The 126,487-nt window shown below is 51.7% G+C and overlaps 5 protein-coding genes and 2 non-coding genes across 11 annotated transcripts; 1 reads left to right on the forward strand and 6 right to left on the reverse strand.

The window, feature by feature from the left end:
- Nucleotides 1-562: 562 nt before the first annotated feature.
- On the reverse strand, nucleotides 563-41,096 carry PXN (paxillin). Its single transcript, XM_032199339.1, has 11 exons — nucleotides 41,072-41,096; nucleotides 17,618-17,844; nucleotides 17,023-17,138; nucleotides 14,950-15,089; nucleotides 14,380-14,581; nucleotides 13,729-13,864; nucleotides 4,130-4,300; nucleotides 3,612-3,785; nucleotides 2,974-3,055; nucleotides 2,455-2,603; nucleotides 563-916 (listed from the first exon to the last, which is right to left on the reverse strand). The coding sequence occupies exons 1-11, from the start codon at nucleotides 41,082-41,084 to the stop codon at nucleotides 650-652; spliced, it is 1,677 nt and encodes a 558-aa protein (XP_032055230.1). The 5' UTR covers nucleotides 41,085-41,096; the 3' UTR covers nucleotides 563-649.
- A 3,378-nt stretch (nucleotides 41,097-44,474) lies between these two features.
- Nucleotides 44,475-44,615, reverse strand: LOC116496372. Its single transcript, XR_004254009.1, has one exon. It is a non-coding gene; the product is annotated as a U4 spliceosomal RNA (small nuclear RNA).
- Nucleotides 44,616-45,122: 507 nt separating this feature from the next.
- Nucleotides 45,123-45,263, reverse strand: LOC116496373. Its single transcript, XR_004254010.1, has one exon. It is a non-coding gene; the product is annotated as a U4 spliceosomal RNA (small nuclear RNA).
- A 1,245-nt stretch (nucleotides 45,264-46,508) lies between these two features.
- On the forward strand, nucleotides 46,509-53,677 carry SIRT4 (sirtuin 4). 4 transcript variants are annotated; one of them, XM_032199377.1, is made up of 7 exons: nucleotides 46,510-46,558; nucleotides 46,657-46,788; nucleotides 48,579-49,084; nucleotides 49,774-50,068; nucleotides 51,205-51,408; nucleotides 51,959-52,212; nucleotides 53,308-53,677. In XM_032199377.1, exons 3-5 carry the CDS (start codon nucleotides 48,585-48,587, stop codon nucleotides 51,355-51,357), a joined length of 948 nt encoding a protein of 315 aa, XP_032055268.1. In that variant the 5' UTR covers nucleotides 46,510-46,558; nucleotides 46,657-46,788; nucleotides 48,579-48,584; the 3' UTR covers nucleotides 51,358-51,408; nucleotides 51,959-52,212; nucleotides 53,308-53,677. The 4 variants fall into 4 exon arrangements, with proteins under 4 accessions (XP_032055270.1, XP_032055268.1, XP_032055267.1 ...); XM_032199376.1 differs by lacking the exon at nucleotides 53,308-53,677 and having other exon boundaries at nucleotides 51,959-52,216; XM_032199379.1 differs by lacking the exons at nucleotides 46,657-46,788; nucleotides 53,308-53,677 and having other exon boundaries at nucleotides 46,509-46,558; nucleotides 51,959-52,216.
- Nucleotides 53,662-59,225, reverse strand: LOC116496178. Its single transcript, XM_032199089.1, has 5 exons — nucleotides 59,004-59,225; nucleotides 57,725-57,848; nucleotides 55,237-55,394; nucleotides 54,717-54,790; nucleotides 53,662-53,864 (listed from the first exon to the last, which is right to left on the reverse strand). The coding sequence occupies exons 1-5, from the start codon at nucleotides 59,223-59,225 to the stop codon at nucleotides 53,696-53,698; spliced, it is 747 nt and encodes a 248-aa protein (XP_032054980.1). The 3' UTR covers nucleotides 53,662-53,695.
- An 810-nt stretch (nucleotides 59,226-60,035) lies between these two features.
- PLA2G1B (phospholipase A2 group IB) lies at nucleotides 60,036-61,828 on the reverse strand. The gene is made up of 4 exons (XM_032199091.1): nucleotides 61,795-61,828; nucleotides 61,552-61,711; nucleotides 60,650-60,777; nucleotides 60,036-60,163 (listed from the first exon to the last, which is right to left on the reverse strand). The coding sequence occupies exons 1-4, from the start codon at nucleotides 61,826-61,828 to the stop codon at nucleotides 60,036-60,038; spliced, it is 450 nt and encodes a 149-aa protein (XP_032054982.1).
- A 5,103-nt stretch (nucleotides 61,829-66,931) lies between these two features.
- Nucleotides 66,932-94,357, reverse strand: MSI1 (musashi RNA binding protein 1). 2 transcript variants are annotated; one of them, XM_032199295.1, is made up of 15 exons: nucleotides 94,189-94,357; nucleotides 93,852-93,892; nucleotides 93,600-93,681; nucleotides 93,400-93,484; nucleotides 88,851-88,892; nucleotides 87,413-87,505; nucleotides 77,142-77,190; nucleotides 75,106-75,188; nucleotides 74,514-74,631; nucleotides 72,874-72,954; nucleotides 71,648-71,704; nucleotides 68,873-68,941; nucleotides 68,632-68,786; nucleotides 68,120-68,185; nucleotides 66,932-67,196 (listed from the first exon to the last, which is right to left on the reverse strand). In XM_032199295.1, the coding sequence occupies exons 1-14, from the start codon at nucleotides 94,245-94,247 to the stop codon at nucleotides 68,144-68,146; spliced, it is 1,056 nt and encodes a 351-aa protein (XP_032055186.1). In that variant the 5' UTR covers nucleotides 94,248-94,357; the 3' UTR covers nucleotides 66,932-67,196; nucleotides 68,120-68,143. The 2 variants fall into 2 exon arrangements, with proteins under 2 accessions (XP_032055186.1, XP_032055187.1); XM_032199296.1 differs by lacking the exon at nucleotides 71,648-71,704.
- Between the last annotated feature and the right edge of the window lie 32,130 nt (nucleotides 94,358-126,487).

The following is a 126,487-nucleotide window of genomic DNA, read 5'->3' on the forward strand; positions in this document are numbered from 1 at the left end:
AAAAAAAAAAAAAACACAGTAATACCTTGATTCCTCTTCAAACAAACAACAAAAAAAAGTGGTATCGACTCCTTACAGTGTAATGGAACTGGAGAGACCCTTGCAGGGTCCTGGCTGCCTGTGCTGAGGCTCCCGGTAAGCCAGGGGTGCCCGCGGCCCCAGGGAGCGGAGGCAGGGTGGTGCTGAGCTCGTGGGGTGCCCTCGCTGTGCTACCAGCTCGGGCTGCGCTCAGGAGCCTCAGAGAGGTGTCAGGACAGAGGGCTGCATTGTCTGCCAGCGTCAGGGTGTGCTCAGAGCGCTGACACGGGCTGAAACGGGCTGAAATGTACTGGCTAAGGCTCCTGCTGCCGGGAGGGGGCTGAGAAGCTCCCTGGTGGAGGCCTCGGGCTAAGCTCAGCTGTCGGTCACACCCAGCTGCACACAGGAGCCAGGGGACTGTCTCTCTCTGCTGAGACGCAGCAAGGGCATTTCCAGTTTAATGGTCCGTCTCTGGAGCTGCTGCCTTTAGGCAGCAGCAGCAAGCACTACCCCCCACCCCCCACCCGCCCTCTCCCCTGCCTGGGAAGGTTTTGAAATCACAGTAATGTTCAGAGAGACAGAACTGCCCGGGGGGAGGCAGAAAGATGCTTAGCTCCCAGCTAGGACGCCTCTAACAGAAGAGTTTGAGAAAGCAGTTCTGACAGTAGGGCTTGTCGTTCTGTTCTTTGAAGGTTCCTTTGTTGAGCTGCTTGAGGCAGAAGGCACAGACAAAGTGTTCGGGGTGAAATTTCTTGCCCATAGCAGTGATGCAGCGTCCTGTGATGGGCTTCTGGCACCCAGAGCACAGCGAGCCGCGACGCTCGTGGTAATGCACCTCGCAGTAGGGCTGCCCGTCGTGCTCGAAGAAGCTGCCGTTGATGAATGGGGTGAAACATTCCTGCAGGGGGAGAAAGCACAAGGGGACAGACTCAGTAACAAGCCAGAGATGTGGGAGGCTCCACAAATCTCCTCTACGTCGTGGCACGAGCTTTCAACATCATCCTGCTGTCCACAGAGCCGAAGTCTGCCCATCAAGAAGAGTTTCCAAGGATAGACAGAGCCAGAAGCAAGGGAAACAACCACGGCCCTTTCCAGCTGGCTTCTCTCACACAAAGAAAATAGGAGTTACCAGATGCGTTCAGCCAGGACGAAGGAGAACACTGCTCCTTCTCTCAAGGCAGGACACGCTGCAGAGCACCTTCCCCTTTTTCTCCTAATCTCACTGCGGCTTCCCCACAATAGGAGGCGGAAGGCAGGGACCAACACAGGCTTTAATACAGCAAAACCTAATGAACCTGGCACTAGGTCCAGCTGGGAAAATGAGGCACAGTTCATATTTAAAAGTGCTCTCTGGAATGGCTGGTGTCACAGAGGTGTGCTTTATGTAGGATGGGGATTCCACCTGAAATACCTCCACCAGGCATATGTGCATCCCTACTGGGAGAAACCCCTCGTTCTTCTACAGTGCTAATGATTTTCCACAGACGAGGACACGCCAGCCCTGTGCCTGTTGAAGCCCAGCACTCGTCATCGCCCTCAGTACCAGGCAGCTGAGAACGTGACAGCACAACCTGCAGCAGAAGCCCCCATCCTCCCTGCAAGGCTGGGGAGATTCCCCCCCTTGTGCAAGCGGTGAACTGAGGCGATGGCCTGGGGGTGAGCTGAGGATCCCGTCCATGGCAGCAGGAAGGCCCACGGAAGCCAGATCTCCATAACCCTGGTGCTGCTCAGCCCAGGCACCTTCCTCTTCCCCCGGGAGAGCACAGGGTCACACACAGCCAGACCTGTGTGCACCCAGCATCCAGCACGCAGGGCCACCGGTGGCTCAACGCTCCACGCTGGGTCACAATCACACCCGCAACCCACGATTCTGCTGCTGAATCTGGTTTCTTTCCCTTTCTTCCCCACTCTAGGAAAGCCTGGCTTATGTTTGCTCATCTCTTGGGGCCTGTAAGAGTTAATACTCGCGAGGCACTTTGAAAGAGCGCCAAGCATTTAATCTGCAGTATTCCTGGTTATTATGCCTGCTGCATGGAGCCTGCCACTACTTCACTGCCTTGCCTGAACAAGGTCAGTCTCATTAGTTTACGTTGTCAGATGGAGCATGGGAGGAAGAGCCTCAAAATCTGATTGCTGAGGCAAGTGCTTAGAGAGAAGCTTAGCTTATAATTGTTTAAAGGCCACAGCAAATGTCTCTGTTTATCTGTGAGCTGCTGCAGAAGCCCAGAACTGCAGCTGGGAACAGAAAGAGCAAAGCAGCCAGAAAGTTTCACGTAAACCAGGAGAGGAACAAGAAGGTGCTTGGTGCTGACGTGTTTTTATCTGGCTGTACTTCAAGACCCCACGGACGCCTTTGTCTTGATACGGGACCAGAGGCCTGCAGGGTGGAAAGGACAGGGGTCGTAGAGCAGCCCCGAAGGACCTTGGGTTTCTTACCCGACAGACAAAACATTCAGGGTGCCACAGGGTGTTCAAGGCAGAAATGTAGTTTTCCAGGATGGCCCGGGCACAGCCTCCACACTTGGGAGCAAACATGTCGAAGTAGTCCTTGCGGCAGTAGGCTTTGCCGTCCTTCTCATGAAATCCTGCCAAAGAAGAACAAAGAGCATCAGCTCCTGACCTTCACCTATGGCCAGCCAAGCTCTGGAGAAACCAGTGCGGGTAGGATCATCCTTCCCGTCCCCTCACACACAGCAGGCAGCTGTTCCTCATTCTGCTGCCCTTCCTGTCCCATGCGCACACATGCACATGCATATTTTTCCTCTCCAGAGACTGAGAGAGAAAAAAAAAAATCCTGGTGGTATCCCTTCTGCATAAACAGCTATTTCCCTTGGAACTTCTGCCTTCAGCAGTTCCTGTCATCTCTCAGGCTGGCCCCCAGCAGCAGCTCTGCCTTACACACCTATCTGCAGCTCAGGGAGGAGATTGTTTTCCCCTTGTATGAACCAGTAATACCTTCAGGTCCAAAGAAAGCTCCACACTGGGCACAGAAGAAGTGTTCAGGGTGCCATGTTCTGTCCAAAGCCGTCACCACTTTCTGTTCAGAAGAAGCAAAGCACAATCATGTTAATCATGGGTTCAGCCTGGAGGTGAACAAGGGGGCACTGGGTGGAAGAACACTTTAATGTTGGTGCTGACAACTGCGTGCATTAAAATAGACCGTCCTTCAGAGAGCTGAGTCACTTCTCCTGCCTCTGGCTCATTCAGGCTTTCCCCACAGCACACTTTTACCCTAAAAGGATCTTACACACGGCTTCCTCCCTTACACAGGGCCCCGTCCAGCTCTCAGGGCTAGCGCACTGGTGCCTCTTACTACAGGCTACCAACAGGCAGGAGCTGGGGAATCGTTACCACAATGACAGAGCCATGCTCTGAGGGATTACAGCTCAGTGAAGGTAAGAGGGACTAACCCATCTCATTAATTAAGTTCATTAAGAACTGGACAGGGTCAAGTTGTTTCCCTTTCAGAGCCAGTGCAAAGGAAAAATAGAAGTCGCCAAACAAAATCTTTCACCCTGGACACATGGGTGGAGTTTTTAAACACTGAGGTCTGCAGCACCTCGTGTCACGGCTTGTACCCCCCCAGAACTCACATCGAGGATGGGCCCGTTGCAGTAGTAGCAGCGAGGGGAGAAGAGGTTGTGATAGTCCTTCTCGCAGTAGGGCTGCCCATCCCGCTCAAAGAAGTTCCGTGACCCGATCTCCTCCTGGCAGTGGGTGCAGACGAAGTGCTCGGGGTGCCAGGTCTTCCCCATGGCTGTAACCACCTGTTGGGAAGACAACTTATGAAGGACACCTCTACCTCGTTCTCCCCTCGGCCACATGACAAGTTACCAGCTGGAGGTCAGCAAGAATGACAAGATCTACTACTCAAGTGAGCCCTGGACTGGGGTAGCATGAAAACTGAATTACCTATCATCTCAGGAGAGGGCAGTCCCTCAAGGGCAGGGTAGAGGTCACTGGAGGAGCTTACAGCGTACCTAGCCAGTGGATAAATAGAGTACTTCAGTTTCTCCAGCATCTCCAGTCCCTTCAGCCTCACGAAAAAGCCCTCCCCGTTACGCCCAGCTGCAGCCCAAGCTTCAGCAGAGGGGTGGCACCTTCGACCCACCTGCCCAGCGATCGGCTTCTTGCAGGCTCCGCAGACGCCCTTGGCAACCGTCGCTACTCCCAGCTTGTTCAGGTCGGACTGGAGACTTCCCAGCATGGTGTCCAGCTGGCTGCCAGGTTTGGGGGTTGTGGACGGCGGGGAGCTGCTGCCGGCTTTCCCCTGCGCCATGAACTGCAGGGAAGAGAAAACAGCGGCTGTAAGGCAAGCGGTGCTGCCCTAGCCTGGAAAAGGGCTGCTGTTGCTGCCAGCAGCTCTTCTGCAGAGACAGGAGATTGCTAGGAGACAGCTACGCTCGCTGCAGAAGCCGGTGAGAGCCAGGATCAAGTACACACACAAATTCTGCCCATGCAGAGGCCCTGGGATGTGTAAGAGCAGAGCTGCGAACTAAGGATCTGCCTTTCCTTTGCTGCACACAGAGCAGAAGTTACTCGCAGACCCCAAGCAGTCGGTACAGCGCTCTCTAAGCCTCTGCCAAAAATCTCCCTTCACCTCATCAGCTCCTGGCCAGCTGACAAAGCAGAGACGCCAGCCGAGGGCCTCTTCCCCTTGACCTCTCTCTGCTCCTATGCTGCTGCTCGCTGTCGTCCTCTCCGACAGAGACCCCTCTCCTCCCCAGGCTCCATCTCCCCCTCAGCCAAAGCACCTCTGCTCCTCCCTCCCCTGCGGCCCCGCTCCGTGCCGAGTCTCCCTCGCCCCATCAGGTGGCTCTCAGCCCACGCCGAAGCCAAGCAAGTGGAAGCAGGAAGGAAACGGTCGGAGTTGGTGTTTACCTACAGAGAGGGCAGTGCCTCCACGGCAGCAGCGTGCAGCGAACACTGCCACGTCTGTTGGAAATGCACGCGGGGTGCTGGGGAAGGGGATCGGGGAAGGGGATTGCCAGACTGGTCTCAGAGGCAGGTTCTGGAGCTCACAGCGAAAGCTGCTCACACCTTCCCAAAGAAGGCCAGGGGGAGAAGTTTTACTTCGGTTTGTAACTTGGGAACAAAGTATGGGTGCTCTTGGGGCACCAAAGCCTCCTTTGCAGGCAAACTGCAATAAGGAGGTAGAGATTATCTCAGCTGACTGCTCTGACTGCGCTGCAATGCCTACTGCCAGGTTTAGAGACCCAGAAGTCGTCCCTCCCTGAGATGTCGGCATGGAGCATGTTTTCTCCTACTAAGAGCACAGGTTAAGCACAGACATCAAATCCATGCCTGCAAACACCCCCCAGCCTGCTGCCATCGCAGCCGGGGCGCAGGACATGCTGAAGCACCTCAGAGCCTGGCAGAAACCCCCACTTCCAGCCCCAGGAGGAGCTCTGCTCCTCATCCTGCTCACGCTTGTAGCCAGCCAGTTTATGCAGTGGCAAACCTCAGTTTCCACTTGTTTGCACAAAATTTCTCAGGCCACACACAATTTTAGCTCCCCAGTGGAGCCCAGTGCACAACCTGTCCCTCCCATTCAGCTACGAGCTCAGGGAGCAGCACACCACACTCCACAAAAAGCATCAGCTCCGCTCCCCACGCCGGGAGCTGCACGTGCACCCCCAGAAGGGCACGCCATGCGGACAGAAAGCAGGTCCTGCCTTCTCGGGGCTGGGGACACCCAGGGGTGCTGGAGCAGCCAGCAGACTGGCACTGCCGACGAGGGGAGGAGCGGAGGTCACCTGCAAAGCACAACAGGTCACGATGCAGAGGCTTGATCCCTCCATCTCCTCCCCAAACCCACTGGCACTGGGGACAGCCAGCCACACAGACTAATATAGTAAGACTTGAGATTTTTGGTGTCTTTTTTCATCCCTCTCCCTACTTCAAGGACAATCACGGCAAGCTAGGGCTCAGCTCTCCTTCAGAGCCACCTTTTTTTTTTTTTTTTTTTTTTTTTATCTCAGAGGGAAATAAAGCCAACGTGATCCCTGCTGCACAAAGGGCAGGCAGGAAGCACACGCACCCCAGCGATTATTGCACAGCCGTGCTCTGTGGAAGACAGGCAGAGCTGGGATTGATTTGTTACCAACGGCTCTGCTCTCCCACCACACCTCAGCACCAGCCTTTGCCTCAACATCTACTGAGCCACCAAGCTGGGAGCAGTGCTTGGACTGGACAAGATTCTGCTAAAAAGAAAATAAACAGAAAAGACAAGCCTGCCTGCATCTGTGGGAAGAAAGCCTCATCTTCAGTCTGACAGCCAACAGAAACAACTGTCTTGGTGCTAGGGGTCCAAGGCTGGGGAGAGGAGTGCCCAGGATCTTCAGAAGGAGGGGTGCCCCCACCAGAAAGCTCATGATAATCATCAGCAGAAGTCTCCCACTGGAAGAGAGGCTGGGGAGCCAAGCTGAAGGAGGAGGAGGAGGCTGGAGGAGGAGCTGAGATAGACGGTGGGTGGGAAGGCTGAGGTGGGAGAGGGAGGAGAGGTGTGGGGCCAGGGACACGAGGGGCAGCAGCGTGAGCAGGGGCTGTCTTTGCAGCTTCTGTGGAAGGCAGGAGCAGGGGAGAGGCTGAAACAGAGACCGTCCTCCTCGGGGGGTGCGGGGACTCTGGAGGGAAAACCACCTAGAAAGACATGGAGGAAGAAGAGAAGTGAATAAAGCCGAAGAGGAACCAACAAGCACCTCCTGCTCCAGGAAGGCTGGGAGCACGGAGCAGGCGATAACCCAGTCCTTACTGCCCGGTGCTCTCCCCCTTCCTCTTCTGAACCTCCTGGGGTTTGCACCCAAGCACGAACAGGACACCAGCCTCATAACCACGGCCAAGCACAAGTGGGTAAGAACAGAGGCTGCTGGCTTTTACCTTCTTTGTCTAAGGGGAAAAAGCAGCAAAAAAAGCAAGGGGCAAGGAACTAGAAAACTTGTTTCTCTGTGTCACTCTGAGGAGGAGCAGCATCTTCCACCCAGAACTTCCTGCAGAGGCAGGAAACAAAGCTTGCCTCTATGCCAGGCCTCCCAGCATGGCTCCCAAATAATCCCCACGTGGATATTTGATATCCAACAGCAGCAGACCTAAACAGATACCACTACCAGGGCCCTCAGGTACTACTCCAATTCCTAAACAAGGAGAACTAGGACCCAAGAGCCAGTTCCCTCTTCAGGTCAGGCAAGGGGGAGCAAAAAGAGCTAGTTCTTCATTTTGTCTTGCTTAGGACACTCAGAGTGAACCTGCACCTCCACGCCATGCTGGACAGAGGGACACGCTGGCATTTCCCAAGACACGCCCCTCCTTTCTACCTTCTCTACTTGCTGTCCACCATTCTGCTCCTCTCCCTGGGGTGTGGCAGTGATAACGACCCCCTCTGTCAGCCAGTCACCCTGGCTTTTCCACTCCTCCTGTTCCTCCTGCTTGGCGATGCCCAGTCTGTCCTGCAGCTCCTCAATCAAGCGATCTTGGGACTTTGACTTGTGAAAGATCGCAGGACCTAGCTTACGCCTTGGAGAGAGGTCCCGATTCATGGGATGCACATTCGAGGTCTCTTTTGTCCTCTTGATTAAAGACTTAATCTAAATGACAAAGGTAACAGTGTCAGCAGAGAAGAGCAAGGTAGGGGCAAGCCTCAAGATGCAACAGCACAAACTCAGGCTATTAGTGACAGCTGTGAGCAGAGCAGGAAGAGTGATGACATTTCTTCCACAATGCCAAAACTCCTTTTGGCACAGCCCAGAACAGTGACTCAGTGCAAGGAAAAACCCCGTAAGGATAATCACTGCAGCCAAAAATAACTATCTAGAAAAGGAAGGGAAAGATTACCCAGCAGGAAGCCAAGATAGGAGGTGCAGCACGACCGCTCCGCCGAGCATTAAAGAACCCTCAGCATCGCAGGGACACGCAGCAGCCTCTCTGTGTCTGCCCTTTGCAGGGAAAAGACTCTCGGTCAGAAGTGGCTGGTGCACAAAGCACACTTGCAGGGCTGGAAGGAACACTGACTGGTCTGGCAACAAGACCTAAAAAGGCTCAGCAGAGCGGAGGAGCTGCCATCCCAAGTCAGGAACAACCTCCAGAAGCATGAAGCAGCCCTTCAACTTTTCAGAGGCCATTTGCCTTACTCCTGTTAGGGAATAAAACTCCCCTTCACAGGGCAGTCCCTGCAGCCTGCCGTGCTCTGTCCTGCTCACCAGCATGCAGAGGAGGCCACAGGACAGAGCAGGGGACCTGACACATCCATGACACGCAGCTGGGCACTGCATGCTGTTAGTGCGGGTGAGCCCGGGCACTCTCACAGCACACACAAACGTTAGTGAGCTGTCAGCTCAGGCCTGGACTCATCCTGCTCCCGCATTCGTGCGGTGCCTGCCTGGCCCGATGCAGAGATCCTCTCAACGGGTGGTTTGGAGACGTGCAGCTGATCCCAGTCAGTTTTCCAAAGGTTTTCAGGAGGTTGGGGAGCAACTGCAGAGCTTGTGAACTGCTCGTTTTCCTGCTCTCCTCTGGCTTTGGTCATGGTAGCAGCTCCTGCCTTCCGAGGAGTTCTCCCTCTGCTCTGCCTCTTCTGGCCCAGATCAGGACAGCCATCTACTGGGATTTCACGTGGAACTTTTAGCTCCTGTCCATGCTCCACAACAAATCCCAACTGTTTTTTAGTGTCTGGGAAGATGTCCCGCCGATCCAGGGCCGTGACAGAAGGTTCACACACAGGACTCAAAACCCTCTCATGCTTTGCGTGTACTTCTGGCAGATGCTCGGCCAGCTCCAGGGCCCAGAGCTCATCTAAAGCTGTTTCCACACTTCTGCCCTGAGAAGGAAGGGCTGAATTATCCCTGAATGCTCCCTGCTGGCCCAGGTCTTTTGCTATCTGCCCGTTCCCTTGACCAGTATTTGAGATCGGGACACTTGAGATTTTGGGGTCTGTTCTCTGCTCCCTTTTCTCACTCTCTTTTGCCAACTCCAGGCCTTGTGCCTCCACCTCAGCAGACCTACACAGAAACTCCATGCTGGAAGCTGGCACGGCCTGGGAAGCCTTTCTAGATGAGTCAGGCCTTCTGCTCAGCCTAACCAAGCCTGCAGAGGTCAACTGCTCCCCACGAGCAGCAGAAGAGACACGCGGAGGGGGCACAGGGACCGTTTGTGGCAAAGAAGGCACGCGTGTAGGAGCAGCAGAATGCCCTGAAGCAGGCAGAGCTACAGCGTGACTGCCTTCCCCAGCTGAGGGGGCAGATGTTGGTGCTGCCAAGTCCCCGCTGTGACTCGCAGAAGGGCGTTTGGAAGAGCAAAGCACTGCTAAGCTGTGATGAGAGTCGATGGAGTCTGCGTCTGCTGAGCTGGGAACCAGTTCTGGGGAGGGCTCAGAAATCAGAGAGATAGTGGAACTAGTCTGCAAGAAAGGAGACAGAAGGAACAAGGAAAAAAAACAAAGACAGAAGAAAGGGAAAAAATAAGCATGGTACACAGCATTGTAACAACTGGGACCTCCAAATCAAAGAGCCATGTCAGTCCAGAGCCTTACACCAGAGAACAAGGAATGAGAACGAGATATCAAAGAGCAGAACAAACGTGACAGCGTGCTGATCTTTGCATGAGATCACAGGATACGACGCTCTAGAGCCATCAAGATCCTTTTTCTATGCTGTCCTCCTAAGCAACACCTCATGCTCACCTACAGCTGTGATGGGGGCACGCGACAGCTGCCAGGAAGCCAGCAACAAACCCAGGAATGCCTGGACTCTGAGTAAAGGCCAGATTAGCAACTTACTCATAGCCAGCCATGTAGATTTTACATTTCGAAGCTGAAAAAAGCAATCAATGAATAGAACAAACCCTGACATTCTTCTTCTTGATACACTAACAGCGTGCTGCAGTTGGTTATGTTCATGGCAATAAAAACAAAGCTCCAGGGCAAGCACAGCAAGAACAGATGACATGGGCTTTGTTCTACCCACATCATTAATCTCACCTTGGACGTGACACACACTGAATCTCAACAAGCCTGGCAGTCGCTCCATGCCCTTGCAAACTCTGCTTTGATTCTGGCCTAAGGGGAACAGGCTAATCTAGCCATCTCCACATTTACATGGTAACAAAATCAGTATTAATTTTAATCCAAAATACACTCTTAACAATGACTGATACCAAGTTTTTGGTTCTCCTTGACTAGAGGGTGTTTTAAAAACAAGAGATTGTGGATGCTCCTTTCCCTGTTTCCAGTGGCTCCTGGCTCAGCTCTAGGAGAGAAGTTGGTATTTCTCCTTTTCCTTACAGAAAGGCAATCAGAACAGCGGGTTAGCCAGGCCAACTTCAGGCCAATGCTGTCCTGCCAGTTTTAAAAGCCTAGCTTAAGGATTCCCACATCCGACAGCTATCAAGAGCTGCTCTGATTCTTCACCACGCTTTCCAAAGAAGCTTTAAGAAGTTAGATGCTCACATTCTAACGTAGCAGGGCTTTCTAACCTTTCTAAGCCCGTGCACAGTATCTCAGTCTTTACTTACCTTTCTGGGACACTTGCCATGAATTGACGGCTAAAATTAACCAGAACATGCACAAAATTTGCCAGAAGGTGGAAAAGACATATACCTTCAGCTGGCCTACACAGCTACCATCCCAAGGGGTCAGGAGCTGGCAAGCACACAAATCTGTGAAGTCACAGCAGTAGCACTACAGGGAGACTACTTGGAACGTGGTAGGGAACCACAATTCATCACAGGTTGCTCCTCCTTTCAGGGAGCATAGCAAGATGAGAAGAACTAGCAAGTACACTCCTCAGTTAAAATAACAAGTTAACCAATATTGCCCTCCTCTGTATTTATACCCCCCAGATATACCCATAAAAGCAACCATTTTTTATGCTAGGGTTCATATTTACTCATTTCTAGACTTTCTAAAATTAAAGCCGGTCATTTTGACAGCAAGACTGTCATTTTGCTCAGAAGCAAGTATTTCCAGCCTATTAAAAACACACAAACTCCAAATTCAGAGCAAGGTTGTACACACAGCAGTTTACAGCTAAAGGCACCTCACCAGGCAGCAAGCAGGCATCGTATTACACAGGAGTGGCAGAGGCTGAAAAACCAAGTGCATTAAGTAATCTCCATGGCCGCTGATGAGCTAGATAACCAAAAATCAAATGGATTCTGTAAGCAAAGAGAATGAGCAACTCATTAAAGTGAGAAAAATGATGATAAAATGTATCAGTCTGTTACAGCAGCTTTTACCCTGGGGTATGAGGGAAATTAAACATCAGTGCTGCCACTTCTCCCACCCCCATCTGCTGGAACTTGCAGTTGAATCAGCTCCAGCTAATTGCATACTGGACTCGGTTTTTCTGTCCTATTTCTTGCAGCCCCACACAGGTCTGGCACTCAAACAACAGCCTTTCATCTTGCACTTTTAGGAAAGGCTCCACTTCTCTCCCTTCCATCCTGCCACTGGAACAGACCACAAGTCCATTTTTACAGACAAGCTAATACCACTAGCTGGCACAAATACGGGAGGTAAAAACAAACAAAAAGGACTGAAGGGAAAATGAAGCAACAAGGAGAACAGGAAGAAGGAGGGCAGCTGTTAAAAACAGCCAGGGACAATATTATCAAGAGAAGTGATCACAGAAATCATGTTGTGGGTGCTTCAGGGGAACAACATTTATATACAGATGAGACTTACAAAAATCTTAACACTGTGTTTATAGAGCTCAAATCTTAAAATTTTGCTGCATTTCAGTTTGTTAAAGTCCAACCAGAAACTAAGCCAGGGAGGAGGGCAGCATACAGGAAGCAGCTAGGCTGTCATGCAATTTTAATGGAGTTACAGAAAGAATCTCAGGCCTTTTCCCAAGACTGCAAAGCATTTGAACACCCACACTTAGAAACATCTCCTCTTTGTATCTTGCAAAAAAAAAAAAAAAAAAAAAAAAAAATCAATGCTGGGCAAGGGAATTCCCAGTTGCCAAGAGCTCACCAAGGAGCAAAAGGCTTGTGACAACAACCATGCCCTGAGCTTGTTTCTGAGCCCGGCAGGGGCACGAGGCCCTGGCACTCCCACAGTGTGTAGAAGGAGCAAGGCAAGGTATGCTGCCAGCAGCACAGGTGGGAGCTCTCCAGCCTCCGAACTGTGCCATTTTGCAAACAGATTTTACAGATAGCTGTGGATATCCTGCACTCTACCTCAGGACCTAATATGGAGAAAAAAAAGCAACAGGAAGGTGTCAACGTTTGCAGTTGACTAAATACAAACTACACTAAGTCCAGAGCAAACAGTGAGTAACTCGTTGATTCTCACTAAATTGTGTACATGAGTCACAGACCACAGACTGAATTAAATCCCAGCAAGGCCAGGGCAAGTAAAGTCCCGTGGAGCATACACGCTGCTCGCTGCTGGGTTCTGAGCTCACACGCTTGGTCAAAACTCTGGGTACTGTAGGGATCTCCATGAAATCCACAGCACGCTTTGGAAGTACTCACATGAATGTGGCACAGAGGGAACGACCACCACAAATAACCACAAAGCTGTGTCCGAATGTCCTGTTTACTTCTCACAAAGTGTTGCTCAGCTCTGTCTGCCTCACACCTAAACTCCTGGTAGGAGGAGATGGAGTGCAGCACAGGCAAGAAACACCAAGCACCAGCAGATTCTGCCATGTGAGTAAGGGACTTGCTTAGGATTACAAAGCAAACTTACATGTGCTTGTAAGAAAGGCACACCCAATAACGACAACATACAGAATGTGTTAGGTATTTGCTTCTCCAGCTCTCTCAGAATAAATTCAAGTGAATAATTCAGCAAGGCTTTAAGTGAACCAGCTGAAAGTAGAAAGCAAGAGCAGTTTTTGCTACGATTGTGGGTAAATGAAATAGTATGAAAATAAACTCCAGTTAATCACTTAGTGTCAGAATGATAGCATACTTCTATGAATAAGAAATGTCTGCGTTTATAAATCATCCAAAGATGTATGCCAAAAATTTCATCAAGATGACCACAGACAAGTTACTCCCCTGCTCATCCTATTATGGGATTTTCTATGTGCCACTCACAACTGAAGCACCGGTAGCAGTTCCTTTCCAGTGCAATAGGTTGACTTGTAAACACAATTCTGAACACTGTTTGCTATCCTCTACTCCCCAAGAAGCTCAGCCTTTAACTCTTTTTTGAGCTGAACAAGTGATACTGTTTTCAGGTGGAAACCTTTGAAGCCTCCAGCTGTTTGATGCAAAGGCTTCAGTGTTCATACCACATACCTTTAAGCCCCTAACACACCCTCCTCAGGGAAAGCACATCAGCGTAAAAATGCATTCCAGAGGGGGCCATCCCATAGAACAGGAGAGCCTGGTCTATTTCAATAAGCAGATGGTGTCCCATGCTCCCCTACTTCTTGTTCAGTTGCAGCACAGCAAAATAATTCACCCTGCACTGAGCAGTAACTGAGCTCATTATCTTTGCCAAACACGGACAAACTGCAGGATGGAAGGAAAAACAGACCCCAGAACTGCCTTACCCATGCCAGTGATGAGAATTTATAGAAGTCAAGAACCTACAGCAGCACACAAAGTGCAAATAACCCCAGAGGAACTTTCTCCGAGTAAGGATGAGAGATAAAGAGGCCATTTGGGAGACCAAATAAGGTCAGTAGACACGGCCAACAGGCAAGAGACTCTGGACATGGGGAGGGACAAGATGAAGCATAAGTTGTGAAGATGGAGCACCTTAAAGTCAGAGAGGGAGGCCATCAGCTCATCCAGTTCTCGTGTAGCTGAAGAAGCAGATATACGGGTCTGCTGTTGGCTGGCAGTGACACGCTGGGGGCTGCTCACCTCTCCTTGGCTCACAGTGATTGCAGGGCTGACAAGAAAAAAAATAAAAAGAGTGCATTTAGGTACAGGGGAGCCCTCCTAGACTGAAAGTCCCACTGTTCCCCCAAAAAAAGCACAGCACAGCAAGTTTCACCAGCACAGCCAACCCTGGCCAGCCCTCCTCCCAGATCGAACCTCCACACCACAGAGAAGTCTCCTCTTTCTGCCACATCTAACAAACATACATGCACATACACCTCAGCCATGAAGGCAGGGACTGTGACCAAACATTTCTTTCACCAGACAGCGGGTATCTGTGATCAGTTATAAACCCAAGTTCAGCATGCTGCTAGTGACATAATGTGTTATTTTTTCCATCCAGGAAGAGATGCAGTAGATAGAAGCGCACCAGCATCCTCACATGCCTGTTGAATTTCCCACCCTTCAGACAAATCCCATCTTGTCCATCACGGCCCCGCAGCATCTGTCCCTCCCCTACCTCACTACTCCCACAAGAGCCCGTCCAGCCCCAGGGAAGCCAGCAGCCCCCGAAGCACCACTTACACCGGACTTGGCACTGAGCTCTCCAGCTCATCCAGCAGGCTCTCCACACTGGGACGCACGTCCTCGATCCCACGCCCACCATTCCGCTTTGGTTTTTCTTTTGTAGGGGGTGCAGCCTTCCCTCCCACAGAGCTGCTGCTCTCTGGGATGACATAGTGAGGTCCAGTCACGCCGGGCAGTGATGGGCTTCTGCTGGCCTCGTCTTTAGAAAGGGGGAGCAGAAAAGAGTAGCTCAGACACAGAGGTCCATACATACACGCAGATCAGAGGGAAGAGCAATGCGCTGCCCAGAAACCTTGTGGAATTTCCATCTCTGAGGATATTCAACACTTAAATGCACAAGGACTTGAGCAGCATAATCTAACTTTGAAAGTGTGCAGTTAGAGCCAATTTTAAAATTGGACCGAGTTTGAGTATGGTGCTGGACCTCAAGAGATCCCACCCATGCTAAATGAGTCTTTGATCGGGGCTGGGGGCATTTCTCTCAGAGGGGATGTTGGAAGGAGAAAGTAGGCTATTACTTTGGGAAGCAAACTATCTGCTAATACCAAACGTTTTGCTACTCCTTACCTGCTGGGAAGCCACTTGGGGGATTATGTTGAACAGCATTCAGTTCCAGGAGAAGCCTGTCCAGTTCTGAGAGGTTGCTGCCCAGAGAGGTGCTGGTCATGGTGGGAGATGGTTCTGCAGACTTCTGCTTGTTTGGGAAACTAAAAATAAAAGGGAAGCACAAAACTTCTACTTCAAGATACAGCAGAAGAATGGAGGGAAATCTGTGTTAGGTTGGTAGAGTTTACACGTGTACCGTGTGATTTTCCAACTGGGGCTTTTAGACCAGTGGGCAAAGATGACGCATGCTTTGTGAAGTGACTATCAACAGAGCTGCTGCTTAGCCACAGCTTCAGTTTGCTCAGCCACATCTTCGTTTGTCAGTTACAAAGAAACAGCACTGATAGACAGGGGCTTGGATTTTCAGGACCGCGTGCTGCACAGCCCTGTAGCAAAGAGTTAACTGTCTGCAGATCCAAGATGCACAGAACAGCAGCAGAACCATTAGCTGGCATACGGGAAAATTACTTGTTTCTGCTGACATCACAGCGAGCAGCAAATAACTCCTCTGAAACAAGGGGATGCAGGGCCAGCACAGACTGGAGAGGAGGCAAAGTACAAATCCTAAGCTAGCAACAAAAAGCCAAAAGTGGCAGGTTACGTGGCAACCTTTTGCAGCACACAAGGTCTCTTTTCAAGTCCTCAAACCTTTAATTTGGGGAATTGTAACCAATTTATAAGGAAGTAATTTGAAAGCATTTTCCACCACGTTAAACACGGGCCTTTAAAGTTTACCTACACAGGAGCACATATAAAGCACTAGCTGCAATTACTGCTTATCCTGTAAGGGTGATCCCACTTAGCTACACACAATTGCAAGCTGTTTCAAAGCAAAACTGACAACTGAGGACTCGTCCGGTGTTTCTTACAGTAACTACACTGTAATAACAATCTTCCCACCATCGATGGCAGGGAAATACTTTTCTCCAAGTAGACAAATAACTTGTAATGCGCTAGAGGTTCTTATTGCATCAAAAAGATGCTTTCCAAATGCAAAAAGGGAATTTCTGTTTCCTGCACACTCCCAGATCCTGCTCAGAAAGTTAACCCAAGACAGGCTTTAGCACTCTGACACCTATTGCACCAGCGGCAATTATTAAATTCCATAAAGGCAGTTCTTATCTTTCTCTTCAGACTGAAAACAAAGTCCACAAACGCAGTCTGAGGAGGGTGTACTTCATCCTGGCCCAAGCACACAAGCTGCAATTCAGACCAGAACCAGGCCATGCCAGGCCCTTTTACAGGAGGATTCAGGGCCCTAATTATCTTCATTTTGTACTAATTGCACGCAGCCCTCTGAAAAAACTGCAATTACTGCCTCCATTGGGCCATCTCTGGTTACGCCTGGTTCTACCCAGAAGTAGTTCTGGTTGTGAGCAACTTTCTGCTCAGCAGGAAGAGCTAGGCATGGTTAGAGCACGACACCAGTGAAACACCACTGTAAAAAGGCGCTGGGAACAGAGTGTGTTGTGTGGGGCCGGCAGCGATGAAGCCCTGACCACCTCTTCCTCTCTCAGCCCCATGTCAGCACAACACACAGGACAACCCATACAGGCTGCCCCGCCAACCTCTGAGCTGTCTTTGTGAGTATAAAGCAATAAGTAGTCAGTAGCAGTGACAGGGAGGACCTAAAGCCTTTGTTAAAAAAATGTCAATTTACATGAAAAATCCAATCATCGTGCACCCTGCCAGGTGACGGGTAACTGAGCTCCCTGAGACAACTGACTCAAAGGCCACCCACCTCCTCAAGAACTTTGGGGCCGGATTTGTCACTTGTCCCTGGATTGTAACCTTCAACCCAATCCAGATCCAGTCCTGTCTGATGGATCCTTAACCTCTCCTACAGCTGAGCAAACTAAAGGCCCACACTAACACTTGAAGCAGGTACAAAAGGTTCTGTAGCCCCTTACAAACAAGCTAACAAAACCCAACACTGGGCAGCAGAACATATACAAGGAGCAGAGTGTTTGTTTCCAGTTACAGAAGGCAGCTCGAGCTGTGAGTCAGGCTTCTCTGTCAATGGGGACAAGATACCTGTAGACGTGTTCCTCTTCACTGGCACGAGGAGAAGGAGAGCTGAGCCCGTCCCTAGGAACGGAGGCACTGGAGCTTTTGGCACTAGAGCTGTATATAGGCGACTGGGACTGAGGCTGTGGGAATGAGACTTGTGTTAGGAACAGAGAACACCACACAAGCACACACACCGTGCTGCAACCCCACACGCCGCAGGAGAAAGCCCAGCAGCACAACAATTGTCTGTTAGGCAGCCAAGCCAGCCTCCAGGAGAGGAGCTACACCAGGACAACTGCCCCCCACTTGCCTCGGATGTGCCTCCGAGTTGCAGATCTGCGCTGGAAACCCCCAGCCTGCAGGACGGGTGACTAACACTAATGTCATCACGCTACCACTGCTGAAACAACGACAGTGGGTTTCAAGTTCTTCTTCGCCATTTGTTCCGACTGGTTAGCTCTATTAAAAACCTCCACATCCCCCCATTTCCCCTCTCTGTGCTTATCCAACCTCATCCTCACATCTCGCTATTCCTTCCCCTCATCTGCATCCTTGAGAGGACTGCAGCACCCAAACAAGCAGGCACCTTCCCCATCTCCATCACCACGCGCTCACTCACTTGCTGGTGGACGTATCTGGACACGTTGGGCTGCCACTGGTCCAAGGGGTCAATCACGGTGCCATTTAGGGCCTCACTGGAGGGCGGCGGGGGCACCGGAGGTGGCACAGCGATCTCCTGGTACGTGTGGTTTCCAGTTGGATAGGAGTACGGCGTTTCCTCTGTTAGAAACACCGGGCGCTTGGAGATATGTGAGGTGGTGGATTCCAGGTCTGCCAGTAAGGCGTCTGCAGAAAGGAAGAAAAAAAAAACAAAACAAAACAAAAAAAACAGTGAAATCCTGGACAACAGCGTTTTCTCTTTCGTCTCGTTATTCAGGATGTCCGCATCAGAAGGTCTTTGGGAAGAGTTTTCATCTAGGGTGATCTGCTAAATGCGCTGTGAAACACCGCTGCAGCTCAGGGCTTCCAGTACAAAGAAAAACATCAAGGGGAAACAGAGCAGCCAGAAAAAACTCGGTCAGCCTCAGATTTTTGTCTTAACTGGGAAGCCACCCAGCACGAAGGACCCGCAGCCTCGCTGCGCCCTGCAGAAGAGCAGCCAAGGAGGAACCTGCCTAGAGATTGACCCGCAACAGGATATTGACACAGGCTAATTACAGGCCCCACATCATCACCGAGTCATTTCACGTGGCCGCAGGCACTGCTTTCTGCAGGAAACAAGATCTCGGGAGGGGCTTTCTCCAGAGTTTCAGGCACTGCAAGAAGCGTGCAACTTTCAAATTAGCCCATCGGCATGGCAGCAGGACTACGTTCTTCAGCTTTCCTAACAAAAATCCCCCTCGGTACATCACACAAACAGTTAACTGGTTTCCAGAGCCTGCCAGGTAAACGCAGTTTCTTCTCCTGGAAACAATTCTCAGCTCGCTGGGTGGAGCCTGCTCACAAATTCCTGAAGAGAAGAAAAAAAAAAAACTTCCATCCGCTAGAAACACCGGCGCTGGTGCCAGGCAGAGGAACCCACGTCACAAGGTTAGCACCTCTCGGAAACCTCAGAGCAGGGAAAACGCTCCCCCCTCACCGATGGGACAAGGCAACCCACCCCTCTGGGGTTCTCCCCGCACCCTCTCCTTCGCCTGCCCCGCTCCCCGCGCTCCTCTGCTGTGACTCATGGCAAATCCCAGCTCGTGGGGTGTCTGCGTGCCACCCTGTGGGGAAACTCCAGCGCCTGCAGGTCTGCACCGTGCATGTTTTCGGCAGAAAGCCCGGCTGGCCGGGTGCCTGCAGGCAGGGGCACATCTCTGCAGGGCTGCTCAGAGAGGAGCCGGCCCGCTAGGACACGGGTGCCCTCCGGTACGGGAGCATCAGGACGCACCTGGAGGCACCCGTGGGAGATGTGCGGTTCAGCCAGACGCCAAGAAGAAAACTTTGGGAAACTTTTGGGAGGAGAAGCCCTCGGAAGCCCCCTTACTGGCACCAAATCTCCCTCTGCTCAATGCCAGACTCTGCTGCCTTTGAGTTTTTGGGGCTGAGGATCATGGTTGGGGACCCAGCCGGGGTCTCAGGGAGCTGCAGGGATCAGAAGGCACCCGACAAGCTGTGGGACACGCTGGCCCTAACAGCAGGCACCTGCCAGCTCCAAGCCCCTTCCCAAGCCGAGCAGCCCACAGCAGCCACAGCACTGGGCAGCCCTTCAGAAACCACGCTCAAGGGTCAGATGGAGGACAGCGTTATCGCACTGCGAGATGAGGAAGGTGCTGCTTCTGTGCCCACTCTCTTCCACTAACTAAAGCATTATAAAAGGGAAAAGAGAAAAAAGCAGCAGTCCTGCCCTCAGAGATCATAATACAGCCAGCAGCAAATTAAATCCCGCGGTAAATTAACTCTGTGTACCACTCGTTTAGCCAGGAAGACTCCCCAAAGCATTTAAGCTACAGGCATCCTCCTAGGGGGACCAAAATACCCCAGAATTGGATTCTCTGTCAGGATACAAGCTTGCTGCAGCTGGGGAAAAAGGAGTTTAGGCTTCTTTTTAAGCAAAAGAAGGGCTGGTGGACTCCACAGGGGAAGGCACATACCTCGCGGGGACCGAGGAGCCGCGATTCCTTGGCGCGGGCAGGTCCTGTGACGGAGGTTTGGTGCACACAGCTCCAGAGCAGGGCTACCCAGAAGGAGGGGTTTGTGCTGCTCCCCGCCAATGGGGGAGGCAAATCAAACTCCACCAGGAAGTAAAAATCCCCGGGAGGGCGGCCGGCTCCTCCAGCCCTGAGAGGGGCACCCCAAATCTCTTTTCCACCCTCCAGCCCCGGCCCTCGCTGCGGGGCAGACGGATGTAACCATCTCACCGCAAAATTCACCTCCTCAGGCCAGCAGCTCTGCCGAGTGAGCCACTGGACAGAAATCCAAGAAACCCGCTGCTTTTTCCTGACGGCACAGAGGAGTTCAGCTAAATGGAGCTTTTCACCCCGCCAAGCCCGCAGCAGAGGGGTCTGGAGCTGCCAGGAGCCCCAGGCTGTGAAGGAGTTAAGGAGAGGACACGGCAGTTAATGATTAACTTCCCCCATGCCCTCCCCCTTCCAGACTTGAGCAAACAAGGCAGAGCGAGGAACAGGAAGCGGAGGGAGGAGAAAAGGCTGGGGAAGGAATCGCTGCCGTCCTCCAGATGCCTCAACTTCCCAGCTGGGCCTGAGGCGGGACTGCACGGCCCCAGCAGACACCAGTTTCCCCATAGCATGGGGCCTTGCCCCACGTCAGCCTGCCCAGAGCCACCTCGCCACGCCAGGAAGCTTGTCCCCAGCCACGCTGCAAACAGCCGAGGGGATTCATATCGAGGGGATTAACACCCAGGGGCTCGACGTTTTGATGTCCACGCAGCTCCGTGTGCTCGTTTGGGATCCACACACCTTTGTAAGGCTATAAGGCTAACATAATGGGAGAGAAGGGAAGGGGCAAAGAAGGGACTTTTTTAATTAATATTAATGGCATAAAGGCCCACTGCTCCCTTCTGGCTTTCAGAAAAGGACCACGGGGACCAGACAGCCCTAACTCAACGAGCTGTAACAAAGGAGCCGTGCCTCACGCAGCGCTGTCACTGCGGTGCCTGCTCTGTAAATAGAAGCACTCGGTCCCTCAGCAGAAATAGCAAAGGCTCGATCGATTTCCTGGGGAATGAACCGGTCCTACCCACGGCAGCCCCTGCGGCACAGCGCTGCAGGAGGTGTAAAAGCAGCCCCCAGCCCAGGGCAGGAGGCAGCCGTCAGAGGGCACCACCACATCCTCACCGGGACAGAGCGAGGAAACCGGGCAGCACCAACCAACTTGGCACCGACCCCACCTCGCTTGGTCAGCCCTACAGCTGGGGCACAACGCCCCGCGTGCTGCAGCTCCCCAGCACGCGCCGCGGCACCTCGGGGGCCACTGCCCAGTGCCCCAAAATGACCACAGAGCGCCCACCGCAGCTTCACCACTGCCCCACATGGGCTCCAATGCAACCCGCAGGCACCAAGGTCAACTGGCAGGCACGGGGACGGAGCGGAAAGACAGAACGGTCTGGTTACCGGAGTGCAGAGGGCTCAGCCTAACCACCAGCACGGTCTGGGTGCAGAGGAGGATGTGTTTTATACTGTGTTAAAAGAGCGCTGAAGGGTGGGGAAAAATGAGGGGTATTTGCTGAAATACCACCAGCCCCGACACTCCCGCTCGGTGTTGTCCACATGCTGCAGGAGATGTAGCACAGAATCAGTCCTTCTCCTCTTCCTCCTCCTCCTCCCTCCGCAGAGCAATCCAAGCGCCGTGCTCAAGTGAAAGCACAGTGGGGCTGAGGGCTGCTCAACCCACATCCTCCCCAGCAGGGCAGGATGGCTGCCTTCGCGTTCAAGGGGCTCTTCTGTACTGATTTTTCTGCGGAGGAGGGACAGTGCCAGCCACCACGCTTGGTGCCTTTCCTACTCCACAGCACTCCAAGGTATCTGAAGCCTGGGCGCATTAGCTCAGCCCTTCTCCCACTTTGCAAAAAATCATTATTAAGTACAGGCTTCTCGGGATTCTGGCCTCCAACTCCCCCGCACAGCTCCGCGTGTGCATTAGGAACTGGCGAGGGGCACTTAATGCATCGCTTCCAGCGCCTGCCAAAGCCCTGCCAGTCATTTCGCCTGGGACATTCAGCTTTCAGCTCTCGGTGCTCAGCACAGCGCAGCTGTCTGTAGGGTTAGAGGACGGGGGAAAAGGGAGCTGCCGTCCGCACACCGAACTGCTCTGAGGAATCCCTTCTTACCAAGGGGATCAGCAAGATGCAAGCACAGGCCAGCGCTGTGGGGAAGTCCCACTCAGCAGGACACACTGCACCGAAAGGAGACATCACCCCCCGAGCACACAGTGCACATTCCTGCGCTATCTCCTCAGCCAGAGGCGCAGCTCCTCACCATTCCCGGGGCTCCTCTGCTGCGTGCCAGCACTCGCCGTCCCCAGGAGCAGCCTGGTGTGCAGCCGTGGGCGTGCATTCCCGGCTTCCCACGTCCCGGCTCTGTCTGATGCACAGCAGCGAGGCCAGAGCAGGAGCACAACGCCGTTCGGAGGTAGGGCACAGGGACAGATAACGTGGGGACCCTGTATGCTGATGCCCACAGCAGCTCCCTTTTCTGTAAGTCTGAGCTGTACTTGTCCCCCTTCAACTGAGTGAAGTTATTTAAAAAAATATTTACATGCATCTTCCATGCACATCAGAGCGTGCTCTTTGTTCTCTGCCCTGTCCCTGTGCCTGCCACAAACGCTCCCACATTAAGGGAGCAGTGGAGCAGAACACACCACCAGCTAGTTCTGGAAAAACCTCCGTGACAAGGCATCGACCACTCACATTTGCCAAGCAGCAGCAAGCAGCCTCTAACGTTAATTTTACCACGAGCAGTAAGTTGTTTTCCACTGCGTTCATCAGCGGCGTAGGATTTTTATTTTTGAAAGCAAAGCCATCCATCCTCCTTGTTCTCACCACCCAGTGACACTCACACCAACCTGCAGAGCACTACGTGTAAAAAAACAAACCACCAGCTGAAAGGCGTTGGCAGTCAGAGGCGCACACCACTGCAAGCACTTCACTCGCAGCCCATGTGCCAGCTACTTGCTAACCTTCCTCAAGCTAAAAATTACACGCGAGAGAGAATTATCACCATAAATTTGCTTCGGCCTATTAAGAAGCCTTCTGCTACCGAGTGGCCGGCGTAACTCAGCACGCTCAGCACAGAGATGAGGGTGTTAGTGCCAGGAGAGCGTGAACTGCCTCCCATTTCCACGCGGAGCTCCTCTCTCCTGAGAGCTGAAGCCGAGCTGTTAACTGTTAAGCCACGCTGACAGAGCAGGGCAGAGCACTGTCAATGCAGCAAGCAGATCAAAAGGGTGGCGGTCACATTGTCTTCTAGAGCTCCTCTTCTGCTGGGAAGGAAATGGAAGCATGGCCGAGGCAGGATACCTCAAATGCCACAGATATCAGCCCTTTGCTCTCAGCAGCTGAAAGCCACATCTGCACACCCCAACCGCACGCTGCCTGGGGCTCTAATTCTTGCATGGGACATCTGGAAAGTGAGCAGTGGCTACATGATCCCGGCCCCAGCAGGCACAGCACAGAGCTCATGCCTCCAGCACCCAGCCACAGTGCGCCACTTCCCCTTGTGGCTCCCCCATGCTGGGGGGCACCCCGACAGCCCGGGCACGGGGCGAGATGTCTGAGCACAAAGTGCAGGACTTCCTCTGTGCAGCTGCAGGGACAGGTGGTTGCAGCTCTCCTTGCTCTTCTCCATGCCCCTGCGTATCCGAATAACCAGAGCCACTCCAGGCTCCTCTGCCTTAGGCAGCAGCAATTTGCCAGTGAGTTGGTAAATAAAAAGCAGAAGAGCTGCAAGGGCTGGTCTAAATGAGGTGATAACCGAGTCTCACTGGGCGCAGGACACATTGCAGACCCCTTGTTTGCAGAAGGACATGCCATCCTCCAGCCACTTTTTCTTAACAGCTCTAAGATGCTGCCTCCAGCTCTCTGATTGCTGCTGCCCTAGAAGGATGGGGGCAGCTGCACGCTCAGAACCAAGCCCTGAGCTCTCGAGCTCACTCAGCAGGCTCCTCACAAAATCCTTGAATGCAAACTTTTAAAATCTCATTAGGCTCAAATGAGTCTCCTCTCCCCCAGCTCGCATGCAGGGAGACAGCTCAGGGCGGTAACCCAACCCTTGGCAAGCCAGTTTTACATTGTGAGTAACTGCAGAGGAATGGGGAGCTTGGGTATATTTATCCTATTAAGCAGCCTTTCAGAAGAAACATTTGCAGTGCTCAAAGAGCTGCATCCCAAAGACTTGCTGGAGCCTTGCTGCAGGACTTCTCACTGCCTTCAAGCTCGAGTCTGGAAGCTGGGGGAGCCCCAGAAAGCAACGAAACAGAATTCACAGAAATAGGAAAACCATGACCAGGCAATTCAAGACAAAGCTAAGTCATTTGCCAAACCATTTGCCAGCGCAGAGCAGCCACCGGCATTTTTCCTTCACACTGTGTGGACCTGCCCAGAGGCAGTTACAGCGACAGGCAAAAAATCCCGCTCAGCCATGCCTGAGTGCATGCCAGGGACGGAGGCTCACCCAAAGCCTTGCACTGCCCTCATCAAGGCAGCGGTGGAAGCTGTGCTTCGGGTCCCAGGCGCGCTGCTCCCAAAGAGGAATGCCGGGACCAGCAGCGACACGCGGCGTGGGCAGCTCTGACAGGAGACAACAGGCCCCAAAACCCCCGAAGCTTCTCTGTCCTCTGGAACTAACACCACCCTCCTAGAACAAGCAAGGCTGTGTGCTTGGAGCCCTGACTTCCCGAATTGTGGGCAAAACAAGGCATCCACCTGCTGTGCCCAGCTCCGCCAGGCTGCAGAGACAGCCTACACCTCGTGACAGACACCCTGCTTTCAACGTCACCTGGTGGCACAGCCACCCCGAAGCCCCCCATGCCAAGAGCAGGCGGCTTGCCCCAGCCCAGCAGCCCACGCAGGCAGCTCCGACCACCAGCAGCAGTTTAAGGCCAGACCAGACACTACCCTGGGCTGTGGTCTGTGCTATCAGCTGCAGCAATGACCGTGGCTTCCTGCCCCGACCACTGAGACCCAAGCAGAAAACTTTATTCCAGGGCTTGTGGCCAGCTAACTGCTCCTCACCGCCCCAGCACGGGGCGGAAGGAGCACACAACACGGCCAGTTCGAGGGGATTTTGGTACCTGTGTGTCTGTCACTGCTCGCCACACGTTTAGAGATGAGGTTTGAACCCTGCAAGTGCTCCGGCCAGTTTCTGCAGAGCTGCCACCTGCACATGCTGCCGGCAGAGGGAAGGGCCCAGCCATCGCTGCTTTCCCACACCACTCCTGGAGCTCGCTGTGCTGACAGCCAGACACTTCCGAAACTATTCCAGCCTAGAAACTCTGAGAAAGTTATTCTTTTTAGATAGACTCACTAAGTTTCTTGGAAGCGAAGCCCCAGCCACTCTACAGCTTAAAACATTTCCTAAGAGCTGCGTAAAGAGAGCGATGCCAGAATTCAGCCCTTCTCTAGACTGACAGACTAAAACTTCTGCCTGGGACAGGAAACCCTGGACCTCCACCTCCGAAGCTCAGGCCAGGTCACCAAGTGACATCCAGCCCCGTCCTGCCACCAGCTGAAGGAAGTCACCCATCCTCCTGTCCAAATCCCACGATTGTTCTGCGCCTCCGATGCTGACCACAAAATCCGCAGCCTGAAAAGGGAACAATCAGGCAAACCCCAACACTCTCAAATTCCGGAGCCATCCCTCACCACTACCAGCCATTTCCCCGACACTTTATTCCAGCCTTGCAGCCCCAGGGCCGTACGATTCAACCACCCACAGCATCCCTCCAAGGGGCGCAGGCAAGAAGGCTGTCTGTGTGTATGCTGGGAAAACAGAAAGGTCGCTGCGAGATCCTTCCTGAAACTGGCCACGCCACGCCACTTCCTTTCACATTAACAGGAAAAATGTCACTGAGACGCCCAACTGCCCCGTAACCTCAGCCACGGGGCACTGGTCAGCAGGCTGTTGGCGTGACGCTGCCAGCATCACGAGGGGCAGCTAATTCCTGTGTGACCGAGGGCACAGGCAGAGGCTGCAGGGAGCAGCTGACACCACAAGTCCCAGGGAAGCAGAGCCCCTTCTCCTTGAGGGAGCAGCTCCCATCCACCTCTCACCATCCCTGATGTGACAGGCTGGGAAATCCTCCCAGAGTTGGCTCCGCTCGCTCCCCAGGCTGGCAGGACAGTGATGGCAGGAAGGTGACCTGCCCTTAGCCAGGCCCGCAGGGCACGGGATCATCGCAGCGCGCAGGCTGCCAGGCTGATGCTGCAACTGCCTCGAAGCTCTGAGTCAGCACGGCTTCCTGGACGAAACAACGCCTGAAGTCCAAGATGTGTGAAGGAACCACAAAAGATTTTCCTGTAGGATCAGAATTTTTCCATTTAGCTCTCAAAACACTCAATTAGACCCCAGCTCGGGCTGAGGGAAGCGAACCACCACCTAGCAGAGGAATGCACAGTCATTCTGCCTTCCTCCAGCTTGCCTAGAAAAACCTCCACACCCTTTCTGCTATCTCAGAACAGCTCACGAGGGCGCCTCGCATCATCTCTGTCATTAGCGAACACTTTGTAGAGGTTTTCGCTTCACACAAACTGATACAAACGAGACTTAACCTTAAAACTTTTTAACCCCCTGAAAATGCTAAGTCTGTACTTCAAAGGAACCAGGCAGATCACGCGTGTGCTGACACTAGTCGAGTCTCACAAGGCACGTAACAATCAGGGTAGAATACTACTCAGTATGTGTTTGTTGAGCATCCTCCCGCTGGAAGTGGTTTGGGATTTAAGCATCTCCTTTCAGAAGGGATGTAGTCAATGCTCCTGAAAAAGAAGGCTCAGGAAGGTTACCAGACCAACATCCAAAAGCAAACATGGCTTTGTGAATCCTGCATGTCACTGGAACAGAACCTATTCCAGTCACGAAGCCACTAATAAAGAGAAGCCTTTCCAAATTCTTTCAAATTTGGCAACTCCACGGCTGGGGCTACCTCAGTAGGAAGCTCTCAACAGAAACACCAGGAGCAACAAGCTCTTAGTGGCTCGGAGGATTTAAGGACAGCTGCAGCTACACAGGACCATACAGGACCTGAGCTGCCCGCTGTGTTCCTCACGTCCTGCCTCCAGAGAGGAGCGCTCGAGCCTAGCAGCAACGCCGCGACATCTCCGGTTTCAGAGCCACTCCCGCCCAAAGGTGTGTCCTCCTATTTATTGCTCATTTCCAGAGCTTTCTGGGGAGGGTGGGAGGGAAGAGCTATTTCCTGTCATATACAGCATCCTCTTTTTAATAGCGTGGTTTTCCCCACACTTGAAGTGAAAGGAGCCATCTTATATTTACTTCCCTCTGTTCCAATTTCTAGTCCGGAGCAGCAAACCGAGCTCGTCCTGGGAAAAAACACCCTTTGTTAAGGCCTGGTGCCTCGGACTGAGTTCACGCTCCAACTCCCTAGGCAGATGAATGTTTTCAGTTTCACAGCCACCAAAGGCTGTGGGGCACGCCAGACCCCCAGCTACACAAGCCTTGGATGCCTCTGCGCAGCAGCTCGCAGAGGACCCCAGTTGGGTGAAGCTAAAAGGGAAAATAAAATAATCCCTCGCGTGGTTCCTCCCCGCTTCTCCCTGCGCTCTCAAACCGAGCCCCGAGCAACAGGAAACGATTACCAAACATGGATAAGCTCGGGCAAAAAAAATCTTCCACTGCTCTACGAGCAATCTTCAGGAAAAGTTCGGAAAGTTTGCGAGTCACAGCCCCGGCACGTCCTGTGACCGGCGCACACAAGCGGCAGGCACAGCTCAGCTCGCCGCTCGCGGCCTCGGAGCACAAAGCCAGGCTCTGGTTTACTGGACAGAGAAGCTGGAGATTGCACAAGAGATTTCTGCAGTACGTGAACCACTTCAGAGATTTAGCCAGATTTTACTCAGCGTTTGAGCTTGTGACCTCCAGTGATTCAGCTGCTCCTGACTGAGGCACTGCAGCCCTCAGCCCATCGCCCTACCCACAGTTAAGGCGCCCAAGGCAGCCCTGGAGGCCATTTTCAGCCCCATTTCTCAGTCGCAGCAGTTGAGAGCTCCACACCTTAAACCTAAGCCTCCGAGTGCCTCCATCCGACAGAACAGGCTGTGACCTGCAGCAACAAAGCCTGCAGACGCAGCACCCGAATTCCAACGGGGCTCAGCATAGCAGGATCCTTACCATAAGGTCCAAATCCCCTGGGCAGCAGGGAAGTCATCTGCCTCGCAGAATCAGAGCAGTGATACGCAGCAGCCCAATATAACACGGACTGGCTGTGTTATATCAGAATAGAAAGCTGAAGGCTGCCCTTCAGGCCCCAACTAAAAATACTTAAGTTGGAATTTCTCAGCCTGATTCCGCAGCCTGCGATGAGCCCCACCTGCTACCGAGTCTTTTGTCAGAATCCTCTCCTTTCAGCAGCAAATAAACCCGTGGTCCTACAGGTTGGTATAGTTGGCCCTGAGAACGATTAAAAGAAGCAACGATCTGCACAAATTAGAGAGTCTCCATCTCCCCAGCACCAAATTGGAAACAGCTTTGGTCTCCAGGCAGGGTAAGTACAGCCTGACAGCCCTCTCCTAGCGTGGCCCTTCTTGTGTAAGATCTATTTCTGCTCTCTGCCTGGGAGCAAACAGATCCTCAGGCATTCCCGGCAAGTCCCAGACAGAGGCATTAGCACACGGCCAGTGCTGCCCCGGCTGTCCCTGCGAGGGAGGCGAGCTGGTTCAGACAGAGCTGAAGGACACGAGCTCTGCTACAACACGGCCCTGCTGGGGCTGAACACCAGCGAAGTGGCATCCTGCCCGCCTGCGGTGGGAAAGGACTGGAATGAGTGTACGTGTCTGACACGAGTGACTAAGTAGGTACTACCAGTTCAGTTCTGACCCAGCCTGGGTTGCAGCCAACATCTCGGGTGGGAAAAAAAATATATAAGAGAAATGAACCGCCAATGCACTAACCTTTAGCCCTCTATCTACCCTTATGCATGCAAAAAAGGGCAAGTAAAGCCTCCCCATACATGTCCTAAGAATTTTTATTTGCGGCTGGTTTCCTTCAGAAAGTTTCTAGAAACGGAGCAACGTTAAAAAAAAATCCAACAAGATCTGCTCTCCTCTGCCAAAACAAGAAAATATTCATGAAAACCAAACAAGCAGCCACGGAGCTGACCCCTCAGGGACAATTTCCCAGGGCCAAGCCTCTGATCAAAATACCAAGTCCCTTGTACTCCTACAGGAAGAGGGGCTCAGCCAAGCCAGCTATCTGAGGAACCAGACCCTTCCTGCTCCATCAGCAGGCAGCTACTCCACAAGCATCATTAGGTCAAATGCAGCACGCAGCCATTTCACAAACATCGACCAAGCCCAGTAGGAAGGAGGCCTCCATTAAAGAGAGCAGGGAGTCCAAGGATGGGTACAGAAACCTCAGGAAACTAGATTTTAAAGCACAGCTCTGGCAAATGGAAGAAGCTCAGGGACACTCCTAGTGCTGCAGCTGTTCAGTCAGACAACGGGAATGGGTGCCAGTGGGCAGTAAGAGCACCACAGCACTGGGAAATTGTTCTCAGGTCTGTCTGGAGAGCTGTACAAGTACAGTAGGCAAGAGGGAAACAAACTCCCTTCAGTCATGTGCTGCACACTGCTCAGCCCCAGACTGCAGGACCTGGAGGAAACCACCGAGTGCAGAGGTGTGTGGCACCCAGCCACTTCCCAGCAGCTCTTCACACGCCCACTGACATGAGGGTGGACATTTTTAACTGCATTTTTTAAAGCCCCAGGTGGACTGTGTCTGGTTGAGATTTGCATACCTGTAAGCAGTCGGATCTGACGTGACCTCAGCATTGTTACAAGCAGCACTGAAATTACAACATACATGTACGCTAATCTGGTAGCGGGTAACTCCTCTCAGCAGGTTTTAAGCATTATCCCCGTGCCATACACCTTGGCACATCAGAAGAGCTTGAAAAAGGCAGCAGCTTCCAAATCTGCGGGCAATGGCGACCCTCTTTTGCTTGCACTTCAGGGCCCTCGGGTGGAAATGACAAGTTTGCAAATTTGACCATCTAAAAGGACACCTTACAACAGCTGTGGAGCACTTACCACTTGCAGATCATAATTTGGGAACTGCTGATTCTACTCATCTGGGGAAGAAAAACATGTTACATCAGGGTTTACATGGGAACAGAGTACAATAGTTCCACTGGACAGTGAGCACCAGAGCTGAGGATACAGTTTCACAGGATGCAGAACGGCAAATTAACAGCTCACCACTGCCAAAAATGGAGAGGTTTTGCTCCTTCTTCCAGACATGTGCTGCTGCCACTTACCTCTCTTGGCTCTGGCTTTTACAAGACCCCTCCGTGAACCAATTGAACAGAATATACAAAAAAAAAATGAAGACTTTCCTCTGAGTTAAGAAAGTGAGATAAGCACAGGGGTCAGCAAAAAGGAAGGGGTACATCCAAAGAGCCAGGGGAGGCAGCAGATGGAGGACATGAGATGAGGGAGGTAGGGCCACCCCCTCCCAGGGGCACTAGGGCCACTACACTGAGCCAGGCTCAAGTGCCTGCAGGACCTGCTTCAGCGCCAGTATCTCATTCAGCTAAAGATCACCGTGACCAGATCCATCAGCGTATGTAATGGTGTTGGACGCTGCCAGAGACAAAATACTGTCAGAGCTTGCACGTTCTAACTTAATTATCCTTTTTTTTTTTTTTTTTTTTTTAAGTAACTGAAACAGGAAAGCATGTGAAGCATGTGGACCCCATAACCAATAAAGGGAAGGATAAGATTTGCATGGTCATGCAAGAACAGGCATGAAACTTAACGGAGGAAAAGAAAAAAAAAAAAAAACAGCATCTTTTAAACTGTGGAAACCCTATCCAAGCAGCATAAACAGATCTGAATATAGACTCTTCCAGGCAAAGTGCCAATTAGAAAATTTGAGCCACACATAAAGATGATGAAATGAAGGAAAGAAATATAAGAGCGAATTCTGAATTAATTACAAGCACGAGAAGCACAAATTCTGCCTGTGAGATACAGAACCCCCGGCTACCAAAAGGAGGAGGCCAGCAGTTGGAAATAAGGACACTAAAGAGACACTGTGATCTTACCCCCATTTATTACAGCCTTATTGAGACACACCTAACCTGAAGGCTCTGAAATGGGAGACCATAATGCAGGCTTCAGGGATTTTAGTCCTCCTAGAAAATATTTTTGCATCCACTCCAACAACTTTCCCTTAGTAGGTAACAAGCGTATCTCCCATGAACATAAATGCAAATAAAGTCCAACAGATGCAGATCTGCCCTTAAAAAACAAGCTGTGTCAAGTTGGAAAAGCCCATGCCTATAAGGAGAAATGAAGTCCCTGCAAACCTCGCTCAGATACTGAGGATGTCAAATAAAATGTTAGTATGTTGAGATACAAATTAAGATGAGTTAAAGAGTTGTTGGTTTGACCTGCCAACTATTCTGAGGGAAGATGATCCCCTTTTCTTAAGAAACGAGTGTTTCTTGTCAAATATGGCATTTAGTTTAACTGGCTTAAAAAAAAAAAAAAAACATTACCAAGAAATTGCTCTCAAAATGGTGGACCTCTCTTTTTATAACAAGTTTTCATTTCTGTAAGGGTTCTCTGCAACAGAGTGGGAGCAGACTTGGAAGCAACGCCGACCTCTTTGTGAGCCAAAAGTGTAAGTCATCATCAGGAACTGACTTTACACAAAGCACTGCCAAAAGCCCAATGTAAACTCTCAGAGCAGGGCAGGGGGAAATGACAACAAAATATTTAACATTTTTCAGTCATGTTGATCTTAGAACTACTTATAACTATAATAGGTAGAAAGTTTTAAAATGAAGCTTCCAGTCTAATGAGCATTCTCCTAAAACCTCAAGATAATCCAAGTAATTACGGAGTGGGCAAGCAACGTCTTTGAAAGAACCCCTAGGAAAGACCACAGAGTACAAGGGTGCCATGAGCGCATGGCTGACGATCTAATTAAAACAGCTTCTTTTTATTTTAACAGCAGCCTCCGGGAACGAACGGAAGGAGGACAGTGTTGCAGAAATGAATGTGGGAACTGCCCCCCAGTTACTGTGGGAGAAGATGTGGGTGGCAACGTGATGGAGCTCGCTGATGGCTCGACAGCTCCACAGCTCTGCATTTTTTCAGCTTGGGCAAAGGAATGTGGCTCAGGAGTTTCACAATGCTGTGACCAAGACCCACAGAAAGAAAAGAAATTGTTTAAGCCAGACAGAAAACTAACATTTTTAGAACCACAAATTTTAACCAGTGAACGGAGAAGAGCTAGAGAATCTGTCTGAGGTTCCCTCTCTCTTCCTGCTGCGAGAAGGCAGGCAACCCAGCCATCCACCTATCCTCTGCCATCACCACAGCAGTAACAGTTACTAGAATCTTGCTTGTTTCACCACCTGCAAGAGAAATAACAAGGATTTATTTTTACCAGAAGTGGTATTAACAAAGCAAACAAATGCCCGATAGCTTCTCCATCTCGGTGTCCTGCCCAGAATTTATTTGCCAAAGAAACACTCCATCCTACCAACGGAAGGCTGCTTTACTCGCAAGAGAGCTCGTGACTACAGAAAACCGCAATAAAACACTGATAAAGACAGAGTAGAAAGTAGAGTTTGAGAGGTAGAAGATGAGTAAAAGAGCCCAATCTCCAGCGCTGACCAAAAATGGAAATGCCAGCAATACTGAAATAGAAGCAGCATGAGAATAAACTTCCCTTCATAGGTACGTGAAATGAATCCCTCTTCAAATCGCTTTCTGAAAAAGGGTTTTCAGCGTGATCCCTAACTGGCCCTCCACTAATCCTAAGACACAAGTCACCCAACCGTTCTGAGAACGGGAGAAAGTATTTTGCACTCATTTACAGGAGTCAGGATTCCCAGCTCCTGCATTTCTGCCTCGCTGAGAATTCAGTTGACTTCCTTGTCTTAACTCATCATACTCTTCCTGCTGTACCTTGAGCTAGGGCACAGTAGAAATTTGATTCATTTCCCTACCAAGTTCCCAGACGCATACAGATTTTGTAAGTACACGCACCTACAGGTCACTACCAGACACTTTGAAACTGAGCTGATCTCACTTCGGAACCACAGCGGCGTTCACACCGCACAGAGGGACCAGGCTCAGTCACTTACACACGGAATTACACACGCACGAGGACACACACACACACACACCAGGACAACCATCCCCTCGCTGAGAGCAATATTCTGCTCCCACCTCTGTGGCAAATCCAAGCTGAACTGCTTAAAGCAGCTGGAAAACAGACTAACTTCGACTGCTTCCCCCCCAAAATAGCAAATACAAAAAAAGGCTGTTTCTGCCAAGCAGCGCTGAATACACCGCATTCCATTTCATTAAAACAATTACTCAGAAGCCAGCCAAGAATTACATAAAGCTTCCTCCCCAGCCCCTTCTCTCCAGCCCTCCTCCCCAGCCCGCGGCGCGAGGATGGGGTCGCAGTGAGCGACAGCAGTGGGCAGCAGCCAGCGCCCCGCTCCTCGTGCCGTGCTGGCTGTGCCACCCCAAAAAGACATTTCCCTGAGCCAGGCAATGCCATCGGGGAACCCCAGCCAGCCCTAGCAGGACGGCATTTCACACAACAAGCAGTGCCACGGTGAGCTGCTCGTGCAGTGTGCTCCCTCGTGTTCGATGGCAAGTTGGCATCCATCAAGTTGAGCCGTACCCAACTCCTAGAGGAAAGCGAAGGGTAACCTAACAGCTTTTGTCTCTGACTCATGTGGTCACGGCTTCCAAGCACGATCCCGAGGCAGAAGGTGCTGGAGGCGCCAGATTTAAGCAATTAAGCAGCACAGGAGCAGCATGCCAGAGCAGCTGTGCTTGTGAGGCACTGCCCAAGGGACCCGCTGAGGACAGCCAAGCGGCAAAGCTCAGAGTAAGCACCAGCAGGGCAGCCTGAACACCGCAAGTTTTGGGTTCTGAGAACATGACTGACAAATTCATCCCGAGCCCCACGCGGCCCGGCCTGCCTGACAGCTCCGAGCTCCTCACGTTTCACAGCACAAGTCGGAGGCAGCTCCTCGTGGCCAGCACCGCTCACCCACCCGCAGCCCCGAGCTGGCCGCTGATAAGAGATTTCATGACGTGGCTGAAATGGCATTCCGCTCCCTCCCCCCCGTGCTCCAGCTCTCTGCAGGGATCCTGTCTCACTGCCGGAGCTGCTCGCAGCCAGGCAGAATGGTTCCAGCTGTGTCTCACGCTGCCTAGCCAGACCTACGCGGCCCAAGAAACGTCTCCCACGTGAAAGGAGCAGGAGGCAGAGCTGCAGCCTGGCTCAGCTCTCCCCAGGCCTCTCACTCCCTCTGCCCCAAAGGGTTTGTTTGCTGGAAACAACCAGGAACCCATTACCTGCGGGGCAGCAAAGCCAGGGGACGTGCAGTGAGCCTCAGGCCCTCTTGTCTGATGATCCACTTCAAGTTAGTGGTTCCGACCTAAAGGAAAGCTTTTCCAAGAGAAGCCTCGAGCTTGTTTAGACCCATGAAAGAGGGCAGAACACGGGAGTACTAAACCCCCTAAAGCAGCAAATCACTTACAGCACCCCTTCTTTACAGGAGGTAAAGGTCCACACCTACAGCGTGACCTTTTCTACTTCTAGTTTTCTTTGCCCTCTCCCGCTATTAGAAAAACCCAACCTCAGCACAGTCCCCGAGCCACCACAAACTTCCCTACAGCAGGGGGTGAATTTCTCTGCTCACCTTGCTCTTCAAGGATGGAAATAAAACAAGGTCCCTCGGGGATCTAGTCAGACACGGGCTAATTCTGTCTGCCAGCTCAGTTTTGCAACAAAAACATGGCATTGCTTTATGCCAGGAGACCCCATACAGTTTGATTTATAGCTAAGCCGTTTAAAGCACAATTCCCCATGCAAAGTGTCATTCAGAAAGTTCATTCCCTGGAGCGGCATTTACTTTTTTTCAACATTCTTTACATCATTTGCAAAACGTTAGAGGTTTAAACAATTGCAATGAGCAGTAAAAAGAACAAGAGCTCCAGCTACACTCCGGTGTCTGCTGCCAGACACGCTCAGCAGTGCCCCGCAAAGCCTGCTGCACTGAACTCACACGCACCAGGAGCACGGTGAGAAGTGCCATGCCAAACTGCTTTTGAAGTCTTCCAACTGCCCCAGCCTCATTTAAATAACTCAGACTAAAGCCGTTCACAGCGCAGAGGCACTCCGCCGCAGGGAAAGGGAGTCGGGAACTAACACTGCAGGCTGCCTCCTCCTGGGGCCTCCCACAAGTTCGCTGGGATCCTCAGCTTGTAGTTTATCCTTAGATAAATTTCCCATGTAAATTCAGAATAATTACTGGCTGCTCCAAGAAAGAGCTGCATGTCTATGAGCAGAAAAAAAAGCTTACCAGATTCCTAAACAGGACAAGCATGTAACCTCTGGGACTCGAGCTCCTCTAACTGAAACATCAAAACCACCAAAGCTGTTCTCACTGCAGTTGCTGTTTCTACTTTGTTTGCTCTATGAAGACTTAAAAACATACTTCAAAGTGTCCGAGTGCTCCAGAACCCCAGCACGCAGGAGAGAGCAGGGATTTTAGCACGAGCCAATCAAGGGAGGCTGTCCCCAGCCATCCGGTTTGCGTGGCTCTGGTTCCATTTGCAGTGAGAATGAACATAAATGGGGAAAAAAAAGCACAAGTGATGTGACACAGTCATTACCCACCTCCTATTTTTATGGTATATCTTTAGCACACGACATTCTTTGAATGACTTCACGACGTTTTGTGGTAAAGGGAAAGACTCGAGCAGAACTGCTGTGGGGAACTTGGAAGGGAAAGGAAATCTCTTCTCCCTGCTCACTGCCTGTCATAACAGAGGCTGAAGAAAGGATGAGCAATCAGCAAGGCAGAGAGGGAACATAAACAGAGCTGAGAAGGGAAGAAAAACTTATAATTCTAATCCAAACTTGCCATTGTATGCTTTTCCAGCAAGGGAAACAGGAGAAGCTTCAAAGAGTTACTATTCTGAGACACTCAGCCAGAAGCTATTTTAGAAACACGGCGATCTTAACAAACATTAAGCACACTTTGCAGGTAGGGAGCTGTTACCCCGCTGCAAGGACGGAGGAGCGACATGCCCACGGTCGGGGCAAGTTTCTGGAGCTGTAAATCAATCGTTACTTTATGCTGGATTAAACACGAAGTCCAGCTCCAGGAGGCGGCCTCACCCAGTCCCCAGCCCCCTGCCCACGCCCTGTGTCAGGACTAGGATTTGTACAAACACATGGCCAAAAAGGGCAAGGAGGGGATCTGGCTGAAAAGAAACCAATTAAAATAAGGATTTTCAGGGGAACCAGCCTGCTGAGCCAGCCACGCGTGCAGCGGTTATGCTGACATGATGAAGGGAGATGGGGAAAAGCAGTGCTGCAGCCAGCAGTTAGGTCAGGCTAACCCTGTCTGAAATCACAACTCCCACGCTGTCCCCAATCCGGTTAGTTTTAGCCCAAAAGGGAAGGAACGGGGCCCCTCCTTGCTTCTACGTGGAGCTGGATCTGCTTATCTTGCCATGGGACATGATAGCACGGCTTACTGACCCCACAGCAAATCGTCTCCTCCACTTGGGTGAGCGGGCAGGCGAAGGGGCCGCTCTTCCAGCACAGCCGTGACCTGAACCCATTCGCTCTGCAGCCCGATTACTCACTGGGTAAGCAGCAGGGCCACGAGATGGGGAAGCAGGAATCACCATTTTTGGCTGACTCCTGCATCTGAAACTAAACCGAAGGAGATGTGCAGCGAGACTCTGCAAACACTGAAAAACAAGAGCAGGGCCCAAAGGTCCCCACAGTTCCCTGCTTAGCGTTTTTATATTTAACAGCCCCACAGACATGGCATGGTGCACTCCTAGGGGTGTTACTAAACCCGAGTTAGCTAGGACGGGCTGGAACAAGCAAGAATCTCACTCCTTAAGCCCCATCTTCTCATCATACGCTGTGGGAGCTTCCCACAGACAATGTCTCACTTTCAGGCAGCAGAGACAGAAGAACGTCTTCATTAACAGCTTCCGCAGCGGACAACGAGGGACACAGACAAAGGCAGGGAGGCACAGTCTGGGACACAGAGCAGGAAGGTGGGACCCGAGATCCCAGTCACTCGTGGCCATTTCCCACCACCACTGGATCCAGAACCCAGCCTGGCCTCCTCCAAAGCTGCAGCAGACGCCGGGTGTCACAGCTAAGGCAGCAGTCCGGTTCTAAGAGGCTCGTTTTGTGGCCACGGGCTGTTTACTGCTCCCCCACAGCTGCTGCACAGATTCGATTTGAGGAATTTATACATATCTGGTGCAGGAGATCAGAGAAACTGCTCTCGTGCAACCAGAAGCGCGCTGTCCCTGCTTGTTCTGCAGCCAGGCTTCAGCTCTCTCTGTCACTGCAGAGTTTCACAACATGTTCCATGCAGTCAGTACAGGTCGAGGGAAAAGGGGTGAGGAAAAAAGGGTCCAGAGAAATTGAGGTGCTCGGATACCCCAGGAAAGAAGAGAGACAGAACTGAGTTTTCTAAGAGGTTACCCATTCCTTCCTCTGCTGGTGGAGATGGTGTCAGAGGATCAATTTGAACCAGGAGGGCAGCTGAACACTTGGGATAAGTTGACCTCTCCCAGCGAGAGACAAAGGAGCTAAAGACAGCGCGGAGTCCAGACTTTCCATGGAAATAGAGCAACAAGAAAAGAAGCCTCTCTCTGCATCGCACGCCGCTCGAGGCAGAGGACTCCCTGTCTGGGTTGCTCGGGACAATGAAGCCCCTGTCTCACGAGGGGTCAGAGCAGCTAAGAAGCTGAAACAAGTCAGAACCCCATTGTGCAGGGCATTAGTCCTGTTTACAGGCTTCTCGCCCAGCAGCGGGAACGGCTCAGGAACCTGAGCCAGGAGAAAGCCGAGGGACCTGGCAGCTTTGCCCGTGTTTCCTCCCCAGAAAGGCACCGAGAGCACGGCCCCGCGGGGCGCAGCCATCCCCGAGAGCTGGCAGACGGCAGCAGGAAAGGCAGGAATCCCCCCCCAAATGCTGCCACCACAACTCAGCAGCAGGTCGGTCTGAGAGATTCAGCCCTGAAGAGAGGGAGGGTGACAGCTCCTGGAGCAGAGGGAACACCTCCTGAAGCAAAAGCTCCCGTGGAGCTCAGTCTTTGTGCCCAGAGCGCTTAAAGCCACGTCGCTAGACAAACATCCTCCGACAGGCGAACCTCCTACAAGTGAGCAAACACCTAAAATAAGCTCACAGACCGCTTTGCACACACAGCCAGAACACGGCCATAAATACATTCCTGCTGAACAGCAGAACCAACTGCTTTGTAAAACACCTCGCACTCTGGTGAATTCTCTAGTGAAGGCTGTTTTGTTCTTGATTGCAAACTCCAGTTAAAAAAAAAAAAGAAGTCTGAACTCTTAAAAACAATAAAAAACCAAGCAGTAGACAGGCAAGAATTTCAAAGCCACCAAAAGAAAGCTGCTAAAAGCAACATCACTTCTGCCTGGAGTTACCAAAGCTCTCAATAAATAAATTACGAAAATAAAACAACGCTAAACAAAGACTCCACAGTAGTGTTTGCAAACAACCTCTTCCAAAAAAATAAAAGACGAAAGTTCCTGAAGCTGTGAAATCTTTTCTCATCCTCGAAACCAAAGCACTACAGCTTTTTGCTAGCTCTTGAAAACCAAGACAATGTACAAAAAGTGAAATTAATCTTTTGGCCCCTATAAAACTAAACAGTAACCACGCTGGCCCCACAGTAAATATACAAAGTTAAAAACAAGTAGGGAAGATTAGCTTGAAAGAAAAACACTGAAGGTCTTTTGTTTTTATTGAAAGAGAACTCTTTGAAGCTGTAAGAAAACACTCAAAGTCAAAAATTGAGCGGTATCTGACTACAGCAACTGCAGTGCCTCCCTCCTCCCTCTCTCCCGAACCCGACACTTTGCAGGATGGTGATGTCTTCCCCCACGGCCAGCAGACCCCTCAGCCTGCACGCACGCTGCTCACACAAGGCAGCTCCACAGAACCAAGAATTCAACAGCTAATTCAAACTGCCTGAGGCAAACAGACAGGCTGGATCGCTGGCTTGCTGGAATTACAGCCCACGAGCACACAACTCCCCCTGGGAAAGCCCAGGAAGGGGCAATGCCCCCCGAGGCAGGATGTGTGCTCCGTAGGACTCGGCTCCACGCTCGGCGCCAATTCCCAGCGCGGCAGAACGCCCAACTCACGCCGCGAGCTTCCTGTCAAACTCCAAGCACATCCGCATGGCGCGCTTCCTCCAACACGGACGGAAGGCAATCTGGACGGGTCTGGGGGGCTGCCTGGACGCAGGGCTTCCTGCCCCTGGCCCCACAGCACGCCAGCTCCATCGGGAGCCAGCACCAGGTGCCCCGTGCCCCAGCTGCTCTCCTGGGGCAGAGCTCTGGAGCAGCTCCCTGCGTGAGCTGCGCACCGTAACGCCATTTCTCCAGTGCTGGGGGCGGGGAACAAAAAAACACAAAGTTCTTTAAGCTCCAACAAAATCCCCAAAGCAACCCTTTCTCGCAGGGGTGAGAAAACCCACCCTACCCAGTCCAAGCAGCATGAAACCAAGATACTTCTGCATCTCCATTTTGCAGCGCAAAAGCACACACAGATCAACACTCCAGAAGCTCCCAGCTTCTGGAGGGGAGAGGGACGGCTAAAACATGTTTGTAAGTTTGGGGAGTTAGGGACAGAGGCATAACAGGCCCCGTGAGGCGTTCCCTCGTGCCCAGCACGTCCGTCAGCCCCCAGTTGTGTCCGCACCACACAGGGTCAGAAGCACGGCGCAGGAGCATTTATCTCGGCTCATTTTACACAGCATCAGCTCTGAACCCACGAGGCACGTTCACTCAGGTTCAATGCTAAACTACTCCGGGGCCAAAAGCGGCCCTGGCAGCAGCGCAGCTACGTGTGTGTGGCACCGTGCCCAAACCTCTGAGCCCTGCCGGACCAGCCTGGCTACAGCCAGAGCCAGAGCAGCTGTCTGGATCCACAGCATGGTTAATCCACAACTTGGATAATCCACACAGAGATAACGAAGGAAGAAAAACAAACAACGCTCGCTTCAGTTCAAAATGAGACTTGTTTCAGAGGAGCTGTATCAGCACAGCCTTGCTGCCTTACTTATGCATCCCAAGGTGAGCGCCTTTAGGAAAACAAGGGAGCAACTTGGGGACTAACAACGACTGGCAGAGGGAAAACAGGTGGCGTGATCTTTTATGGCGACTTCTGCAGACCAAAGAAATTATCTTAGAAATGAATGTTCCACTTTTCTTGCCCAACTGATTACTGTTAAGATAGTCAGATCTGGTCCAATGTGAAAGGCTGCACAAGAATTGAGAAAGACCTGGTGTGACCACGGCTTGATGAGATGAGAAGTTCTATTTCAAAAATCAGATTAGAACTTCCACTTTTGATGGCACTAACGCTCAACACCGCAGAAGAACGCACAAATTCGGACTTTTTCCGATGCATTCTTTGCAGCTCCCTTCTAATCCTCACCCAGAGGAAAGAAAGAAACGTGCTGAAGCTGCAGCAGCTTATCTGGCCAACTGGAAAGCCACCCGGCTCCGTGAATGGCAGGAATGCATCACTTGCAGCTGGCAGGACACAGCGCTGGGAGCACGTTGGCGGGACCGCAGCCGTGCCCACACGACGCCCCACACGGGCTCACCTCAGGGGCTGCTCGGTGAGGCTGCCCTGGCTGCACGGGTCCTGCCCTGACCAGCCACACATTGCTCCGCGCCCTACGAGCGTGATGGAGGAGCAGCAGCAGGAGATAACCGTGAGATAACCGTGCTGAGGGGTGGGAGAAACGGCAAACGGACCCACCCGGGCTGAACCACACGGCGGCTGCTGGCGGAGCGGGGACTCAACGCCAGTGCCACCAGCCCGGTGCTGGGGCTGAGGTTGTGCCCCACCAGCAGGAATCCCTTGCTCAGCAGCTGAGGGCCTCCTGGCCGCCCTGCTCTCCTCGCCAGCCCCCTTCAGGGCCCTTTTTATGGGGGTGCGAGCCCCGGCTCTGTGCCGGCAGCTCCCCGCGAGGCTGTGGCTGCAGCAGGGCAGCGATCCTCCTGCGGCACATCCCCCCTGGAGGGCTGCCTCTCCCTGAGGGGGCTGCAGGTAACGGGGCCCGGCCGGGCTCCGCCGCTACCCCCCGGCCGCCCTCACGGCGTCCCCACAGCTCGGAGGGGATCCCACGGGGGGGAGCCGGGGGGCAGCGGGGCGAAGCCGAGCCCCGAGCGGGACCGGGAGCCCTGAGGGGGTCTGAGGGGACCCTGAGGGGTCTCGGGAGGCTCCGAGGGGGCTACCCCCGGGCTCAAACAGCGCCGGGCGCCGCGCAGGGACTCACCCAGGTCGTCCATGGTGCCGCCGCCGCTCCCGCCCCGCCGCCGCCGCCCGCTCTCCTCAGCGCCTCGCAACTTTCCCGCCCCGCCCCTGCGCGCCCCCGACGCTGCCTCAGCGCGCGCGCCCGCCGCCGCCCCCTGCCGGCGGGAGCGGGCGCGGCCCCGGCCCCCCCTCAGCCCCCTTCAGTCCCCTCAGTCCCCCCTCAGTCCCCTCAGTTCCCCTCAGTCCCCTCAGCCCCTCTCAATCTCCTCAGCCCCCCTCAGTCCCCATCAGTCCCCTCAGTCCCCCCTAACTCCCCTCAGTCCCCCTCAGCCCCTTCAGCCCCCCTCAGTCCCCTCAGTCCTCCCTAGCCCACTCAGCCCCCCTCAGTCCCCCTCAGCCCCTCTCAGTTCCCCTCAGTTCCACTCAGTCCCCCCTAACCCTCCTCAGTCCCCCCTAACTCCCCTCAGTCCCCTCAGTCCCCCTCAGTCCCCTCAGCCCCCCAGTTCTCGTTACCGCAGTGGGAGCTGTGGTGAGGGGTTTGGGTGCAGCCCTGCTGCCCGTAGGTGACAGCAGCCCCCAGGGGACTTATGCCAAGCCTCACCCCGCACCCAGCACCCCTCAGGAAGCCACATCCCCGCACAGCTGGGGGACACCGCGAGCAGGAACGGAGGCTGGCACCCTGTGTGTCACCCCAACACCAGGACCTTGCCTGACCCCTCCTTGTGGGGCTCTGGGCAAGGTTTAAGGCGCAATGTGGAGGGATTTGTGTGTTTTGTGTACATAAATGTGCTTCCCGCACTACGTGAGAGGGGTTGTGCTCAGCATCTGTCGCTGCTTTTCCACGACTGAGCAGTAATAGCTGCAGGATGTGTCCCCTCGGGTGGGGTGACGTGCACCACCAGCATTATTTGCTGGTACAGAACAGGGGCGGTCAGGATCAGGCCCCCTCCCGTGATCCATGCTTCTTCCAGCAGCAAGTAGCAGGCAGGTCTTGGCTCGGGTTGTACCTCTACCTCTGCATGAATAAAGTTTCCGCTGTGCCCTGTTTGCATTGCAGCCCAGTACGCGATGTTCGTCACCAGCTTCCTACCGGATCCTTTGTGAGTGTGGCAGTGAGTGCAAATCAAAACAACAGCAACAACAAAAACAGCTTTTTTTCTGTCTCAGGGCAAAAATGAACTTCTCATCGGGATGCATGCAGAAGAAACAGGTTGTGTCCAAGCTGCTGAATATAAAGATGAGGAGTCTCTGCCCCTAAAACTTTGCCCTGTGACTTAAGCACTGCTGTGGAAGGGTGACTGTGGTGGATGGCAGAGCTGTTGTGCAAGGGACGCGATCCTCCACTTGTACAGCTTTTATACCAAGCCTATTCTCATTGCACTAGTCATAATCAAGTGCTGTTTACAACTGAATTCTTTTTCACACCCTAACATTTCCTACCCAAAATTGGCACCTCACAACCCTCCTGTGGTTTCCCAGTGAGAAGGGCGGGTTAAAAGCCAAGCTGCTACAACAGCTGCTCAGAGGGGTGGGCTCAAACAAAACCCACCCAATGTTCACCATTCTCCGTCCTTCCTAGTGCCACGTAACTCCTGTTTGCTCCCCATCTACCTGCTCTCTGCCTCTGAAATGCTCCTGGACTTGTGAACACCTGCCTGATGCTCAAGCCCCGTGCACGCACAGCTGCAGTTCCCTGGGGACAGCCGCCCCAGCGAGCTCTTCCCCAGCAGAGGAGCAGCTGAGGCTTGCCCAGAGGCAGCTGGTGGGACCGAGGGGGAAGCGATGTGGGAACAGCTGCAGCCCTCAGAGCTGCTGCTGCTGGGGAACGAAGGCACGTCATGCATCAGAGTATGCGGTGCTTCCTCTTGCATGCTGCCCCGCGACTACAACACGGCATGACTCAACCCTTATCTTTCACAGAAGTTGTGACAAGAAGTTGTTGTTCTCATTCGCAGATGGGAAACGGGGCTGGCAGCTGGAAATAAAGTCAGACAATGAGTCAACGTGAATTTAAGGCCGGACTTCACAACTTCCTGCCTCCACACAGCCCAGGGTGCTTGCTGAAGGCATCTTTCTCCTCATCAAAGTGTAGCTAACCAGCTATGGACTGGCCCCACAACTCTTCAGGGGGCTTAACCCACTGGCCTCCACACACTCGGCGCTCAGAAACTGGATGGATTAAATCTCCGCCTGCCCACTGTGATCAGTAATCTCAGACTGGAGAAATCCAAGCTCATTTCCTAAAAGGTGTTATGAAAAGCACCAGGCTAAATCTGTGTCAGAGAAGAACAGATACGAAGCTACAAGACTTGTAAGGCATGTTTAGAGCCTACCTGTGCACTTTGGAGAGTGACTTGAAACTGCAGAGTGAAGAGAATAACTGAACTGCAGTGCGTCCTCTGCACTGCGCCACAGGGACATCCTGCAAGGGGACGTGGCTCTTTCTTGGGGTGGACACAGAAGGAAAATTCAGGCAGAGCCTCAAGCCTGAAGGTTTCCCTTAGCTTAGGGAGATGGCAGCACACTTCAACATCACGCTTGGTGGAAGGACCTAATACAGCAAACAGAGTAAAGGTGACTTCTAGCACAGGGTGGGGGCCATAGCTTTGTGATACTGGGTGAAGGAACCACTCGGGGGGATTGTAGCAGATGGTTCTGTTAGAAGGAAAGAGAATCAGTCAAGGAACACATATGACACTTATCAACTGACCTTGCTTCAATGAACCAAACAAGTACACGAACTGCATTACTCATTGTCTACTACACATGACTTCAGCACTTATTGCTGTGCCTCATTCTGACAAAGGGTGACGGCATCCCGCCAACTCAGGTTTTGATTTCAAATAGATATTGCCAGTACCGGAGTGCAAACAGGGGACAAATGCCATCGAGGAGGTTTCACTGTCATTCTTCAGTCACCGTTGTGTATAACACCCCAGCCCAGCTGACATTACAAACATGATAAAGAGGGAATATCAATGTCTGCTACTAATTTCCCTACTCCACCTCGTTATAAACAGCTGCCTAACCCGGGGCCAGCCAGGCAGGGTACGCTCACCCGGATGGAACGTGTGGCTGTACAGAGAGCCTCAGAGCTAACTGGCCGCAGCGTAAACCATATGGGATATGCACAGAGACAGAGGGGGGCTGCTTCCCACTGCGCAGGAGATACGGCTCAGGATGCCGGTGTGTGGTGGTCACGGGCCTCCTCTGCGGGGCGGGGGCTTATTTAACTGATGAGACAGGGTAGACGTGCATGGGGTCACCCGGAGGGTTTTACACCAAAGCCAGCAGCCGCTTCGTGCAGAGCAAAGAAGCGGGATGTCTTCAGCAAAGAGCAGCCATTTTCTGAAGGAAAGGCTACTGCTGGACTAGACCCAACCGCTATTACTTCAATTCCTCTGTTTTTTCACACGAAAATTCAGTCTCCGTAGAGACCGTCAAAAATTGCCAATGCCGACTATATTTCAAGTCGTCATGGCGGGGTATTGGGAAAAGTTTTCAATTAGCAATAATCGCGCCTCGGATTAACCTCATTGGCTACGATACTGCCACTGCGCAAAGCTGACGGGATGAACCCTCCGCCGCCACCCCTTGCCCCGGGGCCGCCTCCGAGCTCACGGCGAGCCCCCCGCCGCCTCCCCCCCTGCCCGTCCCGGTGCCCCCCGCCTTCCCCAAGCCCTCCTTATGCCCCCCGATCCCGTTCCGGGTGGGGAGCGCCCCGTTATCTGCCCGGTACCGAGCGGCGGAGCGGCCGCGGGGGTTGCTGGGAAGCGGTATGCAAAATAATGGTGACGTCATTTGGCGCGCCCCGCCTTGGCGCGGGATCCCCCGCCCCTGGCGGGTGGAGGCAGGGAACGGGGGGGGAATGGGATGGAGGCAGGGGAGGGGTGGGGGCTGAATGGGATGGAGGCTGAATGGGGACGGAGATGGAGGCAGAGAGAGGGTGGAGGCTGAATGAGGATAGAAGCTGCACGAATATAGAGACTGAGGGCTGTTAAAGGGTAAATTGGGATTGAGGCCAGAGCCTCCTCCGTTTTCGTCCCTTCTATTTTTTAACCAGCTAACAGCAGCCTCCGGAGAGGCTCTCAAAAATTGCCAATGCCGACTGTATTTCAAGTCGTCATGGCGGGGTATTGGGAAAAGTTTTCAATCAGCAATAATCGCGCCTCGGGTTGACCTCATCGGCTACGATACTGCCACTGCGCAAAGCTGACAGCTCCTCCTCCCCGCAGCCTCCACCCCGCCGCCGTCCCCCCGCCCAGCTCAGAGCGCGCCCCCCCAGCCCCCCGGCGCGCCCCCGCCCTGCGCGCCCCCTGCCCCGCCGTGCCCGCGCCCCCAGCCCCCGCTTTGGGGAACGGGAGGGGCAGGGGGCAGGGGGGAGGCTGCGGGGCAAGGGAGGCCCGCGGAGGGTGCTGGGAGGGCGGTATGGTAATGAGGGGGGCCTCGCCCCTTTCCTGGGCAAAAAGGAAGAAAATCCGCCGGGTTTTGCCCAAAACCACCCGTTTCCCCTCAAGGGGAGGCGCCTCGCAGAGGACAACACATGAGACCGAGCGTGCTGTTACCCAACGTGTTCAGCACCCGGTGCAGTGCTGAGGATCCGGGGGGCTCCGTGCCCCTCGTGGCACCGCTCCCAGCTTCACCTCGGCTCCGCTGGCCAGCAGCAGCCTGCCCAGGCCTGGCACAGAGGCTGCCCGAACCTAACGCCAACGAAAAAGCTGCACGACCACCACACGGGGCAAGCCCCTCGGTGGTGGAGAGTTGACTGGTGAAAGGGTTCAGGGCGCGGGCTGTGCCCTGGGAGAGGTGCAAGTGGCTGAAAAACTCCAACCGCCCCTCACGTCTCATCCACACCTCCTTCAGGAGCCGTTCGGAGAGTGGTTGTGGCGTGCTGACCTCGGGTTTGGTCTGGCAACATTCATCCAACACACTAGACCTGACTGCTGTTATCTGCCCACCCTTGGTGCCATGGTCCTTTTCCACATCTTTCACCCACCCTTTTTCCTGTCATTCCAACTACACCCACCAGGACCCCCAGCCTGGCTCAACCTCGGCCAGCACCGAGTGGAGGCACCAAGGGCACGAGGATGGGGCCGACGTACTGTACTGTCCCTGTGTCCCCTCGCACTCCAACCAGGCACATGTCCCCAGCGAGGTGTCTTTAACCACCCCCAGTGGATTTTCCTTCCATTATTTGCTCAGCCACATTCTGAGGCTAAAACCTGACAAGTAAGCAGCAGCGAAAGGAAAACGCAGGCTTCCATAAGGTCACAGACCTACAAAACCTTATCTACTACTTACATCCGTACCAAACCTGACTTTATTCTGTGCTTCCTGAGGGCAGCACGCAGTGTTTGCCAAGGCACACCTTTCAGGAAGGGGGGCGATTATTTTTTTTTCCTTGAAGCCTGGGAGTTGTAGTGTTTGCTCGGGCTCGCTGCAAACTACATTTCCCAGCAAACTCCTCGCCCGCAGGCCTGCAGAGGTCGGTCGGGCAGCGCTATGACAGGTAGGTTTTGGGGCATTACTCACCATAAGGTGCTTCTGGCCCTGGCTGTGCGCACCGTGCCCACCACCCCTCTCCTCCCCCCTGTGTCATTGTTACAGAACAGGCTCGGGTGGTGCGGTTCTGGATTTCTGCCCTGTAGCAAGCTGTCTGTCCTCTGCCTGCGCTGGCTGCTCTCTTCCTGCGGAGCTTTCGGATGTGTGTGAGAAAACAAACCCCAGCCGTGGGCCCTGGTAGGTAGCTTTACGGAGCTTTGCGTAAGCGTGGCTGGGTTTTGGCTTGCATTGTTGTTGTTCTTTTTTTAAATCTGAGCGCTTTGATATTGACAGCAGCCTTGCATTTCACAGGAAGCGTTCAACCCTTTGCAAGTTTCTCTCTGTCACTCACTGTCATGCTTCAGAGCCTCCCTCAAATGTACGCGCTGCTGTTCTTGCTGCTGCGCCCACCGCTGCCTTCTCTCTCTCCTGTGGGTCACCCTGTTTTATATCTCCATTTCATTCCCTCTCTGAACACTTCCTTCTGAGAGATCTTTTGATGATAAGGGGGGGAAATGGAGAATTCTCATCAGTTAAAGCAATTTAATCACCATCAAGCTGGCTTAGCAGCCTGCTGGGAGCATCACGACAGGACTTATTCTCAAAGCAAGTCACAGTTTATTGGGAAACTTTGTCCCTCCTAATTAATTAATATGGAAAATTAAACCTGTACAGAAGGAAGGCCCAACACTACTCTTGTTAAACAACAAAACAAGGCAAAAATCATCATGAACATAATCCTCTGCTTCGATATAAAAAAGAATTTGGGACTATAGTGGAAAGCTTTTCAGAGTAAGCCTGCACGTGGTGCTTAGATTCAGCCCTGAAAAACTCTGGCATGGCCACTGTGTCAGTACATTGATGATTTCAATCTAATTTACTGGGGTATGGTGCCATGGCCCTGAATCCAGGCAGCTCTCCCTGTAATTCGACTCTCCATCTCTGGGACGGGGGAGAGAAATGGAAAGTGAAGCCCGTGAATTGAGATAAAGACAGTTTAATAAGATAGGAAAATAATAATAACAATAATAATAACAATAATAATAATAATAATACAATGATGATAATAGTACTACTACTAATAATGTGTACAAACAAGTGATGCACAATGCAATTGCTCACCACCCGCTGACCGATGCCCAGCCTAACCCCGAGCAGTCCAGCCCCCTCCCTCCGGCTAGCCACCCCTATATATTGTTTAGCATGACGTCAGATGGTATGGAATACCCCTTTGGCTAGTTTGGGTCACCTGTCCTGGGTCTGTCCCCTATCAGCTCTTGCTGCACCCCCAGTCTGCCCATTGGCAGGACAGAGCAAGAAGCTGAGATGTCCTTGGCTTGGTATAAGCACTGCTCTGCAACAATTAAAACATGGGGGTGTTATCAGCACTCTTCTCATCCTAAGCCAAAACACAGCATTCTACCAGCTACTAGGAAGAAAATTAACTCTGTCCTAACTGAAACCAGGACACAGATACTGCTCTACTTACTGTAAGAATTGGTATTTGAGGAAGACCTGACTTGAGGCAAAGCAACTCAGACACAGCAGGAGTCTATAAAAACCAGCCAGGCTCCAAAGCTTAAGAAGGAGCGAGCTGCCTGCCTAGCAGACAAACAAGCTCGCTACTTGAAGAGCTTTCTCAGAGCTGCCACAGGTCTCACAGGCATGTTTCCAGCAGACAGCCTTTAAGGAACTGTCCCTACACTGCAACAGCTCAGCTGTGAGGTGCTTGGTGCCCTCCTCAAACTGCCTTTAACACCCTCACACCTTCAGCACCCCTCTGTGAAAGGGACATGCAAACACTGTCTTCGCACAGCAGGGTTTACTTAACTGCTCCAAAGTCATTCTGATTTTGTTAGAAAAAAAAAAAAAAAAAAGAGCAAAGAAAACTTATCAGCAATGTTTTCCAGAGAATCCCAAGAACATAGAGCCAGGGACATGCTCTCTGCTTTCTTTTACCTGCCCTGTGTTCTGTTCTTGGCTTTTAGCTCAGCATGTTCTCTGCCAGGAGGTTGCCAGGGGGTTGCCGAGCCACCCGACTCCATCACCTCAGACACCACTCCGTGTCCAGGCCCTCTCCAAACTTGGCTTTCGTGCCAGCCTGTCTTCCCCCGGATCCTGTGGAAGTAGAGGAGCTGCAGCGTTTTGTTTCTAACTCCAAGAAGCTCTTTGTAATGACCGGGGCTGGAATCTCGACAGAATCAGGGATCCCAGATTACCGCTCTGAAGGAGTTGGGCTCTACGCCAGGACCGACAGGCGGCCCATCCAGCACGCAGAGTTTGTTCGTAGCGCCAGCGCCCGGCAGCGGTACTGGGCAAGGAACTTCGTGGGCTGGCCCCAGTTCTCCTCCCACCAGCCCAACACGGCGCACCTGGTGCTGAGAGACTGGGAGAAACTGGGAAAGCTTCACTGGCTGGTGACCCAGAACGTGGACACCCTCCACACCAAAGCTGGGAGCCAGCGCCTGACAGAACTGCACGGCTGCACACACAGGTACCCCACGGGGACAGGAGGATGGCTGATGCTCTCGTGTCTGGATCGGGGTGACCAACGTGTCAGTGCAGTGGTAGCTGCTGAAAAAGGAGGCAAAATGTAAAAGCCCTATGTTAGTGGAGATGGCGTGCTCAAGGGTGGTTTTGTGCTGGGGTGATGAGGATCGTGCACCAGCGCTGCTCACAGAGCGGTGTTTAAGAAACAAACAACTCCCCATTTTTGGAGTGCTGTTTGGGTCGTGCTTAGAACTTATATCAGTCCGAACCTCCCATTTCCTTGCTGCAGCAAATGTCCTCTTAGTGAAGGCAGGGGGATCCTGAGGATGCAAAGAGTGTCCAGGGCTAAGTAGAGAGGGTGGTGCCAGAAATGCACGGGCTGGTCGTCTGGAGAGGAGCCATCACAGCCTGTCTGTGGTCACCCAGAACTTCCTGATGAAAAAGCCAAGCCCTAACTGTGAGACGGGATGCACAGGGTTCAAAGTGCTTACCCTGGAGCATCCCTGCAAAGCAACAGCTGGAGGCAGAAAGACAGCTCGTTGACCTGCACTGTCTGTTAAATAAATGGGGGTGATGACAACAGACTTTCCAGGCCTTCTAAGGAACAAGTTCCTCAGAGTTTGTTCCTTGTTCTAAGGAATGAGTTCCTTAGAAGCTTCTCTCTCTCTATTATGACTTTGCTCTGCATTTCAGGGTTTTCTGCCTGGGCTGTGGAGATCAAACCTTGCGCTCTGAGCTTCAGGAGCATTTTGAAGCTCTGAATCCTACCTGGAAAGCTGAAGCACTCGGTGTGGCTCCGGATGGGGACGTCTTCCTGACGGATGAGCAGGTGCGCAATTTCCAAGTCCCAGCTTGCAGTAAATGCGGTGGCATCCTGAAGCCCGACGTGACCTTCTTTGGAGACACGGTGAGCCGGGAAAAGGTGGATTTTGTGCACCAACGCCTGGCAGAGTCAGACTCCATGCTGGTGGCAGGATCCTCTATGCAGGTAAGGAGGTCTTCCTCCCACCCTGCGTTCCTGTTTCTGGGCTACTCTGCTTGCAACAAGTTCTTAGACCCCCAAATTAGAACTGCTGTTTGCAGTCACCACAGCCACTTCAGAGCTTCTTGGTAATTTATTTTTACTGTTGTTGGGATTTAGTTCTACAGTTATCCTGTTTGAGCCTGTAACTCCGCTGCCAGTCTCAGTCATGCTGCTGTAAATAACCCCATTCACACTTCAGACCTCACTCTGCTGCCTCCTCCATCACTGCCGTGGAGGCTCGCGCTTGCCCATAAAGCCAGGATACCTGACACAATTCAGTTCTGCAAACATCACCACCCCACCTTTTTTTTTTCCCTTGAATTTTTTAGCCTATGCCAGCTGTCGAGGCCTCATGGAAAGCTGTGTGCAATACCAGATTTTAGGACTTCTAAGTCCTAATCAAGCTTCTGAAGAAGAGACCAGAACTCTCTGCTTGCTGCTTAGGACTGTCCTTTGTATCACACCACGTTTTCTCTGTGAACTGTATTTTATCTGTAAGATAAGGTGATCTAGAAAACCCTGGTGTTTAACCTGTGAAAGCTTTTGGAATAGAGCTTGTGTAAGAGATTTTCCAGGAACAGTTTCTATTACATTAAGAAAAACTAAAGCTTTCCAGAAAGGCAGAAAATGAAGGCTTGGCTGATTGCAATTCACTTCAGGATACTGGAGACAAATTCCTTGAGCTTGCACTTCTTAAGCACATAATCCTTTGCACAGGAATGATTGAAATGCCTTACGTTCATTCTTGTAGTACCTAAACTGGGCCATGTGAGAACCATCGAAGCAGAAGCATTTAAGTACCTATGATAACTAATAAAAACTGCTGCAGAGATTTACTAAAAGACAAGGGCTTTCCCCTTCAATGTATATATTTTCTACAAAAGTGGAAACCCTTCACTGATAAGAAGTCAAAAGCTGTTCTCTTCTGTGCACTCATGAGTGGAGAAACCTCCTACTTGAATTAAGTGCAGTTGCATAACACAGAGTGTACATACAGCCCCGTTTTCCTGCCAACAGCAACTACTTTACTTTCTTTAGACCTTTCTGTAGCTCTCCTTTGCCTGTGCTGCCAATAATTCTCTCTGCTGGTATTCCTGCAGGTATACTCTGGTTACAGGTTTGCTCTTGCTGCCCGGGAGAAGCAGCTGCCCATTGCAATCCTTAACATCGGGCCCACAAGGTTAGACCACTTTGCATCCTTAAAACTGAATTCCCGCTGTGGAGAGCTGCTGCCTCTGATCGTTGCACACTGACCCAGCAAACTGAACATCAGCAGCTATCAGGAGTAAAAATATTTCTCCAAGGTGAGTACCTTCCCTGGTCAGTCGCCTTAAAGGGTAAGAAGATGGGTTTCTGTATCCATTAAAATCTGTGACTCAGATGTGCTGACTAAAAAGATGTTCCCACAATGCTCCCATCAAAAATACGTCCCCATCAAAGACTGGCTGCAAATTTTCATCTGTACCTGGTATGCTCTGATGGGCTATTATACTGCTTCCCGTGATCATAAACAGAAAGCATACTCAGTGCAAATGCTCCCAGAAAATTAGGCAAAGGAGACCAGAAAACCTAGCAATGTTGACCTCCAATCCAGTTGTCACAAACAGAAAACTACAGGGGATCGGGGGCATCTGCAGATTCAGAGAATGTGATCAGTGCTGCTACCTTTGCACACAATTTTCGTTGTAACAAACCAATTCATGAAAGTTTCTCAAGTCACTGTACTCGTACTGACAATTTGAAAGCTGTCTGGTTGAATTGATCCAGCTGATCAAAACACTGCTCTTTTGAAATGAGAATAACGAAAATGGTCGATTCCATCGATAAAGCAGCTTCTTACCTCCCCTCCTACAGGACTTACCATCTCAAAAGTGGAAAAACTTCAATCTCAGGGGCATCTGTGAGATCCTTACGTGTGGCCCCTGATGACACCAGGAGAGGGCAGCAAGCCTCGCGCATGTCGACCTGACCAGTTTGTTTTCTGCATTGACACCCGCTCCACTTAACAAGGAAGGAGAATGATGATGAAAATATGTCTTTTCTGCCTTACTTTGTCGTTGTAAACAGTGCCTTCTCTTTGCACTCACTGGGACAGGATAATCAGACATGTGAGAACAAAACACTTTTTTTTTTTTTTTTGAATAGTTGTCCCAGGAGAAGAGTGAGGGGCAGGGAGTTTTACCAAGTAACTTGAGGTAGAATAGCAGAGGAGAGTAATGTGGAACACCACAGTATCAGCTGTAGGATCCGTTGCGATTAGTGGGCAAACGTGGGGCATGCTAAAGAGGGTAAGGACTCAAGGGGATTTGCTGTTGCCATTTTAAAAAAAATGGCTAAAAAGAGAAGCTGAACAAGAATACTGCTCTTGTAAGAAATGATTTGAAAGCACAGACTGCAAGGTTGACGTCTTTGAGCAAAGAGGGGAAGTCAGCACTTCTCTCAACTGTCAGCTGACCAGCTGAACTGCTTACTATCCGAACGCTTTAAAAATGGAATATTGTTGAGATGCCAGAGGATTTACTTTAAGCTAATATCTGACCAGAGCTGCTTTCAGTGTGGCTGCTACCTTTTGTAGAATGCATTTTTTAAAGATGTTATTTAATTAATGAATAACTAAGTAGTGAATTAAAATTGTTTACATGACTGATACTATTTGCATTGCAATTTCCTCTCCCTCCTGTGATTTATTTAAGGACAGTCTCAATAGCCAGTTTAGATTCATTTTTTCCATTGCAAAAATGCAGGATGTAATTACTAACAGTTGATGAATTGAGAGAGAGAGATGCAATTAAATCTGCACAATAGGTTTCCCTCAGGACTGAGCTCAAGCTATTCACAGATGTGATTTTGCACACTCCTAACAGATCTGTCACTACTGGGTAGCCATGTTTTGGTAATCCTTAGGGTGGTAGCTTTACATATATTATAACATATGTGGGGAATCTTGCCCAGACTGGAACATCACATTTTTCACCCAACCTTCCATATGAATCTACCACTCCTCTCATGGTTATGAGGGAGTGTAATTGTTGTTCCAAATGCCCCAAACCTACTCCTCACGTCATGTGTCCTATACTGATGATTTTGACAAGAACTTTTTTTGAAGAAAGAGTGCCAGAGTCACTTACTAAAAGGGCAATAACAAAGCCAGGAGATCTGGCCACAGGATGAAAAATTCTTGGTTTTGTTGTTGCCATTTTCAGGAGCAAGTAAAATACAGAACCAAAGGGATACTCGAGGACCCAATTCTGCAGAAGGTGGAGGAAATTAGATACTTAACATGTTTCAAGACTTAGCTATAATGGGTCTTAGGAGACGCTGCTTCACTTCAATGCCATGTCAGGTAAGTTCAGGACCCCTACCTGCATTCTGCTCCCATTTAATGGTGATCCTACTTGCCAGTGAGTTAGAAATCTGCTGTTTGGTAGTGAAGGAAGCTCATAGATGTCAGTCATCTTTTTCTTAGTACAGCTGTCCTGCTAATGAAAGCTTTTGCAGAAACCATGGCTAAGGCATAGCAGAGCCTCCACACGCAACCAGGGCACTTGCACAGCGTTTATTCGTTTAGGTTTTTCATATTAGAAGAGACATTTATGCCTCTTTAGCAGAGGAACTGGGGCCAGGTTTTTCATTATCCATGTCATCTTCAGCACCACCTTGAAACGTGGATGTCATAGCTGTGTTAAAAACGGAGGCTGCCAGTTTGGTGTCATTAGAGCCAGCATTTTGAGGAGGAGGCGTGGGAGCACTGCCAGGAAGTCTGAAAGAAGAAAATGTCTGCAGTGAGGACCGGGCATTACCAATGTGACAGGTGACTAAACCTGCTACGCCCATTCCTGCCTCCAATTCAGCAGCTGAGCACATGGGAGTCACGGCGTCTCTTCAGCATCACTGATAAAGGCGTCTCTACCCTGACCCTGCACAGATTACACTATATATTGCACTATATGCTTTTAAGTCACGAGGGACAGTGACTTACAGTAAATGATAAACATTTACAGTAAATTTCCTGTGCATGGTTTATTACTATACGGTAGTGAGCACATATACATAAAATGAATATGAGGCTGAGACAAAGTTGTTCCTTTTTTTCTACCCGGCTGATCCAGCACTACTAAAATTGACTACTTCTACAGCAGGATCAGAACACTTAATCTCCTAACGTGTTCCCCCACCACCACTGGGAAGTAAGATTGCTCAACTGAGAAATGCCTAAAGTTCCAAACCAAAAGCCAATTCTGCACCACTCTAACGCTGATTGACACCTTCCCCTGTCACTCCTTTGGCACTCTTTGTGTAGGAAGAAGCAAGGCAGAGAGATAACAGCTATCAGAAGCTGACTATGCCATTGCAGGTAGCTAGCAAAGACCTGTCTTGAGAAATCTCTCAGCTTCTCAAGTTTCCAGCCTGGATATAGTTATAGAAATCCCCAGGGTTGAGCAGTATAGGACACAAATCAACCACCGGCTGAAACTAACAGAAGAAGAGTGTTACAGAGCCTGAGGAATGATCTCTTTCCCTATTACCACGGGGAAACACAGATCCTTCCTAGCAACCTTGTCTGGTTTAACCCAGCCATGATCATCCCCTGCATGATTCAGTGCTCTCCTACCTTTTCTGGTTCACTGTTGCTATGCCATTCCACCAGAATTTCAGATCAGGGCTTGAAACTGTAGTTCTGTCCACCTGTGGTTGGTAAAAGCACACATTAGACAACAGCACAAGTACAGTTTTTTTGTTTGTTTGTTTTTTTTTTTTTTTAAACAATGAACTTAGCTGAATCAACAACTTGTACTCTTTCTTACAGCTGTTCCTAACACAACAGGTTCCTGAGGTTTGGCTAGAGGAGCTGTGAGTACCTTATAATGGATGCTTCTGCCCTTCCTATGAAAGGGGGGCTGGAGTTACCCAGAGCAAACAAAAGCTACTTCATATTTGGCAAACCTTGCCTTCAGTTCCGGGCAAACCCTCAGAGCAAACTTTGTAATAGAGTTCTGCAGGATGAGAGCTGTCTCACAAACTGCACTCCGGTGAAGGAGCAGCACCCAGGAGACAGCCTGGAGTGTGCCTGATGGGAATGGTGTAAGCACAGCCACCCATCTCCTACAGTCAGATTGCTTCTACTGACAAACCTGCTGATTCGTGAGTTTTGGAAAAGGACCAAAGACCCTGGGCATTGTGATCTTGGGAGGTTCAGGAGCCTTGGAGCGCAAGGGGCTAAATCCACCTTCTAGAGTGTGCATCTTTCCCCACGAGTGCCTTGTATGTCTTCCTTTCCTAGTCTTTGCACCTGTGTGGAGAAAAAAAAATATTTCAAATCAGTGCCAAGTTACTGGTTTCCTCAGTCTATTAATTCAAAACCCAATGCTTGGGCAGGACAGATGGAGTCTTCCTCTCACATAACCTGTCCTAGGGCAGCCCCAGGTAAATAGCAACTGAAAGCAACCATCCTGGGAGGCTTTCTGGTGCCTATGGGAAAGGAAAACACCTGAGGTTAGTGCTTCTTGTCATGACACCCTGCACAGTGCAGGGGTTTTGAGATCTAAATTAACTTAGCCTTAACAGCTGTGGTTTTAGATTACAGAAAATATAATTGTAGCAAGAGAATAAATTTACAATAGAGGACTTTGCTTCTCCAGTCCTACTGGTCTGGCCATTTTCATCACTGATATATATTCACATATAATACATGTGAAAAAACCTTTCAGATGCCAGATTTCTCCTGACTGATGCTTTCTTTCTGAAAAGGTCAGGAATTTCTGATATGTGGGGTGTTAAACAGCTTTAATCTTTCTGGTTAAAGTTAAAAAAAAATCTGGATGATGTTTTGGGCATAATAACACAAAGAAGCCCATTAGTCCTTTTCCTCCTATCGTATTGCTTCTGTGAGATTTTAAGTGGAAGAGTCCCCAGTGGGAGCTGCACAGCTGAGTGGTCTGTCACCTGTGCACCCAAGTCCTGGTAGGTACAGGACGCATGGACAATAAGAAATGGACAGTAAGAGATGGACAATAAGAAAATCATACCTGCTCACACTGACAATTGGCCAGGCAGGTAACAATAAGGCTAAAAATAAAAGAGGAGGATTATAAAAAGCATTTTGCGTTAAAAGGTCTCACAGTGTACAGCACAGCTCTTGCAAACTAGAGGTGAGCAGCTTTGAATGAATGACCCAAGTGAGCTGCTAGCCCTTGCCAAGACCCTGACGACATATGCAGCTTCAGCACATGCAAATCAGAAACAGTGAATTTTTGCTAATATGAGAGCTCTTCTGGGACATTCTGCTACTCCTTTATCAGAAGAATCTTCCAAGAAAAAAAAAAAAAAAAAAGGTATCAAAAGACAGACACATGCTGCATCCAAATGTCCAGCGTGGTCCTTGGCAAGGGCTAAGGAGAAGAAATCCAACTGGACTTTGTAATTGTAAAAACCTGCAACAATTCAGAGTTCACAGTCTGACACAAACCACTGCTGGTGGGAAGCGATGTTTGGTTCCTTAATCAAGCAAGTGGCATCTGACAAAAATCAGATTACAACCCTCCCGTTTAGCACTTGGCAAGACAGAGCTTGCTTGGTGTAATGAGGGACTTCTGTGTCTGTGCACAGAACTGGTTGTGGCTGCAGCACGGTTCCTCGGCTGCCTGTGCAATTACTGCTTCTACAATAAAGCAGCTGTACCTGCAGGTAAGGAAAGCCAGAGATTACGGCTGCCTTCTCAGTAAGATGAGTCCCTTTGTTGTTTGGGGAAAACAGCACTGGAGCTGAGACAAGAAGCAAATGCTTTTTGATGTGTTTTCACAGCTTAGCATGAAGGGGAATAATAACCTCAATTTACTGAGCTGCACACAGCCAAATGGGTTGAAGACAGTTCCTAAAGCTCTGCCAGATTTATGGTGATTGGACCTTTCAGTCAGAGGGAAACTTGGAGCTGTGAATAGCTGATCAAAGAGGAAAGCTTGTTTTAAAGGGGGTGATGAAACATGGAGTTTGCAGCTCATAAGAACCACCCAAAAAAAAAAAAAAAAAAACAGGAAATAAGTTTCAGTTATGCCCTGCAAAATGGAAGATAAATCAGGTGTCTTGACAAGCAAGTAAATATATGCCTCTCCTACAGAAACTTGCAGCAAGTGATTTCAGTTTGGGTGCTGATAGAAAAGGGGCATCAATACGGTATCCAGCAGCAACACAGCAGATCTGGGGTAGTAGAAAGACCACAGAGACACCTTTCTGGTGTCTCTGAATAATTCATGAGAACTTTTCATGAATTCATAAGAAAATTCATGAATGAGATAGTAGATTAGTATCACTGTTCTCCCTGAGATCTTTCCTGAATGACCAGAAACAAAACTACTTCAGGAAGGTGGAAGACAGAGTCAAGCTAGCCAGGATTTAAAAACAGTGCTCCAGACACAGATGATACCTGCAAGTCTGTGTGCAGACCCCAGTTCTCTCTCTTCCCACTATGGAAAGATACCTAATTACCACATCTGTGCTCTTCCTTCTGCATCACTAAGTATACAGTGGCAGGTAAGAAGAAAAGCTGAGCCTGAGAAGAAGAGTAACAGTACAAGTGTCTAGTATTGGTCTCCAGACACAAAAGGAAACTGAAGCAGTCATTACCCTGAGCATAGTTGTTTACTCTCTTCATGTCTCGTCTCAGCTGGCATACTTTCTCTCTCATCTCTGCAATGTCCATGTAGTTAGAGTAATTCAATTCTCCCTGCAGAGTCCAAAAAATCTTGGCCTAGAAAACAACAATAGAGAAGACAAAGATAAGACACTGAGAGTTCACTTCTGCACCATAAACCCACACAGGCACCATCCCTCCAGCGTATCACATGCCAGCTCTGTACAGCTTCAGAGCTCCCATGCACAGCAAGCACAGGAATATTTTATTTCAGTTCCTACTTCTGCTTTTAGAACAGAAGCACAGACTGGCATGGCAAAAGATGTTCATATATTCTTCGTTCTTCCTGTCAACTGGCAATAAGTCAGTCTGAGCAACCGCTGGCCTACTGTTACTCTGCTTTCCACAATGTTCCTCCAAGCCCTAAAGAGTAACTTTGCACAGCCTCTTCAAACCCCGCCACCACTTCTGCCATTGCCTAGGGCCTGGCGCTTCATGCTACGTGACAAGATCCCCTATACAAGGGCTTGCCTGGGGGGCTGTTAAATCTGCCGTTAGACCTTCTACACCACCAAACGTGCGTAAATAAGAAACATGACCAAGGGTCCAAACGTAAGCGTAGGCTGACAGAAATGTGTATGGGGTAAGAGAGACATAGAATGAGTTGGCACTCCCATCTTTCCACTGAAAGTATCTAGGGAACGCTAGAATGGCCCAGCAGCAGATGTACTACCCACCTCAAACCTACAGTTACTACTACAGGGAAAGACTTATACTAAGTTTCTGAAATGCTTCTGACTGCAGCCCAGCTCTCTTCCCAGCTCAGGATGGTACAGCTCAAAAGCACAGTGTTTCTTTACATAGCGATAGTATTTTACTTTTGCCTCTACAATGGGTTTTATTTATCCCTACAAAGGGATTTCAGTAACACTTAGGACCTTTACAAACACTGAGCTCAGAATCAAAGCTAGCATGTGAGGACAAAAGACCTCATCTTGCACTTGCAGCCCTAGAAATGATTCATCCTAGCAGTACGATGGAAACACATCCACGAGCCTCCAGATTTCCACAGAAGAACACAGAGAGCTCAATGTTTCCAGAAAACCCATGAACATGAACACCTGAAGAAAACCAGGAAATGAGTATTGGCACAACATGGCCTATCTGGCTGTGAGACTTGCACGCTCAGTTTTTATTTTATTGAAAAAGAAGTGATTCACCCTCCTATCTCATTATCATCCTGATAGCCTCCTACAAGGAGGCCACAAGTACCTTTATGTAAGAGAACAAGCCAGCTTCTTCCTTCTCCACCTGTTTCTGCTTCCTCAAAGCCCTCTCACAGACCCGCGGGTTCTGCTCCATGGCCGCGTACAGCTCCTGCAGGCACTGCTGCGTGTAGGACACGGACTGCTCCTCAAAGTCCTCTGGGGAAATCTGCCTGCAGAACGCGATGCTGAGGGGGTACTCGTTGTCAAACTCGTCCAGGGTCTCCATCCTCTACCTGGGCAGGGAGGACAGGCGGGCTGCACGCTCTCCTCGTGCTGAGGGACGCGGCTGAGCTGTTTTTGGCTGAGGAGCCAGGGCTCCCTTCCACAACCTGGGGCAGCCCCAGGAGCCCACCCGCCCCCTCCGGCCGCCCCCACCGGCGGCAGCAGCCCCCGGGGGCTCCGTCCCGGCACCGTCCCTCAGGGACGCCCCTTCCCCACAGCTACAGCCCCGCGGGCATGGAACGGCCAAACGCCTCGGGCCGTGCCCCGAAGGACGGGAGCCCGGAGGAGCAGCGGCGGGGCTGTGGGGGCCGGGGGGAGCCGCGCCGCCGCCGTTCCCCGCTCGCCCGGGTGCTGGGGGGCGCCGTGAGGGGACGGGGCGGCATCGGGACTCGAACCCGGGTCCCTGAGGTGCTCCCCGAGGGGCGGGGCGGGGCGGGGCCGGGGCGGGGCGCACCTGCTCGCAGCCTCCCGCCCGCTCCCTCCCCACCTCCTCCCGGCTCCGCCCCCGCCGCTGCTCAGAGCCAATCAAAGAACGCGGTGACGGGGGAGGCGGGGACACCGCGCGCGCCACAATGAACCCTTCGCGGAGGGGGCGTGGCCTCCCCTTCCCCTTCCCCTTCCCCTTCCCCCTCCCCCTCCCCCTCCCTCCTCCCCTCCCCAACCCCCCCACCCCGAACCCGGTCGCGCGCGCGGCCGTTAACGGCCGCCGGGGGCGCGCGCGGCGCTGAGGCGCGGCAGAGGCGCGGGGGCGGCGTTGCTTTGTGTCAGCCCGGCTTTATTATATACACGGCGCCCGCTCGCTCGCTGCCGGCCCTCAGGAGGACTTGCAGTACTTGGCCGTGTCCAGCCGGTAGTGGCCCGGGTTGTAGGGCGCCTTGGCGAAGCACATGGCGGCCGTGCGGTCGCAGTTGCAGATGAACATCTCGCACTCGTCGTTGGTGCCTGAGGGAGGGAGCGGGGATGGTCAGAGCCTCAGAGCCGCCGCCCGCCTCCCCTCAGCCTCCCCCCTGTCTCACTGCCGCCATGTCGGGCGTGAGGCGCTCCCACAGGGGCTGTGGGGGCTCCTCAGAGTCCCTCCTGCCTTCCCTCAACTCTGCCTGGCGGCCTGCTGGCTGCTTCTTGCCGTGCAGGAGCCATAAAAGCTCGGCCATGGCATTACAGACATGTAACAGAGCTCCCCAGTGCTCCCCAGTCATCCCACTGCCCCCACGGCCTCGTGTGGGAGCGCAGGACCTCATCCCCCTGAGGAGAGGACGGGTCCCCACGTGCATGACCTCACGCCCTGACCCTTCTGGGCCACCTCAGAGGCATCCACAGCAAGGGCCTTGTGCTGGCCTCCCTGCCACAGAAACACTCGGTTCACACAGCCCCGACCCCAGCTGCAGCCGAGGTGCCGAGCAAAGCAGAGTGAGACAGAGGAGGACGTACTGCTGCACGTGATCTCCTCGCTGGTGCAGCTGAACTTGTACGTCTTTGTGTAGGGGTTGTCCACTAAGGTGGTGCATGCTGACAGCTTCTTTGCCTGAGAGTAGCAGTTATCGTGTGCTTGACAGCACCTGGAAGACAAGGAGGAAGAGGTCAGAAAACGCCAGAAATGCAAGCTCAGCTGACCTGTGAGACATGTAAATATGCTCGTGTTTACAAATACGCTTTGACAAGGCGCTGAACAAAAAAAAAAACCTCAAGATACTCGGTGATAAGAGAGAGAGGACACAAAGGACCTCAAAGGGACACAATCACAGAATATCCTGTGCTGGAAGGGACCCACAAGGATCATTGAGTTCAGCTCCTCCTCTGCCAGCTACTGTTCCAAGTACACATGTGTTTACAGCAGCCTGGCAGCTGAGAAGCTAACAGCTGGCACAATCCGCTGCACTTTGGCTATCGGTCTAATGTGAGCTCCAAACTGGCAAGCTACTTCTTAGCATTTTGCTGCTCAGCCCTGAGAGGTCGATGGTCAAGCACTGGGTAGTGGGCTCAGAACTGCTGTCTGGGCTGCCAGCACAGCACTGCTGGGAAAACAAAACAAAACAAAACAAAACAAAACAAAACACAAAGGTGCTGGAATGAATGGAACATAGCTGCCACAGAAGGAGAAAGTAGAATGCATTGCTTGGATTATATTTTATCCTAGTAATAAGACATTCAGGTATGATGCTACACAACCTTTTTTCCTTGAACCAGTCTTTGGGGGAACACTTTATCCATAGCAGCCAGAGAGTTTTGTGAGCATTTTTTTTATATACAGGGCCAGCTAAGGAGAAGCAGGCATGCAGAAATGAGAAAGTGCAAGCTAGGAAAGATATTTGTAAAAGCAGAGTTGTACAAACTTGTCGAGTTCATCCACTGGTGTTCCACTGCCTCCCAAGCCACAGTAGCAGCCGTAGCCATCATACTGAAGCAGGGGGTGGCTGCCCGGGATGGTGCATTGGATCATGCTGCGCAGCTGCCACACTGCGCGAGGCGAGACATCAGCGCTGGCAGCACCCACTGAGGAGAAGCACAACGGTTAGAGTTAGGCATGGTATTACCAGTCACGGGCACGCTGAGAGGGGCGAGTGCCACCTACGCACCCGACAGCAGGAAAAGCAGGGCAAGGGACTTCATTCTTGCAGGTCTTGACAATGAGACTGGTCCTAAAGAAAATGCAGCTCTTTATACTACAAACTCACCTTGAAACAGAACTGAGGTCAGCAAGCCAGTATTTGTGTTACTGAATGCAGATTTCTTCCATCAGGGGCTGTAGACGGCAGCTTGTGACACGACCAGGTGAAGGCCAGTGGAGTTCAAACTCTGGAAGCCAGGAGGGTAAATATTTGCTTTCCAGGATTTCTGCAATTAAATTATTTTAATGGTCATATTAGAAGACTGCCTAAAAGAGCTGGACATTTTTAAGGGCTCTCTACTAAAAAAATATAGCAATGTGGTAGTTATGCTGGAAAATACTGACACTAACAGCCAGTTACTAATACTTGTATACTCTTTCTATGCTATCCCACTTATCATTATTCCTATATCTCTGCATTGATTCACCTGGCCTAATTCAGGGAATGAGATAACACGTTGTTCACTTATCCCCACTGACCCTTGGCATGAGCAGAAAAAAATAATTAATCTTAAAAAGTCTAGTTTTAACTTTCTCCATATAGGAAAAAGAAGTACTACTAGGCAAGAACCAGGAGCCAAGCAACGTGGAAATCCTCTGAAATTTCTCAGGAGAAGCAGCATAACAAACAACTACAACAAAGGAAAGTGTGAGCACAAGGAGATGGTAACACATCGGTGGTGGGATGACTGTAGGAAATATTAACTGAAATATTCAGCAGGATTTTCCCTGAGGCTTCAGAGATGCAGAGGACCAAGAAGAAGAAGGAGTGTTGGAGTGCAGGGACAGACATGGTGTTCTCTGGTCAAGGTCTGTGTGTTACCACATCACCAGGTACACGGCAAAACCTAGCGGAGCTGGGTGAAACTGGTGAATGCTCCAGGCAATCATATTCTGATGGCATCAGGCTGCCATCAGGCTCCTGAAATCACCATCATGTTTTGTGTGTTTAGACTTACCATCTTCAGAGCGGCTACATTTGCAGCCTTTTGGAAACAATGAGCATGCTGGCTGTGCAGTTTCTTCCTGTTATCTATTCTGCTTTCCATCCATCAAAATCTGCCTGATAAATGTAGTCTTCCTTTTAATACATGTACATTGCCTGTCCAGAAGAAACTACCCATTCTTCCTCTGAGATAGAACCTCTGTTCCTCAAGTTAAGCAAAATTAATTTTTATACTAGCTAGTCTGTAGATTTAACTAAGTATATGGGGATAAAATAGTTTCCCTCCAGGTTATGTGCCTTTGGCCAGCCTTACTCCATTTCACACCCATCGCCAGGTGAATGGTAGCATTGCAAATGGAAATAACTAGTGATAAGCTGGTGATAGCCCACTGATTTCAGATACAAGCAGGTGGCACAGTACACATTCTCCTGGCAAAGCCAACGTTACCTGGCTTAAACAAGGACTTGTGGCTTATGTGACTTCCGAGGAGTTACGCCAGAAATGACCTGTGCTTAGAAGTTTCAAGGCACACAGCGTTCTGTAGCTCAGAGACAGCAGTTTCTTGCCAAAGCAAAGCCCATCTAGGCCCTTTGGTTCTCTGCACCAAGGCACGAGGTGAGTTGGATCCAAAAAAGGGTAAGAAAAGTTTTTGCAGTCAGCCAGGAGTCCAAAATACTGCAGTTGTATTCAGACCCTGGAGCCTGTAATGCTGCCAAGGCTACAGGTTTGGCATTTTTACACACTTGAGATATTAATTGTAGGCTATTCCCTTGATAGTAAGAATCTGCATTTATTTCTAAAGCATGAATCAAGTTTTAAGAGTAAGGAAAGAGAAAACAGCCTAAAATCCAGAGTGCTTATTCAGGAAATGTAGGGTTCAGCACCCTTCAGTAGGATCAAATGCATGTTTCTGTAAGCGATGGCAAGCACATCTTCCCCTTCAGAGTCGCTGAAACTACATCAGGGTGCCCGCAGCACCCAGGGTGCTGACACATTCCTAGGCCACCTAGCTGAAGCTAGGCCTGCTGATGAGTGACCAGAATCATTCCGACTTTTTTGATCTCTCACAAGCTCTCTGATGCCCCAAGATTCCCCACTCACAGGTTAGCTAAGGCCAAACAGGTGCTGGGATACAGACTCAGGATTCCTGTGTCCTAATGGTGAGAACATCAAAGAAACATTAAAGACTGATGTAGAAAAAGTCGGTGCCCCCGTTTATTTAGAAAAAAAGGATTTAATCTTTTACCCACAGATCAATCTGCTGACTTTCCCTTCAATATCCATTTAAGTGACATTCTCATTCTCCCTTGGCTACCTTTCCCTTTTTTAATGTTTTATTTCTCTTCTACCAATGAACCTTAGGTTCCTTCTGTGGTTCCTTCTTCCTCATTTCTCAGTCTCTCATTTATTATTGATGTTGCCAAGAAAACCTCTACTAAACTGGCCTTTTAAGTCACAAAAATGCTGTCATATTTTGGATTTCATAATCTGATTTCAACAAAAGGACCACCCAGAGTGGGAAAGTGAGCATGTGAGCAGCACAAGAGTGTGTTATGAGAAAACTCCCAGAAGGGTACAGATTTTTCCACTAAAGCTATTTTTGGCTTCCCCAACCTGTACAATATACAAAGCTGCTGGTGCTCAGTTCGATTCTGAGGACACCTCAATTTGCAACTCATTCTTAAATTCACAGGTTTGAGCCTTACCTCATTTCTGAGAATTCTCTGTGATTAAGACCTGCTAGAACAGGTCTGTTACACTGCTGGAATTTACCATCTCTTCTTGTAGTGTTACCTACTAAGGAATTCTCTTCCTATGTCTTCATTTTATTTTCTTAGATCTAGCCTCCTTGGCTCACCATAGTCAACGAATCCAAAGAGTATCTGAGCCAACCTTCCAAGCACCAGTGTCTCCTCCCTTCTCAAGCCTATAAATATCTGCACAAAACCTCTCTAATGTAAAGAAGAGGCACAATCTCTGCTAAACCCGGATCCACCTCACATTATAAACTGGGCCGCTGCCAAAGGCTGGGAGCAGAACACACAGTCAGAGCCCTGGGGCTTTTATCCTAATGGCAGGATGCGCCTCCTGCCAGCTCCCAGTTCACCTGCAGTCTCCACTGGAAAAATCTCCCACGCCCAAATAACGAGAGAGGACAGTTTTCAAATAATTTATTAGGAATTTAAAACTGAAATCTGGAAAAAGGGTTACAGGTGTGGAGAGAACAAACATTGGAGTGTAATAACTTACTGGCTTAAAAACACAGCATTATTATTTTTTTTAAAAAAATGCCCACCCTGAAACCGGAGCCCCAGCCTCCAGGCAGTGGCAGCACTGGCCAGAGAGTGAATCGCAGCCCAGCAGCAGCACAGCTGGCCTGGGATGTCTGGAGGGGGCACGGAAGCAGTTCAGCGCGTATACCAAGAGGGAGGAAAGCGCTGGCCGCAGACCCAAATTTGAAGTATATAGAATAAAAATAAACCCAATAAAATGCAGCTCTTCTTTACTTAGGAAATATTTAAAAAAACAGACATACAGACTCTTGTCTCAGTAACAAAAATTATTGCTTTGTGTTTTCAGTACTGATCTGTTAAGTACCCTCTTACCTAAACAGAACTCTCCAAACACATCGCCCAGGTCAGGACAAGCTCCAGCACACGGGGAGGGGAGGGATGGGAGAGAAGAGCCCTGTGGGCACGGCGGCCCTCCCGGTCCTGTCCTCAAAGCCCCTCTCCCTTACGGGGGCTCAGTTTGGGGGAAGAGAGGGAATGATTTTTAAAACTTAAGATGAAGCTGTTATTTCCCTGGGAAAAGAGTTTGGCTGCATCTTAATAAAAGGCTTAATCACCCCCCTTAACAAGGTCTTTGGTTCACTGAAATCCAGACCCAAACCTGCCCCGTATGCTCCTGCGGGAGGCTTCCCCGGGCACGTGGCGCCAGGGGAAGCCCCGGCAGGTTGTGGAGAAGGGACCAGACCACCTCCGCACGGGACAATGGACAAATTCCCACAGTCTTCAGAACACAAGAGTAAAGCAAATGGGAAGCTGCGATTCTATAATTCATATAATCCCTGAGAAGCCCTTAACCCGCCCCCAAATCACCACCCTAATGCTTTTCTCCCCGTTAACGCCTCCCCAACCCAGCGCCCTGCCCTTCAGAGAACGACCACCCGCATCTCCCCCCAACCTGCCTGCCTCCCCTTTCCGATACCCTCGCCTCCGGAGGAGGAGGATCCCTTTCCCAGGAAATCTTGACGCAAGCGATAAGTGTTTGGAGAGTGGATTCCTTCCAAAGTAACCCAGACAAACAGTGGCGGCAAAGCCCTTTACCTAAAGCCAAACCAGAGGCTGGCACTGCGGAGCCCAGCGATGGAGTCTGTACATCGAGCGACTGGAAGCAGCTTTGACCCGCTCAGCAAAACAGCCGGTGGCCGGTACGTTTCACCCCCACCCCCACCCCCCCTTTCGTCTCATCAGAGGTCTTAAAATCTTACAGTAAAAGGTGTACAAAAAAAGAACGGAGTCCTGTCAGGATTCTGCTGGAGAGTATTGCTCACACTGCGGCACCAAGTCCAGGACCTGGAGCTGCTCCTCGGAGCCAGGCTGCACATGGCAGCCAGGTTCAGCTCGCAATATTTACATATTATACAGGAGGAAAAAGAAAATCCCACGTAAAACTAAACCTAGGAAAACAAAAAAAAAAATCTTTCAGCTGTAAGATAGTGTTTTTCACTTAGCAAAATATACATTTGTTTTGTTCCATAGCGATGTCCAACGTTTTCGGATCCTTGGAGTTTCACACTTTTCAAAGCCTCACATTTACAAAACAGAAACAATTAAAAACAGTTTCTTTAAAAAAAATAGAAATACATCAGTTCCTCTCATCCTCTGCTCTCTCTGCGTCTCGTTCTTTCCTTCAGAACTGCATTCTTGTTACATACCGTGCTTTAAAAACACTGACGACAACAACAACAGAGTTGAAAATATTCAAAACAGTTTCAAAGCCAAATAAAAATACTCCTCAATAAAAACTACCTAACACAATCACAAAGCCAATTCATAAAATATGTCTACTAGCTCGGGAAAGAGCAAACAACAAAAAGAAGGGGGAGCCCCAAAAAAGATAAAAAAATAAAATAAAAAAATAAAACTAACAGCTAATAAAATAAATAAAAGAAGAACCGGTGGGCTGGGGGCAGGGGAGGGGGAAGCGTAAACCGTCGGTGGTTAGTAAGAAAGCGAGATGATCTCCTCGGGTTCAGTCCAGTGTGGTCTGGTCAAAGGGAGAGATCAGGGCAGGGCGGCAGGAGCCTGGCAGCCGGCCGGCAGTGTGCAGTTTGACTCGAGAAAAAGGTAACCGTGGCTCATCCCCCGAGGCTCACCAGATCCTCCAGCCGCTGTCCTCGGTTAGGTCACTGGGGAATCTGCGGGACACAGCAGGGGGAGGAAGGGACAGGATCTAGAACAACCAACGGCTTTCCTCTCGGGGCTTTCTCCTGGGGTTACCCGGCAGGAATAACTCCACAGCCAGACCTGCCCCGACACGGGCTTGCCCCGCACCTCGCTGGCACGGCAACGGGGCCCAGCAGAGCTGCTTCCCTCTTTAACAGCACCAACAAGGCTCCACACGCCGTGCAGCCGGCCTGCCCCGACCTGCGGAGCTCCTGGCTCCGGGGAGGCTGCAGCCAGGCAGGGTCCAGCCACAGCTCCAGCACCCAGCTCAGCGCCCAGCCAGGCTCCGGGGGCCTTGTCCGGACACCCTTCCCTGCCAGCTGTTGCCTCCTTTAAAAAAAATAATTTTTTTTTTTTTTTTTTTTTTTTTTTTTTTTTTTAACTTTTTAAGCCAACAAACTTCAGCCGTGTTCACAGACCAGACGCCATCCACCAGCTCCCTCCCAGGCCCTGCTGAGGACCAGAAACAGAACTGATCGCACCCAGATTGCCCTCTGCCCTTCTCCCAGACAGGAGAGGAAAGCTCTGCCCTGCAGAGAGGCGGTCTCAGCAGCAGTGAGAACAACCAGCCGCATGGACAGGCTCCCCCTGCCACACAGGTGAGCCACCAGGTCATGATTCTGGCCAAGCCTGCAGACCTCTCCTCTTCCTGTCAGTGCTCTCATCTCCCCCCCTCTGTGCCCAGACACCAAGCGATCCCTCCACAACGCTCCCAGCCCGAGGAGCAGGAAATCAACCCCTGTGTGGAACGGAGCCCTGGGCTGGCCACAGGACTCCCTGCGTGGGCTGGGTGAAGCCAGCGAGCCTCCCCGCAGCCTCCACAGCCCCTGCTGGGAGCCCAAGCTCAGAATTTCACACTTCTCTAACTACCCGGCCCTGTTTGAAGCTCTCTTACCTCCTGCCTCCTTGGTCCCCAGCTTCAGTGATACCCATTGGTAAAAGCTGTTGCAATCAAGGGACCCTGCGAGGAAAGAGTTAAAACCCCCTGTTAAGCAAACAAAAGAGAAGTGAAGAAAATTACTACCAAAACATATTCAGTCGCGGTTCAGATGCTGGGAGCGCAGTTCCAGTTGCAGGTGCCAGGACTAAAGGAGCCCAGCAACCCGCAGGACACTGCGTCAGGGCCAAGATGAGCTTTGGGAACATCTGGGCCAGGTAGGGGGAAGGTCTGGAGATCAGGACCTTGAGTTGTGGCTGGGGAGATCCAGCGGAGCCCAGGGACGCAGCAGGCTCCCAGCGAGCTGCGGCATCCTGCACCGGCAGCGCGGGGCTCAGCGGTGGCATTTCCCAACCAGAAAGTTGTCTGCTCCCCCCCAGCTTGCCTCCATCACCGCGTGGAGATGCAGCCCCCTCCCCTGCCCCTGCCACCACCCTCCCCCTGCGCAGAGCCCAGCAGGGAACACTCACCCCTAGGCTGTGGCCGAAGCCGGTGCTCGGGGCCGGGCTGGCAGCGCTGATGTAGCTGCTGACCCCTGAGTCCTGGTTGGCGGCTCCGTAAAGCTCCGCCATCGGCCCGGGGCTGGTGGTGCCCAGAAATCCGCCGGTGCGACTGGGGGTGGAACCTGGAAGAGGTGGCAAAACTGGAGTGAAGGTCCCCAAAACGCAGGCCCGTCCCGCCCCACACCCCGGGGAGGAAGGTAGCACCTACCTGTCCCTCGCACCACGGCCGCCGCCGCCGCTGCTGCCGCCATTGGTCCATACGCAGTGAGGGGGATTGCTGCAAAGGAAGGCACGGGCACCTCAGGGACCTCGTGGCTCCACGGGGAATTCCTCAACGGGGCCCTTCCTGTCCCCGCTGCGAAATTCCAGGGCCACGCAGGCACATCGGCCACGTGCAGTGTGCAGGATGTCCACGGAGGAGAGCAGGGGAGCGCCCAGCCCTGCCTCTGCTGGCACCCTTTGCACGGGGGGACACGAGCCATGCTCTGCTAACCCCACAGCCCGGAGCAGCTGAGGGATGTGGAAGAGCTGAACCAGAGAGACACATAAATCCCAGGGTATTATAGGTACAAATTTTGGCTATAAACGTGGAGAAACCCAGCAGCTCGGAGCGATCCTCAGTGATGTGAGGCTCAGCCCCTCCCCTCTGTTTTGAGGCTCTTATTTTAACAGCCTCTTTCTACCTCTTTCTCTGCTCAAGGCACGCCATCCTCCCCGCTTTCACACCTGAACTGCTCAGCCCCTCGCTGCTCGTTGCAGACGAGCAGGAAACATATACCGAGGGAGCAGGAACTAAAAATGGCTTAATTAAAACAGTAAGTCTTAATTTATACGTGGCAGTTTTAATTCCCAACTCGACTGCCATAGGCAACCAGCCCTCAGGGCAGGAGGCACGCAGCCAGCGTGTTTCTCTTTGCCCTTAAAATGACTGGGTCAGCATTTCATGCTTGAATGTGAAATTCACCGTGATTCTGTTTAGAGCACCATAAAAAGAGGTCAGAACAAATCAATCACGTTAAGGCTGAAATCCAGACTAGCTTATAAGGGAATATTTAGTAGCAGGCACCAGCCTGTTTCAGGCAAACGTCACGCAGGGCTTAGATCTGGGTTTGCCTCTCGCTGCAGGCCCCGGGCCAAGGCGAGCATGCTGCAGCTCCGCATCGCCCCCAAAGACACCGCTCTGGGGAGGAAACGCTGCTGGCAGCCGCCCGCCCGCCCCACCGCTGCTTCAAGGCTCTAAAACAGATGAATGAATGTGCTTTAAATGAGAACAAGGGCCAGGCCTTCTCAAGGACTCCAATTCTTTTTTGTTTTTTTCCAGGAAAATCCCTTCTGGCTTTTGCAGGCCGTCTATGGAGAGCCCAGGTTGGTGCAGCGACCACAAGGCACCTGCGCGTTCTCCCTCGGCTCGCTGGAGCAATCAGCCCCGCTTGTGCCATCCCCTCAGCTCAGCTCCCCGTGCCAAGCCCATTTGCAGGCGCTCAGCCACTCGAGGCACGAGGGCCCTTGAGCTGCGGGGCCTTTGTAGGATCCGAGGGGGCCCCGCGCTGCGCGGGACCGGCTCCAGCCTACACATGGGAACCTCGCGGCCTCGCCAAGAGGCTGCGCAGCGACTGCTTAGCAGTAGGTAAGCGGAACGGGGAGGGAAGAACGCCACGATCCCCAGCTGGTGCTTCAGCCAGACACTCAGGACTGGAAGCTGGCGTGGCACCCAGCCAGGCAAAGCAGCATTGAGAACTTGCTGTTGTGCAGGGCCCTGCTGCACCCCAGCTGCCAGCGGGCCCCCGGCCATTCACCTCCACGAGGAGGGGCACGGTGCAGCCCGGGGCGGACCTCGGAGGGAAAAGTACTTTTTTTTCTCAGGTCACCCATGTTCCTTTACAAATTTTATAGGTTTTGCTGGGAAAATCACACGTGCAAATACACACTGAACCCAAATCTCCTTTGTTTGGCAACCAAAAGGCTTAGAGATGGGGTCAGATGCTTATGCAGTTGCATCCCTGATGTCAGGGAGGGATATTGTTAAGAGGGAGCTGGGATTTCATCTCTTCCTACCTCCCTCAGGGCAATTTGCTCATTGCTGGCTGCCAACCTCAGCATCCCGGAGAGCGGAGACTCCCTGAGGACCGACAGGGCTCTGTGCCACAAAACCCTCTTTCAGCCCTGTTTGTACGGATAATTTCGGGGGAGCTTCTCAGGAAGCTTTTCCACACCCCCACTGCAGAGATTCGCACCCTGAGACAGGTGGGGGCAAGGAAGCGCTGGAGAGGAGGAACACCACGGACATGAGATGGCACACGGGGAGCGGGGTGCTACACAAAGCTGCTCTTCTACAACAGATACCACGGACACGACAGAGCTGGGGGAAGCATGGCCGTGGGAGGGAGAGGGGACAGAAGGAGCACCGCCTAGAGAAGGCACCGCACACGGTGCAGGGGCTGAGGATCCAGAGGGTGTTCACACTCTGAGCCAGGACTAGCCCTGGAGCACAGCCCTCTGGCCTCGTTTCATCCCACAGGGACTGAGGGACCCTACACCTCCTGCTCAGGGACGTGGGATTAGTGAGCAGGAGCGCCCCACGCCCTCTCCCTCCTCCCAGCACTCCAGATCTTGTCCCTGCAGCAGCTCAGGTTCAGGTCACTCGTGGACCTTTGAGAAGTCACCCTGCTCTCTGGAGTTTTCCGTACCTGACTTAGACCCGGCCCAGGGCAAGGAGCTAAAAAAGAGGCCAGCAGCAGGAAATGCCATTTCGGAATTACAACGCCTTCACCTGGTGTGACCTGCACTGCCCTTCTCAGAGGCAGTGCACAGGGCCCTGCTTCCCTCTCCGCCCTGCCAGCCCCAGCTGCAGATGGAGCTCACACGGAGGGAACAAGGAGCTCTCCCAGCCTAACTGCAGCAGGCTGTGGAGCAGCAACACCACTGGAACAGCCCAAAGCCCCCTTTGCCCAGCTTGTGAGTTTAGGAAATGAGCGGGACTGACCTGTGAGCTCAGGGAGGACGGGGGCACTCGGGAGAGGGGTCCGCTCTACACGGAACTCTAAAAACGAAATGCAAGACAGCTTAGGAACCCATCAACCGCCCCCAGGGAGACCCCGCAGACAGGCAGCAGCCAGGGCTGCTGTGGGAGCAGGCTGCGACCGGGCCAGTGCCTTCTTTAAACTCATTTCTAACTGGTGCTGAAAGGTGCTGGGCCCCAGAGACTGAAAGGATCCGTTTGTCCTTAGCATTAATCTGGAAGGGAGGGCAAGCACAAGCTTCACCTGCAGCCCAGCCCAGGTTTTACGGCGAGGCACTCGAAGCCACGGGGACTGAGAGCCATGAACTGTATTCGCAGGGAGCTTCCAGGCAGCCAGGAGGCAACAGCAGCTTTCAGCCACAGTCGGCCCGGGCTTGCCGGGGGGAAGAGCCGACTGCCCACTCCCAGCCCCTGCCAGCAAGGCTTCGTGTAACAACCCTGAGACTGAGGGGGAGGTAAGGAGGGGATGCTCAGAGTTGCCACATCTCTAGAAAACAGCGAGGAGGGCTTTTTTCTCTGCGTGTGCTCAGCCTCCATCCCCGGGTTGACAGGGAAGGGGAAGGAGAAGAGGCCCCAGGCAGCTCTGGCAGCTGCGGCACAGCAGGCTCCAGCCATTGATGGCAGCGGCCGTGTCCTGGGCGCACGGCGGGGCTGGGAGCTTCAAACCCCTCAGACAGGAGGGACGGGCAGCCCACAGCACAGCAGGAGCTGCGAGAGGTCCAGGCAGGGCTCACAAGGCAACCACAGCACACGGGTGCCTGTGTTTTGGGTGCCGAGGGGTTCCCCAGCCCACAGCAAGCTGCAATTCAAACTCCCCTGCTACTTTCAGAGCGGTGGCAACTCTGGTGAAGAGAGACAGACACACACACAAAGGCAGCGAGACAGGCAGAGCTGCGGGGGCCCTCCTGGGTAACAGCAGCAGCCCTACGGAGGAGGCTGACATAAAGGGCAGCAGAGCAGCCTGGGGCTTTTCCTGTCACCGGGGTGTGAGGATAATCCTAATGAAGGACAGGCTGCTCCCACCTATTCCAGGGCTTCTCCCCTCCCCCTTCCACATCCGTCTCCAATTTAAAGAAAGACCAAAAAGGGGGGGGAGAAAAGGGGAAAAGGGGCAGAGCCTGGGTCACGGATCATGCCAAGGACTCCCGTCACCTGAAGGCGGGCAGAGAAAAGGAGCGGGGAGCACTCACCAGGGAACTGGTAAGTGTAGCCGGGCGCGATGCCAGTGTAACTTCGACTCGCGTAGGTGGCAGCCTGGAAGCCTGGATAACCTGGGGAACAGAACAGGGCGCTGTTACTGCAGCCTCACCGCGTCCCTCTCCTCGGTGCCCGGCTGCTCACAAGCAGCATGACCATTGCCCTCAGAAAGAACACACACACAGCACAAAACCCAGGGAATCGCTGAGGCAGGGAACAGGATGCATGTGAGCTGGCGCTTTAACAGCCCCAGTGACTTTTTCCCTTGCTCCCAACATGTAGGGACACGAAGGTTTCCTTCTCAGAAGCTCACAGCTCTGCAGAAAGCCTTAGTCTGATGCGTCAGCTGGACTTAGGGACAGATCGGGGAGGTGGTGGCATCTGAAAGGCTGAAAGCTCTGAGTCACTTTCGCATGAGAGATGCTGGCAAATGCAGGCAGAGCACTTCTTCCCGGAGCTGGGCAGGAGGACAGTGCCTGCCACTCCCGGGAAGCCGTCCACCTCTACAGCACAGGCCTGTGAGAACGCAGGACGTTGACTCAGAGACGAATATTTGATTTGAGATCTCCCAAGAAATGAATACGTGGATTCTGCAATGACTCAGCTCGAGCCTCGCTACTTTAAAATTCAGATGGCTTAGAAAAGGCAAAAGCCCAAACCGCAGGCTGAAGATTTGTTTTCCTTCAATAAGTCCAGTGAAAACACTGGGGGAAAAAAATGCCCTTTTGGGGGTTTTGTTCAGTGACTGCCTGTTATCGGCAGGCTTAGCAAGGAAAGCCAGGCTGAGTACAGCCTGTCCGGCAGCACCAGCAATGATCCTGAGCAAACAGAGTGCTCCTGGTTCAGCTCGAGGCTGGCCAGAGCAGGGGGAGGGAGGAGGGCTGGGAACAGCGACCGTGCTGGAAGGTTCGTGCTCCATTCAGATCCTTTTGTAGACCTGGAAGCGGAGGCTGCTAAAATCTTGTGTCTGAGCACATCCACCTCAGAATCACTGAGGGACACGAAACCCAGCTGGCTGTCACTGATGGCTCTTTATAACAGTCCCACAATAGGGGTAATGGTTTTCCTTGCACTACCAGATACTTGCTGTCCATGGGAGGGAGGGAATGAAGTGAGACAAAGCTTAACTAAAATGTTAAGGGCATTTTCATAGTCTTTAAGCAACAGTAAGAACCTTTATAAGGGTGACTATTTCAAGTGGAAACTCTGGGGCTCTTCTAGGAACTAATCCATCAGAAATCCATCAGAAGCACAGGGGGAAAATGCTTGGGCATGGATTATTCCGCATTTGGCTCAGCTCTGAGCTGTGCCCTGTTCCACAAGAGCCATTAGGAGTTACTGGTTATACGCCACCACAGGCACTAAGCTGCAGAGGGTCCGAGCTTCCCAGCACTTGGCTCCCTCCGGGCAGCTCCTCCGGCTGTCACAGGACAGCAGCGACAAGTTTGCAGTTTTTCCAGGTGCCACCAGAGGGCAAGTTGTGATCGCAAACAGGTCCCGGCACTCCCCGGCTGTCCCCAGCCCTGCACCAGGGAGAGCTGCCCTTGGCCGCCCTGCCCGCTGCAGGCTCCTGGCAAGAAAACCTCGGAGCTGCTGCCGGGCACGACTGGGATGAGATTTGTCCGGGGCTTACCCAGCATGCCGATCCCGAGCATGAAGGCATCCATCCCGTAAGGCATGACTCGGGACCGCCCTCGCGCTGAGCCCGTCGGGGACATCACCTCCTTCGGCTGGGCTTTTTTGCACTCCACCTGCAAGGAAGACAAGGTCAGACCTGGCTGTGGCCAGCACAGAGCACGCAGCCCCCGGGCCAGCCAGGTTGCCCACCAGGACGGCTGTCCCCAGCCACCATCTCCAGTCCCACCAGCCCGTCCCGCTGTCCTTCCCCAGGTCCTGCACGCTGCCAGCCTCCCCTCGCTCTGCAGACACAACGGGCACAGAGGAGCTCAAACACTGCTCTTATCCAGCCCTTCATCTTCCACCTGGCCCTGCACCGGGGCCTCAAAGCCTCATTTTCCTCCTTTCTGAATAAAGGTAGTGCTCTGTCCCCTCCCAGGCCACCGTGAGGTTTTGCTGTAACTTCAAAACCTGCAGCACTGCACAGATCCAGGTACAGTTAAGGCACTCTTCCTGAAATGCCAGCATCGTGCTGGTTCAGCTGTGCCACTGTGCCCCTGTGCCACTGCCCTGCTCTCCATCAGGTACCTCCCTGCCCAGCCACTCACCATTTTGTTGTTGATCTCATGGAAGTGGATTTCACAGACTTTTTCCACAATGTCTTCACTTTCAAATGTGACAAAGCCAAACCCTGAAGAAAAAGCAAACCCCCTTGGTCAGGCGAGAGCTCTGCAGAGTTCGCACCCATCCCCTGCATTCTCTTATTGGCAGGAGAAGAGAAGGAGCCACAAGCTTCAAGGACAGTGCAATCAGCCTTCGGAAACGGCTGTGCCCAATCTTCCCTCTCCAGCAACTCCTGCCTTTGTGCAGAAGAAGACAAGCACATCCCTTATGGACTGCCCTTTCCTTCTCTTTCTGTACCTCCCACCCTCTGCTCTCGACCCAACTGTTCTCAAAACCAAGTGTTTTTGTTTTGCTTTGTTTTTTAATTTTGCTATTTGCAAGGCAAAGCACACGGCTGATAACTCTGGGGAGGATCCCAGCAGACGCTCACACAAAGAGAGCTGGTAGAGCAACGACCAGCTGCTTGCCAGGACATCCCCATCCGTGCTGGAGGCAGCACGCCCGCAGTAACACCCTGCTCATTTCCTCTTCGGCCACTGCTCATAAAACCTTGCATAAGCGGGCAAGTATCAGCAACGCGGTTACAGGGAACGAGAGGGAGCTGCACAGATAATGCACAGGCAAAGCGATCTGCAAAGCTTCACCAGAGTTTAGTCCTGGGGGTAAGACACAGCACGGCCCTGGCCCACGCTCTCACCTCCTTTCTCCCACCAAACCCGCTGCTGACAGTTTTGGCAAACACCAGTGAGGGTGGGCAGACTAAATTCAGCTGACTACAGCTGTTTCTGGAGAACTGAGGCAGGTTGAAGGATCTCTCCAGGCTAGCATCACAGCCACGCAGGGATTAAGCAGAGCTTTCTGCTTTCCAGAACGGCCAGTTTCATGGTGCTTTACAATAACTTTCAAGGACAGGGATCCACTTTTTATCTGTACTACAAAAGAATCTCTCCACAAACCCTTCCCGTCTGTGCCCAGGCAGTTACACACCATTCCTCTCAACACCCATGTGTGGTGGAGCTCACGAACTCAAGAGCTAAACCCTGATGCCAAAACCTGTCCTGAGACCTCTGCCAGGCCCACGCTGCTGACAGAGCGGCAGGCAGCTCCCCCTGCTCCCTCCTTAAATACCCAACAACTCTCATTAACTACTGACTGAAGGGTACAACAGGGGTTGGAGCATTTCTTCCCTTTTAAGATGAGGCTGGAACACCATCCCAAGGCGTGCAAACAGAACAGATCTAATGTTTTTTTGATAAAAAGCAAAAAGAACTGAAGGGCACGCAGTGCAGCAAGAGCAGAAGGAAGTGTCCCCTTCCTGCTGCGGGGGCAGAGGTGCTCGGAGGGGCTTCAGACAGCTCACAGGGCTGCTTCTGGCCCCGACTTGGAAGATGCTGAAGCCAGGTTCGTAGGTTAAGCTGTTGCCAATCAATCTGAGTCGGTGCAGTACCGGTGTCAAGCCGTGCCAGGCACTGAGGCAGGCAGGCTGCAGACACACGCGGGGAGCAGGAGGCAAGGACACCCATGGGTGGGCTGGGTCTGGAGCTCACACACATTACAGCCTTGTTCCCATCCTGTAACCAGACCCCAGCAGGGCTCGTGTAAGAAAAAGGTGACCTGGGAGCACAAGCGGGCTCCCAGCCGAGGAAGGGGTGAGAGGCAGGCACTCCTCAGCCTCTCTGTCAGCGCTGCCGGGGCTCGGGTTACACAGGACAAGGTAAGACACACACTGCGGGCTGGAGCCACCGAGGTACGCGGGGAGGGGAGGGGAGGGGGCCGCCTCCTCTCACATATCTGCAACTCAGCGAGTTTACAGCACAGGAAACGCACTGGACAAAAGCTCTCTGTGCTGCAAGGGACGCTGGTAAAGGATGCAGATGCAGAAGGATGGGGCGACTGGAGGCAAGATAAAGAGCAGCTGCGACCCGCCTGCCCTGCTGCTGGGATACCAGCGCCTCCCTGCTCAGGGCAGGAGGGGGACCCTCCCTGCTCCCCGCTCCTACAGCCAGAAGACCGCTCTCACCTCGGTGTCGGTTGGTTGTCTTGTCAAACATCAGCATCGCGTCGTCCACCTGCAAAGAGAAGAGCTCCCATCAGGTTACTGCAAGCATCGCCAACATATTTGCGCAAACCCGGCCTCCCCAAACCAGCAGGGATCAAGACCTCCCATCCCCAAGAAGGAAACAGGGTGCACGCACCAGGCTCATCCCCACAGCTTGGGCCACCGTGCCCCTTGCCCAAACCGAAGCCCCCCGGCCTGGGGCAGGTGCTGCCGGGCTGAGCCCCTCGACCGGCCCCAGTCCCTGCCGGCTCCCCCCTCCCCACGCTGCAGCCAGCGACCCCAATTGTTTGCCTGCGGCTCCAGCCGGGGGGCAAAGAGCAGGGAAGGCATTGTTCCCAAATCCCAGCCTCAAAGGAGAGGAGAATTAAAGGGGGGGAGAGAAGCAAAGCTGGAGAGGGGAGAGGAATAAGGGGCCTCCCAGCGACGGGGGGAAGCGGAGGCCTCAGACAACAGAGCCCGCCTGGGAAAGCTGGGAAGCGGCCCCCGCCCCCACCCCGGAGGAGCCTTTCCTCTAAGTGAGGTTTCCCACTGCTGGAGGCTGTAATTAGAGCAAATTTACTGCAAGGCCTGAGCGAGGGCTGCCTCCCCGGGGGGAGGGGCGGTCGGCTCCCATCCCCCAGCCGGCCGGGGGCTGCTCTCCTCCATGGCGAGGCCAGCGCAACGCCCAGCACATCCCATCGCCCAGCACATCTCCCAGTGCATCCCATAGCCCAGCACATCTCCCAGTGCATCGCCCAGTGCATCCCATTGCCCAGCACATCCCATCACCCGGTGCATCCTCATCGCCTGGTGCCACTTTCCCCCACCACCACCTTCCCGCTGGGCGTTTCCTTGCAGACACATCTGCACCGCGCCGCAGGTCAGGCGGAGCAGGGTTAAAAAATACACTTCAATCCCCTCCGTGTAAGCCCCAGTGTAAACCTGTCCCACTGACCCATCCCTCCTCTCTAATACCACTGCCTTAATCCGATTATGAAACTGGACGTGCAAGTGCTCGGGGGAGGCGGTGGCAGTCTTCGGCCAGCAGCTGCCCGGCCGCGCTGCCATGTGCAAGGCGCCTGCTCCCCGAGCAGCGAGCACCCAAACTCCATGGCAGGGAGGGGACAGCTCGCCGGCATGGGCACTGCTCTTAACTTCAGCTCCCCACAAACAAAACAGGGCACCCGGCTCCACCTCGGTGCCCTGAGGATGGAAGGAGCCTTTGCTAACGTTTCCAGCGCCATCGTGAGCAGACAGACGTCATCGCCGATGCCCTTGGGGTTGTCCGACACGTCTGCCCTGCAAGAGCGAGGTGACAACAGACAACCTGGCTCCTGCTCATCTCGCGCTCGTCCTGTCCTGGCTCTGCCTCCCTCTGCAAAGTCACCACCTGCAAAACGTGAGCAACCCAGCCGGAGCCATGGGACACGTATGACTTCGCACAGATCTGAAGCGATGCCTCAGCAGCTTCCCAAGGTGCAGCCACGGAGCTGGGGCTGAAAACACCTCCCTGCGCTGCTGTTCCCCACCATCCCTCGCTCCTGCCCCTACACCACTTCCCTTCATGCCTGTGATGGTGGGGAACCTGATGTGGCTTAAGTTTTTACTGGTTATTTTTATGCATTTTTTAACCCAGCTCACAGAAAGGTTGGGCACATGGCTGACCTCCTCCATCCGATCAGCCCCAGCAGCCTCCGCAGGAGCAGCTGCACGTGGTGGAGCCCCGCACGTACGAGCACAAACCCAGCTCAGGGCACCAGCCTGGGCAGCGGCCGCTGAGTTCCCACAGCGCTCCAGCACTTGGAGTGGGGAGAAGGGTAACAGCTTCATCCCAAACCACACTTTACACACTGAGAGGAGAGCCGCAGCCTGCCTCAGCTTGGTCCTTTTATCAAGTTTCTGCCAGTGCTTTGAAGTCAGGTGTCTGCTCAGCACCCTGAAACGTGCTGGTGTTGTGAGAACCTATTTATGATATATAACACGTGCCTTGTTGGAAGCTGCCTTCTGTCCTGAGCTAAACTGAAATGGACACATATATATGGACATGTAGTGTATATATGTAAATATGAATACTATGTATGTGAAATAGTCTTACCCCACCCAACTCTGGGGCCCAAACTTTACGCAGAGCTACAACCACTGCATTTTATTGCCAAAAAAGCTTATGTACGACCACCCCTTCTCACCCTGCCCAAGGCAACAGGTGAGATGCGTTTGGTGGTCTCAGCCCAGCATGGCTCCACTCAGCTCCCTGAGGCAAAGCTGAGCCCAGCGGCCTCCCCTTGGCCCCATGGAGGCCGCTCATGCCTCGTAGCCCTCCGGGTCGGAGAGGATCTGAGCCCCAGCACCTCCACTCGGGAGCCGAGGACAAAGAGAGCCGGTGCTGGCCGGGAGGGGAAGGCGGTGCTGAGGGGGCAAGTGCCCCGGTGGGCGACCATTGTGGCGGCGAGGCCGCCGGGAGACCCCCGCCGCGACGGGCCCGTCGCGGCGGGGGTCTCCCGGCGGCCTCGCCGCCACAATGGCCGCCCGCCGGGGGCCGCGGTGGGCCCCAACAAAGGCGGCCGCCAACGGGAGCCGTCTCCGCGGCAACGCGGCCGCCATTGGCAGCTGCCGCCCGGATTAGAGCGAGCGGCGGGGCCCGCACAAAGCCGCCCCGCGGCGCCCGCTCTCCTCAGCCTGGGGGGGCTCGGGGCGGAGGAGGGAGTGAGGGCCCAGCGGGTCTCTCCCGATGGAAAAAGGTGAAAAAGCACCGGGGCTTCGCCTCCCTCCTGCACCGACCCAGATGCCGCCATCTCGCCTCAGCCCCTGACCATGGGGGGCCTGAGCAGGGTGTTTTGCGGGATGCGGGCGGAGGGGTGGTGAGGATGAAGGGCGGATGAAGGACGCTTTGTGGTTCACACAGATCCCGGCCCCGTGCCTTCAGCCGGCCCCTGAAGGGTGGCGGAGACACCTCGGCTAAAAGCAGCCAGAAACGCAAGTGGGAGAAGCGCACGGCAAACAGCACGCAGGCTCAGCAGCACCCCGAAGTTCATTTTAACAGGGTGTGGAAGTAATCTGTGATCATAACTGGACGTGAACAAAGGCTTTCTCGCTGGGTGAATTGTCTTTCTCCCGCTCTCCCCCTCCCCTTAAATAAATATTTGTTTCAATTCTTTAAACACAGTCAAAGAAGCAGATCGCTTTACTGGAGAACTGTTTAGCTTAGTGGTCAAGGCTCTCTCCCAGGGAACTATATAGCTTGCTGGTCCAGGCAGCAGTTATCCAGCACTGAGGTTACAAGTTCAAGGTTTGTTAATTCAGAGAGATGCTGCCGCTCCCCGTGCTTGGCCACGAGGGTCAGAACCGTCAAGAAGAGAGGGGTGACAGGAGCAGTACCCCTTGCTCTTTCGATGTGTCCTTCCCAAGGAACCCTACCATAAAGGATCACTTTCTGACAGGTTTCTGGCAGTGAGGGAGTTGGTACCATGTCCCCGAGCCTTAAACCCAAGGTAACATCACCTCTCCATTCTGCCTCCAGAGGCTCTCTCTAGCTTTGGAAACCAAATGGGAGTGGAAGATAAAAAGGCTTTGGCTCAGTGGAAGTAACACATCCATGAAATGGAGGGAGAAAAACTCCCCCTGAGGAGGAACTCCTCATCCTTCATGGAGTTGCCCCTGCTGCAGGCGGGCAGCAAGCAGCACCCTCCCGAGAGGCCCTTCTGGAACCAGCACCTGATATCAGTGAGGTTGGGGTGACACGGAGGAAAAGTGACAGGTTCACAAGGAGACTCTCCACCAAAGCACCCCTCAGCCCAGCCAAAACATCAGGTGCCTCCCAAACAGGAGACATTTTATACCAAAACTGAATGCAGTAGGATCCACCTAGGCTCAGCCAAAAAGCCTGACTTTTTTCAGTAGCTTAGTCCCACCCTACCACCTTTCAGTCTTCCTGGGACAGCCGTGGATCTCTCTACAAAAGAGAAGCCAATGGCAGCCTCTTGCAGATTTTAAATAAATAAATAAAAATTTCCAACACAAGTTTGATGAGAAACATTGGATGCACTTGCACACAGGCAGATCTTGGAGAAAGTTGTAAATATTCAGGCAAAGGCTTTGCAGAGACAGGTGTCTTCCACCTGAACAGCAACTAAAGACTGCTTGGCTGGTCCTGGAAGGAACCATGGCAACATATTTGTAGGGGGAAAAAACAAAACACCAGGCTGAGGAATAATAGCTGGTGAGACAGCTTCAGCACGGGAAACATAAACCAAATGATCTAGAAACCGCTTGGCCATCCCGTCAAAGGGAGGGCATTAACCACCCCGAGAGGATCTCCTGGCTGCTCAGACAGGGCAAGCTAATTTTGGGGAGGAGAAAGCACCGACCCAGAGCCCAGTGCCATGGAGCAGGCATGCTGTGCCCACACGGCACCAGGTTTCTGAGCCTCCTTACCCCATTCTGCAGAAAACAAGACTAAACGGAGAGACCGAGCCCGCTCCGTGCCACAGGTGAGTGGGTCAGCCTGCCCAGGTGTTCCTGCCTGCTCTCACGCTGCACCGTGGGCACCTGGCAAATATCAGATGAACCACTGAAGATCTGAATGACCATTAATGCTAGCCCATTTTTGGCTATCTGCCTACCAGATGCGGAGCACAGAGCACCCTTTGTTCCAGAGGCTTTGTTACCACCAGCCGAACTGCCTACTGCCACAAGAGAGGTGATCAGATTCCCCTTCTCCTCCCCTCCCCATCTGTTCCTCGCAACCGTGTTACGTGTGAGCATTTGCATAAGTTGCCCTCTGATCAGCGGAAGAAAATCCAAAATCCAGTTTGGAAATCCACCGCAGGTTGACAAGACTCTTTGATCCCCGAAATTTCCAGAGAACAGCAGATTAAAGATTAATTAATTAACATTCTCCCAAATCAAAGTGAGGGAAATCTTGCCTAGCCATAGCGCAGGAACAAGTATTCCCTTAAAGAAACTCCCTATCAGTATCTAAAGGTTCTCCAATTAGTCAGCAGGGAAAACTCATTTAATATACCCCAGTCAACCACACCATTTTTCTGGCAGGTGTACATGAATATGCATTTGTGACAGCCATGCAACCTGCCATTAAATCCCGCGTGCGAGATACGGAGCTTGTTCCCTCGGTCGGGACAGCACTGGAGTCATCGCCTGACTGAGATCTCAGAATCTGTCTTAAGCAAACGGTCCAGAATTTGGACTGAGTATTAGATGGCAACCTAAAGGTCAGAATCGCACTCAGACCTCAGCAGATTTTTCCTTCTTGTTTGCTTCCAGGATATTTTTAGAGAGCAGGTCTCTCTCTGGGCACGATCTACCGCACTGAGAGACGGAGGTTTCGTGACCAACTCATCCAAATATGCAGATCACCTGCAAGCCCAGGGACAGATGCAGCCTGTTTTTAAGCACTTTTCAAGCGCTCTTGGAGCCTCGACTGATTAGTGAGTCACGCAGAGGCATCATTGTGAATAAATTCTTTGCACTTCTGCTTCACTAAATGCAAAAGCACACAAGAAACACCAGATTTGGGGCCAGGCCCCTGTTTCTTCCAGCACACCTCTGCACCCCTAGCTTCTGAAAGGCCCAAGTTCCCTCCTAATGACAAACGAGACCGGCTGCACCGAGTTAGAGCAGAGGCCCACGCTGCCCAACAACCCCCAGGACACAGACAAACAGCAAGTCCCTTTGGAAGAACAGAAGGACAAGGGAAAGATATTATGACAGATCCCAAGATCCTCCCTCAGCTCCCAGCCAGTTGTGATTCAGGGATTTCCCAAACCTGAAGGGGTGTCTGTATCTTTACCAGGCACTCCATGAATTTGTCCTATCATCTTGGAGCCTATGTAAATTTTAGCAACAACACCCTGGGGCAAAGATTTCACAGCTTAGATGAGCTCTATGACAAAAAGAGACCTTATCTGTTTTGAGCCTCTTACCTTGTAATTTATTTGACCCTCTCTACCCCAAAACCTTGTCAGACCAACCCTTGGAAAAGAAAGAGGATCCAAAATTATTCTTCACTTATTACTTTAAGTATATAACTTTGCCTATAAGCTCAGAGACCCAACAGCCCAAAGAAATTTCTCTGATGGTCAACCCCTTTGTCCCCAAAAAGTAATACAGAGCAACACGTTCCCACAGGTTGAAGCAGGAAAGGAGGAAGCTGGGACTCAAGCTCCCGAGGCATCCTCATACGTGTTGAGCAAGACAGAGAACTAGCTATGCCTGAGGTGCTGGGTACGAGGTACCTTCCTCCTCTCCTTCTGTTTCAGGTTTCAGCGAGGGTGGTAGCCTGAGTCTAGAGACGATATTGAAATACTTCCTTGTGAAGTCTCAAGATCTCCAACACTCCACCTTAAGCCAAGACACTTGGCTGCCCATACTCTGAATGTAATTCTTTTCCTGGACTTCAATCCTACAGTTGAAAAAAATCTCTTTACAAAGCATGTGCATGTTCCCATCTTGCATCTCAGAGATACTCGAGATTTGGAGCCAGAAGTATTTCCTAGAGATCCCACCATGTTCAAAGCCCTAGCAGCTGCACCTGACAAACCAAAGCTGGCTTGAGAGCACTTCTCAGTGGCTCTTACTGTACTAAAACAAACAAACAAACAGAAAACCACTTTGTATTTTTCCTCATGAAAACCTCAGCCCATATTTTTCATTCACAGTTTTGGAAGGAAAAAAAAAAAAAAAAAGAAAGCTGTCCTTCTTTGAACCAGAGAAACTCTCACACTATTTGGGATCCTCTTCGAAGCGTCACCTTTTTTTCCCTGTCAAAACCAAGCATTTCGATATGAAGAATGGGGGTGCCAGCCTCTCCATTTCTTCCCTTAACCCTAAGTAAAGCTCGGGGATTTCCTTCTCACACATTTTCATTTTTCTTTTGTCACTTCCATTTTACGAGGCTCAGAGAAGGTTTTGGACTCAGCAAGGAAAGAAAACAAAACAAAAATAGGACAATAAGCAGAAATGACAAAATGGAAAGTCAGACTCAGTGATCTTGTTTTCTGAAATGGGAAACCGTTTCATTTCGAGCCCAACCAAACTTCCATATTTTCTTCCCCAGCTAATGAACACACAAAGCTCCAAGTGTTGCCCTGATCTGAGACACACCAACACCAGCTACCTTGGTACCTTGCAGTGCACAAATGTGGATGACAGAACGTTACAATAATCGTATTTGACCCTGTCTGTACTGCAGGCCATAGCACTTCCTCTCCTAATCCCTACAGCACATACTTGCTTTCTGGGTGGACTGGAGGGTATTTTTCAAAAAGCATCTCTCCCGATTTAAAGGCTCCAAGTGGTGGCACACCTACCCCATGCTTAAGCTTGCAGCCTCAGGGCCTCCTAGAAGATAACCTCCATGCAAAGCCGTGCAGCACTCCGTGCTCCCTTGTCCTCAGAGGCAGAGGATGGCCTCTCACTGAAGCTGAGAGCCAAACGGAGCCTGCCTTTGGATTCACAAAGGTTGACTGAAGAGCACAGACAGGAGCCTGATAGCTTGATACTGAGGAATCAGGACAGCGTGACTTGTGCTCCCCTCTCCTTCCTCTCTAGGATCTAACCGTGGCTGCTCCCACGGCTTCCTGAGCAGGCAGGAGGAGAGAAGAGTGATTTTTCCCCCTGCCAGATCCTGGAAAAACAGGGAGTCTCTCAGAGGAAGAGGGAACAGAGACAAAGCCATTTCCCTGGAGGGTGAGTCCCCCAAGAAGGGCACCCTTAACAAGTCTTTCACAGCCAATCCCAATCCGACTCCAGAATACTGTCCCAGGTGACTTAGAAAACATTGCTGTTTACACAACAGAGGCTTTCCACCATGCGGCTCACCTGCCTGAAGCTTCACCTCTCACTTAAAGATGCCATAAATTTAGGAGGTGGAAGACCACAAAGTCAGGTGCCAAGCGTCCCTCTGGAGAAGGGATCCCAGAAAACCTCTGAAACATGGGAGGCCCCGAGCATCATAAAGAGCCTGCGCACCAAAGTCATGCTCTCCGTAAGAATGACTCACGTCTGAAATGTGGGCAACGGGCTGTTCTTAGCCCTGGAAACCACAGAGGCACATTCAGAGCTCCGAACCCCAGCGCTGATGGCCACAGAGGCTTTCCTCAGCAATGTGTGCCCCCACCGATCCCCCGGCCAGCCGTACGGAACCACCACCTGCAGAGAGTTTCTCAGGGAACAGCTTTCCTGGCCTCTGATGAATTATTTGAGGCTTGGCCTGGAAGATGGCTAGAGACCAGGGCGCATGCTTCGCGTTAGAGCTCTGAGGAGTCTCTGCTCGGCTGAAACGGCCAGATGAGTCAGGAAACAGCCCCAAAACCAGAGAATCAATGCGACCAGCCCTGACCTCTCCCCATGGAAACTCCCGGGAGCCGAGAGGCCAGTTGCATCGACCTAATGCAGACGGAGCAGCGGATGTCAGCCGGGATGCTGCTTCTTGGGCAATGAACGCACTGAGCTGTGCAGAACCCTCCCTTCTGCCCAGTCCTAAGAAAACAATCTGACACAACCACTCCTTGCCAGTCTCCTGGTGTAAGGACCTCGTTCAACACGCGGCCATTAAACAAGAGGAATGTAACAGGGTAACACTCCAAAAGAACTGGAAAGGAGTTCTCAAACTGGACTGTAACTGCTTGCAAACTGAGTGCTACATGACATGCTTCTGCTTCACATTAACAAGGGTACAGTTCAGGTTAAAAGGGGATTACACCCAAGACATTTCAGCTTCCTATCGAACGCAGCCAGCAGTAGAAGCACAGAAACACATGCGGCTGACAGCCTTCAGATGACACAGACACATGGACACCACCACCTTTAGTGGAGCCCTTCAGTGACAGCACGTAAAAGCTCCCAGGGACAAACAGTTCGCTTATTTCTAACAGAAAATAAAAACCACACAGAGCTTATGACTCTCAGACACGAGGATTTGTGATGACTTTTGCCATTATCACTCTCTTAGGGCTACGCAGAAACAGAAACAAGTCTCACTTTGCAGTCACAACAGCACTCCAGGCACACACACAGTTGACTTTTGAAACTGAGCGAAGGTACTGAACAAGCACTCGTTCCAAATTGTCTGCCCAGATGTTCCAACGATCTGGCAAAACTGATTTCAAAACTCCCCTCCTTTTCACCAGCTAACGTGCCTTAACGTAGCATCACCCCTTTTGCATGATCTTTCAGAAGACAATGAATACTGAAGCCTTCATCCCTCACGCTCTCCACAGTTCCCGTGGTACCATTCCACATCCAGGATGCTATCAGCAACATCCCGGCCAGTTATCACCCAGCAAACCACGCTCTGCCACCCTGGCCAGGGGGGAAGACCCCAACAGCTACTGTTTCCAGCTCTTCCTGCCCCACAACAGCTAAGAAGCACACAACACCACCGAGCAACAGTGAACCAGACCCAGTGCCCTGCCTCAGAAGTGACCACATTCGGCATTTGGCTGCAACGATCCCCGTCAGCTCCTAATTTCATTAAAAATCTTGGGATCCTTCAGTCTAACACCACTGCTTTGCTCCTGAGGAGGCTCACAGCCTCCCGATGCAGCCAAAAGGCCAAGACTGAGCCTCTTCCATCCTCCAGCCCCGTTGTGACCAGTGATTTGCACACGTGGCTGTCACGGAGCAGGGGCACAAACAACTTCAATCCACAGAAGCCTACTCTGCCCCGAGCCACCAGCTGGCACAGAAGACCCAGGCCAACACAAGGGACAGCCAACATGCCAGATTTTCTCCAAACATCCCAAAACAACATCAGCACCTGCCCAAGACTCAGCAGGAGAACTTTCAGGACCCAAAAGGCTTATTTTTAATAAAGGATTACAGAAATATCAATCACAAGGCTTGGAAGCAGAAACAGGCCAAACCCCACAGGTTTGATGCTGCAGCAGCCCTGTTGAGAGTGTCCACACTCCTTCCTTCAGCGTCCAAACAAACTGCAAATCTGCAGGACCAAAACGCCCAACAGGCCTCGGGGTAAGGGAAAATGGAAAACCATTTCCCATAGCCCAGGTCCCAGAGACTCCAGAAACAAGCACAAGCTCTTTGTTTCAAGCCAACACGGGGCTAAGTCTGTTACAAAGACATTACAGCTACCCAACCTCTGTAACCGACCTTCGATTTACTTAACCCCATACAAAAGCCTCGCAGGCTCCTAATCCCACCGCCAAAAAAGTTCAGAAAACTCCCGTTTGCCCCAGCAGCAACAGCTTTGATCCGACGCCACTCGAGAGCCTTACCTTCCCGAACTGCTCGAAGTACTGTTTCACATCCTCCACAGTAGTGTTCACTGACAGACCACCCACAAATATCTTCTTCGTTCGGGTCACCATCTGGAAAAGGGAAGGACAGGAATTCACCAAATAAACTGAGAGCAAAGCGGGGAGAACGGGGCTCCAAAGGCCACGAGCTCACCCTCTGCTGCCAGCCAGCGGCTGCCCCTTCCTGGCAGCCGAGCTCCAGCCCTCGGCGCGCTCCAGAAGCGCTTCCCTGCAGGCACACACCAGCTCACCAACACCTCCTCCTCGGACAGCAGGCTCCAGCCTTTGCCGAGCTGCTGCCGCTCCCTTGGTGCCCCCAAAACCCCCAAGAAGCAGGGTGTTACATCCCCAGCCTTCCCCCGGAGAAGTCAGTTCTGCTTCCTCCGAAAAGGAGCCCGGACAAAGCCCGGTCAGATCCCGTTTTGCCTTTGCAAGGAGGCAAAGACCCCTGTGCCACTTCTCACTCGTGCCTCTGGGACAAGGGGAGAAGCGAGCTGCCCTGAGAGGGGCCACTGCTGCCAGGCGGAGGCACACTGACATCCTTTGAACTGCCTCTCCAGCTGCATCCTCCCCTTCGCTGCTTGGCTACACCCCTGCTCTCAGAGGAACACATGGTCCTAATTACCCCAAGGAGCATGGGGCTAATCCGCAGCAATTCCCTGCCTTGGAGAGCAGCCCGTTCTAACACTAAAGCACCTTCTGTCACCAAACTGCTTAATGGAATTAACCCAATTCCTACCATGTGCTTCCTGGCTCCAGTTACTCGGGATACCTGCTCACTGATTGTTCGCGGGGCCTGACCCCCTCCCTCCCCTCCCAGCACCAGCCTCTCCTTCCCTCCGTGCTTCCCTCCAGCTCTTCCTCCCGTGACAGCACCAGGAATCAAGACGACGAACTTGAAAACTCCCAGCTGAGAGCAAACCTGACGGGACACCCAGAGCCTAAAAGCAGCAACTGCTCACTGCGACGCCAGAGCCACTGGCCCCTAAGGTCCAACACCGAGCTCCTCCTGCCTTTGCCAGAGCTGAGGCACACGAGGGCATTTCGTGCAGTGAAATCCTTCAGCCCGCCCCTGCCATGCACTTATCCACAGGCAGCTGTGCACATGCAGCCCTCTCTCCTCGTGCACCGCAGCATGGAGCTGTCCCGTGTCTCCCGCAGCTTCAGGGCTCTGCCTGCAGCCTCAGGAGGTGGCACAGAGCGCATCGCAGCACTTCGAACGTGTAACCAAGGGGCCTGCTGGCTCCTCCAGCACCACAACCCCCAGCACTGCAGCCTGACGGCCGGGTCAGACCATGCCCAGCACCAGTCCTGAGCAAACCCCAGGGAGTGACCCCGCTACCGGCACCGGCAGCCCTGCGCAGGGGACAGAGCTTCCCCGCCACGAATTGCCCCTTCCGAGGGCTGTGGTACCTACCTTGGGCTGTGCTCGGCGAGGGAACGCTACCTTCGGGTCAATCTGAAAGAGACGTTGGAAAGCAGAGGTGAGCACCCTTTTGCTGCCTCTTTACGCACGCAGGATTGCCTCCGGGCGCACGGCCGGCTCTGCCCACGTGGCTCACCTCGCTAAAAGCCCGCAGCATCTCCCTGGGGAGCACCAAAGGAAGCAGGGCGCAGGCATCATCCCCCGCTCGGCACGGTGCGCTCCACAGAGACTACAAGTCCCAGCATGCAGCTGCTCGGGCTGAGCACCGGGCAGGCGGCACCCAGAGCCCAGCACACGCCGGGATTAACGGGCTCGGCTGCACCCTCCCTCCCGGCCTGCCCCCGGCTGCCCCGCATCACCGGCGTCGCGCTGAGAGCGCTGCCTTTTGCCTCTTTGCTCTCCCTTTCGCTCGCCCTCCAAGCACGGAGCTCACCTGGCTAGCGGGCAGGACGGACGAGAGGCGGCAGGCGAGAAACCAAACGCCTTCCACCCCCTGACACAGGGTGAAGCAGCAAAAGAGCCGCCAGGAGGGTGCAGAATAAACCCAGGAGCCCAAAGCTGCCCGTGGAAGGCGCGCAGGGGCTGTGGCCGCGGGGCAGCGTGCCGCCCCTCTCCACACAATGAAGCCGAAGCCTTCCCTCAGCGCGCTGAGCCCTCCATTGTGCCTGCTCAGCCGCCACCCAGGTGCCGCGCGTCCCGCCGGGCTCCCAGCGCCGCCACAAAGCCGGGAGGACGCGAACGCAGCCGCACGCCCAGCGCCCATGGAGCCCGCGCTCCTCCTCCGCCTCCACCTCTTTCTTTACAGCCTATTTTTTTACGGCAACTCCGGCGAAGTTACATCACGTCGGGGACGAGCCAGACCTACAAATCAGCTGAAGGAGACCCGCGGCACAGGCAGGGCTGGCTCGGCCCCGCGCTTGGCCAGGCTTGCAGCTGGGAGGGCAGCCCAGAGCATCGTCCCAGCAGCCCAGAGGGAAGCTGTGTCTCTCGCCCGCCTCCCGCTGCTTTGTTCAGCCCGGCCGCCCTCCCGTCCCGCGCCCTTTCACTTGTCACAGCCCTGCAGCTCGGCCTCCCCGGGCCCTTCCACCAGCTCCTCTCTCTGCCTTCCCCACCTCCGGCCTGACTCACGGCCTGCAACATAAATAAACCCGGCACCTAAGTAAACAGAGGCAAAAGTGAAGAGCACAAATAAACTCAGAAATAAAACCTCCGTCCCCAGGCTGCGAGCAGGAGGATCAGAGGACCCTCTGGGTGCCTCCCTGGGGCATGTGAGCCGTCCCCCTCTCCCTCCCCACACACACGCACACCCTGCCTGGCCAGCACGGGCACCCACAGCGAATTTTGAGGACAGGGGGACGGCAGGAGCCCAGGAGGTTGATGGCAGATAATAAGCAACAACAATAATCTACTGTCTTTTACTTCGCAGCCAGTGTCATTCAGCCCCTGCCAAGAAGATGCTTTCATACTCAGCAATGCTAAGCTCGGCCTCATTTTCTCATTACCCTGAGTGTGATCAACTGGGCAGAGATAACGCGTCCTCCTGGCTGCAGGGAGCAGGCAGTCGCTGCCCGAATTCTTCTGCACAAGCAGCTATTGTTGCAGGTAGAGGGAGGCCCGGGCGAGCGGCTCAAGGGGCAGCCCTGGGAACACGCGGAGGAGAGCGAGTTCAGCGCCGGCCTCAAGTTACTAAAACTGGACTGCTCCTCGGTGGCAGGAGGCTTTCTAATTAAAGCAAAAGCACCGGTACCTCGTTCCCCCCTCGTTTCTGGTGTTAAAACAACCAGCCCCAGAGGAGTTGTGTTTCAGTGTCACCCGCTGACGTCACGGATCCTTTTTACGAACCCAGATAGAAATCTGCGAAGAGTGGGAGCATTCAGAGCTGCTCCGATTGTATCCAAAAAAAAAGAGAAACAAAAAAATCCCTGTATCAGGCTACGGCAAGTGGAAGTCACCCGAGCACAAGCCGCTTTCGCTTCACCCCACAGGGCTGTAGGGACACCTGATGGTGCAGGTATACCGGGGGCTCCTCAGTAACGCTCTCCATGCCACCAGCCACCATCAGCACCTCCTGCATGAACCTGGCTGGCATTGGTGCCCCAAAGCAGGGCCAGGGCAGGGCAGGAGCCACGAAACCTCACGGCTGGGCTCCTTCCTTCATCACAACTCTACAGCCAGCCTCTCTCCATCAGCTGGCGCTGCCCCCAGAGCCAGGCTCTCCACCACAAAAGACAAACCCAGCAAAAAGTCAGGGACGGCAACAAAGAAACGAGCGGGTGACCCAGCACCACCGAGCCTGCTCTTCCCCCAGACAGAAAGAAGAAGCTCAAGGCAGCGGCCAGCTGCAGCTTTACAAAGTCACGCAAATCTTTTACCTTGAGACTGCCAAGCCAATTCTCGTATCAAGCATTTCCATAAATAACCCCGTGGGCTGCTGCTATCTAGCTTACAAACAAAGAGGAGTCTGCAAAGCACAAGCTTCCCCCGAAGAATCAGGCCAACAGCGCTCGTTAGGGTAGGAAGAATTGGAAAACAATGAAGCAACAAGTTGGGCAGACACCGTCGATCAAGTGCTGTTTACGAGGAGACACCGAGCCTCGAGAGCGGGCTGCCCTTTCAGGACACCGGGCCTTTTCCTGCAAAGTTTCTCAAAACCCTAAATTAGGATTCAGATGAGTTTGTGTCATTTAACCCGTGACTCACAGCAGTTTCAGCTCAGCAGGCAAAAGGTGTGCAGAGGCTCCACGCAGGACCAACCTCTCACCTGGCAATTACTGGGGCAAAACACCTGACCCGGATGAAAACCAACCAGCGTTAAAAACCAAAAAGGCCGGGGAAGGGGATCAAAGTTGCTAACAAAGGAAGGACCCTGGCGGAACAGCCCCCACGCTCTCTGCCGCGCCGGCAGGGCGAGCGGAGCAGATGCAGCCGGGAATTTCAATGGCCAGCCGGTCCCCACGCGCCCTCTGCCACGAGGCCGTCTGTTCCTGCAGCACCCACCCACCCCTTCCATTCCCTTCTTTTCCCTTCCCTTCTTTTCCCTTCCCTGCCCTCATGGGCCGCGGAGCAGCGTTGCGGAGGCAGCGGCAGCTCAGAGAAGAATGGAGACCCGGGATTTCACCTCGCTGCCGGCCCCAAACCCCGCCAGGATCGCTGCCCTGACGGCCACTCGGCCCTTGCCCTTCCAAGAGGGGTCCACGCCAGCCTGCAGGGTGCTGACGGGACTGGCTGATCAGACACCGTGTTTGCACAGGCTAGCAAAACAGAAAGAGGGGAAAAAAAAAAAGAAAAAGCTGGGTCCTCCTCAAAATACTTCATTGTAACCCTGCCCCAGAGCAAAGCTCCCTTTCCATCCCTCCCAAAGGAGGAGGTTTGGGGTCCTGGGGACCCAGGCCCAGCCAGGAGGGCTGGGAGAGGTTTAACCCCGAGCTCCCGGGGGGAGGAAGGACCTGTGCACATCAAAGGGAGCAACCCAGGCAGTTAAACAGGAACAGACACAGATCTCGCTGCGACTCGCGCCGTAAACCCGCAGAAAGGGGGTCTCGCTCTCCCGCCCCCTCCGTTGTGCCAAGATAAAGGCGAGGATGCCCGAGCCACGCGCTGGAAATAAAGTTGCTCGTTTGGGCTCCTTGCCTGCCCGTGCCCAGAACAGGAACGTCGTCGCCCTTTCGCCATCTCAGCCCCTCGCAGCCCCTGCCGCTCCCCAGCCCTACCCTCACCTTCACCCCCGGGGCAGCAACGCGGAAAAGGAATCCAGGGGAAGGGAAGTCACCAAAACTGCAGAGCAGGGACCTCCCACTCAGACACCTCACCCCCACCCCCCCAAAACCGAGCCCGCACATCTCCCGAGCGCCACAGATTCACGAGGCAGGACCGGGTACCAGCCACCCCCGGCCCCGGGAGCCGCCGAAATCTCCCCCGCGAGCCCTCCCAGGGGGCTCTGGAGCTGCCTGGGTTTGCAGAGCGAGAGCCGGAGCCGCGGCTGCTGCTCCCAGAGGCTGCCGGTGGCCCACATGGGCGGGCGCTGGCCAGGCTCGGAGACAATAAAGTCCTGCACCTCCGCCAGCGTTACCAAAACTTCGCCCGGGGAACGCCGCGGGGCGCGAGGACCGACCGAGGGGCGAGCACGGGAGGCAGCGAGGCCTCGAGCAGGGAGCAGTGCCAGGGGCACGGCACCCCCGGGGAGCACGGGGGGCGGCTCCCCCTCTCCCCAACCCTCGCCCCCCGCTGCTCTCAGGTGTCCCGGCTCGGCAGGGGGCTCGTGGCGGCCTCGGAGGGGCCTCACGGTCAGCGGGAGGGAGGACGAGGGCCCTGCGGATCGATGCCCGGCCGCTGGGGCAGCGGTCAATAGCGAGCCCGGAGCCGGGGCGGCAGCCACGCTACCAGCTGCTAAGTGAGGTGGAGAAGGGGCCGATCGATCGCTATCAGTAATCGATAGTTTACAACCTCTAACTGGAAATCAAACACCGCAATCGATGGCTGCTCCGAGCGCGGCCGAGCTCCGCCGGCGAATGCACCCCTGAGATGAGAGAAGTCATCTCACCGTCTTGGAGTCCAGTTCATGTCTGGATTGGGCCAGAACCTTGTCGACGCCAGCCTGGTCCATGAACGTGACGAACCCGAAGCCCCTGAGCCCCGCAGCCCGGGCAGGAGAGGGGATGCGGAGAGAAGAGAGAAAGTTGGTTAAAGTGGCGGCCGGGCCGCGGCGGGGGCGAAGGGAGGAGCGGGCCCCGGCCTCCTCACCTGGATCTCTTTGTCAGCGGGTCCCGCATCACCAGGCACTCCTTCACCTCGCCGAACTGGCTGAAGTACTCCCGCAAACCCTCTGCAAGCACAGCGCCCGCCGTGGGTGTCCCGGCACGGCCCCACAGCCACCACCACCCCCCAAAAAAACCCCAAAACCCCAAACCCCGCTCCCACCGCCCCCCCTTTATCCCCAAACCCCCCTCTCTCCCCGGGGCACCGCCGGCAGGTGCGGGGCCGCCCGGCGCTCACCTTGCGTGGTCTGCCAGCTCAGGCCCCCGATGAACATTTTGCTGCGGGAGGAACGGGGACAGCCGTGAGCCGGGGGGGGGCCGCCGAGCCCCGCGGGGCCGGGCGGGGAGGGGAGGGCGCGGATCGGCCATGTTGGCACCGCCGCCGCCGCCGCCGCCTGCCCGGCCCGGGGGGGAAGAAGAAGAGGAGGAGGAGGAGGAGGAGGAGGAGGCGGCCGCGATCGTGCACCGGGAGCCCGGGGAGAGGGGGTGGGTGGGGGGGGGGGTGGGGGGGGGGGTGAACGGGGTGGGGAGGGTTAAAGGAAAGGTGCGGGGGGAGGGGGGCGGCGAGCCGGTACCAGGGGTCGTGCGGGGAGTCCGGGGAGGCGAGGCCGGGCTGGCTGCCGTCTGTCTCCATTCGGACCTCTTCTCCCTGCGAGGAGCGGCGCCGCACTCCCGGGGCAGATGAGCGCTGGAAAAGGGGCCGGCCGGCCAGGCCATGCTGCCCCCTCCCCCGACCCCTCTCCGCCGGGCGGGGAGGGAGCGAGGGAGGAGGGCCCGGCGGGCACAACCTGCCCGGCTCCTCCCACCCCCGCCGGGCTCCGCACGCATAAAACCCGCCGGCAGCGCCGGGGCCGAGCGCCGGGAGCCGCGCCCGGAGCAGCGCCGGGGGGGAGCGGAGCCGGCCCCGAGCGGCCCCGGCCCCGCTTTGTCCCCGCCACCTGCGGACAAAGAGGCCGCGGGGCTGCCCCCGGGGGAAGGACGGGGCCGGGCAGGGCCGCTCGGAGCCCACCCGAGGGGGAAAACCGGCGCTGGGACCCCCCCCGGTGGGATCCCCCCGAGGGGCAGCGGGCACCGGGCGGCCCCCACGGCTCCTCCCCGGGCCCCCCGAGCGGCTGGGTGGGGGCAGAGCCCGGCCCCGCTGTGCCCCCAAATGCTGCTTGCACGGGACCCGCTGGCAGCTCCGAAGCCCCCCCCGCACGCAGAGCCCGGTCTGTGCCCTCCCCGGCTCTCTGTTGGGGTGTGCAGGTGGCCCCCAGGTCGCCCAGCACATCCCTCGGTCCTGTGAACGACCAAGCTCTTGCCAAGCCGCTCGATGCTGGCTCGGGGGTTCATCCACATGCTGGTGGCTTTAGGAGGGGGTCTGTGGGCTCCCTGCTCAGCTCCTGCAACCCGGTGTGGGTGGCTGGAGGAGCTTGGTGAGGAGCAAGTGAAATGCTGCTTGTCACCTGCAAGGCTACAGCGAGGTGAGCCAGAGCCTCTCTGCTGGCTGCACAGTGCGTCAGCCTGAGACAGGGCACGTGCTGGCAGCCGTGGCACAGGGGAGCCCAGCAGGGCACAAAACCTCTGCTGGTTGGAGCTGTGAGCCCGTCTCGGGACAGGGCTAGCACAGGGTCCCAGGCTGTGGGCTTCTAGCAAGGGCCACCATGCTGCCAAATATTCTCCATGCATGTCTCCAGCTCCTCTCCCATCTACCACATGCCTTCCCTGTACCTTCTATTACTGCCCAACACAAGGCACCAAAGGGCTCTCAGATCAGCACCAGCCTCAGCTGACCTTTCTTCCATGATCACTTCATGTGCCAACACACCTCATCTCCCTCCTGGCCAGGAGCCAGGACACCTTGCTTTAACAACACCTTGTAGCAGCATCTTTCGTAACCTAGGCTCATCCCAAAGCCCCTGGTGCAACCACGAGTTGAATGCATCCCTTCTGTTTGTTAGCTCTCCAAGCCCCCATTCACCCACTCTATTTCCCATGCTAGGTCAGTGACACCATCCCATCTCCTGGCCCCGTACCTGGGCACAGCTACACACTCACAACCAGGCTTGGTAGCCACCCCTGGGGACTGAGTTGTGCAGCGTCCTGGTCCTGGCCACAGAGCAGCCCTGGCTCCCCCAGCCCAGGCTGAGCTGCTTCCGCACTAACCCACTCATTCCACAGGGCTGAAATCACCACACTGGGTGGAGGTGCCTCCAGAGGCAGCTGGGCTGCTGAGGAAGAGAAACAGAAACCACGCACCGAGGTGGCACCACGGCTGGCAGCAGCAGGGCTGAGGCAGCATCTCTGCCATCTCCCCTTGTACATCCCCAAAAAAATGGGCTATACCTGGGCCACCAGAGAGCCACCGGCACTGCCTGCCATGCTGCCCAAACCCACTGCTGCTGTGCTGCCTCCTGGCACCTGCTCTGATTTGGATGGCAAATACTCCAACTGGGGGGCTAATGTTTTGCAAGTCACCTAGCACAGCTTTCATGCTCCATTGATCGCCCAACTTAGGCAGAGAAGTAATGCTAATTAAACACAAGAAAGGGAAAAAAATAAACAAGATCAGTGTTCGGCATGCTAAAAAACAGGAGATCAGTGTTGGGCATGCAAAAGGACAACACCCCTTTGTTTACTACCAGTGCATTGTTTTTAATTTTTAAATGCTTATTGTCTACAAGACAGATAAAGTAAAGCAGTCTGAGAGACATAGCATTATACACTTCATCGTGTATATCTTTGTTGCATTATGAGTCTTCTTTTAGTCTCTTCTCCACCAAAATAATATTGCAGAAGGGAGAACGGGATCAATGTGAGTTAACATCTGTGCACACAAGGGGAAAAGGCATGAGTCTGCAGGAGGGTTTGGATGGAGGCTGTGGTTGGACTTGCATCACCAGGAAAGATGGTACGCTGCACCACGGAACTTATTCCAAGGCCCTTTCCAAAACATAGGTGTAATACTCTGTATTTCCACCTTAGGACCCCAAAGCGCTTTGGTGGCATCATTGCATTTCTCTCTCTAACACACAAGAGAGGAAGTCCTGAAAAAATCTGTTGATTAGTGACAGTAGGAAGCTTTCCTCCCGGAGAAGTAAATATATAAAACATTCCAGACCTTATGATTGGAAAGATGATCTCCAAATATAAAATAATGCAGCATTGTGTTCCTGGGGCTGCAGACAGACAGCTGTAGTGCCTCTGTGGCTGCTGCTGAGAGGTTGCCAAACACCAGCGAGATTAACAGAACTGCTCAGTTTCCTTGCTGCTATTCAGTGTCTCGTGTGTGGTAGAGTGACACTATCAAAATCATGTCCACTTCCTGCTGAGGACGATGATTGGCAAAGCTCTGCCCAGCACCAGTGGCAGACACTGGAGTTATTCATGGGGAGAGGGAGGCTCCAAAACGTGGAGGTTAGGGGAGGGGCAGGGCAGCGGCAGCCTCTTTTACTCCATCACACATGGCTTACGGAGAGATCAAGTCCTGGAGACCTGTCTCTGTCCAGGAGCCAGGAACTTTTGGCAGTCAGGTCCTCTGAGAAGTTTTGTTTTTCATTTCGTTTGGGCAGTTAATAAACAAACTTCAGCATTGTAACACAAATATTACAAAAATGATTTGGATTCCGACTGAACAAGCAAACCTGGAAGACATTAGCTGCAGCCCCGCCGGCGGCCTGGGGGCGATGCCAGTCTGGCAGCGCCTTCCTGGAGTGCTCCCGTGCTGCGGGGTGATGCTGGCCCTCTGGAGAGGCTGATGGCAAACCTGCCCCGTGCACGGGCAGCCACCACAGCTGCCTCAAAGGGAACCTGCTCAGGGCAAGAGTCAGGCACCTTCGTGGAGAACTTCTTAGAGAACTCGCAGTATTTTGGCTCCGCTCACGTTGGGGGAAGGACACGTGCAGCAAGAGGCAGAGAGGAACGGCTGTAAAGGCACCAAGGATTTCTTTGCTGTCTAAGAAACCTCACTGAGCAAGAAGATAAGATACATGGTGCAGAACATCAAACAGCAAGGTGGGAAAGAGGAGAGGAATGGGGCTGCACGCAAGACAAAAGGGAGGGGAAGGATATGTGTGGGTGAATAAAGAGCAGAGTAAAGGGAAGTACAAAGAGCAAATACAAACAGGGATAACTGGAAGAAAGGAGTGAGGGAGAAGAGAAGGGGAGACCACCCCAATTACCACAAAACAGCAAGAAGGACTGGAACTTCAGAGACTTGAACTTCATCTGCACAGAAGGGAAAATAAAAGTAAAACATAATTTGGCTCTCTCGGAGAGAGAAGAAGAAAGGAAACGAGAGAGCTTGTAGCACAGTGAATAGGGATCCCGCACAAAACGGCAAAAGAGGAGAGGTCTCTGAAGGACAGCAGGAGACCGCAGGCTTCCACTTGCTGTCCTGGAAACGATGGGCACAGGAAAAATCAGAGCCCTTCCTGCTGCTTCCCTCTCCACAAGACCCAACAACTCCGTGGTGACTGCTCTACACGACCCTGTCTGCAGCGAGGCAGCAAGCACCAGAGTTCAGCCACCAGCCGTGGAGCTGCCCCGCTGACCAAGTGAAGGTGCCAGCTCCCTGCTGCACAGAGGGCTCCACTCCCCGAAGGTGGGCTGCAAACATCTCCACTCCCCATCAATCTCTCAATGCAGCGCTCCAAAAGTTACATGGAAAGTGATAGAAGACAGCGGCAAGTTTGGAAAATGGGGCTTTTCTCCTCAAACATGCCCTGAGCATCACCTTCATTCCCTCCCAGCTCTCAGTTTCCAGTTGTCACTGAGTTTCATCGGTCTCTGCTTTCTGCTCTGTCCTTGTTCCTACCTAACCCCTGCCTGGCCCTCCCTCCAGCAGCCCGAGCAAAGTTGACCTTCCCAGAGCACCAGCCTGCTCCTACCAGGCTCTTCCCCACCCAGGAGCAGAGTCCCATCCATGAACATTTTTAAGGACAAATTAAGCAAACATCAGTTTGGTGATGTGGTTATATTCTGTTATGTGTATATTTTATTATTTCGTTACAGTAATTTGCTTATTGCAGAGAGGTGACATCTTGGTGTTGCTTTTAATCCTCGGTTTCAGAGGAAGAACAAGGAGAAAGTCAAAGGATGTGGTCTCCAGGCACATGTCGGGCAAGGCACAGTACAGCATGGGGCTGGGCTGCATCAAACACCATCGGGGCTGCAGGGAAGGCCTGGGATCAGGCTGGATAAAAGGCATTAACAGAAAAAGGTCTGGGTCAGGTTTAAGAGCACCAGCCAGAGCAAGGGCTGCCAGGCACCTTTGACAAAACAGGGTTCTGCATTAACATAAAGAAAGCGTTGAAGTTGTGTACTAAAGCAAAATCCCATGTCCCAATGAAAAACCACCCCAGAGAGCTTTTCCAGTGCCTCCCCAGAAGCACAGCTGGCACCCTGCAGACCAGCCTGCAAAGCAGCTCCTCGGGCAGGGCCCAGCACCATCAGTGCATCTGTGCACCCTCCGCATGTCTGCCACACGTGTGAATTATTTATCTGGGGCTGAAGTCAGCACCATGGCACGGACCTCCAAAATCTGCCTTAATGACAGCAGAGCCCAAGGGAGCGGGGCAGCACTGAAGGGAAGGATGGCTGGATCCTTTGCCGAGCCGCTCACGGGAGGCAGAAAACCTGGCTGCTGGCACTGCCCCAGAGCAGCACCAGAAGAAAAAGGCATTTACAGGAGCAAGCAGAGAACTTCTGGCTCACCACACGGGCAGGAGCTGAGCAAGCAGAAGCTGTTTCTCCATCCCCGCTCTTTCAGGACATAATCAATTTCCTGCTTCTGCTCCAACACTCGCATTGGCTTTTAACTCTCCCATTTCTTCAAGACTTATTTTCTAATCTAAGCTGACGGGACCTTTGCTCCACAAATCCCAACAGCACTTCCCAGAAGACATCTTTATAGCATTCTGGTACTACGGTGGCGTAAAGCAACTGGAACTACGCTGCTAAAACTTAACAGCGCAAAATTCAGAAGGTTTACAGATTATTTGGGGAACGAACAGAAAGGAGCTTCTTTAAAATCCCAGGTATGTGCTGGAGCTCCCGAGGCAGGAGAGGTTCAGACCAAGGCAAGTGTACGGGACAGAAATACACCCTGTAAATCTCCTTAAGCAGCTCAGCCTGTCCTGGTTCCTCAAGGTTTTGCCAAGGTATTTTGTTTGCACTTGCCACATGACTCGCATCAGGCATCGCAGCCTAATCAAGACGGACACCAGTGTCTTCCCGGGCAAAGCTCCCATCTTCAGACTGCAGGAGCAGCTTAGCTGCTTTGTGTGCGTAATTCCTGCCCGAGCTGCCTTCCTGCTCAACTGGGCAGGGAGGCACAAGGGAGACCACAAGGGTCCGGGTGCTCTTGTCCTCTCTGGTCATCCTCCTGCTTACCATAGAAGAATTCAACGAGCACCTCACTGAGCGAGGCACAAATTCCCCCAGTGGGTGCTGTACTGAGGGGAACTCCTCTCTTTCCGCAGCAGCACACCCAGAACAGATGCTCCGGGGCCAGGAGTGGTATCCTTGGGTTTTATCTGCCCCCCAGGGCACACAGTCTTCACTCAGGCTTATGGGCTGCTGATCCTTTCAGGCGAGGGAACATGAAATGAGGGGACTGTTGCTAGAGACTCCAGTCACAGCAACCTATACCAGCTTTTAAATATGTTTAGAGCTGAAAGAGGCTCCAAAGCTGCCCCTCGGTCTCAGGACACAGCAATTCCCCCCGCCCGCAGACCAGTGAGCTGACCTCTAACCGAAGACAAGCCCCGGTTCCGCGCCGCTCATAACCTAGTGGGAAATATTTTGCTCCTGCCGCTACTTGTCTGCTCTTGCCCTTGTATCTTCTGCTCAATTTTCACAGCCTTTAAGCATTTATCTTTTCACGCCTTTGCCTGCTCTGGATTTCCCTCAAGGCTGATTTTGCTACATTCGGGTCCTTATGCCACTTTCTTGGTTTTGCTCCAGACAGCCCTCTCCCACCCACCTCACACCCAGGCGATCCACGAGCTGAAGCAACCCGAGGCACCGACCCTTTTCCACCCGGAGCAGGCGGCGATCCACCCACTGCCCCCCTCGGAGCTCCCAGCCGGCTGCTGGCCGACCCCACAGCCGCTCGGGACCAGCTCCCTCCAAAGCAGCTGCCCAGGACGTCCCTCAGCACAAAGCTGGGACGTGGGCAATGTGGAGACACTGCCAAAACCAGGGGGATGAGGGGAGCAGTGGGAAACCTCTCTCACGGTGGAGGTGCTCAATAGGTATGGGAACCCTTCCTGTACCTGAAGTAGGAAGGAAACCATAACCTCCACCAGTCCGATCTGTCAGACACACATATCACAATGGGAACAGCAGTATCAACTCTTAAAGCTCCTAGGAAAAAAAAAATAAATCTAATTACACGTTCTAAATTTAATATTTAGTTCCATCTACCCGCCACATTGCAGACTGATCAGCGAACAGATTCTGCTCTCACGTTTGAACGAACAACTGGGGCAGCTCTGGAGAGTCCAGAAGAGGGGAATCTCACGAGTTCCACTGGAAATAGTAGGATCATAGTCAGGCTTATGAAATCCTGACTCACCAGACTTGTAATCTGATTACACGGGTGTTTTTGGAAGCCCTGTTCAGTGTGTCCTCTCCTGCTCCTGCATTTCCCCTCTGGAGATCACCAAGTTTGCTGCTTCAGACACCCTGGGGATTTGGAAGCTGCCCACTTGCGATGGATGGAAACAGTGAGGCAATAAAGGCCCAGTTTTTCAGAAGTCCCCGTCATTTTTGAGCATTTGAGTCAAAGAGCTGGAGATGCAGTAAACATTCTTGGCAAACAGGACTAGGTTGAGAGCAGGACGTTCAGATAATCCTTACCTTCTGCATTTTAGCCGCAGCAGCCCCTTGTCCTCCGCTCTGCAGCACTCTGCTAAACACCAAGAAAGCTAGTACAAATATTTTCCTATTGTCGCATTCCTGTTACAACTTATAAAACGCACTTAAAACCAGTCACATTTTGGAGGGTGAACCTAAAAAAAGCCTCTCTGGTGTTTGAAGAAAGCTGGGGACAGAAGAGACATTTGCTGGGAAAGCAGCTCTGGAGCCAAGCAGACTTTTGAAGTGGGAAAGCTCCTCTTACACACACTCCTGCTAGGCAGACAGAATGTGCTCAAGTTTGTTGGTCATTCTGGAGCCCTGCAAGCAGTGTAATGTCTGGTAAATTCATTCCCAGATGCTGGGGGAACGAGGGGTTGTGGGAGGAGAATCAAGATGGGGAGAGATTTACTGCAGAACAGAGAAAAGGCAAATCGATGAAAGTTTGCTCAGCCTTACCTCTTTTTTTTTTTTTTTTTTTTTTTTTCTTTAAGTGAGGCTGCAATAGGAGAAATTTGGGGATTTTTTGCTTGTGTTGCTTTAAGGGCAGGAATGCTGGAAACAGAGGTATTTGATACCTTTGCTGCTAATTACAGTGCAAGCTCCCAGTGTCCTGACAATGCCCTTGTCCCTGACCTGGAGGGGCCTCACTGTCTCAGGGTCAGCTGTAATTTAGTTTTAGGTCAGCCCAGGGACTCTCCTGCCAAACTAACTGCACTTTGTTTTGAAGTTGAAACCATTTACTAGCAAGGAAGGGTCTGAGACCATCAAACTCATTTCACTAATGAGAAACAGCAACCCAGCAGAGCCCCCGAGACGAGGGTCAGTGCCGAACACAAGGAGAGCTCAGCTGCACCGCTAAGGAAGGGGCTGTTCCGCCGCCCGGCCACACGAGCCTGAGCTGAGCTCTTCCGTTCACTTCAATTAAGCGTGTTTATTACAAAACCATCAAGGGACCAACTAGGCTGTGCCAGTCCCCGAGCAGGCACCGCGGCGTTGTCAGCCCCCCACCTCCGAGAGTTCACAACACAGTGGCTGCACGTAGCAGGAGGATCGAGGAAGAAAACTGCTCTTGGTACAGCTCAGGAGGTGCTGGTGCTGCTCCTACCTCTTCTTGCAAATTACCTAGGTGATTTGGGGCAAGAAATTCCATTTCTCTGCTTGAAAACTGGGATTTTTCATCCCTACCTCAAGATCTGCTTCGAGCTTTTCAGAGAGAACATGCTGCAGAAAATAACCTGAAAATACTTTTTAACTTCCTCCGAATGATCTCTCTAACTAGCTCTCTCTAACTCCCAGGGAAAGAAGTACTTTTTTTCAAATCAACAGATTTGGATCTGATCTTCTTCCCCCTCACCATATTCCTGGACAGAGATTATGCTGTCAGAACAGCGCCTGAAAGCGACATGTCGCTTAAGGAACTGTTCCCTACAATTTGCGAGCCTGAGAGCCCAGCGCATTTCACCTGTTTTCAGTTTCACCCCACTCTTGCATTTACTTGGACAGAGAACTGGGTTTGCCAAAGGAAACCTACCCAGAGCACAAACCCATGCACATCGCTGTGACATGAGGTCAACTTGCACTTACAAGAGAAAAGCTGGATGAAAAAAGTGCCAATTTACTAAAAAGTAACGTGTTTTTTTTGTTTTGTTTTTTTTGACAATATAAATGAATGTCAGCATCCAAATTATGAAAACATGAAGGAGACACAAGCAGGGAACACAACACGCCCTTTGGGAACCAAAACATCCCCAGTTCTAGATGCTGGCTGCAGCTGGGGTCGGTGACGAGCCGTGAGCCCACAGCCACAAAGAGGCACAGGACTGCTGGGGGGTGCTCGGGCAGCGATGCTCAGGCTTTTCTTTGATAAAACTTCACTACAAGCCTGCAGCACACCCTGATGTGAGCTAATGCTTGTTCACTGCCATGCTTGACAGCAGCAAAGCATTGTAGTAGAAAGAATTACCAATCCTACGGACTTTGAGATGAGCTCAGAACGCAGTGCCCCAGTCATTGAACACCACAGGTCCCTAACTACACATAAACCCCAGCTCTGCTCTCACCATTGGCTCCTCTGTAAATAGCAACACAGCTTCCGAGAGCTCATCTAAATTGCCAGGGCTCTTTGTGGGACAGGTCCCAGCTCCCCATGAGACCTCTTCTTCGTGACTCCCTGACAAAGCCACGATTTTCAGGAGCGATGCAACCGCCGTGTACCAGAACAGGGCTCTGGAGCAGAGCAGATAGCTTTCCTGGCAGCTGGCCCACCGTGCTGGAGCTCGCTCTCAGGAGAGATTAGAGGGAGTAAAAACCTCATTGCCTTCAGAGCAAAGCACTCAACCTGCTTCTACCAGAGATTTCTCACAAGAGGGAGGAAAAAATCCAAGTGTCTCCACAAATAGGAGACTGCAGGAACAGAGAAAAGATAGCCCAGTTGATGGCATTTGTACGGCCTCGTGAGCAGCTCCAGTAACACCGCCGGCAGCAGAGGACAGGTAGAAGCTCTGAGTGGTGTTTTAGACTGGAAAGATCACCAACAGCAGGACAGAGAAACGTCTTCCTGCATGAAATCACCCAAACACCAGGCAAAGGTTTTTTTTTTTTTTTGTTTTTAAACTGATGAATAGCAAGAAATACATTTCATCTCTCAGGCAACCTCATTCAAGCCTCCCCCCACCCTTTTTTTATTTTTATTTTTTTAAGGCATGGTGGAAAATAGAAATTACACTTGGGTTCCCAGGTAGTGCAATTTATAGAGAGAGGCTGCTGAAAGTGGAAGGAGAAACTACTCAGCCTCAGAGAGCTTTCAGAGTGCCCTTTCCCTTCAGGTGCCACCCCATCACAGCCCCACAACCCCTACAGCAGAGAAGGAAGGTGAGAGTTTCCATCGGTGCCAAGAAAGGCTGAACCCTGCCTAAAGACAAGGCAGTTTTCCATCCCCACGCAGAGGACTGTGCACACACCAGGAGCTGTTCCCCAAGGGCACAGAGGAGTCCCAGGGCTGGAGCTCCTGTGCACCAGGGCACACCGCTGTCTCTCCCAGTGGGATCCCAGGGTTGGGGCCACAATTCTCATCCCACCCCGTTGGCCACGGGGAGGTCATCTCCTGCCCTCTGCTCCACCACCACCACGGCAGGGCTCTGCGAGGTGGAGCAGGGAGCTACGGCCTGGGAACTGGGGAGCAGCAAGGAGGGAGAGGATGCTGGAGTGGAAGTGATTTGAATTAGAACAAACTGGCTGCTGAATAGAAGCTTTTATTCCAGCATGGAGAAGGCTTTGTTAGTCAAGCACATGTGATGCACAAAAGCCTCCACTTGAATTCATTGAGTTTTAATTGGTTCTCAGGTGGGGGAGGAGATGGGTGTTAGGAATTAGGGATTCCTTAAAGAGGCAATATCATTAAATCTTAACGCCTCTTCCCTCTCACCCCACACCCCCAGCCTCGGCTTAGGAGTCTGGCCTCATTCAATTGTCTTACGTTAGAGAATCAGAAAAACCCAGGGAGAGAAAGGGTGGGAGGGGGAGTCGCTAATAAAGCCTAACGGGAGATCAATGAACGAGGAGGGTGAGGGGCAGGACGGAGGCTGCAAAAAGAAAGAGGCTGGCTGGGAGAGGAGGGAGGTCACCCACAGGCAGGGATGGCAGGAGAACCTCAAAGGGACGAGGGAAAGAGAATGATGCCATTCGAGTCAGGGCTTTCTTTTCTTGCCGCATTCCTTCTTTTATTGAACACTTACAACTTCCCTTGGAGATCCTCTATCCTGGCTCTGTCAGCCTGTGCTCCGAAATAACACGGTCACTCCCCACAAGGAAGGGAGAAAATCCTGGGACGGGCACAGGGCTGCGTGCGGGGAGCGACGGCAGCAGGAGAAACCTGGTTGGAGAAGGACCTCGCGAGAGCAGCCGCTTGTTTTGCCAGACAGCACGTTTCAGACACAAGTTTTGTTACTAGGAGCCTGCTGCAGACGTAGCTCAATCAAGGTCCTTGTGAGTGAAAGAAAAAGGGAGTAATCGGGAGCTAAGGAGATTTCACAGGCAGCGTTGCAGGAGGCACGGCACGCTGCCTGCTTCATGAGAGAGACCCCAGGTACCTGCGAGCCAGCCAGCTGCCACGGGCTGATGGGGGGCACATCTCAAACGTGTAACAATTTCCATCAGTCCACTACATCACAGGAGAATTTGTTAAAGCCATTTTACCTGTTACATTTGGAATTTATAGATATAAGCGAGTGACATACCAAAAATACTGCCAGCAAACACTAACCCTAACACATTTTCTTTTAGAGTTCCCGACAGAAGAATGCCGCAGCTACATTTACATCGGACAACTTCTGCAGCAGATATTCCGTGCAGGAAGCACTGCCTACTGGCTCGCTCTAATTCTTGATCACAAAATTAAACTGCAGTCTCCAGCTGCAGACTTAGCCTTGGCACTAATCTCCTCCGAGGCAAGGGCACTGCAACTAATTACTGTACGGACTTAAACGGGAGGTCTCAGACTTCTGCTCGAGGACAGTGCTGGATGCTGAAAGCAGCGTTCCCGTGGTGCTGCCTCTTTAGGAGGCTGTCTGCTCGGAGTCACTTTGTGCAGCGTGAATGTGAAGGAAACACAAGATTGCCCACTGACCCAGCTGTGGGACGGGGTACCTCTCACATACACGTGGGTTATTCACGCATTTCAGGGCATGGGGAAAGAAGATCAGTGAATTCCTTTATTGAAAGAGTCACAGAATCCAATTTTCTAAGCTCCCTTCCTGAAACATGAGCCTAAGTATCACTTAGAAGTGACACAGAGGCTGAACTCTCATTTGGTCCTTCGCTCCAGCTTAAAGCAGACGTGGTCTCCACCTGGCAAAGGCATTCGTGAGCAGTGGGATGTGACAGTGCCTGGCACCAGCCACACAGAAAGTGCTTAACCACACAGGGAGAAGAGCTAACACTGCTCTGCCTTGATTTTTAACAGTGCAAAGTCTACACTCTGACTCCACCAAGCTGCCTATTGTCACTGCCTGACCAGTGACAAACCATGAGAGCCCTGCCCTACAGGAGCAGCCCAGCAAGGGAGTCTCCCCTGGAATGCTCATGCAGGAAAGATGAAGAAAAAAGTCACATTAAAGATAGAATTTTTCTCTAAGCAATGTTTCTTGTGTGCTTCAGTTTGCCTCTTCTCACAGGTGCAACTGCATTCCAGGTAGCATACATGTTACAGACAGATTTATTTCTTTTTTTCCATTTTATGAGCTTTTGTTAATCCACCGGCATCATTTCAAACAATATCTGACTCGCCTGGAGCACCCAGCTGCTCTTCATCATCAACAGCAATATTTGCAAGTCCATCTTCTTGTGCACAATTCTAAACACGATCCCTGCCTCCTCCAAAAGCCACATCGCTCTGTGCAGGACTGAGCAATCGGGCTGTGTCCTACAGTCCTGCATCCAGTGCCAGAGACTGAACAAGTCCTGTGATTACCTTCCCAGTTACAAAACCAAGGAAAAGGCTGTCAGGGTGAGGATGGGCAAGGGCATGCCTCCAAGACTGCTCCCAGTATTTATGCTAGACTTGTTGCACTGGATGCATTTGCCCTCCTCCCAGCAGCTTTCTAGTAACAGCCTTTCCTGTAATTGCTTCCTTCTCTTTCAGACGTGTTCAGTTTGTCTTTATACTTCAGTGCAGGAGCATTGGCTTTCCCAATACCTCCTCATTTCTCAGCAGCTCCCCATTTCGTAGCTTCCAGTGGAATCACACCATCAAATGCCAATTTTTGGGAAAAATATACATTTAAATCTTTCATTATGCTCAGAAATCTTGCCGCTGTCTTACAGCTCTTTGCAGATGCCTTCGATAGTTGACATCCTCTTACAACATCTATCCTAGCAGGTACCACTGCCACAGCCTTTTGGTATGCGACAGCAGGCACTTCTGAGCTGCTCCACTACACAAGCCCCAGATTTGTCTGTCACAAACAGTGTCACTTATCACAGCATCAAATTTGCTGTATGCAGCAGGTCTCTTTAAGGCTGCCATGAATTGAAAATTGTTTTCCTACCTCTCCTCGATTCCTGATGGAACAGGTATCTCAGCAATCAGCAGTGGCTTTGGGGCAAAGTGTGACTGACACATCTGTATCAGCTATCCAGTTAATTTTATTCCCAGCCAGTTTTGTTACACTAAACCTCCAGATGCTCACCAGATTTCCTTCTTCCCAAGCAGAGAAGATAGCAAAACCCTCCTTTCAGCTCCAGAAGATGCTCAGCTATGGCTGTGCCACCAATGAGACTGGCTGCACCTCACAGGCCTTCCTGGAAGCAGAAGATTGCCTCTTGGCTTGCAAGTGCTAACATCACCCAAACGAAGGCCACCCTGGGCAAAACTCAGCCTTACCAAGACATCAGTGCCAGCTCCAGCAGGATCACAACAGACGCATCCTGCACCAAGCCCCTGGTCGGGTCCAAGTTGAACTTTCCCTTATCCTTTGTGAAGAGGCAGATGGATGTGGCTGCTCAGTTTCAAGAGTGATAAGAGCACCTCCAGCACAAGTCTTTACAAGGCTGGTCAGAACCCTTCCCTGGCAATCACCTATTCCTGCTCCAGCACACAAGTGAGCCTTGCAAGGGCTTTGCTCTGCAGATGGCCACCCCAGCACCTTGGGCACAGCCCGAGGGTTTTCTGCAACTTGCCTGCAGGGATAGGGATTGAAAATTTCTGAGCTTCTTCAGTTGTGACTGCTGCCTCCAGCAGGCTCCAAACCCTGGCTGCTGCCCCAGCCCTCACCAAGGCTGTGGCTGCTGCAGGACAGGCCATCAGGGCACGCACAATAGCTCCGGGCCCAAAGGCCACGTCCGAGTGAGCCCAGGAGGAGGACAGGGAGAGCTGCACTAGAGCAGGGCGCTACATCTGACCGCGACAGAATGAGGCTAGGATGACTAATGAGGGAAACCAGCACGGCTGCAGCTTTCCAGCCCAGTGCCCTCACAGGTTTCTGTGCAGGATGGTAGCACTTCGGGCATTTATCGGTGTCATACCACATATCACATACCACTGATTGCTCCTTAAACCACATCTCTGTGGCCCCACCAGCCGTGCACCTTGCTTGGACACATGTTTAGAAAGGCACATCGCCAGTATTGACAAATGAGTTACCACTCTGAGCTTCTGGGGGGTGCTTTGCTACTTCAGTACTTTTGCCTGTTGTACCTAAACATGTTACTGCTCTCAATGATATCACTGCTCTGTCCCCCGTGTTTTGACAGGTAAGGAGACGAGGGGCACTGTGGCTTTAAGAAGGTCACTTCCACTGTCCTGCCGGTGTAATTAGCCTGCTAAAGAAAGGGCAGAGGCTGGAAATTGGATTGAGCAAACCAGGCTTTAGCCTCGGGATGAAGGCAGAGCCCCAGGATTGTTATGTTAATCACCTGAGCTCAGCAGTCCCTGCCCTTCAAACCAGCACAAGCCCAGGACCCCTCTGCAGAGCCAACCCGACCTGGCTCCAGCTGCCCTGCCACTCCTCCTCCACTGCTGGCCTTGGGGACACTGGGGACAGCCCTGCGGACAGACCGGGGCCACCCAGCACCACCGGGGTGCCCCTGCCCTGCCAGCAGCCCATGGTCACAGCATGCTGCTGGCCCCAGCTGCCAGAGGGATGAAGACTCAACGGGGGTCATGGGCGATGCTGTGAGCTGGGGGGCCGGGGCTGCTCTACACCAGCTGAGGATCCAGCCCTGGCCGTGCTGAGTCAATGAGCACGTCTGGAAGGCCAGTGCTTCACCTATGGAGAAACAGCATTAAAAACAGGCCCGATTTGTACCCAGCATAACAACTGTAGGCAGCGGAGCCGTGCAAGATGCAGCTGGGGTTCAGTGGGGGACACGAGCCCGAGTTGTCGTGCCCAAGTACAGCATCTTCAGGGCCTGGGCTCACTCAAGACAACCCCAGGGGTAAGTCCTGGGGGTACAGCCCCACACCAGAGCTGCCACCTGCACCGTGCCCCCCTGACACCACCACCACCTCCAGCACGAGCCAGTGCAGCTCTGCTGAAACAAGCAGCACTGCACGAGCCAGGGGTGGCTTGGCCCAAGGTGCGTGGGCCGCTGAAGGGCTGTGTCTGTGGCGAGCCAGCGGGAGCTGGCGGCGAATCGCTCCCGGTCACAGCCGGCTGCCTGCTGCCTCCTGTTTCGTCCTCACCACCTCTCCCCTCCAAGGGGAACAAGTTTACCTCACTGCGCTTTGCTAGTTTGTGCCCCCACAGGCAAACCGGCCTGGAAGGATGCCCTTTTGTCCCCTCTGCTCACAAACTTCGGGCTAGCAACCCTCACCACCACCACCACCCACCTCCTTCCCCACTCAGCAGCCCAGGCCAGCCATTGTCCCCCCCTTGCAGGCCCTATTTTTGTAGGGCGAGCTCTCGCCTCTCCCCCTGGCTGGGCCAGCTGGGGCTCTGCGTTACCTCCCTTGTTCTTCCACACATTTTTTCACTGCACCCCTGCGCTGCTGGGGAGGGGGAGGGAAGGAGGAGGATGGGAGGGCAGCGTCTGGCCCCGCGTCCAGCGCGCCGGATGGCATGGTTTTGGAGAGGCCTGGCTTAGTGAAGTTATTCAAGCCAACGGCAGCCTGGCAACCGGGCGGCCACAATGGGAGCGCAGGAGGAGGAATGTTTCCACATGCCTGATCAATGGGAGCAAGGGAGACAGCAAAGCAAACAGAAGCTGGGAAAGAGACACAAAGAGAAAGCAGCCTTTTCTCTGCTCAGTTCCTTTCATTTGTCACAGCTCTTTGTGAAGCTGATGACAACGGAGGCCCTTTGGAGGCTAGTTTTAGGGAGTTTGGTTTTTCTAATTAAATAAAACGCTGCGTCCTTTTTCTTCACTTGTCACCTTCCAGCTCACCAAAAAATGGACGAGCAGCCCCATCTGTGCTCCAGGCTCCGACTCCGTGCACCTCCGGGGAGCCCCAAGCACCTCTCCCTGCCCGGGAAGGCAGAGGGGCAGAACCACCCCATCGCTTACTCCAAAGCATCTCCTGGGGCTGTATGAGGTGCTCAGCCCGAGCTCTGCAGGGCCTGGGGGGCCAGCAGCACCGAGCTGCACATGCCACCCGCGCCCCCCCAGCTGCTCGTTATGGGAATAAAGAGCCCGGCCAAGGACAGCTCCTCTGGAGGTGGCATGCTCTCCGCAGCAGCTGCTGACGAGACTATCGGGCAACTTTCTATGGGAACGAGGCAGCGTTCAAAATAGGGTTAGAGGGTAGTTGCCTTGGAAACTTGGACCGTTTCTGCTGAGGGGTTACGATGTTCCCCGCTAGGTCCCAGACGGGATTTACCTGGGAGCTGAGTGTGGGACAGAAGCTCCCGCCCGCTGCAAGAGGCAGCGAAGCGGCTCCCCGGGAGGCGAAGGAGGGGTTTCTGCAGAGAGGCACCCGCTCACTGGTGCTGGGCTGCACAGTGACAAACAGCGGCCAGATCCAGCCCCGTTGCGTAACCAGTGGTGGGAGCCCAAAGTTGTTTCCTCTAATTACTATGCAAGAGTTCACAGCAACAGGCCTCCTCTGTGCAGGAGTTTACAGAAAAGGCCCTCCCTGGCTGCAAGCCACTGCCAAGCAAACCAACAGGAGAGGGAGTTTGGGGGTGAGCTTTCCTGCACTGAGGTCAGACCAGAGATTATTCACTTAAAAATAAATCTAAAAAAAGCCTGCTTTGTTGGATATAACCCTGAAGAATAGAAAAAAAAAAATGGTTGTTGAATACACCTGCTTGTTCTGAGACACCACGAAAACGCAGGCTTCCTCTCCAGAAATGTCTCCATCCCCAAACAGCCAGGGCTGCAGAAGCCAAGCTCCAGCCCCTGGGCACCACGTGTGCAGGAGGATGAGTGATCCCACCTGCACATCTTCTGCTCAGTCTGATTCAAGTGACCAAACTGTGAAAGGAAGACTCAGCAACACGAGTGCTGGAAATGGCAGCACGAGCTTCAGACAGACCAAAACGTGGTCCTGACAACTGGTGGAGCACTGGCTCAACACCAGAAAATCCCTGGCCACCATTCCCAAAGGACTAAAGGCACCAATGGCTAAATACAGGCTCCTCAGAAGCACAGGTTTGCTCACTGCCAGGCTCTCCAGGCAGATAGCAAGTTCCTCTGCTGGTGCCTGTTTCTACTTGTAGGATTTCTGCTGAGCCCTGGGATAGATCTCTTGGCTCTGCAGAAGCCCTGTTTCTCAATCAGCAGGGCTAATATCAGTCCAGATGTTCTGGCAGGCAGGCTGTGATATGACCAGGAGCCATAGCAGCTCCAAGGCCAGCCCACCTGACCAGCACTGCACTCCCAGCACCTCCACCCAGCCTCTCCCCAGGGGTTCAGGCACACCCCTGCTGCCCGGCCAGGTTAAAGAAGCTCCCAAGAGGTGTTCTGCATGGACACCACGGAGGCTTCCTCTGCCTCAGTCTGGAGGAATCAAGGGGTGACACCCTGCCCCACTTGCACTGTTTCCCCACCCCAGCAGGGTTCCATCTGATGTGCTGGGCAGTGATACTTGTCAGCTGCTCCTTCAGTGTTGTAAGTGCTTCTAAGGAAGAACAGTAATAATAGGAAGTATAGATGACTAAAGAAGGGGATTCTACCTTCCCCAAGTCTCCACAATTCCAAGCTGATTACGTAGCAGCAAACACCACCTTGCCCTTGGGAAGCATCCCAATTTCCACAAGGGAGTGTATCAGTGCCATCCCAGTCCTGCCTTGCTCTCCCACTGCCCCCAGACATGCGCCAAGCACCAGCCTGCAGCTGGATGGAAATCAGGAACCTCACCTCGCCGACTACAGAGCGAAAACTCACTGCGCAGGCATTACCTACTGCTTAAAAATTATTCCAGAACTCCTCGAGTCTTCTTGTAAGGAAGGAGAAATCCACCTTCACTCCTGCTCAAAGGATTGCTTTCATTAGGGCCTCCACAGATTTGCAATGGCAAGTATTTAACCTGCTTCAAAAATATTCATGAGACTCTCACATGCATTCAGTAAGGGCAGACAAGCAAAATCCTCAGCTCGTGTTCTCCTGGGGTCCCATGGTGCTGATGGCAATATACATCCTAATTACCATATATACCATATTGAGAATGAGACCTTGTCAGCTCTGGCAATGCTTTCTTTGACTCAAAGAAAGCAATCTGGAAGTGATTGTGATTATTTCTCAGTAGATCAGAAAAAAAACAGTCTAACCACGTGTGAATATTTTTAAATAAGTGCCCTCAGTGAGAAGCTTCCCAGACAGGCCACAGAGAACATTTGAACTGTACAAGAATATTTAGGCATTTCCAGAGCTTAGGTTGTGTGTAAGAATAAAACATGCTCCTGTATGGGGAGGGGGGCAGGGAAGTCCTCAGGTACGAAGAGCTGTCAGGACAGCGCATGATGATATTCACTAAGCTCCTGAACAAAAATATTGCTCCTCTTCACAAACAGTGTGTTTGAAGTGTCACAGTACAGCATTCATGGGACAAAACAAGCAGGAAAGCAGCACTCACTCACCACAAAGCACCACAGAACGCTAACCAGTTACTGCAGACTCCCAGAAACCTTGCAGATGAGCGCAAAACACAACGCAAGCGGTCCCTTACGACAAAGGAAAGCAAAGTGCACTCCCTTTTAACACGATCACCGCGAGGCAGAGCAGCGTGCTAAGTACCAGCGCTCTGTAGCTCCTCAGTCTGCCTCTCTCAACAAGCCCCTTCTGTGCTGCCCATGGATTCATCTCGAGATAACATTCTTCGGCATAAGGACAACCTGCTGATGGACACACGCAATTAGTAGCCTGCTGACAGGCGCCCTTTCAGCCTCTCTGTGGCCCCTTTTACTCAGGTGAAGCTGGCAGAGCGATCGAGCCACCCATCCTTTGTTACAGCTCTATAAAGTGGAGGAAATAATTCAAGAAGTCTTAAAGGGAAGCCGCGGGTTAGAAGGAAAAATTGTGACAGCTATTCCATAACTGAGGAAGAAGAAACATTTTATCACTGTTGAAATGGTTCCCACCACCAAATCAATAAGTGCCTGAGCTTTTTTATGATTCTCCTTAGCACAGGTAATAACACAACAGCCAGGCAAAGAGTTCGCAGCTGCCTGTAAATAAATAAATAAGCCTCGGAGGAGGAGAAGGGGTGGGCTGGAAAGAGAGCATTTCTTTTGGCAATGACTGCATTAATCCCAATTGCATTAATCCCATTAATTTTACACAGGAATACTTCCTCTAATATGCTTTATTTCAGCCTTTTGAAAGCACGACCCTGATGCAGACGACACACAGATGATGCGGAGGGCACAAGGCGGCTGGGACGATGTGACTGCTCCCCTCAGCCTGCTGGTGTCCTGCAAGGCACAGAGAGCACACTGCACCCAGCCACCAGATCCCAGAGCAGCCTAATTACGTGACCTTACCACAAGGTTCAACCCCCTGGGCGGGAGGAAAGGAAATCCTTTCAGACACAGCGCGTCAGAGCTTCTTGAGATCTTTCCCCTTTACTCATGCCTCAGCCCCACTGCTCTCACACATGGGCCATGGCCTTCTGTAATCGTGTTCCAAGCCGAACTGAAAGCAAAGTGATCCTAGCACATTTGGGCACAGATCAAACAAAACAGTGTAACGTGGTTGCAGGACAGACCACAGATACATTATACCACACTCTTCCACCCACAGCTCCCTAATAAAACTCAGAAATCCCTGCCCTTGGGTACAGCACATTCACACACCTGGGTCCCAGAGACAAAGCTCAGGGCACATCCGACCCCATTTCCTTCAGCACTTGAGACCTGACCTTGACCATCCATTTGGCAGAGGGCGTGTAGCATTCAGAAGCTGCTCCCCCCAGCGTTCAGGCCTTTCCCTCTGCTCACAAACACGTTACACAGAGCAGCCCAAGCTCACCGCAGGTGGCACACAACTGAAACCAGGCATCTTTGCTACAGAAGCCTGCCAGACCCTCCTTAGCCCGCCACATCCCAAAACCATGGAAAGCGTTTAACTTTTCCAGTCTGCAGATCCCTACAGGCTTCTCCTGAGAGATACAGAGCTACATATAATGAACGTCAGCCTGTCAAAAACAGACTTGCTTTGGTGTTATCCTTTATTCCTAAAAGAGCCTGTGGATCTCCAAAAGATCCTACAGCAGGGACTGGAAGTTATGCACTTGGGAAACAGTTGCACATTTCTCTTGTTAAAGCATGTTAATAAGAATACTTACAAGCTAGAAAAGCAGAAATTAAATACGATCAACATGTCTTTACCTTTAAAGTTGCAACTTCTAGAGAACTCAGGAACACCAACTTGTACAGCATTTCTTATTTCTGTAGTGATCAGCCAGCCCAGACAGCACGAAACATCTCTCTTCTAACTCCCTGTCTGGCTTACAGTGGCAGACTAAACAGCAGATACATGAATGCTACCCATAACCTTCACTGGAATTAAAAAGTCATTCACATAAAGCCATCTCTACTCTGCCAAAATCTATGACTAGGCACAGACAAGCCCTCTTAATAGCTCTGCAAGTTTCCTTCTGGTGGGGATGTAACAGCTGATCTCTGATATACCACTTAGCACCCATTGAACAGCAGCTGGGAAGGGAGAACAGGGCCTGGGGACGCTTACAGGTGGCCACAGTGATGTGCAGCCTCTTTCCTGGGGGAAAGGGGATTTCATCACCCTGAAATTGTCCTAGTGCAGTAGCTAAGCCTTCTTCTGCACTGTCACTCTGTCCTACTGGTTACAGAGAGTTGGTTCTACCTCCAGGAGCACCAAAAGCCACTGTCTCATTTCCTCTGTCATCTGTATTCTCTCAGCACTGAAAGCCGTGCCAATCCACAAAGTTATATCCACCCACTGCTGTAATTCCACAAGTATATGCATCACTCGATTGCATTCAAACTGCCATGCTAATGGTGCCCAGCAACAAGTCCTCCATCCTGCCTGCTGGCCATCTGAAAATAGCTGTAAGTTATTCTCTGTCATGCTAGGAGTGTTTGTCAGCTTGTCTCACACCCCATTCTGGCAATACCGGTGTATCCAAAAGACATCTCACAACACCCATCGCAAAAACAGCCACAAGGCTCAGCACTGAAACTGGCCACAGGATATCTGCCCACAGCTCCAAGAAGCTAATTTGAACCAGACTGAGCTGTATGGACTCAATAATTAACAAAGAATGTACCTGAAGCCAGTATATTAAGGGGTGAGAAGGCATTTCAGGTCCAGAGAATTAAACCATTGTAATCAGAGAGAAAAAAAAAAAAAAAATCTGAAGTAAAATCCTTGCATAGACCTTGACTATTCCCTTAGCAGGACAAACCTGATGACTAGTTGTTGTTTACAACGATAAGGTCAGAGGAAAGGCCATTTCCTCTCAACAATTGTCAGAAGGGATTAAAACCTGCATTCAGGCTTGCTTTGAACTAGCAGGTACTCCATTCCCCGATGGTATCAGAATCCATTCAGCGAGGTCTCAAGCAGCCTCCGGGGCATGTCTCCATAATGCCCCCATTGTGGAAATATGCAGGACTGCTTCCTGCATTCACTCTATCTTTATGAAGCTTCACCCTTGTGGTCTGATACCCAGGTCAGGAAGCAATCCTGCAATCACTGTTTAATTAGTCATTTCCCAAGTCTGCCTCGGTTGAGAGTTGCTGCTGCTTGTCAGCTTCTAAAGAGGGAGGCTGGGAATCAGAAACATCACTACCAGATTGAGAAAGAAAAGTTACTCACAGGGTTTGAGGCTTGTTTGTGCTGTGGGCTGACATTCCACATTCTCCATTTCCACTTTTTTTTTTTTTTTAACTTTTTTTTTTCTCCTAAGTAGGTGTTGAGAGGATGAAAGGGCCATTGCACCTCCTGCAAGTCAAGGCAAAAGCTGATTTATAACAAAAGCAGGTTTTATTTTTGTTGATTTGTTGGTATGGACTGGGCTTTGCTTGGCTTTGTTTGTTTATTTGTTTGTTTTCTTAAGAAATATGAGCATTGGTACAGAATAACACATACTTCGAGGGAAATCTGTTCCAGGAATTCCAGTTGCGTACATGCCTGTGTGGAAGTCAGTGCTGAGCCCGAGCATTTGGGTGTATGCAGCTCCAGCTTTTCCAAGTGAGTTCACTGGAAGAGGGACTTCTTACCATACAAGCACCAATTTTAAAGGAATGGGAGTTATGTATTAAATGGGAGTATTAAAATATTTGTCTAGATAATTAATGTTTGTGTGTGGAGGAATGTGAAATTAAAAAAATATGGTTGCTGAAATGCAACTGTTTTGGAAAACATGACTTTTGTTCAACAAAATAAATTTCAATAATGTCAAAGACCTATTTTGGCATTTTCTGTGTATTAGGGGTTGTCTAGAAAAGCTTTTGAAACAAAAAAAAAATACGTGATTATGTAAGAAATCATATGAAGTTGTATAAATTTAAGGACACCGAAATCAGGGGAACTACTCTGATATAAACAAAACAATGTATTCAGAGTTTCGTTTTGTAAGAAAGCTTAACTTAAAATGTGATTCATTCTGGAATGGAAAAGACTTTGAAACCTCAGTATTTTCTAGGAAAATGATAACTCTGTCCTCTAGTTCCAGTTTTGTTTGCTCTGATGAAATATTTTAAAAAGAAGAGTATGTGCTAATTTTCTGGTGACAGCAAGACAGCCCTGCTTTTGACAAACAAATGCGAGGCATAAAAATATTAGAAGAAAAACCCTAACAAATCAGTGAGCCCACTGAGAAAATGACATAAATTTCAAGAATTTGTACTGGAATTCATAGATGATTATGATGAAGGAAACCAGAGCAATGGGGAGTAGAAGTGGTGAGGGAGTTCCTACGTGAATTGTATCCATCACATGAGAGGTTCATGCTCACTCTGGATGTAGTGTGTAACTCCTCGTGGCCTTGCTCAAATCGTATCTTGGAACATGTGTCTTAGATCAGCGTCTGCACTGGGCCAACGCACATTGCTTCCAGCAGCTCCGAGTAGAGGCAGAGAAAATAAATACTTGCCACAAAAGACTGCAGCTATGTCCTCAGAAGGTTTTTTTTTCTTTCTCTCCCACCAAGGCTGTACTAACCCTGGTAACAGCCAAGTCCAGAAGACACAGAGCTGAGATAACATTGTGTGAGCAGCCTTTCTCCTCTGCCGCTCTTTTCTGTCTCAAGGAGAGAAGTGGCGTCTTCTCTGTGCTCCTTTTCCAATTTCCCAAAATCTTCCTTATCCACAACGACGTGTCTGGGATCAGCCTTTGCATTCTCCTGCCACATGACCTTTCTTTTCAGCCGAGATTTCTTGCAAAATGCCAAAACGCAATAGGAAAAATTATTTTTAAGACCCACACTGATGAGGAAAGGGTGCAGAAGAGAGCTCAGGAACACCTGTGAGGTTGTCCTCTCCATCCCCTCACCTGGGGGAACAAAAGCTCAGCATCCCACATTACCATAGCACCAATAGCCGCAAATAAATGGCTCTCGTAAGAAAAGAACAGATGTGACAAAGATTGTTCCAGGGTCTATAGCAGACCACAGCCAAAGCAGAAGAGTCTAAATGTGCTGGGCTGGGATGGCAAGGGAAGTCACAACTGGGTTCCATCTAGGGGGAATTATTCTTACACTCAATTCATCAATTTATGGGCAAGCAATTCCACGGGCAAGGCTGACTTGATTAAACAGAGCTGTAATGACAGTGAGTGTAGGGAAGCATCCAGCCAAGTATGCAAACTAGCTTTCTTAGCCTAGAATAAAAGCTTCCTAACCAATAATTTCATGCTTTTATCTATACGATCATTAATACAGATACCAAACAATGCCAGCTCGACGTGGTGTCAAAGGCTCTGACAACCTCTAATTGATAATAAATAATTCAATTTCTACCCCAATCCAAAACTGCTGAATCTTGGGACACGTTCCAAATAAATGATTAAAAAGAACTTTGAATGTAATTATATCTAACACAATTGGGGATATTGCCCAGATGAAATTTACAGCAACTATTCAGAGCTACAAAATTTCAATGGCACTGGCAACTCTTTATGCCTACCAGAAAATGAAATGTTCTTTACCCAGGCAATGGCATAGACCGCATGTTTTATCTGACAGCTGTATGCCAGCAACTCACCCAGGCCAACCATGCTTCCCGCAGAGGTGCAGTCTTTCCCAAAGACACCCAACAGAATTGGGAGCATGGTTTTACAACAAACAGATTTTGTTGTTGTTCTGTACATGCAAAACTTGGTCTTTTTTGTTTTGTTTTGTTTTTCTGCTGCAGCTGATTCTTCTCCTCCTCCCAAGCTGTTTATGTTACACTTAATGAAAGTTTATTTAGAAATCATCAGCCATAGTTCCTGGAATGAAACTAATGCAATACATTTCAGCAAGAAAAGTGCCTATCAGCACAAGCCTGAAGTGACGAATGCAGCATCTGAGGCACACCAATTGTTCACAGCAATTCCCAAACTCCAAAGCCAGAAGGAACTCTAAACACTTATTAGTGAAGACATAGGACAAGTATTTGCAAGGGCATCCTTACTCAAGATTTGATTCTTATTTTTCTCTTAGCAAATCACTTGCTGAAATCTCCGTTTCTGATCTGTAGAACAGGAACGATGGCATTCAGCTTGATTTCCTTGGATACAAAATTGTCGTGAATGCCCAATTATTCCCGTGAGAATGCTGTATTTAACTGACCTGAAGAAGTGGTGATGCTTAAGGACCTTTTAGAACTGCAGCAGATATTTTCATGAGCTCATATGGAAACAGGAGAAATGCAGAGGGCTCACACGCCTTGTTGAACCTGTCCCATTTCTTCATGTGCAGTCCTTTCAGGAAAATTCAGCCTTGGTGCCACTAAAATCCCTACACTCACAGGCAGGGCAGATGTAGCATGGGTGTGAAGACGTGCAAACAGACCTGTATCGCCTATCTGAACTCCAATCGTTTCCTGAACCTACTTGGGTGTATTTCTCAGTCCTTTACATCTTACTATTTGTGAATACAGAAAGGGGCAGAAGGAAACACCAGCTCTGCATCCTTCACAACAGGCTGTTCTGGTCTCCTGGTGTTTACCTGGCAGAGACAGCAGCCAGCCTGGAGCAAAGAGATCACCTGCAACGTCTGCAGGATGATGAGAACATCTGACAAAAGAAAATAGCTCCGTAACTTGGTGAACTTCACAACTGCCATGATCAGGTGAGCCAGGCTTGTTTCTTCAAGAAAAAGAAACACAAGGGAGGAAGGGTTGTGAGCACTCAGAAATGTGTCTAGTCCTGCATTAGCCAGAGCTGCACTGTGTGACCCATATCACATAGATATTAAACACAGTTTGCTACTCTCCTGCAGGTTGAAAGCTACCACTGTGCTCTGAACAATTTCAGATATGGGCCAGTTAGGCACCTTCATTTTAGTATTTATATAACAGAAAGAGGAATTTATAATAATTTTTAACAGCTGGTTATGTTAAACAGGAGACACAGTCCTAGGTTTTAAGATCACTTAAACATATTACACCTGAAGCAAGAATGTAGTCCTACTGAAATTGGTGATTTACTGGCCTCCGTGGCACCAGCTCGTGTGCTGAGGTCAGAGCTGGAGCCTTGTTTCATGCTGGATATTCACCTGCCTCGCCTACCGGAGGAAATTCCCTCACAGGTGAGAAACCCAAATGACTCCCCTTTATACATCGTCTTACACCAGACACTTTCTCTGAAGTATCTACCACTAGCTCCTGTAACAAAGAAAACATTATGTAAACCTACACTTCAATCCAGCCGTAACAAGCTAATAAGAATGATGGAACTTTACCAGTTTCCTTTAAAAAGGGAAGAATACTTTAAAACTACTATGAAAATCTAACATTTTAAATGACTGGATCTTTTTTTTTTTTTCACAACAATATTCACCAAAAGTTGTAAGTTGTTACCTAAATTCCATAAAATGATATATATAAAATATAAAAGTTATATAAAAGGGAGAACAGATAACAGAATTAAATATCAGTTAATATAAGGATGCTTTGAATCTCCATTGTATGAACTATCCTGGGTGAGGTCAATAACATTTTTCTGGAAGCCCAGAATAATGGAATATAAGAATCTGTCACCAAAATACTGGACTGTTGGAAAACAGCCTGAAAATTGGTTGTGCTGTGTACCTGTAGCATTTTCACTGCTGGGCCACAGGTACGGACTGTTTCTTCCAAGGTAACTTATCATTTATAGTGTGGTTAAGTCACAGATCAATAGTAAACGTTTTCCATACACTTTTTTATATGAAGTTCAGTAAAGGAGAGTTTGCAGCATTCATTCAACAAGTGCCCATGGCAGAGTCCTTTTTGAAAGATGAGAAGCCAGTGGCAATGACAGAGAAGTCAAGTTAATACTCTGAGTTCTCACTCCATGTCTAGAGTGAAAGGGCACGAAATGATGTAGAAGAGCCGTATGCATCACCTCCAGAAAACGTGGCAACACACCCCTGCCAGCAGCTCTTCTGCTGAACAGAAGGGGCAGCACAGGGAGACTTGATCTAATATGTGTTAAAAATAATTCCTCTAATAAAAAAGAATCTCAAAAGCAAACAAGAAGGAAAGCAAATCAGAGCTCTATGAAGAATCAGAAATGGGAAAGAGCAAAGCGGGAATGTGGAAAGATGAATTAAAAAGATGGCTTCACCTCCTTTACATGTCACCAAGTGTTTTGCCTTGTCAGCTGCAAACATCTGTAGTTTCCCCACAGGTGCATAAGATGGGAGGAGGCTGGGTCTGTAGCTCCAGCTGTACTCCCAGGGCAGGGTAGCTGGCTCCAGCCTTCCTGAACAGGCACAGGGCGAACGCTGCTGAGGTGAACCCAGTTTAATAGGTTGCTACTTACAGGCTTAGGCTGATTTACAGGTGTTTGCCCTGAAATATGACCATCCATGTTATCACTGTTAATCCTCTCCCTAACAAGCCTCCTCCTCCTCTGAAATCCTCCCACTTCAATAGCTGGCTATTTTTGGAGGAGAAAACCACATGCATGCCAAAAAGCAACAGCTCTAAACCTCCTCCCACGAAGGGCAGCCTGGCTATCACACACCCGACAGGTTGTCTGCGCAGCACTACATCTGACCCTGGGCTGCCTCTGACAGGGCAGGCATCAGCCGTCTGCATGTGACAGTAATAACAGGGGTGTCACAGGCAGAGCACGCACAGACCTTGCGTCCTCCTCCTTTGCAGCCTCGTAGGAAGCCTCCTGTCGGTAACGCAAGGCCTATGAAGCACAGCTGAGCGGCTCCTGTTGTGTCCTGGGGAGCAGTATTTTCCATCTTTCTCAGCTGAAGACTTCTCTTCTGCTTGCTGTCTCATGTCCATGACTGTTTCCACAGCTGAGTTTCCATCCAGCTTGGATCCCAGCTTGAGACCCAGCCGGATGGAGGGAAGTGCAGCGTCCAGTGGCCGGAGCACCGTGAGGCTCTGTACCCGGTGCATCAGCTTCTATTCCCTGCTCATACTGCTCCAGTACTGTGGTAATGATTTGCAGACAAACAGGAGAACAAGGTCCACAGTCTCTGTAATCTAAACAAAAAAAAAATCTTACGATTGAAAGTAAATTTACAGAAGTAGATAACCTTTTTTGCCTTAATAAATACATCATATGGGTTCTGACTGCGCTGCATTCATCTGTCTCTTAGCTTAGAGACTGCTGTGTTTGGCGTCTAGAAATCTACCCCTCACAGCAAAATAAAGCTCCTAGGAGCCCAAATCCCCATCAAGTCTCACATGCAAAGCGTAAGTCTCAGTTTTCTGGCTGCTGCACTGAACTCCATACCCACAGAGCTCCCATTTTAGCCATTTTGAAGCATGGCCTCTCTCTCTCTTGCTTTAGAATTTTCACAGGTATGATGGGTCGGCAGGTCACGGTGAGCTCCATAGCTCTGCCAGGATCCTGGGCACACTGCGGATGCCTTATCAGTGAACCACACCCAGGAAAAGTGCTCCTAGAAGGCATCAGCTTAGTGCTGGGGGCCTTTTCTCATCACATTGATCAACACATCCACCTGGTGGGAAGCAAACACAACCTATTACAGAGCCCAGATGAAGATTCTGGGCATCAGGATCTCAGTCGGCTCAGCCTATTCCATAACTCAGAGACTCAGATGCATAAGCACAAACCTCCTATTATTTAACCCTGAAGAATTCCAGGAAGGTCCTAGAAATGCTTATAGACTTTCCAAGCAGCCAAGCAAAAAACAGTCATGAAGCCAAACTACACAGCTTAGAGATAAAACCGGAGAAAAGTCAGCAGGGAATGTGAGCTTCATATCCAAAACAGCAGAGAAAATTCTCTGTACTGCTAAAAATAAGTCACATTGGAGCTCAGGACACTGCAGGCACAATCCTGTCCAGGATTTCCCACTTCTTTTCAGTACTACGGAGCCAATCCCTCCAGTAAAAGCTGACAGCAGCTCTAAGTGCTGATGGTGCAGGGATCCCATTCCCTGCGGCACGGAGTACAAGGGACTCCTCGTATGCTTCAGGTTTCATCTTCACCTCTCCTATTCCTGGCCTTAAGAGAACAACAATATTTGGAAGTATCTGGGTGCGTGCCAACACACCACAGTCTGCCCTTCAGTTTCTGTGGATGCTACCACTCCATAAAAATTTTCCCTGGGACAGACAGCAGCATTTTTGTATTTTTACCCTGTTCTGTTTTCCCAAGGGCTTCCTCCTTCTGTTCCCTCCTGGCTTTTTCTGATATATCCTGCTTCTGTTGTTCCCTCGCTATGTGTGCAGTTCTCTGTCTATTCTTGCTCCTTTTTGCCCCAGCTCTGCACAGCAGTTACTTGTTAGTTACTTAAAATCCCAATAATTTAGGTCAAAAAGCCTGATGAATCTGATGTGGCTTGTTTCACATACAAAGAGTGAAATTGAAAACCACCTTATTCTTCTCAACTGAAATGCTGCATCCCTATTAATTCAGGTGTATAAATAACACTGTAATGCTGCATCAAGGGCTCTGCTGTGTGATTAAACCTGCTTCTCTGACCTGTAATTAGAAACTTTGCCTCTGAAAGGCAGTTTGCAGAGAAAAAAAAAAAAGGAGAAAAGGAGAAGGAACCAGCTCTCAGACCCAACAATTTTGTACTTAATAAATTATTCAGAGTTTTTGAAAGTTGAGCTGGATTTCCATCTGCTAGCATTAAAGACCCAAATGGAAGAAAAATTGAAGGATTCTCACTGCAGAACACACCATTACAGGGCATGGGGCTGGAAATAAGAAGCCAGCTGAGAAGTTCTTGGTGTCCTCTTTCTGTCCCTGTTCAGCTGCTGCATTTGCACCCCCGTACATCTGACAGGTCCTGGAGTAACACAGAGTGATCATCCAGCAGAGTCCCACTGAATCACAGTCATGGTTTTGGGATATAACATTAGAAGAAAACTCCCAAATTCAGTGACTGCTTTGTTAGTGTCAGCAGAGGCAGACAATAAACACACAAAAGATGGTGATGGTCATGAGTAGAAAAACAATATAGATTTGCGTGGTCACAAGTAATATATAGCATTTTCAAGACAAGTAATCTAAAGATGAATTCATTAATGATCTTTTCACACTGATCGCTTGCCCCAGGGCCAGTTAGGCAGTACAGACTATTGTACTATTAATGATTGTAGTCACTGTTAGTTGCAGTCCCAAGGGTACACCTGATGTAAGGTGAATTTCTTCCTTGGAAGTGGGGAGATGGCAATGTCTTTTTGTCCTGTAGTCTTAGTACGAAAAACTAATTCATTCATTAGCTAATAGATTAATTTTAACAACAACAGACTGAACAAAATATTCCAATTGCTATAAAGGATATTACCAATCTCTCCTCTTTCCATAAACATGGGATATAACAAGCTTTAGACCACTAGGTAACACGAGAACTGACCCCAGGACAAGCGGTCTCTGGCCTTGGGTATTTGGCAGCTGTTTCTACAGTGCTGCTTGATTTCAGATCAGAGATTTTGTGATGAATTCCTCCGCTGGTTACACCTATAATCTTTGTGTTGAGGGTGTGACTGACATCCCGGTTTCATTCCTCTTTGTTTTCAGGTTGAAGTTTGCAAGGCCTCACACTGGGAGAACGTAGAGTCTGATAGTTTTGTGTATAATTATCTTTCTGTAGGAACCTCTTAAGGTTGATCTGGAGTTTCAGGGAAGCCTTATAAATGGAGATACTAGGTTTAATTTACATAGCATTTACATATCAAGGATCCTTTGGTCAAAATACCAGAAATCACTAAATTCTGGATTACTTTCTGTCTTCTCCTGTGGTTTAGACATGCACAGTTTTAACAGAAAGAACATGTTAAATCTACCAAAATATTACATTGCCACCGGTGGAAATGTCTTTGTCCCAGGTTGCCCAAGTTTGTACTCGTATGCGGTGCAGAGCCATGGAGATCATGCCCCTGGTATGAGGGTGCTGGACTGCATGAAACAAAGGAGCCCTTCAAATTCAATAACAACAGCAACAAGAACTTTAAGTAATCTTTTGTGTTTGTAATATGTTAGAGTCCAAGTTTATCACAGAGCTGCCAGAATATAAATCTGATATAAAGTACTTTGGATTAGATAGTGCAGTGGAAAGAGCTTTACTGGGATATTGTGACAAGTTTTATGAACTTCTTAAAGAAAAAGAACTCAGAAATACCAGCAGTGTTGTTAAGTTATTGCTTTGTGAGCTTGAACACCCAGAACTAAGAAGGAAAGAAGAAGGAAAACTAAGAACTGCATAAAACAGAGCAGTACTTGAAGCACATTAAGCTCGTTTGTTTTTCAATCAGCATTTTAAGTCAGTACATAAAGCTGAGTCCTGTGAACCCTCCTGTGAACCCAGCACACTCTACCTTCCTCAAGTGCAGCCTTGGGTTATCCTCTTCCCCATTTTTAAAAATCCTCAGAATGAGTCCAGTATCACCCCACTATTTCCTCCAAGGGCCTCCCTCATCTCCTAACACTGGTGTGAGGCATAAGCCACACTCCCCCACCTCACAAACACCTCATGTGCCACTTTCCAAATCCCTCTCTCAGCCTCCTTCTCTAATGCCCGGGGCATGCGTGTGCATGGGTTGCTGTGATGCCAACATTTTCCCCCTCAGGAATCCTCTTCCCACTCTCCTCTTTGGGAATTCCTCATTCTCTCCTACAACAGCAACTCAATGTCCCATCTACCTCCTTTTGCTGAGTAAAAGGGTCCTCTAAACATCAGTCAGACCTACAATACTGCTGCAGCAGAGTACCTGCAACTCCCTCACACTAGGATTGCTGTATGTCCATCATTCCTTTTCCTCCTAATTTTGGATCTTTATTCTCCTCCAATTCTGTCAGGATTACAGGTGCTACACTGAAAATTTACCTTAAAAATAAAATAAAAATTGTTTTGTTTTTATTATATTCCAGTGACTCTGAAGACCATCACCTCTGTCCCTCAGTACAAATATTTTTCTAGCTTCCAGAAGGCAAAGAGGATTCTTTTGAGCTGGATTTCTACGCATCAGCTGAATCAGAAGGTGCCACTTCTTCATAGCAGCTTTGCAAATGTGATTGAAGCCTGAAGCACAATGCTGTGCTCCATGGGACATATCTGACCCACACGCTGCCTTTTCAACTCCCTGCATTTTCTAAATCATGTACATTATGAGTGAATAGGAAGAAAATGTGTAAACAGGAACAGAAAAGGTCACTGAGAGTTCATTAATTCTGATCACTTAATAAGCTGTAAATTGAAGTGCATGAATTCCATTCTCTAAACACCAGGATAAATTTGAAGAATCTCTATTGACTTAATTTACCCTGATATGCATTAGAATAGTTTCTGGTGCATTCAGAATCAAAATAATTATTACAGCAACATTCAAGACCAGAAGGTACCTAGTTCCCATTTAATAACTAAATGAAGGACAGACTTAAAAAAGCATTGAGCCTACCACATTTAGAAAATAAATAAATAAATAAATAAAGAATTCTCGTTTAAAGGCAGTGCAGAGGCATGGCCCTAGCGCCCAGCCATGCTTG

This window comes from Aythya fuligula, chromosome 17, assembly GCF_009819795.1.
Source record: "Aythya fuligula isolate bAytFul2 chromosome 17, bAytFul2.pri, whole genome shotgun sequence".
NCBI lineage: Eukaryota > Metazoa > Chordata > Aves > Anseriformes > Anatidae > Aythya > Aythya fuligula.

Excerpts from the sequence above, each read along its gene's own strand:
- PXN (XM_032199339.1), bottom strand. Across the intron at positions 4,301-13,728 it reads CCTCCCTCTCTGACTTTAAG|TTCATGGCGCAGGGGAAAGC; the intron begins GTGCTCCATCTT and ends TCTTCCCTGCAG. Across the intron at positions 3,056-3,611 it reads GCAACGGGCCCATCCTCGAT|AAAGTGGTGACGGCTTTGGA; the intron begins GTGAGTTCTGGG and ends TCTTCTGAACAG.
- SIRT4 (XM_032199379.1), top strand. The coding sequence starts at position 48,585 with ATGTTCTCTGCCAGGAGGTTGCCAGGGGGTTGCCGAGCCACCCGACTC. Across the intron at positions 49,085-49,773 it reads CTGCACGGCTGCACACACAG|GGTTTTCTGCCTGGGCTGTG; the intron begins GTACCCCACGGG and ends TCTGCATTTCAG. Across the intron at positions 50,069-51,204 it reads TGGCAGGATCCTCTATGCAG|GTATACTCTGGTTACAGGTT; the intron begins GTAAGGAGGTCT and ends GTATTCCTGCAG.
- LOC116496178 (XM_032199089.1), bottom strand. The coding sequence starts at position 59,225 with ATGGAGACCCTGGACGAGTTTGACAACGAGTACCCCCTCAGCATCGCG. Across the intron at positions 57,849-59,003 it reads GCTTGTTCTCTTACATAAAG|GCCAAGATTTTTTGGACTCT; the intron begins GTACTTGTGGCC and ends GTTGTTTTCTAG. Across the intron at positions 53,865-54,716 it reads GCAACAGTGAACCAGAAAAG|ACTTCCTGGCAGTGCTCCCA; the intron begins GTAGGAGAGCAC and ends TTCTTCTTTCAG.
- PLA2G1B (XM_032199091.1), bottom strand. The coding sequence starts at position 61,828 with ATGAAGTCCCTTGCCCTGCTTTTCCTGCTGTCGG. Across the intron at positions 61,712-61,794 it reads CCTGCTTTTCCTGCTGTCGG|TGGGTGCTGCCAGCGCTGAT; the intron begins GTGCGTAGGTGG and ends GCTTCTCCTCAG. Across the intron at positions 60,778-61,551 it reads CCAGTGGATGAACTCGACAA|GTGCTGTCAAGCACACGATA; the intron begins GTTTGTACAACT and ends CTTGTCTTCCAG.
- MSI1 (XM_032199295.1), bottom strand. The coding sequence starts at position 94,247 with ATGGAGACAGACGGCAGCCAGCCCGGCCTCGCCTCCCCGGACTCCCCG. Across the intron at positions 93,893-94,188 it reads GACTCCCCGCACGACCCCTG|CAAAATGTTCATCGGGGGCC; the intron begins GTACCGGCTCGC and ends TTCCTCCCGCAG. Across the intron at positions 88,893-93,399 it reads ATGAACTGGACTCCAAGACG|ATTGACCCGAAGGTAGCGTT; the intron begins GTGAGATGACTT and ends CGTCTCTTTCAG.